This window comes from Carica papaya, chromosome 4, assembly GCF_054855325.1.
Source record: "Carica papaya isolate Zhongbai chromosome 4, ASM5485532v1, whole genome shotgun sequence".
In the NCBI taxonomy this organism is placed as follows: Eukaryota; Viridiplantae; Streptophyta; class Magnoliopsida; order Brassicales; family Caricaceae; genus Carica; species Carica papaya.
This window is the reverse complement of record NC_142312.1, coordinates 22,197,902-22,342,080: the sequence shown is the minus strand read 5'-3', so window position 1 is coordinate 22,342,080 and position 144,179 is coordinate 22,197,902. Positions and strand designations below refer to the sequence as shown.

General features: G+C 34.2%; 5 protein-coding genes across 12 annotated transcripts; 1 reads left to right on the top strand and 4 right to left on the bottom strand.

Annotated features, from left to right (window-relative positions):
* Nucleotides 1–10,711: 10,711 nt before the first annotated feature.
* Nucleotides 10,712–11,547, bottom strand: LOC110810167 (uncharacterized). Its single transcript, XM_022036245.2, has one exon. The coding sequence runs from the start codon at nucleotides 11,459–11,461 to the stop codon at nucleotides 10,844–10,846; it is 618 nt and encodes a 205-aa protein (XP_021891937.1). The 5' UTR covers nucleotides 11,462–11,547; the 3' UTR covers nucleotides 10,712–10,843.
* A 20,534-nt stretch (nucleotides 11,548–32,081) lies between these two features.
* On the bottom strand, nucleotides 32,082–94,270 carry CDC27A (Tetratricopeptide repeat (TPR)-like superfamily protein). Of its 7 annotated transcripts, none has more exons than XM_022036235.2 (18): nucleotides 94,097–94,270; nucleotides 92,728–92,800; nucleotides 92,472–92,578; nucleotides 92,201–92,247; nucleotides 91,001–91,098; nucleotides 90,075–90,382; nucleotides 87,152–87,283; nucleotides 81,763–81,913; nucleotides 80,502–80,558; nucleotides 80,335–80,429; nucleotides 80,134–80,199; nucleotides 64,684–64,803; nucleotides 61,563–61,639; nucleotides 49,304–49,423; nucleotides 48,983–49,202; nucleotides 36,132–36,413; nucleotides 33,673–33,776; nucleotides 32,082–32,775 (listed from the first exon to the last, which is right to left on the bottom strand). In XM_022036235.2, the coding sequence occupies exons 1-17, from the start codon at nucleotides 94,199–94,201 to the stop codon at nucleotides 33,723–33,725; spliced, it is 2,112 nt and encodes a 703-aa protein (XP_021891927.1). In that variant the 5' UTR covers nucleotides 94,202–94,270; the 3' UTR covers nucleotides 32,082–32,775; nucleotides 33,673–33,722. The 7 variants fall into 7 exon arrangements, with proteins under 7 accessions (XP_021891927.1, XP_021891928.1, XP_021891922.1 ...); XM_022036236.2 differs by having other exon boundaries at nucleotides 80,335–80,399; XM_022036230.2 differs by having other exon boundaries at nucleotides 80,335–80,558.
* Nucleotides 94,271–98,122: 3,852 nt separating this feature from the next.
* Nucleotides 98,123–99,172, top strand: LOC148266456 (uncharacterized). The gene has a single exon (XM_088218155.1). The coding sequence runs from the start codon at nucleotides 98,316–98,318 to the stop codon at nucleotides 98,805–98,807; it is 492 nt and encodes a 163-aa protein (XP_088074281.1). The 5' UTR covers nucleotides 98,123–98,315; the 3' UTR covers nucleotides 98,808–99,172.
* A 12,771-nt stretch (nucleotides 99,173–111,943) lies between these two features.
* LOC110810169 (homeobox-leucine zipper protein ATHB-15) lies at nucleotides 111,944–119,875 on the bottom strand. 2 transcript variants are annotated; one of them, XM_088218153.1, is made up of 18 exons: nucleotides 118,238–119,875; nucleotides 117,766–117,925; nucleotides 117,405–117,508; nucleotides 117,167–117,257; nucleotides 116,774–116,869; nucleotides 116,576–116,689; nucleotides 116,387–116,470; nucleotides 116,076–116,231; nucleotides 115,885–115,959; nucleotides 115,663–115,769; nucleotides 115,385–115,577; nucleotides 114,935–115,120; nucleotides 114,739–114,819; nucleotides 114,184–114,318; nucleotides 113,769–114,094; nucleotides 113,226–113,331; nucleotides 112,604–112,753; nucleotides 111,944–112,283 (listed from the first exon to the last, which is right to left on the bottom strand). In XM_088218153.1, exons 1-18 carry the CDS (start codon nucleotides 118,444–118,446, stop codon nucleotides 112,137–112,139), a joined length of 2,520 nt encoding a protein of 839 aa, XP_088074279.1. In that variant the 5' UTR covers nucleotides 118,447–119,875; the 3' UTR covers nucleotides 111,944–112,136. The 2 variants fall into 2 exon arrangements, with proteins under 2 accessions (XP_088074279.1, XP_088074280.1); XM_088218154.1 differs by having other exon boundaries at nucleotides 117,405–117,505.
* A 7,246-nt stretch (nucleotides 119,876–127,121) lies between these two features.
* On the bottom strand, nucleotides 127,122–127,616 carry LOC148266455 (uncharacterized). The gene is made up of 2 exons (XM_088219099.1): nucleotides 127,458–127,616; nucleotides 127,122–127,349 (listed from the first exon to the last, which is right to left on the bottom strand). Exons 1-2 carry the CDS (start codon nucleotides 127,614–127,616, stop codon nucleotides 127,122–127,124), a joined length of 387 nt encoding a protein of 128 aa, XP_088075225.1.
* Between the last annotated feature and the right edge of the window lie 16,563 nt (nucleotides 127,617–144,179).

The window sequence follows — 144,179 nt, the reverse complement described above, 5'->3', positions numbered from 1 at the left end:
CTCTTAGAGTAAACCAAGATATCGTCAATAAAAACTATGACAAACTGATCTAAGAATGGCCTGAAGAACTTGTTCATCAAATCTATAAAGATTGCAGACACGTTTGTCAATCCAAACGATATAACAAGTAACTCATAATGCCCATACTGTGTCCTGAAGGTCGTCTTAGAAATGTCTTCTATCTTGATTTTCGCCTAATGGTATCTTGAATGCAGGTCGATCTTAAAAAAAATTTGGGCACCTTGTAACTGATTAAAAAGATTATCAATCTTGGGAAGGGGGTACTTATTCTTAATTGTGATCCTGTTTAGTTCTCTATAGTTTATACACAATCTCAAGGACCCATCACTTTTTCTTGTGAACATGGCTCCGACACCCTAAGGGGATATGTTATGTTGGATAAGCCTGTTATCTTGTAACTCTTTGATATGTTTTCTCAATTCTTCTATTTCGACACGACTCATTAGGTACGGGGCAACGAAGATAGGTTGGGTGCTGGGTTGAAGATCTATAGTGAATTCAACTTCTCGGTCTACTGGTAATCCTAGTAGTTCATCAGGGAAGATGTCTGGAAAGTTTCAGACAATAAAGATATCTTGAACGCAAATCTCTTCCTTAAGTTTGCCTAATGTAGAAAAGAATAGTTAAGTTAAAGGCATTCAATAAACAATATAGTCACCATATAACAATAATATTTAATATTTTATTAATTAATGAAAAACTCTTTGTTAGGAATGTTGAATACAAACTTATTGTGATAACAATCCACAGTAGTGTGATACGCTGCTAACTAATTCATTACCAAAATTACATCAAAATTTCATGTGTCAAGTCCTATCAGATTTACGCTCAATTCTCTACCTGTTATTTCTATGATACAAGCTTTATATATAATATTCTTCAGTAATGTTTCGTTCCCAAGTGTAGACACAAATAATACCGAATCAAAACTTTTAGGTAACACATTTAAATTTAGAGTAAAAACATGTGAAACAAAAGAATATAAAGCAACAGTATCAATCAAAATATGTGCAAGGTGGTTGCAGATAGTATACCTACCATGTACCACATTTGGGTTAGCTTAAGTATCCTGCTGGGTAGTGTGTAGACTCTGCCCTATACTGCGAGTCTGGTCCGATTCTAATTCCTCAAGCATTCTCTCGTATAATGCTGAGCACTCTTGCATATATGACAAGTGTTTTTGAGGCGATAACAAGGTCGACCTTTATGATGCTTGCCACAATGCTGATAAACCTTGTCGCGTTCTGCTATTGGGGCTTAGAAAGGAGCCTGAGTTACGAGCCTTGGTCTCTTGTTCTGCTAGTTCAGTGTAGTAGGTGCTAGCCTGCGATGCAGAATCAGGACCCTGGAATTACCCACTACTAAGAAAAAAATGCGAAAGTTCCTCTTTATTAAGTGTGCCTTCGCCAAGATCGCTGAATAAGTGCCAAACTTGAAGACTTATAACTATTGTGTGATCTCAGGATGAAGACTCGATTCAAACCTTCTTACCTTCCTGCTTTCATCTATCATGTTCTCAGGAAAATACCAACCTAACTCCAAGAATTTTCAAGCATATTATAATGCTAACAATTATCCCTGGAGTAGGTGTGCAAATTCAATTTCTTTTAGATGTCAGAGGTGTTCTAAAAGATACTCAGCACTCAAGGCTGCCAAAAACTATTCCCTGGTCACTGGAGTGGGTAGAGTAGCCTACTTAAGTTACCACCAATGTCCTGCCTCACTTAAGAGCATGTAAGTGGCAATGATAACCTTTTGTTCAGGAACCACCCCGAGGGTCGCGAAGGCCTTCGCCATCTCTGCTAACCAGTACTCAACTTCCTCAAAAGTGGATGTCCCTACAAAGTAGATGGAATAAGTCTCTTATACCTATTAATGTAACCCGGGTTTGATATAGCAGAGCTGGGTCCTACTGAAGGGAAATCGAATTATGCTGGGGAGGAATCGGATAGCCCTTTGGCGGCACCGGTTTATACGGTGGATGCACTAGATTGTACAGCGGTGGTGCTAGATGCTACTGTAAAGGAGTTGGGTTGTATCGTGGGTGTACTAGATCCTCTCAATGTGGAGGTGACTCATACTATAGCAGGGGTGGAGGGGGATCAAGCAACTCCCTTCTCTCCTCCTTGGTTTGCTGGGCAGAAATGAGTTTCTCAAGTATCACGAAGAGTCAATCAATATCCTCTTGAATCAATCCCTCTCGGACTGCTCTATTTAGCAGGGACCTTCCTCTCCTCATGTTCCTTTACTTACATTTCATAACAGGTTTGATATTCGACTTATATTAAATTTACTCTAATCTTATGTGTAAGGAATGGTTCTGAAGAATGTGACTCTGATACCAATTATAAAAGCTCAAACCTCCTGCTAGGGATTTCGAGCGTATAACTCAGAAATAGTGAAATAAGAAATACTAAAATTTATAATTTAGCAGAAACAATTAGAGTTTAGAGTTACATTTCTTGTACAGTTTACTTAAAAAGCCCAATAGGGCTACGGGAATGCCTTTGAAAACATTAATGAAAACAACATAAGAGAAAACAAATATGATTAATCTCTACTTGAAACTGGGGAAGTGGAAGAGGCAATCTCTTAACTAGTTTCTTACTGTTGAGGATCCGGGCATTGGTCTTTCTGATATGAAATGATTAATAATAAAGGGTGAGTTATACTAGTTTAGTAAGAATATCAATGCCTTATCACTAATATAGAAAATTAAAGGGTTGTAGAAAATATAAAATAACCAATGGAGCATTCTTAATAAAACTCGAATACTAGTGCATTTATTATTCGTTTTACTGAAAATGTTAATATTTTCTCAACTTACCTATAAATTTTTAAATGTCATTTATTTAGGTAAGAATCAGGATAGTAATCTACAATACACATTCTAAAAGATGTATAGCAATTAACCTTATGCTATTTCCTAAAATTGGATTCCTTGTAATATTTATTCCTATACCGGTGTTATCTGGGGTCCATAAGGGATCCCCGCTACACGTGGACACGAACATTCTCTCTATAATCAAATAATTGTCCTCATACCTCATTTGGTAATGAGTGCCAAAACACACAATTGGCTCAATACCCCATCTGGTATGAGCGTAATTAAAACAATTTTCAACCCCTTCTGGTATCAGACTTCTCAGCTATGTATGACTGATGATAACGTCCACGGTAGGGTTTACCCTATACACCAAGTCCGTATATTTTTTTCCAAGACAACCGGTAGGCCCCTTTCATTCAACACCATTAATTCATACATATCTTTTTATTTATTTACTATTTAACCCTAAAAGACACGTATATTTGTATTCTAAACAACATATGAGTACGAAATTCATTATTTTAGAGTACGTATATGAAATGAACATGTATTATACCGACAAAAATGTATCATTCATATAATAGAATGATAAGAGAATATAGATAAAGAAACATTACCATGTTAGCTATAGATTAAAGCAAATAAATTAAAATAAGCAGAGCAACGAATAGATAATCATAATAAACGACTAAAGAAATAACTACTGCAATTAAAACTCAAAAACTAGCGTAGACTGACCAGTTAATTGTTCTATTGGCAACCTGTACTTAATTAATTAAAGGACCACAAATTAATTAGATTTCCCATTTATTATCAGTTTAGTTTCGATTTAACAGTAACAGGAAAAATGGGTGAGGGATTCTTACCCTAGGTCAGTGTTCAGAACACTGCCTTTTTTACTATGGTTCTCGATGGTTTCTGATTCTTGGATTTCTTGGATTTTTCTATTAAGATTGAAATATATGTTAAATAGCATGAAAATACACAAGAAACGACCAAAAAGGACAAAAATCTCATCGGCGGGTCGGGTTGGGGTTCCTACGCTGCAGCATCACCATGCTCCACTGCTGAGTCCTCCTTCTCCGATGGCTCCTCCTCTTGGTCAGGCTGTTTTTGGTCGGGTCTCGGTGAAAATCTATTTAAATCATGGTTAAGAGGTGTCTATTGGTGGAAAGAGGGAAAAAACTATAGCTTACCAACAGTTTCAACTTTCTGGTGCGGTGGCTCAGCGGGGCTCCACCATCCCTCTCTCGTGGTTTGTGGCTTTTTCAGTCACCCTGCATCGGAAACATGTTAGACGGCTAAAGGACGGAGAAAACAGAATGAACGGGAAGAGGATACAACTTACCATAACATTTTTTTGTCTCTGGTGTGGCGGCTCAGCCAGCTCTGCCATTCATTCCTTGCGGTTCACTATTGTTCTCAGTTCCCGTACAACGAAAACAAGTTATATGGCTAAAGAAAGAGAAACATATCTACCAGTGCGTTTTGTATCTCTGATTGTGGCGACGCTGGTGGTTGGGCTTCTCCTCCGGTGACCCTCCTTCTTCTCCGGCGAGTGCATGTCAGTTAGGGTTAGAGTTTCAGTTTGAAGAGACCTTTAAATACCCTCTCCCTCGATCTAGGTCGTCCATCTAGGCCCGTGTGGATCTTCCTCAACCGTTCGATCGCGCTTATTAGGGAAACAGATCTAGACCGTTCGATCGAAGACGCGTGGGTCGTATGGGTCAAGATATTCAAACAAGCCTTTAAACTATTTGCCTAAAAGTAGGTTAGTGCGGAATAAAGACTTAACCAATCATGAAAGCTCATAAAGAAGAAGAACAAGCTCGTTCAGTCAAAGGCAAAGGCATCCATACATCCCCTTCCCAAATGAGGGAAGTAGCCGACACAAGTTTATGAAAAATCTCCAAAACTGTGAGGGATTTTTCCCCAAGCAAGAAAATATTATTGCCTTATTTTTCCACCCCAAATCAGCAATAAAAGCTTTCAAGAATAAATGAAAATCAACAAGCAATCAATGGGAATTCCTCCTTAGCCGATTGCATTTTCTAAATAAGGCAACCAAATATTACAAGCATTCAAGGAAGATTATGGATGGTTTGGGAGAGATTTGACATCTCATTTCTTTTGTCAAAGTGACCGCCCTAATTTTTCTTTCTCTAACTTAAGACTCTTCATCAATTAAAATGGATCTTCAATAAATTAAGAGGTTTCCTCATGGGGGCAACATATCTACCTTAATTAGTCTAAATCTTTCCTAAATGTAAATTTTTCATTATTGAATTGATTTTCTAGTCAAACTCGTATAATTAATTAGGATATTTTCTTTCTTTGTATTTCACTTACCTACAACTATAAATAGACCTTAAGAATTGGTTGTAAAATCATTAAAGAATTCAAGTTTGAAGTCAATAAAAAACAAAGCTTAGAAAAAGAATTGGCATAAATTGTTTCATATCGTTGGTCTCTTGATATTTCAAAATTAAACTAATAGTTGTTTAGGTAAGTTGCTTAAGGAGGAAACATGACCTGCAAAAGCATAACAATGATTCAGTGACCTCTTTCTTAATTACACGTTAGCATGTTCAGTAAAAAAGAATTAGCATCACATCAAGCCTTGGAGCTTATAAGGCAATTATGCTTTTAATGGCTTGTGGATTTCCTCTTTTGAGGGGATTTTGGACAACTACGAAATTTTTTCAAGGGTGATGATTAGTTAGAACAACCCTTAATAGTTAAGAGGAAAGTTAGGATGATTGCTCTTGAATAAATTAGTATAGAAAATCAAGACAATATGAGTTTACCATACTTTTGTCTAGTACGACCTTTATGTTTACTAACCTTATTTTTATGTTGCTCTAAGTAAATTTATTTCCACCAAAATTCCAAATCAATTAATCCCAGTTCATTTATGACTCTATTGAATTTAAAAGAAGTTCTAGAGCTAATTATAAATCTTCTTTTCCTTTTCTTTTTTGGCTTAAAAGCATGTTGAAGTCACTAGCAAACAATCATGGTAGATTTATCCACTGTCCAATAAATTGAAACTTAACTAAGAACGAATTTTTCAGTGACTTCAAATGTAAAATCCAACTAAGAGCATCATTTTCATCCAAAATAACAACATTAATAAAATTTTTATTAGTAAAGAAAGTTGAATTTTTAGCGGGTGTTTTCAGGTTAAACACAACCCTCTTATTTTTCTTGAAAGCTACACACACTTATTAAAAAGAGAGATATAAGGTACAATTATTAGAAAGAAGACTAGAGCTAGTAACAAAAAAGAATATAGATTTTCAAGACTATGTTATGAATATAAACAAAAATAAAGTTTAATGATATAGAAAAAAAGGATAAATATCTCACATATAACAAAATGCTAAAGGCAATAGAGTGAAAGTATTCTCATATATTTTGGAAGTGATTTGATAATAAAAAATAGATTAAGAGAGTTATTAACATTTTGAAAAAAAAAATCATTTGGTCGTATATATAAACTAACTGAAATACGATATCTTAATAATAATATATAACAAGAGCAAAATTCACAACTTGTTTTCACACTCTTATAAAAAGTAGTAAAAGTAGTAATCATCTAGCCACTAAATAGTTGATGACTAGAACTACTTTTGTACATGAAATTTTTTTAATTGTATTTTTGGATATGTCTGTACTTTTTTATTATTTTAAATTAGAATTAGATAATCATCTTTCTAAAAACACCCAAGAAAAATTAGTTATCACATTTCGGTAATTAAGTTAGCTAAAGTGTTGTAAAGTTTGATCATTATTGGTTATTGTAAGTACCATATGCATAAAGGTAAATAAGTAAATAGCAAAAGTGATTGAAGATTTTGATTTGAGACATTTGAAATTAAGAGGTTGTAACAAAAAGGATACAACTAAAAATAAAAATATATATTATATATTACAAGAGAGTAAGTAGCCCTTAGCTTGCCATTTGGCACCAATGGTTAACCAAAAAATTAAAAAAAAAAAAAAAAAAGAAAAAACTTTGCCCCCAAGAAACCACAAAGCAATTACTTATCATTTTAAAATCTCCATGCATTATTGTTTTTCTCTTTTAATCTTGTTAGGAAACTGTTATTATCCAACGCATGTGTGTGTGTGTGTGTGTGTATATATATAATATATATATTGATATAAAATAAAGTTGCTTTCATATATCTCGTATAAAATATATTTATATATATATATTTTTTATGAGTGTATATATATATATATATGTTTTTTTCTTAATATGAATGAAAATAATTAAGAATGAGACTATTGACGCAAAAGATTTACAAAAAAATTATCTAAAGAAACTCCAAAGTTTCCATATATATATATATATATATAATATTTAGCCTAATAAGACATACATATGTGTACGTGTTTGTGTTTTACATTGAAAAAACAAATAACCGTGGTAGAGAGTATACGATTAATTTTTTATATTTATATGCGTGTTTTATATTCATGATAGTATATAAAATTGTATATTTGGGAAATACGTAAAATCTGAAACAAACAGAAAATGGTTTAAAATTATACAAAATTTTTAATTTCATTATTATATGTAAATTATCATATTAAACTCGAAATAATAGTTCTTTAATAAAAAATAATTATTATTTTTATTTATTACGCCCCCTCCCTCTCAATTATTAAAGCAGCACCGTTTTGGTTTTGGAAGACGAGATTGAGACTGGTCCACTGAAAATGGACATGGCTGCCCACACGCTTCATATACTTATATACATATATAGATATATCTATATCCTTCACTTTTTTATTCAGTAAATCCCTTTGTTTTTGTATAATTTAATTAATAATAGTTTTAATTTATGTGAAGTTGAAATACCAATTTATTTAACATAGTTAATTGTTCATTTCATTCACCGAAATGTGCAAAAATATTAAATTGTTTATATAATTTTTAATGTTATTAATCTCTTGCGATAGATGAAATAGCTTCTTTATTTATAATTTTCTTTTCGTATTTTATTAGTTTTTTTTTTTTAAATTTTAGATTCAAATCTTATAAATAAAGAATCCCGATGGTGATTTTATTATATTTTATTAAAAATCTAAATTTGTATACTGTGACAATAAATCTCAAGTATAGATATTTCAACCCTTTTTGTCGTAATGATGATAAGTATATAGTATTCAGATAAGACAAATTTCTTTCAGCTGTATTGGTATATATGTGTGTCTCTGTGTGTGTGAGCCAAAAATGTTATGTAACTCTAGTATAATATAATATAATATATATATATATATATATATATATATGATACGATCGATTCAAGTAATTTCTGTAGACATTTGTGTTCGAATTTCAACCAGGTGGTTGATCTATAAAAGTTGAATATAATTAATTTCTACAGACGCCCAAAAATATTTGCACTATATGATAGATACGTCAAATTATTGATACCTATAATTATATATATATATATATATGTCACCTTAACTCTTACGCATATTTCTTGTCCATAAGTTAAAGTCCATCAATTAAGTTTCTGAAATTGCATGATTAAGCTCGATCCTTAAGAATTTTGTATTCAATTAAATCCTCAAGTTATTTTTCTGGTGCAATTAGAACCAATTATATATATATATATAATTAAACAATGTTATATATATATATATGTATACACAAAGCTAGATCATATTGTCATTATCACATTATGCCACATCATTAAGTAATTTATTGATTAGATGTATGTACTATAGTAAATTATCAAGTAATTTTATTGTTGTTATTCTACGTTATTGTATTCATGCAGATTTCAGTGGAACAGTCCATTATTAAATTTAATCATTCATATATATATATATATATACATATTCTCAGTTTCTTTGTTGTTGATTATCTTTATTGATTGACTCATTCTTTGAAGGAAATTAATGCAATGAATAACATCAAAAAAATTCTCTAGAGAAAAAAAAAAACCTTTATCTTTACCTAATTAAATATGATTAGCATTTAGTTTAGGAATAGTGTGGATTTAAAGTATACCCATAATTAGCTTGTTAATACTTTTCCATGTTCACGATTTAAATGGATCAAGGACATAATTGAGGACCCCATGCATGCATGCATCTTTATTTAATCCATAATAGGAGAGCTCCAAATATGTACACATGTACATATATATATATATATACATGCCACTTAAATAATTGGTAGACACAGAATATTTAAATTGCTTTTATTTTTCTTTTCAATTTTTTTCAGGTGACTCTGAATTCAATCCCAAAAAGTAAGAAAGGGACAAACGTACATAAATTGAATTATGGGGAACCCAAAAGTATACGTGGAGAAGTTTCCACTTAGTATGTTTTATTTTGTCTAAATAAAATATTTTTATACATTTTGATGTAATTTTTATTAGTAAAAAAAAAAAACTTTTATTATTAAATTTAATTATTTTTTTTTACTAATATAAAATATTATAACTAATATTTAATTAAATTTAATAATAATAGTAACAAGGTACTTAATAATGTATTAAATTTTTTTTAAAAAAATTCATTTTAAACATTTAATAATATATATATTTATTTTGATGTTAGAAAAGGGGCAGTAGAGCTCCAATTAAGGTTCACTTTAAACTTAGTGGAATCACATCATTAATGAGGACGTAAAAAGTGGAAGTAGTGGGTGTGGCTGTAAAACCCATTTCAATATTCAATTCAAATAAGTCACAGTTTGCATACTTCACTTTCCTCTTTCCTTTTTTTTTTTTTTTTTTTTTTTGGTGTGGTTTTTTTAATCTTAACCTTTAAAAAATGGAAATTTGGTACGACTACACATTAAAACTTTCATTACAAAATGGCTTGTAAATTATCTATATATTAATCCATCATATACAATTATACATTTAATTATCGTAATAATATGTGCATGTGTAATTTTCTTTTGTTTATGAATGTAAAAATATGCATGCATTTTCGATGGGAAGAAACGAGAATGACTATACCCAATTATAGTGTTTCAATTTATTAATTTCATATGTGTGTGTGTGTGTGTATATATATATATACTATATAATATTTGGTCAAAGTTTCACAAAAGTGTATGCGAATTAATTTAATTAATAAAAATATTACTCGGTTGTTATGCATATATAGAATTTATATTTTAGTCCAGACATAATATATTTATAAATTAAAATTGTATTTGATTTAATCTTCATTTATTTTTATTTGGTTTTGATTTTGTTTAATATTCATATTAAATTAAATTACTTAGATAAAAAATAAAAATAAAAATCTCAGAAATCAGGATTAAGATGTTTATTTTCTACATATAATTAATTAAATTTTATTTTATGTTGTCAAATATGAATATTAGAAAAAAGAAATTGTTTATTAAGTATAAAATAAACAATTCTAAACATTCTCTTACATAAAAACATATATAAAAAGAACAAACATCACAAAACTATTTTTAAAAACTTATTAAAAGAAACATATTAATTATAAGAAGTTGCTTAAAAGTGCTGATTAGCCATAAAAAAACAATTCATACACCCTCTTAATTTTATTTATAATCTTTTTTATTCATTTAATTAAATAATTATATGAGATGATAAATTCAAGTGAAGCTTACATTAAAAATTATATTACAATTAATGTATTAAAATTTATTGTTTAAAATCTCTTAACTTTTGTACGTAGCTACAACTGTTGAAATAAAAAAAAAAACCCACCAAACATGTTTTCTACGTAATTAATCGTGGTTTCCAACTTAAACGTATTATTAATTTTTAATTAAACAACATTGATGCAAACATTTTATTGATTTATATATATGTATATCATATAAAAATTTGAAGAAGGAAAAAAGAAAACCTCCAGAATCCATTACATCTCTCCAAAATCATCAAAAAAAAAAATAAATAAAAAGAAAAGAAAAGACAAGGCGAGAGAAAATTAATTAAGATTTACTAAACCCTAATTATCCAAATTAAATAATTAATTAGAAATATCCGTTAATCGCTTCTGCAGCTTCAATTCTTTATAAAACCTCTGAATGAACTCCTCAGCAGCTTTATCAACATAACCGTTGTCCTCATCCTCAACGTCTCTTAACGGAAACGGCGAGTCCGTTATCCTCAGCGGCCTGACCAACGGCGTGAGTCGACCAAACCCCGGCAAGACAGGTGACGCCGTCATCATCTCCTTCACTTGACAGTCATTGTTGCTAGAAATGGCGTCCTCTTCGTCTTCGTTGACTGTCTGGGCTCCGGCACAGGCGAGGAAGTGGTTTTTGAGCTTAATTTTGATGTTGGGAGGTTGTAAAGATGCAGTGAATGTGTAGGCAGGGGTGTTCGTGCAGCTGAACTCGTAGTCACGGGGGATTCCGGAGGATGCGGCGGCGACGGCGGCGGCCAAGGAGGAGGAGGAATGGTGGTGGTAGATGAGATTAGCAATGGCTTTGGAGCCGGCGATCTTGCCGCGTTTGAAAAGCATGTTGAGATGGAGCATGGGATTGGTTTTAGGTAAACCTTTTCTGACCATGAAGAGAATTACACGTACAATACTCCATATTCTCTTGGCCATTACTGGTGGTACTGCTAGGTTTTCTTCCATTGATTTTCTTCTTCTTTTTCTTTTCTGTGAAAGAGAGAGAGATGGGAATTTTCAATTTTGGGTGGGGAGAGGGAGAGCGAGAAGGTGGTATTTAAAGTGATGAAATGAAGGTGGGTATAAATTAGTTTAAAGTGTTGGAGATGTACAAGAGTAACACATGGGTGCACCCATATTTTGTGCTACTTCCTCATTATATCTATGTGTGTGTGTGTAATTTTTTATTTAACATTGATATTGCAAAAAATTATTAATTTTTGATATGGGTATTTTGTGTTACTTTGTTATAATATACATCCGTAATTTTTTACTTATTCATATTGTGAAATTATAAAGGCATTTTTAAAATTAGTATTTTATTATTTTATATAGTTGTAATTTATTATTTGATAATACTGTGATATTACATAAAATTATTCAACATTTAAGGAACATAGATAAATTTGTAAATTTTATTATATAATTCTTCATAAAAATTTAATATACAATAAGTATAGTTATAAAATTTGACAGCTCATATGTTTTCCTAGAGTAGCTAATAGTTATTCTATGATTGGGTGGTGACGTGGCTGGTTAGGAGCTTCCAACGGCACTTTATCTTCGTTGTTAAGGCAGAATGTCGCTTCCGGTAGCCGGTTTCCTGCAATACAAAAAAGAAAAAAGAAAAGTAGTATTCCATTTTCAGCTAAATAAAAAATAATAGTTGTGATATACAAAATCACTTTTAGTTCCACTTGATTAGGCAGATTAAGTAAGGGAAAATCAGTAAACGATTTAAAGATTTAAGCCCTTCAAATAATTTATTTAAATTAAATTAAACTCCTTTCCTATGTTTTTAATTCCACCAAATGGTCAAACTAACTATATACATACATATAAGTATATATCAATTAATTTAATAATAACATAATGTGACTTAATTATATATATTTTTTATTTTATCATAAATTATTGAAGATAAAATTTGTAGAGACTAAATAATAAAGTTAACCAAATACTAATGAAAAATTGTCAATTTTCATCATATACTTTTTTTTTTTTTGATTCATATTTTATCTGTTACTTTCAACTTTGAGTCAAAAATTTTCAAACCTATCAACATTAATATAAACCATTTATGCATCTCCATTTGGTGTTACATGGCATTGCATTTTTGTAGGGTTTAAAACATTTGACAAGAACGAATTGCCACATGAGTATCTATATCAAAACCAACTTAAATGGGTGGGTTGAGACCTTTCAACCCTGACATTTTCCCTCAAGCTTCTTTTTCTTTATCTACAACATTGTCCCCAAAGATTTGACAAACTTTAATATTTGAAAAACTCTAAAATTCAATAACTATACATGTATTGTGCTACTTGGAAGTTTGGTTTGCTGAAAATGTCACCGACTTCATCGAAAAGGACAGGCTCCGCGATAACCTTCCACCTTTCTTTTTTTGTCGATAAGTTGTTGAAACTCCAAGGAGTAAAACTCGCTTGGAGACTTTTAGATTTTATCTAATGAGCACATACTGATTAACTATGTGACTTTTAAAATAAAATAATAAAAATTAACTATAAAGTTAGAATAGTTTTTCTAAAAGTTCTTAGGCACAAAAAACAAATGTAGAGTTGATTGGGAGGGGGGGGGGGGGGTATATACTTAGCAACCAAAAACTTGATTGGCAAATAACTAGATTGATGTTAGTTCTATGGTAACCAAGAACTAAAACCAAGAGTTTAGCAAATGCTTCTGAAATTGTGATGAACATCACAATAATATGGGTTGATGTTGAGTCAAACTCTAACAATTATTGCTTTTATTAACCAAAAATGTTTAATACACTTACACATAATTTCTTCAAGAGCCTAATCTAGGACAAACTAGTTTATGCCTTCAAGAACTATATCAGATTAGCTATTCAAGGACAACCCAATTAGTTTAAGCAATCGTAACATATGATCTAGGGCACATATTTTTAAACATGTATGTTCTTCAAATAGCACAATTATTATTTACCTTCAAGAATTGTAATAGTGACCTCGTTTGAAGAAAATATGTTTTGATTCATAGGAGAAAAGTCTGTATTATTCAAGGCATTCTGCCTTTTAATGCATGCTGACTATTTTTAATTAGGAAGATCTACATGTTAGAAAATTTTTATTCATTGTAAATATCAAATCGTAATTTTGCATAAACCTTGATCTATAAATGATGCTTGAACTATCTTGATAATTGCTTTGTGGACAAATTGTTTGAGTGTCATAATCTTGATCAATAATTACATATTAAAAAATAACTAATTGAGTGCAAAATTTGTAAAATAATCAAGTTTCTCTCTCTTGACTTTTTAAAGTATTTTTACATATTTTTTTCAACAACTTCTATCTTTAACTTGACCTTTATTTATAGGACAACTTATGTCCTTTCATAAAAGATCATGTCTTTTCATGATGGAGAGGAGACGATTCTAATGGGTAGATGGAGGACTTAATTGCTGCTTAAATTACTGCTTATTGCCGTTATTTTTATATACACACACTTTCTATTAAAATGTGAAAATTGACCTATAGTAATTTAATAGTTCCTTGTATGGGCACATAAAATATTGACTAACATTCTCCCACTTAGCTCCTATGATGTCATATAACTTTATGATTTAATGGTAAATATAACATTGTATCATAAATCATATTTTTAGTGGTATTGGCTAAATTATAAATTATCATTAAGTAGAAACTAATAAGGATCATAGCGATTGTACGTTCCTATCTAGGCATATTCATTTCTATGTATCACAATATTAATTATTACTTAATATTAATTGCTATGAGAAATATTATAATGGTCCATTCAAAGACAAATACTTTTAATATTCATATATAGACTACCATAAAAAAACCATGATAGAACAAAATATATTAGAAATAACAATTAAATAACCTGAAAATGGTAGATACATATAAAAAGTAAAAAATTTCACTATAACTTAAAACATTATCATAATGTCAATAATGATTTTTCAATAGTGCCCTCTCTTGATATTGTCTTTAAATGTCTTTAATGATAGTCCTTTTGTTAAGGAGTCTACAACCATAAGATTGTTGTTTTTGTGCTCGATTGACCCCCTTTGTTTATGAACTTATTCTTTAACACCCTTTATTTCAATTCCATATGTTTAACATCCTTTGAATACTTTTTATTTTTAGAAAATAAGATTATTGTGACATTATTATAATCAATTTTTAGTATCTCGACAATACTTTCAACAATTCCAAGTGTTGAAATGAAGTTTTGTAGCAATAATTCATGAGACATAACCTCAAAGCATGTTATAAACTCAGAATCCATAGTGGATGCTGCAATGACAGACTATTTCCTAGTTTTCCATGAAGTCACTACTCTAGCTAGGAATAAATAATCAAATATAGTTTTATAGTATACAGACATTTAACATAATTTAAATCTAAGTAGCTTACAAATTTATAATGATTGGATCTCCTATAAGTGAGCATATGACATTTTGTTCCTTACACGTATCTTAATGCTTTCTTTGTAGCTTTACAGTGATCCAATCTTAGGTTATTGTGATATATGCTTAGAATTTTAATAGTAAAATTGATATCGGCCTGGTATAGGTTTGAACATAAATAAAGCTCTTAGATAAATGCATAAAAAATTTGTTCAATTTGCCTACGCTTCAATTAAATATTTAGAAATTAAATTTTTCTCCTTTATGAATTGGGACAACTTGCTGAACATGTTTTGATCTTAAATCTCTTAAAAACTTCATTAACACATGTTTTCTAAGACAATCTTAACAATCCTTTCAATTCCAATCATATAGGATACTTCACCTATATCTTTTACTTTGAAGTTGTTAGAGAGATACTTCTTAGTCTCATGTAATAAGCTAATATCACTATTGACAAGCAAGATATCATCAACATATAAAATTAGGAACTTGCTCCTGTTGATATTTAGATATATACACCATCAACCAGTGTTTTCTTTAAATCCAAAGGAAGTAATAATAAAATTAAACTTAAGATACCATTATTGAAAAACTTGTCTAAGTCCATGTACTGATTTCTTAAGCTTACACTCCATGTATTCTTTTCCTTCAATTGAGAAACACTCAAGTAGATCTATATAAAATTCTTCCTCTAAATTTTCATTCATAATGATGGTTTTTACATCCATTTGATGAAGATCTAAGTCATAATGGGCTAGCATTGCCATAATAATTCTCAATAAATCTTTTTTTTAGGGGCAAAAGAAAACGTCTCCTGTAGTCAACTCCATCTTTATGAGGAAAACATTTAGCTATAAGTCTAGTCTTGTATTGTTTATTATTTCTATTAGAGTCACATTTGGTCTTAGACCTATTTACACCAGATTCTTTTATAACCTTAAAGTAATTCAACAAGGTCTTAGACTTTATTATAATACATCAATTTTAAATCTTCATCCGTAGTGTCTAACCACTTAATAAAATTAACACTTTTTATGCTTATGAAAGTAAAATTGAATCTTCATTAATTCCTAAGTTAAATATAATCTTGTAGATATACTAAATAATCATTCAAAATAGTAGGTTTCATTTGTCGTATAAACCTTCCTAGTACTACTTAATTTGGTTCATCCACTATAAGTTCATTTACAATAATATCATCGTGGGGTGCTTGAATATTTATTTATTATTCAAACAAGTTGTGTTCAACAATTGTAGGAACAATAACTTAAAAAAAAATTTAGATAAAAAAACCTTTACCCTGACTTATTGAATCTCTATTTTACATGATTTCAGAATGTTGCTAACTTCACCATTTTCAATGAATTTAACATTTCTAGTTTCGAAAGTTCTCATATGATGGCCAGGACCCTTTAGATTTTTATGGATAACAAATGGAAAAAATTCATTGATTGTTCTTAAGTCTATTTTCTTTTTATATGGATTATAAATTCTTATTTTTACCGAGCAACCCCAAACATGCAGGTGCTGTAAATTGAGTTTTCTTCCTGTCCATAATTCAAAAGGTGTCATTTGAACTGCTTCACTAGGAACCTTATTTAATTAATACATGACAATTTTTAAAGCATACGTCCATAATGATAAAGATAAAGAAGAAGATCTCAATATAGTTTCAACCATATATGTTAAAGTATAGTTACACCTTTATGCAACACTATTCTATTAAGTTGTATTAAAAAAAACAATTGACATTCTGTATTAAACAAATATGTCACATCTTTCAAGGAGGTTAGCAAATAAACTAGGGCATTGACTGATTTTATTTACTTTTCGTAATATTCATCACCTTTATCTGACATGAAATATTTTTATCTTTTTGTCCTTTATAGTCCATTACAGTCAATCAAGGTCGATAAAGGTCCTTGTTGACATGAGTTGTAAATTGCTAAATTAGTACTGTAAATTATATATTAAATTAGTGTTGTAAATTATTATAATAATTGCTAAATTACTAGATTTGTGCTATAAATTAGTGCTATAAATTACTAGATTAGTATCACAATTATAGAAACTTGATTAGTTAATTTTCTGTAATAATTTTTATTTTTTTTTCTGTGATGTAATTGTATCTATATATTATCTATGAATAATGAAAAATAGATATTCCTGAATTATTTACAAACTCTATTATTTTACATGGTATCAGAACATTCTTTCTAAAGGATCTCTTGAATCAAATCTTATATTTCTCTCCATACAATCAAATAGCTGAACTAACTCCCTTCGCATCCAACAACCAAACACCACCAATTATTATCCACAAAGATAACTCTATGTTTCCTATCAGTACCATATTAGATGAGACGAACTACTCATTATGGTCTCAGCTCATGGAGATGAGAATTAGTGCTTGAAATAAAGCTGGTTATCTTATTGGAGAAATGAAAAAGCCTGTACCTGAAGACCCAAATTACAAAACATGGGTCACCAAAAATTAGAAAGTAAAGAGTTGGCTTATTGACTCAATGAGTCCATCCCTTATGCAGCAATTTATTCGCCTTCCCATAGCCAATGAAATATGGGAAACTGTATCAAGAACTTTTTATGACGGATTAGATGAAACCCATCTACTTGAGTTAAACCAGAAGACCTTTTCTATTACACAAAATGGTAGACCATTGTCTATTTACTATAATGAACTTGTTGTTATTTTTTAGAAAATTAATCATAGGATTGCCTCTCAAGCGAAAATAGTTGAAGGAGTTATCCAGTTGCATTCTACAATGGCTAGACTTCGAGTTCATATTTTTTTGAGTAGACTTGATTCTGAATTTGATCAGGTTTATGGAGAAATCTTGTGAAAAGATCTAAAATTTGATTTAGAGAATGTATATGCATGTAAAAAAAGACTACGAACAATGACAGATAATGAGAGGTTCTCGAGTGATCTAAAAAAACTACATAGATCATTCTTGACATTAGCAAAAAGTCAAAATAGTCAATTTGTTGGACAATCCAATAATTTTGTATGCAGTCATTATGGTGAAACGGGTCATTTTAAACAACAATGCTATGAAATCGTTGTTTATCCTGAATAGTGGGATTTCTCAAAAAAACCATGGAAAAAATTGTAAAAAAAGCTATGATGACATTGTTTAAGAAAGTTGAATATAATACAGAGGATAATTTGCAGTCTATAGTAAATGCTACTCACCCAGGTATTATAAATCAAACAAATATTTTTTCTCCAACTTCTAAGAATACAACTTGGATTATTGATATAAGTGCATATGATCATATGACTAGAGACCCTGACCAGTTACAATCCATTCTTTCATCTTCTCAATTCGTTATATCTATAGCTAATGGGAGAACAACTCCTATTACTAAACAAAGATATGCTATTTTGTCTAATACACTCACTTTATATACAGTTCTTATTATCCCATCTCTTGAATACAATCTTTTATTTGTATGTCAAATTACCTTATCCTTTGATTGCACAATAACTTTTTGGCATTCTTTTTGTGTATTTAAGGATATTCTGACCCGAAATATTCTTAGTTGTGTTGTTAAACAAGACAAACTCTACTACTTGGAATTGACAAAAAATGAGGAACAAAAAGTAGTCGTGCATGTTAAACTAGTAGTGAAGAGAAAGCTCAAACAACTATATGGTTATGGCATAGAAGATTGAAGCATTTTTCTTTTACATATCTTCAAAAATTACAACCATATTTATTTTTGAACTTAGATGTTTCTGATTTTCATTGTTATATTTGTGAACTAGTTAAAAGTCATTGTATTCCTAACTTACCTATTACGAATAAATGTTTTGAACCTTTTGTTGTCATACACTCGGATATTTGGGGCCCTTGAAAGGTTCATTTTCTATTTAAAGTTTTATATTTTATTACATTCATTGATAAATGTACTAGAATGACTTGGGTGTTCTTGCTTTAGAGAAAAAGTGATGTTTTCTCAGCTTTTCAAACATTTTATAGTTTGGTGGGAACTCAATATCAGCGCTAGATTTGTGTTTGACAATATGACAACACAAAAGAGCTTGTTGATGCAAAGTTTGAAAAGTTTCTGAGCCAAAAAGATATTTGATATCATACCTCTTGCACATATATTCCGCAACAGAATGGGTTAGTAGAGAGAAAAAATTAGGCAGATAATGAAGGTGGTTCGTGCATCACTTTTTGGTATGAACATGTCTCGATTTTATTAGGGTGAGACTGTAAAATCTGTTGCTTATTTAATCAATCGGACACCTTCTAGAGTATTGAATTTTTAAACACCACAACAAAAGATGGAATCGTTTTTCTCCATTCCACATGTTCCAAATCTTGAACCAAAAGTTTTTGGATATACTGTCTATATTCACATTCCTAAAAATCTCTGAAATAAACTTGATTTGTGTGCAAAAAGATGTGTTTTTTTCGGTTATTCTAATTTTCAGAAAGGATATCTGTGTTATGACCCTCAAATTCAGAAATTACATGTGACATTACATGCATATTTTTGTGAGGCATAATCTTATTACTCAGGGGGAGTTCATTTACATTCTCTTCAGGGGGAGAAATCTGAGGAAGAGAATGTGTTACAAAAAATAGCAATAAAGGAGATGGAGATGTTTTCTTTGAGGTGGAAAAGATGCATAAAAATGTTGGGAGAAGTAGTTAAGAAAATTTGTTAGAGAATGATAATGAACTTATGATTTTTTTTTGAAAATATGTCAGAATTACCAGTAGCTACAGATTTGTCTTTGATAACACTATTAACCGAAGAATTAACTCAGAATATCCAGAATACTTCACCTCAGGAAATTCCAAATCCTACATCTAATTAAATAAATATTTCTTCTAAATTTATGACTCCTAAATATCCACAGAGATTTAATAAAGGTGTTCAAAAGAAGCAATATAAACCTGATCCTAAGTTGTCTGAGTCATATGCACTTACTATTAATCAATTATTCGAAGTTTCTATTCCTAGTAGTGTGCAGGATGCATTGCAGGATCCAAAGTGGAAAAAGGTAATGAACGAGGAGATGGAGGTTTTGCAAAAAAATTCTACATAGGAACTAGTTGCATTGCCTAACAAAAAAAAGACTATTGGGTATATACAGTGAAACTTAAAGCATACGGAAGTATCGATCGATATAAGGTAAGACCAGTTGCAAAGGGATATATCTAAAAGTATGAGGTAGATTACTAAGAGACATTTACACTAGTAGTTAATATAATGACCCTAGAAATCCAAAAGAAAATATATAATAATTTAAGTGCGGAAGTGAAATAAAATGTTAAGGTTTACATTCCTTACACAATAACTTAAAAGTATTAAACAACATTACAGAATTAATTCTCTGAAAGAAACACGAGAAATAAGAAAAGCAATGGAAAATAGAAAATATCTAGCATCTACTCACAATCTTCTTGCGGATCGGGCTCTGGAACCAGGTCCTCTTGATCTGAAATGGTTAAATAAAGGATGAGCTACACTAGCCCAGTAAGAATATCACACTATATCATCGGTACAGAAGTAAATGTTGATATAAAATTAAAAACTACTAATGGAGCATTAAATTTAGTAAATTCATTTATCAATCATAAAATCATTTCTCGTTCACTTACCATAGTGGAATTTATGAAAACAACCTAGAAAAACAATAATACCATACAGATCATAATTTCGTGAACTATCAGTAACATAGAACGTATTATAAATCCATATCCATTAATAATAAACCAAACCATAACTGTTTCTCTTTTCGCCAGCCTACTAGTATCCTTGGGGGTTCATAGGGATGTCCCTACTACACGTGAATCATTTTCTTTAACAATCTCAATTACAGAGCCGTCTTCATACCCCGTTCGGTATGAGCGCCAAAACACTAAACCTCAATACCACGTCCGGTATGAGGGTGAAGCGGGCCGTCCCCATACTCCGTCTGGTATGGACGCCAAATTATCAATTCTCCATACCCCGTCCGGTATGAAACAATGTTCACAGTAGGGTTTCCTCTATACCCAGTCCGTTCACCATCTCCCAGAATATCTGGTAAGGCTGCCTTTTTATTTATTCATTTAAATCACACAATTTCCTTATCGTTTAACATTTTCTTTTTTTTCGATTCAGCATTAAACACATCAATTAAACATACATGCGTTCAAGGCCATAAAATAAATCAGATACCATCATGCATATAAACTGTAAAATCAATCAACAAACAACAGTAGATAATTTTTGGTTCCGACTCCATTAGCAACCCGAAATTAATTATGCATGTTTACTAAAATCGCACAAAATACAACATTATTATTTATTTAAACTTTAGTTATATGATAGAGAGTAGGGTGAGAGATCCTTACTCGATTTAACGTTAAGAACTAAATAGTTTACTGCGCCTACGGGCGGTCTCTAGGTTCTCTGAATTTTTCTTCAGAAACTGAAACGTGCTTATAGTACCTATAAATATTTCAAATAAATCCAAAATTAGTCCCAAGGCCCACTTGGCTAATTTCGAAAATTTGGCACAGTGGCTTCGCCGTGCTTTGGCGAAGACGCTGCCACCCGCGGCGGCGGTCCACCTCGGGTCGGCCGTTTTGGCCGAATTTAACCAATTTTGTATCGATTCCTGCGAGCAAACATGTTAAAGGGCCTTGATTAGCCGAAAAAATACAAAAAATCGAGACTTACCGGCGGCAAGGCTCTCCGGTGCGGCGGCTTCTCTAGCTCACATTGTGGTTGGGTGTTCACTTTGGTCAACCTATAAAGAAGAAAACAGTGATCACAATGATAAAAAAATTACGCGAAACAGGAATCGAGAAGGGCATCATCGAAGGCGGTTTGTGAAATTCTCTGCGGTGGTGCCGCCGGGCTTCGTCGGTATTTTTCGGCCAACTGGTCAGTCTTTTCATTCTGATTTGGCCATGGGTGAGCTTAAAATTGAATTTCGTGCAAAAGAGAAAGTTTTTACCTTTTTTGGCAATCGAAAAAGGTTTCGGTGCAGCGACAGGTGGCGGCGGTCGGCTCCCCGGCGACTGGGTCATCTTCTCCGATGAGGGATTCTGGCGGTTAGGGTTAGGGTTTGGTGTGGATGGGGGTTATTTATACCCATCCGCTTTTGATTTGTGCAGTCCATCGCGTTTGATGTAGATCGTCTGATCGCGATTAAATGGGGAGTGAATTTGGACTGTTCATCGCAATCAATTCTGGGTTGTCTATTGCGATTCACTCTGAACCGTCCGTTCGCTTTTAAATCTGGTCGTTCGATTTTGTTCGGGAGGGAGCGCATCCAGGCCATTCGTGCGCATGGAAACGAACCTCAGCCGTTCGATTGCGCGCACGCGGATCGCCCGCGTAGCCCCCCTTACGTGGCCTCCCGCGTCAGCGCCTCTGCCACTTGGCGCGTCCTGGTTGGTCAGGGCTGCTGACTCAACGTCTGATGTGGTAAAATTTCCCAAAAGTGCGTTTTGGCCTCTATTTTCCGATTTTTCTATAAAAAATACATCCAGAACCCAAATTTTCACCCATTTTTTTCAAAATTATTTTCAATTAAATCCTTCTTATATTTTATTCTATTTTTTTACTCTAAATTAAATAAAACAAAAACAAAATAAAATAATAAAATAATAAAAAATTATATTTATTAATTTTTAATCTCCAAAAAAGAAAATTGTGGGTGTTGCAGTTAAACTGAACACAATTTGCATTTTCTTGTCTATAGTAGCAAATCGAGACTGACCCTTATAACAATTTGATGTTAAGAACGCATTCCTTAATGGAAACTTAGAAGAATAAGTTTATATGGAATTGCCACTAGGATTTATAGAAAATTCTTTGAGCAAAAATAAAGTCTATAAATTAAAGAAGTTATTGTATGGGCTTAAGTAGTCACCAAGAACATGGTTTAAAAGGTTTTCTGCAGCAATGAAAGCTTTTGGTTATAAATAAAGTAATTCAGATCATACTTTGTTTATAAAGCATAAAGAAGGGAAGGTCACGATTTTAATTTTGTACATTGATGACATGGTCTTAACAGGAGATGATTCTTGTGAAATGAAGTTATTACAAGAATATTTGGCTGCTGAATTCAAAATGAAGGATTTGGGATCACTTAAATACTTCTTAGGTATTGAAATAGCCAGATTGAAACACAGATTTCCCTTTTACAACAAAAATATGTGCTGGATTTTTTGACTGAGATTGGAATGCTTGCTTGTAAGCCAGTAGACATGCCCATGGAAATAAATCACAAGCTTGGAAATTTTCCAAACCAGGCTTTAACAGAAATTGGTCAGTATCAATGGCTGGTTGGGAGATTAATTTATTTGACACACATAAGGCCAGATATAACTTATGCTGTAAGTATCATGAGCCAATTCATGCATGCACCAAACGAAGAACATTTAAATGCAGTGTACAGAATCTTGAGATACTTAAAGGGTACTCTCAGCAAAGATTTATTATTTTTAAAAAATGGCTCTTCAACAATTGAAGAATACATAAATGTTGATTGGTCAGATGACCAAACGATTAGACGATCCACTTTTGGTTATTTTGCTTTCGTGGAATGTAATTTGGTCGCATGAAAAAGCAAAAAACAAAAAGATTGTAATAAGATCAAGTGCAGAAGCTGAATTTCGAGATGACTCATGGAATATATGAATTATTATAGATCAAGAGTAAAAGATTTGACAGTTAAATATGAGAAACCTATGAATCTTTATTGTGACAATACAACTGCTATTGAGATTGCACAAAATCCTATACAATATGATCGCACTAAACATGATGAGCTTGATAGACACTTCATCAAAGAAAAATTGGATTAAAAGATTATACATTTTTTCTTTGTCAAATTAAAAAATCAATTAGCAGACATTCTCACTGAAGCAGTTACTAGAAAGAGATTATCTGAAATGACCAACAAATTGGGAATGATAGACATCTATTATCTAACTTGAGGGAGAGAGTTGACATGAGTTGTAAATTACTAAATTAGTGCTATAAATTATATATTAAATTAGTGTGGTAAATTATATATTAAATTAGTGCTGTAAATTATTATATTAATTGCTAAATCATTATACTTGTAGCGCCCGGTCCGAGAAGGAAAAGAAAAAAAAAAAAAAAAAAGCCAAGTCGGCAGCCACGTCAGCAGGCCCGGTCAGCAGTCCCGGCCAACCGGGGCCTGCCACGTGGCAAGACCACGTCGCTCCAAAAAGGGGCCACGTTGGCGATCCGCGTGGGTGCGATCCGACGGCCCAGATCAATCGCGCGATCGGACGGCTCAGATGCAATCGCACGGACGGTCCAGATTCAATAAAAAACGAACGGCCCAGATTAAAACGAAATGGACGGCTGAGATCAAAAGGCAAGGGGTTATAAATAGAACCCCCACACCAGACCACAAACCCTAGCCGCCTGCCGCTCGCCGGAGAAGACGAACCAGAGGCCGACCGCCGCCACCCGCCGCCGCACCGGGGAAATTTCCGACCGCCGATCGAGGTAAATTTCATACCCCCGACTCGTTTTTCCACGCTGATTCCTCCTGTGGCCAAATCGAAGCCAAAATCCCGGCCAAACGGCCGGAATACGCGGCCGAAGACCAGCAGCGCCGCCGCGCCACCTCTCGGTTTTTGCCTCCGACGAGGCCCTTCCCGGCCTCCGTTTGATGCAATTTTTATATCACCGTGATCACCATTCTTTTCTCTACAGGTTGACCGGAGCCGAATCACCAAACCCCGAACCTCGCCGGAGAGCCGCCGCACCCGAGAGCGCCGCCGCCTGTAAGCTCCGCTTCTCCGTGATTTTTTGGCCCCCCGAGGGCCCTAGGGTTGTTTTCTTGCAGGGACCAATGCGAGTGTGGCCGAATTCGGCCGAAAACGGCCGAAAACAGCCAACCCGAGGCGAATCGCCGCCGCTTGCGGCGGCGCCGTCGCCGGAGCACGGCGGAGCCGCCGTGCCGGAGTTGCGATATTGGCCAAAAAGGGGCCCTGAGCCTAATTTGAGATTTTTTGGAACACGTGCAGGTACCGTTAGTGTGTTTCAGTTCCCCAGAAAAAATTCAGGAAAAATTAGGGACGGCCTGTAGGCGCACTGTGAATCATATTCGGATCCCGAAAATAAGTAAGGACCCCTCACCCTATTTCCTATCACGGTATTAAAGTTCAAAATGATAAAACGGTATTTCTTGAATTAACGAATGTGTGAAATTGCTTAAGGTTGCTAATGGAGCCCGAGTCTAGTGTGATTGATGATTTACTGTTATTTGGCCTGTTTTACAGCTTTAAATGCAGTATGAGGTTTGATGTGTTTATTTTATAGTTTCATGTGCATATATTACGTTTTTATTGGTTATGGGTTGAATGACTGAAAAAAAAAACTGATACCGTATGTTGTCTGTTCGGCATGAATTACGATTTGCTTGTTTTGAAATGTGCATTGATAATGCTTACTGAGGAAGAGGAAAATGAAAGATTGTGTAGACTGATAATTGTATGATGGGGTCAGCCTGACTAGATATCCTGGGAGATGGTGGACGGACCGGGTCCGTAGAGAACCCTACCGGGATTGTGGTCTCACATGCCAGACGGGGTATGGAGATCTTATGTGTTTTTGCGTCCATACTGGACGGGGTATGGGGACGGCCCGTTTCACCCTCATACCGGACGGGGTATTGAGGTTTATGGTTTTGGTGCCCATACCGAACGGGGTATAGGGACGGCCCGTTTCACCCTCATACCGGACGGGGTATTGAGATTTATGATTTTGGCGCCCATACCGGATGGGGTATGGGGACGACCCTGGAAACTGATTATGAATGTTAAAGGTTAACGGGTAGCGGGACCCCTATGGACCCCAATGGATACTAGTAGGCTGGTAAATGAGAAAAGGATATGTTGTATAATGATTGAATTACAAAAGGCGTGATAAGTGCTATGTTTTACAGCTTATATTATTCCATGATTGTGATAATGTTATTGTTTTTCTTATATTGTTTCATAAATTCCACCGAGGTAAGTGGATGGTAAAGATTTTATCATAAATAAAAGGATTTGTTGTAAATCATGCTCCATTGGTCTTTTGTGTTTTTCTACCCACCTTTACCTTTGTGACGGTGAGATATCGTGATGTTCTTACTGGGATAGTGTAGCTCACTCCTTATTTAACCATTTCAGATCAGGAAGACATGGTTCCCGAGCCCGTTCCGCAGGAGGACGACGAAGGGGATGCCTAGAGACTCTGTAGTCATACTCATAGTTTTATTTTCGAGTTTCTCTTTTAGTTAGTTTAATCCTTTATATTTTAAGTACGTTTTTGGTTTTCGTGTAAGGGATGTTAACTGAAATTTTGATCTCGCTTCCGCATTTTATGTGTTTAAATACTCATTCCATTTTAATATTTTCGGGGCCGTTACAAGACTAGTGCTATAAATTACTAGATTAGTATCACAATTATAGAAACTTGATTAGCTGATTTTTTGTATAATAATTTCTATTTCTTTTTATGTGATGTAATTGTATCTATATATTGCCTTCGAATAGAGTAGAATAGATATCACTAAATTATTTACAAACTCTATTATGTTATAGTCTTTTACGACTATATATTTGCTTTACTAATCAAATAGTTTATTAAGTTCATTTATGGTGATTGCTTTTTGTTCACAGTTGAGATAATCTGCATTCTATTTGGTAAGTCTTTTTAATTGAGATTACTAAAGCTATTATTACAAACTTTCTAAACTTAGCACGCTTGCAAGAAATCTGTTCCTGAATTTAGATAAATAACTTGTTTCTAGCAAACTTAAAAAAGAATTTTGCTTTTGACATAGAAAATTTATTCAAATTCAACTTGACTCTTAAATTAAAAAGAATTACCAAAAGAAAATAACATCACACAACATCCAAAAGAACATTAAGTAAGGGGATGAAAGTAAAAACTAAATAATACAATTGTAATAAAAGACAATGCAATTCTAAATTATGTTCTTCCTCGCATAAGTAACTTTCTATCAAATATAACTATGAAATTAGTTAAATTTATAATAACCTAACCCCCAACTAGAGTCCCCTACTTTCGGGTAGGAGGTTAGTTGTGAAAATTTATTAGTAGCTAACAGAGAAAGGGTTTGTAGTGAACTGCATCCTCTTTGATGAAATTGACTATTGTTGTAGCACCCGGGAAATTGAAGAAGGAAATGGAAAAAAAAAAAGCCACGTCAGCAGCCACGTCAGCAGACCCAGTCAGCAGTCCAGGCCAACCAGGACCTGCCACGTGGCAAAACCACGTCGACCGGGGACAGGCCATGTTGGCGATCCGCGTACGCGCGATCGGACGGCCCAGATCAAGCGTGCGTACGGACGACCTAGATGAAATCGCACGGACGGTCCGGATTTAATCAAAAAACGGACGGCTGAGATCAAAAGGCAAAAGGGTATAAATAGAACCCCCACACCAGACCACAAAAACCCTAGCCGCCTGTCCTCGCCGGAGAAGATGAACCAGACGCCGGAGACGCCGACCGCCGCCACCCGCCGCCGCACCGGGGAGATTTTCGACCGCCGATCGAGGTAAATTTCATACCCCCGACTCGTTTTTCCACGCTGATTTCCTCTGTGGCCAAATCGGAGCCAAAATCCCGGCCAAACGGCCGGAAAACACGGCCGAAACCCAGTGGGGCTGCCGCGTCCCTTCTCGATTTTTGCCTCCGATGAGGCCCTTCCCGACCTCCGTTTGATGCAATTTTTATATCACTGTGATCACCATTCTTTTCTCTACAGGTTGATCGGAGCCGAATCACCAAAACACGAACTTCACCAGAGAGCCGCCGCACCCGAGAGCACCGTCGCCGGTAAGCTTCGATTTTCCGTAATTTTTTGGCCCCCCGAGGGCCCTAGGGTTGTTTTATCACAAGGATCGATGCAAGTGTGACCGAATTCGGTCAGAAACGGCCGAAAATGGCCAAACCGAGGCGAATCGCCGCTGCAAGTGGCGACACCGTCGCCGGAGCACGACGGAGCCGCCGTGCCAGAATTGCGATATGGGCCAAAAAAGGGCCCTGGGCCTAATTTGGGATTTTTTGGAGCACGTGCAGGTACCAGTAGTGCGTTTTAGTTCCCTGAAAAAAATTCAGGAAAAATTAGGGACAGCCTGTAGGCGCACTGTGAAGCCGTGTTCGGACCCCGAAACGAGTAAGGACCCCTCACCCTATTTCCTATCACGGTATTAAAGTTCAATAAATAATAAAACGGTATTCCATGAATGAACGAATGTGTGAAATTGCTTAAGGTCGCTAATGGAGCCCGAGTATAGTGTGTTTGTCGGTTAACTGTTATTTGGCATATTTTACAGTTTTAAATGCAGTATGAGGTTTGATGTTTTCATTTTATAGTTTCGTGTACATATTTTACTGTTTTACTGATTATGGATTAAATGACTGGGATATTGATGTTGTATGTTGTCTGTTTGGCATAAATTACCGTTTTACTTGTTTGTATGTGGATTGATGATGCTGACTGAGGGAAAAGAGAATGAAAGATTATGTAAATGGGTAATTGTATAATGTGGTCAGCCTGACTAGATATCCTGGGAGATGGTGGACGGATCGGGTCCGTAGGGAACTCTACCAGGATTGTGGTCTCCCATACCGGACGGGGTATGGAGATCTTATGTGTTTTGGCGCCCATACCGGACGGGGTATGGGGACGGCCCGTTTCACCCTCATACCAGACGGGGTAATGAGGTTTATAGTTTTGACGCCCATATTGGACGGGGTATGGGGACGGCCCTGGAATCTGATTTCAAGTGTTAAGGGTTAACGGGTAGCGGGACCCCTATGGATCCCCATAAATACTAGTGGGCTGGTAAATGAGGAAAATATGTTGTGTAACGATTGAATTACAAAAGGCTTGATAAGTATTATGTTATACAGTTCATATATGATTTCATGATGATGATAATATTATTGCTTTCGTATACTGTTTTATGAATTTCACCGAGGTAAGTGGATGGTGAAGGATTTATTATTGATAAAAGAATTTGTTGTAAATTATGCTCCATTGGTCCTTTGGTGTTTTCTACCCACCTTTACCTCCGTGACGGTGAGATATCGTGATGTCCTTACTGGGGTAGTGTAGCTCATTCCTTATTTAATCATTTCAGATCATGAAGACATCGTTTCCGAGCCGGTTCCGCAGGAGGACGACGAAGGGGACGCCTAAAGACTCCATAGTCATATTCGTAGCTTTTACTTTCAAGTTTCTCCTTTAGGTAGTTTGATCTTTTATATTTTATGAGCACGTTTTTGGTTTTAGTGTAAGGGATGTTAATCGAATTTTTGACTTCGCTTCCGCATTTGATATTTTTAATATATATTTCATTTTAAATTTCCGGGGCCGTTACAATTGTCGATGAACCAAGCTTCTTGGTGGAGGGTGAGTTGTTGAGGGTGGAGCCTAGGTTAGGGTTGCAGATAAAGAAGATGAAGATAGAGGAAAGAAGTGGGGGGCAATTGAGGTCGAAGGGGGTGGGGAAAAAGTTTGACATTTAAGTTAGATTTGGTGTGGATGTCATGCAACGATAACTTGGTGTCTACGTTAAACTTTTTAAACTCTACTAAAGTGCAATGCCATGTGTACCTGGCGTAACGATGCATAAATGACTTCTGTTAATATTAATAGGTTTAGAAAAGTTTAACTCAAATTTAAAAATAGAAAATAAAATTTAAATTATTTTTTAATAGTTCAGAGTGAATTTTATTATTTTATTTTTTAATAAAAGTGAGTAAAAGAAACTATATAAGTAGATATAATTGGATAATTAATTATAATTACTTAATCTAAGGTCAGCTTACCTAGGATTTTTCCATGTAAATATAATTTTGTATTTGTTTCTAATACCAATTTAATCTAGTTACATTAAATTTTATTTGTATATTTTTAGAAACACAGTATATATATGAATATATGTGTGTATATATATAATTTTCTACTAGTATATGTGTACATATATTTATACAGATTTATACCATTTATGTGGATAAATATCAAAATATTTTACTTATTAATTACAAATGAAATTTTACAGTCGAGACACACACATTAAAATATATTTACATATATATATATATATATCAAGAAAAATTAATACCAAAGAGTGAGAAGGCAATAGGACCTGAAACCTTTAAAAAATTAAAATTTTAATTTTACAAATTTTCAACCGTATTGTTTTTATTTCGCTTATTTTTCTAACAATATTCTCCAAAAGATACCACATATTTAAAATATAACATTTTAGGTAACTTTAGTTTAACCACAAAAGGAAAAATTTTCCTCTATCATTGGGTTTGATTCAATTCAATTTTAATTATAATTATATGTTTTAACTTCAGAACAGTAAATTTGTCTTTCCAGTTATTAAAAAAAAAGTTATAAGGATATAGAATTTTAGTTAGACTAAGAGTTGAAATGTTATTTCAATTAAAAAAAGTCTTTCTTATTTATATTACATTCATATTCTTACTTTATGAAATTAATATTTCAACCAACCTCAATCTTCACATAATTGAAGTACGCATTAATTTTAAAATCAATTTCATAAAAATAATCTATATACTCCAATAGTAGCACTGAACTTAATTTCATTAAGTAAGATTAAAAATTTAATTTATTAATATATTAATAAAATTATAATAATTAAATTAAATTAAGTTTCAATGATTTTATTATATTTTTAAATAAAAAAATATTATGTGATAAATCAATTTTTTTTTGTTAAAATAATCATAGTGAGTTAAAAATTTTAACTAACTTTTTAAAAGAGAAATAATATCACTTTAACTAATTGAAATTTGTGTTTCTCTTCAACATAAAGAGTTGGAACTTCTTTTCATCCAAAAAAAGAAGAGTTGCAACTTTTCTTAAGCAACCGTGTTTGAATATTTCTAATAATTGAAAATGATTTCTTGGTTTTCAGCACGTGAAGGTATACAAACACATGGATCTCTATTTACTTACCTAAATTATTTCATTCTTTTGATATTTTATTGGTCACTTTACTCCTTAGTATTCATAATTTTTTAACATAAAATATAATAATAAATATAATTTAAACTCAGAATCAGAAACTCTACAATATTATAATTTCTTTATCATCAATTTATACCGATAGTGCAATTGCCCCTGTGGGTTTTCTTAGCAAACAAACAAAGATTGTAGCTTTTATGATTAGAGTGAAATTAAAATGTGCAATTTGACTTCCCACAACTGGGATTGCCAGAAACTCCTTGTTCACATTTTTGCTTTTTTGGCTACGGCGAAAAAGCCAAACACGACATTTCAAACTACTGTCATAAGCTAAGATCAGCTTTTAGCAAGCTGCTTTTAGAGGAATCTTTTTTCTTCACATAATCTTTCTTGAGTTTTTTTACTTAATTAATTATCCATTTACTTTATATTTTTCTCTGCATGCGTCATATTAGGTTAAGAAAATTCTTGTACGAACAGCCCACTCAAAAGATATGGTTTGTGTTACATTAATTACCAATTATTAATTTATATAGAAGGTTAGGAGAAGGGAAAAAAAAAGAGATCTTATTAGACTCAAACGGTAGATATTCAAGCATGATAACTTATATGTTGTTCTATATCTTCATGAATTTAAAAATTTTTACTTATATTGTATCATTTAGTTTATGTAATAAAACTGATAACATTCGAAATTATACAAAATTATACACAAAAAATCTTTTTTTAGTTCTCTTTAGCTCTGTCTTTTAAAAAGTATAAGCCGATCAAACTGTGTAATCAATTTAGATATCATTTATAGCCATAGATGTTTTGCCTGCATCGTTCTGTTCTTTATAATTCAAGCAAGGGAAGCTTCCTAACTTGTAAAATTAATTTGTGAGGCAGATTGAGAATAAACCACGGCTAAAGAGTTCGAATAGTAGAAAATTTTAAAAAAGTGTGATTTTATAGGTTTTTTCCTTTTTTTTTTTTAAGGAAAATGATATTAATTTTGAGGATATTTTGGTTTTGATTGGGCTTTAAACCTTCTGATTTTTTTTCTTTCTATTTTTGATATCTTTTCTTATTTAGTTGTAACCTATAAAAATATAGAGTACTATCAAGGGAATGAAACTAATTTGGAATTGAAAATTAATTTACCTATTGATTTTTTTGCTTCTCTCCTTCCATCTGTACCTCACAGGGCAATAATCAATGCAACAAGCTTCAATAGTTTATCATTCTAGCGGACAAACTTATAGATCAAAAACCTATACTGGCAAGAGAGTTGGTGGAGTAGTTCTCCTCATAGTAATCTCCATTTAGTTGATACAGCAGATTGAAGATTCTCATGCCGAGCATGGGAATTATTAAATTAAATATGGAACTATAGATTTGGGGTGCAAAGCAAGTTAGGTTTTCTTGTACGGAGTTAGGAAGGAGATGCTCCGAGATGAAACAAGAGATGAGGGTACTGGGATGGTTAGCTCCCTACGGTAAGGGTCTTGAAGATTTGAAGGGTCCTATTGCAAATCAAAATCAAGGCTAAGAGAATTTTGAAGAAACTGATCTCAAAGTTGCGCAATTGAAAAAAACTGAACAGCCAACCATGGATGGCCACACTGAATCTCTCATTAAACTAGTAGCTATCAGAAATGGCAATACCCAAGCTGAGATGCCTTAAAGATTTATGGCATTTGGTGATTGGATTGGGGTTTCACCAGATGCCGCCTTTGCTGCAAATTCAACTCTTTATGAAATCTGAAGTATGTCCATCCATCAGCAACCAAGCATCATTCAAAGAGTCTGCAACAGATGTGCAAATAATCTGCCTGAGAAAAAAGAAAAACAGTTATAATCTTACTAGGAGCCAGGAAACACATTGTACGTTTCTTTAGATCATGATCCAAAAAGGAATATGGAATAGTAGAAAAATCACTGAAATGAAATGGGAATAATACTGATGCAAAGTTCTGGGAACTCAAGAGTTTCCAAATATCAAATGAAATAGAGCCTTCAAACGTTACAAGTCTAATCCCCATATAAGCAACATGTTTTCTACATAACCTTTGATGGTAAGAGTTGAAGCGGCTGAGGACACCCTAGCAATCTGAAGTAGGAAGAAAATCTTGATTATATATGTGCATATTCACACTTTCTAATGCATTTGAAACTAGTGACTGGTGACACAAATTGCCTGTGACAGTTTGTCCAAGACAAGTTGAAGCCAAGAATAATAGTGAAAACAAAAAATAAAAAACATGAAATGGAAAACCTCAAACTTGATAAGCATACTAGGGAATGAGCACTACCAGTCTACTAAGTCAGATACAGGTTAGAGTTACTCATAAGTAAAGTGTACTCATTATTTGATTTTTGCCCACAATAAAATGCAGGCTAACTAGAAGATATATATATATATATAAAAGCTGATACAAAACTTTATGGGCTCACAAAGGGTAAAAGAAGTGTTTTCAAAAGAAGAGGATCAATTAATTTCAACAAGATCGTGCAAATTTGTTTAGTTTTCTTTGCACCACTGTATACAAATTTTCTCCATGCAATGCCAGCTTGAAGCACCGATTATGTATTATAGCCCATCCCTCTGTAAACTGAGTAAATAAATCCAAAAGCTCAATCTCCCAAGATATATTTACTGTTAATGAGGAAGCCCAGAAATTGAAGGTTTCTACTGATTACAAAATATTAAAGCATAGGCAGTAAAACACCTTACACAGTGAAGTTGTGAAAGCCGATTATGTAGTATCTTCCATGCATCTCAGTTGAAGTTGCTCTCCAATTGATCTTGTGCAAGTAAAGTTTGCATGCAAGCCTGCCGAAGTACAAATTGATTATGGACCAAAAGAGAGAATAAATACAATATCCGTGGTAGAAATAGTGTTCATGCAAATAAATGCTTATGTTATTTTCTCGATAGCTACATAAGTACTCCAGTTATTTCTTTAATTGATTTTGGAAAAAAAAAAAAAATTTTATTTTGTCACTCCTTTTATTTTGTTACATCTAAAACATTCATAAAATTTTTAACTTACAATTATGAAAATTACTATTTTAATAAAATTCTAATTATATGAGATTACTATTATAATATAATTTTAATTATATTATTTTAACTAATTAAATAATAATAAAATATTCTACTCAACACCTTCCCTCAAATTGGTACAAAAATATCATGCATGCACAACTTGCAGACCAAGTTTTGAAGAGATTTGTTATTTTTGTCATAGTTTAAAATAAAAGATAAAGAGCAACACGCAGTAGCTAATCTTATAGGAATAGAACAAAACTTCTAATCAGTACCTACGGAGTTAGATATAGCAGGATTAGACCGAAAAAGGGAAATAAGCTCCGAGCCTAGAGTCAGTAACCGAAAATAGATCGATATGGCAAGAAAGCGACGACAGACGTGGCGGTGCTCGGAAAAAAGACCAGAGAAGGCCGCTCACGAAACCAGAGGTGGATGCGTGTGGAGGAGCCAAAAAAATGGGTCAGAAAAGACAAGTCGGAGCAGTTTGTGTACGGAGGAACTGATTGGCGTCGGTATCGCAAAACCGAAGAAGAACACATGTAGAGGAGCTAGAAAAAGGACCAAAGAAGGCTGATCAGAGCAGCTCGAGCACGAAGAAGGCCTATTTGTGCACAATGCAGGCAAAGAACCGGAAAGAGTACGTGCAAGAAGAAGATCGACGACAATCAGGTTGCGGGAAAGCCAAACCCAAACGGTTCTGACACGATTTTCACTAGATCTGTGTCGGATATGAACTTATCGATAGTTTTTGTGGTGATTCCCGAAGAAATCATTGGTAGAACGTGGTAGCCGACAGCAGCGTGTGCCGCTCACGCGCTCTGGAGACGGTCACCTGAGTCGAGGGGTAGGCTGACAGTGAGGCGGCGATTCTGTGTAAGGTGGTGGTGAGATTAGATCATGATAGGTGAGTACCGAATCAACTTATTTTACTATTTTAGAGTTTGAAAAAAATCTTAAAATAACTTTATTCGGCTCTAATACCATATTAATTTTGGAGAAAAAATATAAATTTTATTTTTTCATCTCTTTTATATCGTTACACTTGAGATATTTATAAAATTCTTAATTTACAGATAAAGAAATTATTATTTTAGTAGAATTTTAATTACATGAGATTACTATTCTAATAAAATTTTAATTATCATATTTTTTGAAGTTTCATGTTAATAAAGACCTAAAGATATAGAACGAAGATAAATTAGATTGCAATATTTTTAATATAAGAGAATTTTTATTTGATTTTTAGTATTTAGTATTTTTGATTTAAGGGTAACAGCTGCACTATTTCATTTTAACATTTATATCAAATTACACGTAACACATTTAGTTTTATCAATATCAATCTCAAATCACAGTATATGAAATTGAACCATTTCTTAATAATTTCAGTCAAAATTAACTGTAACTGTATTTTCATTATTATGGCGAGGAAGAGAAGGAGAAGAAAACAAGGTATCGGACTGCACAGGGAGAGAGGAGGAAGGCAATGAATAAAGGAAAAAGAAAAATGTTAAAGAAAAGGTAGCTGTTAATTTTAACAGAAATGATTAATTAAGGGTATAATTCAATAGATTGTTATAATTAGCGGGTCACACTTGTACAATTAAATGGAGGGTACGGTACAATTTAACATAAATATAGAAGTGTAAGGATATCTTTGAATATTACACCTTTAATTTATTAGTATCAGAACTAGAGTTTTAGATTAATTAAGAAAATTGTTTTGCTTTCTTTTCTCTGATATATTTGTTTGATCTTGTTCAGGATTTGGTTACTGTGACTGATACCTAAATAATGGTATTGAATTAGGAGAATATGTAAGCCTGTGTTGGATTAATTATTTTATAATCTAAAACTATTTCATACTTGATTATGCTCTTCAGGTCTCTTTCTTCCCTATTTGCTTCTCCTTCCCTTGGTTTTACTCCCTCTCTTCTCGTTCTACTCCTTAAACCTCTATCTCTTGCTCTATTCTTTTTCTATTCTGTTATCTATCTTTATTGTTCACTTGTCTACATCATTAAGTTATCTAGGAAGATAAATCCGTAAAGTCAAAATACCATGAATTTTAATTTTTCCAAATAGAAAAACAGGCAAATATACCATTTAGATGAGCAGAAAAGGGAAGGCAGTTACCTTTATGATAATAGCATCTGATGCAAATGGTTTTAAGTCCAAAGCAATTCCAAAATGGAGCATGGCCTTGTCATAAATTTTACACTCTTTGTAAACTTTGCCCATCAATGCATGTATACTGCTTTCACAAGGGGCATACTCTTTTAGCTCCTCCAGAACTTCCAAAGCTTTATCAAAGATTCCAAGGCTCAGTAACATGTCAGCTTTGTAGTACATAGGGAGTGGATTTCTCTTGTCGGTTATGATAGCTTTCTCCAGCATTTGGAAGGCTTCATTGCTTTTCTGCAATATGATAGAAATGCACAGATACAAAAAATTAATAGATGGCAATCAAGATCTACAACTTTCCAAAGATTCTGCATAACTGTGTGCTTCCATAGTCAACTAACATCATGAATGACATGCTGTGAACTGACCCAAGACCTACATAGTCCGAGAAGTAGTGGTGTAATAAGATGACATGAATAGAGGTTTCTTGTTCAATAAGATCCTAAACTGGCAACTCCTCAAAGTTCAGTTGTCAAGCAGGCGTTAAAGTCTCTGGTGGTGTACTACAGAATAAGGGGTAAAAAGGGAAATGTATTCACAAGGGAAAAAGGGGCTTTTTCTTATGTAACCGATTAGGTTTACGGTTTTAAAATGGTGAAACAGAAAAACCATCTAAAAAGGACCCCTACCTGCCGATCGTAAGACCATTGTAACCTCTAGGTGCACTTGGAGGACTCCTGCTTATTTTCTCCGACATTTGTAACTTATAGATAGGTCAGATATCTATGAATGAAATTATCAGAAAATCTATTTACCTCAAGCATATCAATCTCTCTCTTCCTCTGTTATCTCCATCTCTTCAGATTGGAGCAAAGAGTAAGGTTTCTGACAAGGTAGTATCAGAGCCCTTGAAGCTAACCAAAATGTATGTCGCCATCACCTTGCATGCTCGATATTATGGACGTAAATATGGAAGGCGCAACAAGAATAGGAAATTAACGTTCAATTAACTATGAATCATAATTAATATTAAATCCCTAAATAATACATATATTTTTCATTAGTACTTGATTTATAAATAGTGTAGGATTTTTAATATTTTAATAGAGTATTTCTAATTAAATTTAGATTTCAAAGTAGATTAACATTTTTAAATAAGAATTGTAACCTCTATATAAAGAGGTATGTTGGATATTAATAAAGATAAGTCATAATATTATTTTAAACTACAAGATTGAAATTTTCTTTAACGAGATTTAAGATAGTAGCTCATTTAATGACTTATAATTTATTTTCACAAAATAGGTCGCTCTCACAATAAGAATAAGGGTGTTCCCCTTTATTAGAGGACGACTTTATTGTTAACCGCTTGATGACTAAATTCTTAATTACGGAATGAAACAATTTGGTACCAAAGCAAGCCACCATGGGCGACCAAAGTTTATGTGAAGAGTTGCTGAATCTAAAATTTCGGATGACAGCTTCTGAAACTGCAACAAAAGAGAGTTTGCACCAAATCACACAACAATTAGAACTTCTTCTTAGCCGAACTGTCCAAGTCCAAGAAGAAGGAAAAATTGATAACGAAAAAACTGACAACGGTGGTTCAAATCAGAATCAGGGAGAGGAAAGATGACACACTAGACTAGGGTATGAAGAATCCCACATCAGTTCCCATAACAACGGATTAATTTCTCGTTATACAAAGCTTCATTTTTCTACCTAAGATGGATCAGATGACCCGACTTTGGCTCCATCATTGCGGACAATTTTTATTAATAAAAAAACGGATAACAACGACAAGGTTGGATTGGCAGTCTTCCACTTGTTAGGGGATGCTCAACTTTGGCACTACAAGCTACAACAGGAGGAGATAAGGATGTCATGGGGCCAGTTTGTTAAAATCTGCACATTGCGGTTTGATCCGCTCCTGTAAAACAATTCGTTAGGAGAGATAATCAACCTAAAACAAACAGACACAGGGGAGGACTATATACGATAGTTTTAGAGACTCTTGACCCGTGCCCATAAAGTGCAGCAAGACCAGCAAGTTGACATGTTTACTACGGATCTGGTAGATTCATATAGGCTGGAAGTTTAGATGCAATTACCCACCACTCTTATGCACGCAATGAGTATGGTTAGGGCTTTTGAAAGAAAACAGTAGTTATGAAATATGACTGTACACAATTATAGTGACCATTTTCAGTCCGTTACCAAGCCTCAATTCATTTCAGAAAACACCATAGGACAACAACATTACGATATAATCTGGTAACACTTCATCTCCATTTATAAAGGAACTAATAAGAGCAGAGATGATAGAAAGAAGATTGAACAGGTAGTGTTATAACTGCGATGAGTCGTTTGTTTCGAGTTACCAATGTAGACGACTGTTCTGACTCGACATTGAACAAGACACTGATCCTGAACAACAAGAATAGACTAACAAGTCAGTTATATCCACAATTCAAACTTGAGAACAAGGTAGAAAACCAGGGAGAATAATGTTATGGATGCAAATATAAAAAACGCAACAAGAATAGGAAATTGACATTCAATTAAATATTAAATCTTATTTAGTATTAGATTCTTAAGTAGTTAGAATCCTAATTAGTATTAGATTTCTAAATAATATATATATATTTTTCATTAATACTTGATTTCTAAATAATGTTGAATTTCTAATATCTTAATTAGATTTAAATTACAAATTAGATCTAAATTCTAAAATAAATTAACATTTTTAAATAAAAATTGTACCTTCTATATAAAGGAGTATGCTTGACATGAATAAAGACAAATTAAAATGTTATTTTAAACCACAAGATTAGAATTCCTTTTAACGAAATCTAAGATAACAACTTCATTTTAATGATTTGTAATTAATTTTCACAAAATACGCCGCTATCACAATAAAAATAAGGTGTTAACCCTTTACTAGAATACGACTTTGTTGTTAATTGCCTAATGACTCGATCTTGAATCGGGGAACACAAAATTACATTTTTAGGTTCATCCGTAAGGGTAAACCAAATCCATTACGCTTTATGTCCAACATCATCATTCATTGCACTCCATATTTTACCCTTTATCTGATGTTTTTATTTCGAGACGCATCTAAATAGTTAATCGCTTTCTAGTTACTTAACATAATTATAAAAATTACACATCATCTTCATCTGTGTGCTTAACTACAAATTTCTAAAAACGAGATTCCTTTAGAATTTCTTACAAAGTTCTAAGACAACCTTGAATATCTTGATTTAAGGGATTTGGTTCCAAAACTCAACTTATGGGAAGAAGATTGAGAGTTGAGAGACTATGAGGTGAGTGAAACATGAGTGTACAGTGAGGGAAAGTATTTTGCTATTAACATTTTCTTGCAGGTACTGCATTATATCTCAACTAAGTGAAAACAATGATCCAACCAACCTGTAAGAATGTATGGAGTAAGTAATCTAGCAAACTATGTTTATATGGCTTAGTGTCACGGGGTTAGTAATTTTGAAGTTACCCATGCGGCACTTGCTCAATCTAAGCAGTCAAGACTAAATAAGCCTTTTGTGTGTAGAAAGAGTTAACTAAGAGCAAGAGAGAGTAGCGAGCTTGAAGAATAAGAGAGCTTTATCGAGAGCATTGTATGCTTTACAAGATTGCTGGTGCCGCTATGTGCATGTACAAATAAAGAGGGATGGCCTATTTATAGTATTTGGCCCCCTCAATGGACGACTAGGATCATTTTGATCTAAGGGACAATATTATATCTGTAGATTATTTTAGAAATATTTACACGAAAGGGATAAGGCTAGAAACATCTAGGCAGCATGCTTCCCCGGTCTTCTAGTTTCTTCCTAGGTCCTTCTGGGCTGGTAGCTTGAACGTAGACACTTGCTGGAGCTTTCTAGCACTTGGTGGAGCTTGCTAAAGCTTTCCCGCAGCTTCCAGATTTTTCTTGCGCATTCTAGAGTTTGCCCGCTTGAGGGAGATTTTTCCACCCGGGCTTCCGGACTTTTCCCGCAGTTAGGCAGCGTGCGCGCTTGATGGCTTCCTAGTGCGTGCGTGCATTTTCTGATTCATTGGGCGCTCGGCTGTGCAGCAGTTTGCGCGGGGCGTAACACCTCCCCCATTTGATCGCGCGACATCCTCGGCGTGGTTTCTTCCTTGTACTGCCAGATGGCATCAGCGAATTGCCAAAGAAAATCTTCTAGTTCCCACATGACTTCATTTTCCGAATGGTCTTTCCACCTCACCAAGTATTCAGTGTAGCTACGCACACCACGCTTGCAAATCACTCTATCCGCAAGGATGTATTCTACTTGTCGAAGTCAGTGACAACCATAGTAGGGACGTGCTTGGACTCACACTTGCTTGGATCTTCCTAGTCTTCATGATAAGGCTTCAGGAGACTTACATGGAAGACAAAGTGAATTTTTAAGTCTTGGAAGGAATTGGATCTGATAGGCTACTTTGCCGACCCGCTTGACGATGGGAAAAGGGTCTTCATATCTCTGCACTAACCATTTGTGCACTTTGCGCGAAGACTTGAACGGTTGGGTAGGAGCTTGACAATCACCATGTCGCCCTCAACATATTCCATTGGTCGCCTCTTGGTGTCAACTCATTTCTTCATCCATCAAGTGGCCTTGTCAAGGCAAGCTCTTGTGATGCTTGCCTCTTCGTGCCATTCCCGTATGAGCTTGTGGGCCAATAGGCTGCTACCTTCATAGATAAGGCTATGACATTGGGTGTCACGAGCTATTGGCCCATGACGATCTCGATGGGGTTCTTTCTAGTCGACTCTCTCCACTGGAGATTATATGAGAATTGGGCCACATCAAATAACTTCACCCAATCTTGTTGATGGGTACTGACATAGTGTCTCAAGTAGAGCTCTAACAACGCGTTCACCCGCTCGGTCTGGCCATCACTATGCAGATGGAAGCTGGTCGAGAAATTCAGTTATGTCCCCAACAACGTGAACAATTCTCGCCAGAATTTTTTCGTGAAGCGCGGTTCTCTGTCATTAATGATGCTCCACAGGATTTTCCATAACTTCACAATGTTCTTAAGGAACAGTTGTGCGGCTTCGTCCCCCTTACAATAGGCTGGGTTTGGAATGAAGGTGGCATACTTACTAAATCGGTTGACCATGACCATGATGTTTCTGTACCCGTCAGACTTTGATAAAGCCACTATAAAATCCATAGAGATACTCTCCCATAGTATCTCGGCGAGGGGTAGAGGCTTTAGCAGTTCGGTAGGATGCTAATACTCGACCTTATCCTGCTGGCAGACAAGGCAGGTCCGCACATAAGCTTCCACATCATCCTGCATGTAGGGCCAATAATAGTGATTTTGTATAAGCACCAAGGGTTTGTGCTATTCCTGGGTGGCCAGGCCACTTTGTATTGTGGCTCTCTTTAGCGATCTCCTTTTGCATTTTCTTGGACAAGGTTGTCCATGGTGTCGATGAGTTCGTCCACAGTGGCTTGGATGGTCCCATATCGCGTTTAAGCAGTGAAACATTGGGGTCAAGGGATTCACCTATAAAAGTAGCAAGGACAGAGGCTTTTGACTTAACTCGCTTGGGGTAAGCATGCGGCTCTCCACAAGCTTGCTCTTGGAGCACTTTGACTCAGACAATTTTGCCTTCTTTTAATGTCATGCTTGTTAGCTAGAGTTGGCGGAGCCAAGGATAGACAAAAACCTTTACTCTGATACCACCTGTCACGAGGTTAGTAATTTTAAGGTTACCCGTGTGGCGCTTACCCAATCTAAACGGCCAAGACTAAATAAGTAAGCCTTTTGTGTGTAGGAAGAGTTAGCTAAGAGCATAAGAGAGTAGCGGGCTTGAAGAATAAGAGAGCTTTATTGAGAGGTTTGTATGCTTTACAAGATTGCTTGTGTTGTTGTGTGTATGTACAAATGAAGAGGGTGGTTTGTTTATAATATTTGGGCCCCTCAATGGATGGATAGGATCATTTTGATCCAAAGGACAATATTACATCTCTAAACTATGTTAGAAGCATCTAGGCAACATGCTTTCACAGCCTTCTGGATCCTTCCAGGCTAACAGCTTGTAGGTAGGCACTTGTTACAGCTTTCTAGCGCTTGGCGGAGCTTGTTATAGCTTTCCTGCAACTTCTAGAAATTTTCTGCGCATTCCAAAGTTTTCCCCCAGGCTTCCAAACTTCTCCTGTGGCTAGGCAGCATGCGCACCCACGCTTGACAGCCTGCTTTTGCACACGCGTGTTTCCTGACTCATTGGGCGCTCAACTATGCAGCAGTTTGCGTACAGCATAACATCAATTTGGCTATTGAGAATCTAGAGACAAGAATGGATGGAAAAAGGAAGAACAATAGACCACCTCAAGCTAGAATTAAATAGCGTGATAGAAAAAGTGAGAGAATTAAATTTATCTCCCAAATGAGAAAATGGTAAAAATGGAGGGAGAAACTTTCCCCCAAGTGAGTGAGAAAAATTTTCCCCAAGTGAATGATAGAAATTGTCCCCCAAGTGAGGGAGAGAAAATTCCCCAAATGAGTAAGAGAAATTTTCCCTTCGCATGAGTAAGAAAAATTTTCCCCAAATGAGTGAGAGAAATTGTCCCTCAAGTGAGGAAGAGAAAATCCAACAAGTGAGTGAGAGAAATTTTCTCCCAAGTGAGTGAGGAAATTTCCCCAAGTGAGTGAGAAAACTTTTCCCCAAGTGAGTGAGAGAAAAATCCCTTAAGTGAAAAAAGTCCCCCACATGGGAGAATAATTCCTCAAGTGAGAAAAATATCCCAAGAAGGAGAAAAATCTCCCAAGAGGGAGAGAAAAAAATGAGAAGTGGAAGAGGAGAGAAAATTCCCTCGAGAGAGGGAAATTTCCATCAGCCAAGAAAGTTTCCCAAGTTGGAATATCCCATAAATCATGAGATTATAAAATAATTAAGTTTCCTTTTATGTAACTATAACAACACTATAAATAGTCATATAATCACTTGTAATATTCAATAAGAAATACAAATTTCTCCACAAGGAAGTTGGTGACAACTGTATTTTACCTGGGAATATTACCATTACTACCAACCAATGATTGACTGCAGAAACTGTGTAAATATATGACGAAATCACTTGTAATATTCAATAAGAGATACAAATTTATCCACAACAAGAAAGTTGGTGACAGCTGTATTTTTACGTGGGAATATTACTGTTACTACAGACCAATGATCAGCTGCAGAAACTGTTACATGTATGACGAAATTTGATTTTAAGTAGTAAAAAGTTATCAAAGAAATTTCTAATTTTCTCCTATCATTCTCTCTACTTTTCTACCCCTCTTTCACCCTTCTATTTTCTCTTCTTTCCTCCCAAGGTTCTTCCTCTATCATTGATCTTTCGCGTCAGCTCCATTTCTTCTAACCTAAGGATACCTCATGGGCCAGTATCCTGACAGAGTTCCTTTCATTGGAAAGTTTGTAAGTGAAACATAGAACTACAATTACTTACAACCTACTATATAGCTTATAATATTCGAAGAATCTTTACATTAATTCCTCCAAATCTCTCAACAAATCTGCTGGAATTAATTACCAAATCTGCAGGAAAATAATTTGCCCAAACTTCGCAGCAGAAGTTTTCAAAGTACTCAAAATAAAATTGCTAACCACCAAATATATTAGGAGAAATCCAACCCCGATAATTCTAGGACAAAGCAATTACAATAAGCAAAAGATTGACATAACAAAATTGCTACTGACTATATGCATAATCACTTATTAACCAAGCTCCTCACTTCTTGTGCCACGAATAAACTGTTGATAGACCTGTTGACGGGGGATGAGATGGAGAGGATCATTTCGACTCCCAGAATCTCACTCAATGTATGAATTAGAAGACTTAACCACATAATTTGTACTCTCTACTTAAAATTACACCCACCTATATGACATACAAAATCAAGATAATAGGAAAATAAAAAGAATAAGGAAGGACACTACGACTTATCCGATAAGTCAAAATCTTGATTTCCTAACTCAACAAAACTTCTGAAATCTCCCTAACTTGAAGAACTTGAAGAACACTCAAGAAAATTAATTAAACTAATTTCAAGAGAGCAAAAGTTTTGAGATTTTTTAATCTTGGAAGTTGTGTTTATAACTTAAGGACTTGAGACTTTTTTATAGGTTTTATTCTACAAATCGACTCGAAGAATTATAAGAAATTTTCATTTAAAATTTAGACATAATTTGACTAAAATACTTAAACTAAATTAATAAAATAATGAAATCCTTATCTAGATAGGATAATGAAAGTAATTAAATAATTAAAATTATAAAACTCCTCCTCATAGCCAAATTTGAACTCTATCTCGGGTTTGGACTTCAATTGCATTCAGCTTCATCTTTCTTCATTCTTTGTTGATTCTTGAGGATCTTTGAGTAGGATTCTTGCTGGATTTTTGCAAGATTTTAATTATATAGGTTTTATTCTACAAATCGACTCGAAATATTATAAGAAATTTCCACTTAAAACTTAGACATAATTTGACTAAAATACTTAAACTAAATTAATAAAATCATGAAATCCTTATCTAGATAGGATAATGAAAGTAATTAAATAATTAAAATTACAAAACTCCTCCTCATAGCCAAATTTGAACTCCATCTCGGGTTTGGACTTCAATTGCACTCAGCTTCATCTTTCTTCATTCTTTGTTGATTCTTGAGGATCTTTGAGTAGGATTCTTGAAGTAAGATTCATTAAGAAGACTTCGGCATAAACAAGGCTTCCTTGGCCGATTTGTTGCTCTTGGATGCCTTCAATTTGAGGTCTTTTCGCATTTTCTTGGCTATCCTCATCCTTCTTGAAGTCTATAATTTCCAGCAAGGATTCCTCCATGGAGAATGTGTATTCTTCTTGAACTTGAAGTAATAAAGTTGGAAAATAAGTCTCCTCCTCTTTGGTGTTGGAATCCTTCAAGCAATCTCCCTCTTCCTCTCGATTTTGGAGTCCTTCAAGGCCAAGAATTCTTTTGGCCCATTGCCCCTCTGATAGGCCTTGTTGGTCTTTTTCCCTTTTGGGATTGGTTTGCTCTTCATCCTCATCTACGTTGGTCCTTGGGAGCAAAGCCTTTGGGCTCACAGGTCTTGGGCTTTAGCCTCTTGGACCGGCTACTTTGAAGCCACTTGAACTCATCTTGGGCCTGGAACACTTGTTGGGTTTCAAAAATATCCAACCCATCCAAAATTGACCCACAAGCTCGTGGGAACACTCCAGCATGTAGGAATTCTTCTCCGTGTGGGAAGATGATTCGCGGGCATGTGCTCGAGTATGTGCAGCGTGTGTGCATGCGTTGGCAGTGCACGTGCTTCCTTGGTGCGCACACGGAGAGCATGTTATGCGTGTGTGTGTTGGCCTCCCTTCGCGTGCGGGTTTTTTCACCTGCATACCCGCAAGTTCGCAGGTAATTTTCCCATGGCCACTCCAACTCTCGCGGGTTTCCATTCTCCTTGGGTCTCTTCATCGGACATTGCTTCGAGGTTCTCAGATGTCACATCATCCCCCATTCTTTAAAAAGATTCATCATCGAATCTGAGTCTTTGTCCCTGATATAATTTGATGCACATAAAGTTGCCAGAAACACATGAAAATAATTTGGTTGGTACCTATGAATGTTGGAACACATTCTCATATAGAGTTGCTTCAAAGTTTTTGTCTCCGGTGCCATGATGAACTCTTTTATCTTTTAAGTTGAGCCTTGGAATCGAATCTACTTAATAAGGACCTGTACGTTAGTCTCAAACACTGGCAAGGAATCCTAACGAAGTATTGACTCTATAGCTCAAACTTAAGCTCAAGGAACAATGCAAATGCAATACTGTAAAGTAAACGTGAAGCAAACGGTTTTTCGCTCATAGAAGTGAGTTAATCTTCCTTTACTTTATGCAACAGAATGAAAGCAAAAGTTTTCATACACATCTGGTAGGTTATGTAATCTTCCTTTGATACTTCAAAAGTTTTCGTTACACTGATAGGCGGTTAATCTTCTTTTGTTTGGTTTTAATATAAAACAACATGTCAATTGCCTTATTTGGTGCAATTGAGATACTTTTGGGTTTTTGATTTTCTATATATATCTTTTTTGACTAATAGAATAAACATACAATTACTTGAATTGAATGTATAGAATAAATTCAACTGAGATACAAATATGAATTAACAATAAAATTTTGATTGCTAACTTATGCAAAACACAAAAATGTTAAAATAATAAAAATGGTAGGTTCACTAAAAGTTTAAACTCTGATACCAGATGATGCGGGAGGAGATGGGAAAGATCATTTCAACTCCCAGAATCTCATTAAACATATGATTCAAAAGACTTAATTACCTAATTTACTCTCCCTACTTGAAACTACACCCACCTATATGGCATGCAAAATCAAGATAATAGGAAAATAAAAAGAATAAGGAATGACATCACGGTTCACCCGATAAATCAATTTTAATGCCCTGTCTTAACAAGACTTCTGAAAGTTCTCTATCTTGAAAAACTTGAAGAACACTAACGAAAATTAGTCAAACTAATTTCAAGAAAGCAAAAACTTCAAAATTTATCTTTAAAGTTTTGTTTACTACCTAAGGACTTGAGGCCTACCTTTTTATAAGCTTTATTCTACGAATTCAACTCGGAGTAGGATAACAAATTCCCACTTAAAACTTAGACATAATTTGACTAAAATACTTAAACTAAAGTAATAAAATAATGAAATCCTTATCTAGATAGGATAATGAAAGAAATTAAATAATTAAAATTATTAAACTCCTCCTCATAGAAGAACTTGAACTCCATCTCAAGTTTGGACTTCAATTGCACTCGGCTTCATCTTTCTTCATTCTTTGTTGATTCTTGAGGATCTTGAGTAGGATTCTTGCTGGATTTTTGCAAGATTTTAAGTAGGATTCATCAAGAAGACTTTGGCATGGACAATGCTTCCTTGGCCAATTTGTTGCTCTTGACCTCCTTCAATTTGAGTTCTTTTCTCATTTTCTTGGCTATCCTCATCGTTCTTGAAGTCTATAATTTTCAGCAAGGATTCCTCCATGGAGAAGGTGTCTTCTTATTGAACTTGAAGTGATAAAGTTGGAAGATAAGTCTCCTCCCCTTTGGTGTTGGAATCCTTCAAGCAATCTCCCTCTTCCTCTCGGTTTTGGAGTCCTTCAAGGCCAAGAATTCTTTTGGCCGATTGCCCCTCTAACAGGCATTCTTGGTCCTTCTCCTTTTTGGGCTTGGTTTGCTCTTCACCCTCATCTACGTCGGATTCAAGAAGGATAAGCCTTCTTATGTGGCCGGACCTCCTTTTCTTTGGGCCCTCTTGGCCATGGCGGACTTGAGTCAAGACCGCGCTTGGCCGAGCCTTGGCTTTCTTCTTGGGTGGCAACAACACCTTCTCTTGGTCTTCCAAGACGGACACTTGGTTTGCACGGCTTGAATCTCCTCGGGTTGGGCATAACAAGATCATCTCGGTCGGTCCTTGGGAGCAAAGCCTTTGGGATCTCGGGTCTTGGGCTTTAGTCTCTTTGACCGGCTACTTTGAAGCCTCTTGGACCCATCTTGGGCCTGGAACACTTGCTAGGCTTCAAAAAGACACAACCCATCTGAAAATTAACCCACAAGCTCATGGGTAGGAATTCTTCTTCATGCGGAAAAAGGATTTGCAGGCATGTGCCTGGGTGTGCGCGGTGTGTGCACGCACGCTGGCAGCGCGTATGCTTCCATGGTGCGTGTGCGGAGAGCATGTTGTGCATGTGCGTGTTGGCCTCCCTTTGGGTGCGGGTTTTCTCACCTGCATACCCACGGGTTCACGAGTAATTTTCCCGTGGCCACTGCAACTCTTGCGGGTTTCCCATTCTCCTTGGGACTCTTCCTTGGACATTGCTTTAGGGCTTTTGGATATCACATCACCTGTCCCCAAAATGGAATCACTTTGATCATATTCTCCTTAGATTCTGCTGAACTTCTAGTTGACTAAACACTCTAGTAGCTCATGGGCCAGACCTTCCAGTAAAGAGTAGGCTGCTTGGTTTGATTCTTCAGAGATTTTTAAAATTTGCAGTTTCTTTGATTTCTTGAGTTTAATATACTCTACATGGCTTCAGTACAGCTCCATAGGTAAAATAAAGTTTTTGGACAGAAAATGAGTAGAAAGGAGTGAAGAAGAAAGTGCAGAAAAACATTCGATAATCTGCAGCTTGCTTGAGCTTAATCAATGTAGCATATAGTTGACCTGAAAATCTTTGAAATGCCATTTATTGAACAAGGAATCTGACCATATGATAAAAAAGTGCAAAATACCAGCAAGATTTCCTTCAAACCACGGACATAAACTTTCAATATAGATATAGGCCCACCTATCTCAAGATGAGATTTGATCAGGAAGCCACATAAACACGACCCAAAGGTGAAAAGAGCTGCCTTAAACACACTCTATTATCAGATCTTAGTTAGAAACAGCCAGGTTTAATGCATATGCAAAAGTGAATATTTTTAAGTACATCAGGATGGATCAAAGTCGTTCCAACATGAATGAATAGTCAGGTGAGGAAGAAAATAAAAAAAATAATAAATAATTCCACATCACCACATATGGAATGTTAAAGTGGAAGTAACAAGAAGTGCCTTAAACACCCTTCCATAGGATCTGCTCTGAAACAGCAAAATTTAATGCATATACAAAAGTGAACATATTAATGACATCAGAGTGGCCAGTCAATTACTAGTGAAATGGTCAGGTAAAGAATAAAATTAAAGACAACCGTTAATAATTGCAAATCACCAAATATGGAATGTCAAGAAGGAAGTGACCCAACCTTTTGGGCATGTAAAGTATTTCCAAGATAGCACATTATAACTGAAGAATGAGGGTTTAGTTGGAGAGCCTGTTGAAAGTGGTGCTCGGCAAATTCAAAATTCTCTTTGCGGAAGTAGATCATTCCAAGACCATACCAGGCATTGTAATGTCTCACATCTACCCTGAGGGCACTTTGGTAGCACTTTTCTCCATTTTCATAATCTTCAAGTGCTGCATACCTGTAAATAGGATAATTTGTTGAGAGAGATGCTATGTTTTCCATAGCTATCTGATTATTGAAGACGACACTTCATGATACAAATCAGAAATAATATCATACTCATGACCGCATAGCGTATGGGCATATGCAAATCTTGAATTAAGCTTTACAGCCCGCAAAAATATTTTGAGAGCAGTCTCATGATCCTTCTGCAAACTGTAACAGTTTCCAACAGCACACCTGCAATAGAGCTTCCACTGTAAAGAAAGCAATAATGACAAAAATAAATGGGAAATACTGAATGATGTATTATTAACTCTATGGTAAAATACAGAAGCAAACTTTCTCTCTCTAACATAAAGAAAACTTCATTGGTGAAAGTATGTTTATCACTGCACTTGCAACTGCTGTTATTATTATTATTTAACTGCAAAATGGAAATAAAAAGCAAAAACCTAATTTAGCTTATCGTCTCTTAGCTTGTATTTCTTGTTTCTCTTGTTAATAATATTTCTTTTATCAAAAGGAAAAAGAAATAAAGATTCAGTCAGAAACTCCCAATTTCTCTAAAAGTGAAAAAAGTCGTACAAAAGAAAAAAACGTAGCACACATTTGCATATTCTTACATGGAGTAACACTTAATGGCCTTCTAATGACTCATAATGCAATAAAATTAACTCAGTGAAATTGTATAGCAAACATTTTTATATTTTTCCGTGGAAAAGATGTTAATTGCTAATGTATCTCATTATTGGACGGTTCTTGCCTTCAATTTGGAATGCTCTTAAAAGCATCCACCGGCACCTCTTAACGATTGTAAATTACAGCATGTAAATCTGAAGAAAAAATTTATATAGAAGATACCAAGATACTAGTCCATAATACCTGACAGTTAATCAAGACATAAAACTTTGATAATGTTAAAACAATTCGTTCTTGTAATACACAATATTATGAAAGGATAGAATGCTATGATTTATTATTGAATAGTTTGATTCTATATATACACAACTTTAAGTATAACTAAGAAAACCATAAAATTAATTACACGGGTATTTGATTATTATACTCTTACACATAAACTAAATTATATACTTTTCAACATTTTCCCTCAAGCTGGTGAATACACATTTCCATTACCAGCTTAACAATGATGGACTAAAACTTTGGATTGTTCAAGTTCTTACTGAGTACATATGATAATTTAGAATTGGTAGGCATGTAGGAGTGCAGGTTAAACCACTATCTAGCTTCTCTTTGATGAAATACCTGTCATCTTCAATATGTTTCATCCTGTTATGTGGCACTATGTTAGAATCCGCAATCTGTGTACAAGAATCTTTTTTTTTTAGGCTAATTGCTAGGTTATTTACAGCTGATTGATTGACAGAATATTCGGTATTAATATTAGCAGATTATTTAGTATTAGTACTAGAGATTACAGCTGATTGGTTGTCAGAATATTTGGTATTAGTACCAGCAGATTATTTGATATTAATACCAGAGATGCCTCTTTCCTTTCTTTGCTGATCCTCACTGTATAAATGGCACCCTTTGTAAACATTTGTACGTGTGTGAAATAAATAAAATCAGAAGGTCCTTCCTCTCAATTCTTACATGGTATTAGAGCATTAAAGCTTTACAATCCTAGTTCCTTCGTTCAAGCTCTTCCAAGAATTTTGCTTCTTTCCTTCCATCATGTAACTCCTCGTTCCAACAAACATGAGTTTACAGGAGGCAAAGACTTCGTCCACAGAATTATTGATGGCCACTTATCCACCAGTCCTATCTGTGATCGCAATCCTTTGGAGAGAATTCTTCACTACAGATCACTAATCACAAGTTGGATGGAAAAAAATTTCCTCCAATGGTTGCAGTCCATCCTGCTCGTAATTAGAGGAAGGGGAAAACTCGGCTACATCACTGGCGAAATCAAATGTCCAGATGTGTCTTGGACATAACCTATGCCAATTGGGAACTCAACAATTCCCTTGTCACGGCTTGGCTCATCATTCGAGTGTACATTAACTTCTTGAAGAAGATACATCATAAGTTATCTCGATTGTGATGCAGGAGGGTATGGAAAAGATCATTTTAACTCCCGGAATCTCAACCCAATGCATGGAACATAGAAACTTAACTGCTTAATTAACTTCTCCATTTACTTGAATCTACAATCAAGAATATGGCATGCAAAAACAGAATTAGGAAACAAAATTGAGGAAAAAAAAGACAGCCGCAGATTTAAGGTTCCTATCCAAACTCTAGGATTTAATTTAACTAGAAAACAAATACATAATTAATTAAATAATTAAATCTTATTCTAATCCTAATTTAAATACATAAAATAATTAAGAAAATATTAAAATAATATTTTATCCTTATCCAAATCTTCAAAAATCTTGATCTCTTTTGGACTTCAATTTTGAGTAGAAATCCTCTAATTTTGGCATTTAAATCACATGGGAAATTGGTTAAGTCTTGGAGTCCTTGTAGCAATTGGAAAAGGAGAAAAAGGAGTCCAAAAAGGATTAGGAAAAAGGCTCCCCTTGCGGGTAGCTTGAACACGGCGCGCGGGTTGCACAAAGGTGCTGTGCGGGTTGCGCCGGGCGGTCTTGCTGCCTGGGCTGGGCGCGCACCTGGGCTGGATGCCTTGTGCGGGCTCCGGGCGTTGGGCACCCGGCCTGCTTCGCACTTGCGCATGCTATGTGCATGTGTGCGTTGTCTCCTGCGCGCATGCCAGTGTGCGCTGGGTGTGCGGAGTTGCCTGTCCACATGCCTCGCGTACTGTTTCACGCGAGCGATGCACCCATATGTTCGGGTGAGCTCTTCCGCATGTGTGATGATGTGCACAAATGTTAAAAGCACGTCACATGCATGATATGTGCCATCCTCTGACTTCCTGGATCAGACTGCGTCTTATGGGCTTTCTCTTGGGCTTCAACGGTGAGTTGTTTACCCATTCTTGAACCAAAAGGTTGAAAATACTCTGAAATTGCTTGGCCCGGCTTCTGGTAATCGGTCTTGGGGGTAATTTAATCTGACTTCCTATCAGTCCCAACTCATCATGGACTTTGTGAGATGGCTTGTCATCTACTTGAGTGTCTGATATCACATTAGATTGTCTCCATGTTTTGTGTGTGCCAGATTGACTTTGCTTCTTTACTTGTTGACATGGTTTTGCATCATTAGTGGTCATAAGATAACTCTTGTTGGAGAGACTTTCTAACATGACCTCTCTTCTGCCATAACAATAGAAATGACTAATCCAGGGAGGGTGTTTTTTCTTTTCCCACTATTTGAACCTCACATAATTGAATTCAACATTGCAACAGCTTCTTCCCTACACTTTGTGTCAAGGCAGTGATAGTGGTTCAGTTCTTTCCACTAACCTTTCAAGAGTTTTGCATATTTTATCAGGAATCTACTTCCTTATTTTGCAGATTAAGTCTTACTTACCAAATCATAAATTTACAATGCATCTCTAACCTTGAGATAAGTTTGTTTGACAACTATCCAAGGATCTTTCCAATGGGTAAAAACATGCAGGTTTCACTTATTCCTGACTACAGTGAATTCAAGAACCAAGCCATTATCATGGAATCTTCTTCCTCTTATACATCAAATTGTGCACTTCTAATTTTAGTCTAGTTCTTAAAAGGTGGTTGGTTTTCCTTTCTCTTTAATAATTTCACAGATTAATTGGGACCACTTTAAATGGTTTTTCACGTTTGGGGAGTATGTTGCTTGAATCTGTTCCAATTCTGCAATAGGATGACGTGAATTCATTCCTTCAGGATTAGTCCTGATGGATTTCAACGGGATTTTTGATATGATGCAATAGATGGTTGCAACTTTGAGACTAGACAGACTACACGGCAGTCTGACTGGCACACGGTTCCACAGCTTGGCTAGAGTATACGGGGGCTGGTTGCGGATACAGGAACTGTTGGTCGCATAGTCCGCGCAACTAAAGGAGCAGCTTGAGTGGCGATTGCTTATGGTGAAGAGGCTGCTAGGGGTTGTTGGTGGGCTTTTGTTATGGACACATTTGTATGGTGTACATATGGAAGGCAAGACAACAGCTAAATAGGAGGTTGAAGTAAAACTACGATGTTGGAGCTCTCTTAAATAAGGTCAAAGGTATGCTCTTTTTTATGAGCTGTAATCTCTTACCACGAAATAAGTCGCTCTCATAATAAAAACAAGAGTATTAACCCCTTACTAGAAGACAACTTTGTTGTTAATCGTCCGGTGACTCAATCTTTGATTAGAGAACACAATAATTTGGTATCAGAGTCATACACCATGGGCGAGCAAGGACTGTGTGAGGAACTGAAAAATTTAATAACTCAATCAAATGTCCGGATGGATGTTAAGCTACAACAATTGTCTCAATAGATGGAGTGTGACACTCTTGAATCTGTTTAACTTAAATGTTCATATTTTAAATTTATAATTTAAATTTACTCTTAAAATTATTTTACGCATGATTTTAATTTTACTTTCATAAAAAAAAGAGATTTAAAATTGAAAACAAAAGAGAAAAAAAAAAGAAAGAAAACATGACCACAAACAAGCCTCGGGGGAAGCCGTTAGCAAGTACATGCGCGGGAGTGCGAGCATGCGGAACAGTGCCACACGCACTCACGGGGGACAAACGTTGCCCACTACAGTGGCTGCGTGTTGTGCCACTGCAGCTGCTGCCATGGCTGCCACATGGCATGCATGCATGCCATGTCTCATCAGTCGGTCGGCCATTAAGGCTGATCAACGGCCGAAATTGTTTGCATGTGATTCGACGAATCACTTGCACTCCTCCTTGGATATTTAAACTCAAAACCTCTCATTTCTTCTCCATTTCTTCCCCTTTCCTCTTCTTCTTCACTTGACTAAAAAGAGGGAAGCTTAAGATAGAGTTTGAGTGTAAACCGACAGCTTCAAGCCTTCTTCCTCCTCCGCTGTGAGGTTTTTCTCGTGCCTTCTTCCTTTAACCAAAGGTAAGTCTCCTAACTCTCATTCCTGACTCTTTTCTTCACTTAGGGTGCCATGGATCTCACCCTTGAGCTTTTCTTCTCTCTCAAATTTGCAGAATACCTTCCGCAAGTCCCAAGGAAAGCTTTTCTCCCTTTAAACCGCAAACATCCTCACTTCCCTTGAACCCGAAAGTTTGACAGTAAGAGGTAGGGGTTTAGTATTTCTTCTCACCCTCCTAATGAGTTTTCTAGGCTTTAAAACTGTTTAAAAGTCAAAATGCTTGTTTTGTTTTTGATTGCTTCATGCATGAAATTGTTTACTATTTGAATTTGGTTTATGTCAAATGTTTGATGAAGTTTTTGAAGTGATTTGGAATGCTAAATGCCGAGGTGATTATGCATGTTTGAAGAATGACTAAGATGTTTGAATAATGTAGATTGAAACAGTAAAAATAGGTTTGGAATGGGTTTTGGGCTCCAAGGTGCCAAAATCGGTCATGGGTTACGGCTGTGTAGCTATAGTGCACGAGGGTCATTGCCCTGGCACGCTCAGGTGCCAAGACGAGGTCCCTGGCCTGCTGCGTGCCTGCATTAGCCGTGCGCGGGAGCACAAGCCCTGCCAATCGTGCCAGCAAGCCGAGGGGGCCTGCTTTGCGTGTGTGTGTGCGCATGTCACCATGCGTGTGCGGGCGCAGGCGCACGGCTTATGAGACGTGTCTGCACGCCGAGAAGCTTGTGCATGCACGAAGTGAGGGTTTGCCTTGTTGAGCGCACGCGAGGGCATGTCCCTGCTTGCCCAAGCGCGCGTGGGATAGCTTGCTGAGGGCACGCTGTGGCATGTCGTGTTGTTCGGCTGCTTGGCACGCCTGCATGCTAAGCAAGCTGTGTGGGCTGAACCTTCTACCTCATCCTTTGGGCAAAAGTCGAGAGGGTTAGCCCAATTGGGCCTCGACCCGAGAAGGGAACCCGATAACCCAATCTGAGTTTATAGGCTCCCATGTGGGCCGAGTAGGATCGTGTGGGCCCCCAACTGGGCTGAGTGATGTGCGGACCCCCATCGGGTCTGGTTTGGTTCAAGGGACCACCACCGGTCCAGGTCAGGTGTGTTGGGCACTTATTGGGCCGGGTTAGTCAATGGACCCTATTGGGTCAAGTTTGGTCAAGAGACAATGTCAGGTCTGGGTTTATTTAGTTGGTCTCGGTTGGGTCCAGTTCTGACCAGTGGACCATAATTAGGTCTCGATTCAATGGCTTAGGGTCTTTGTAGGCCTAAATGATTGGGAATCAGAGTAGTCCCGGAATTGGGTGACTGTAGGTTTTTAGAACCAGTTTGATAGACCCAACGGGTCGAAACGAATGCTATAAACTGTAAATTATACTGTGAGCCCATAATTGTTAAGAAAAATGAAAAGACTGAAATATATTTGACAGTTGTCACTGAAGGGTGACCGAATATGATTGTTATTCGACTGTTGGTGAACCGCTCCCTGTGAATTGTATTGGTATTCGCTCTGACGAGAGCAGATCGCGACTGATTGTAAGGGTCGCAGTGGTGAAGTACTATCGTGGTCATAGTCTCTAACTGTATTATTGTATATCAAACTGATCTGTTTCCCATTCACAGTGTTAGTAGGGGATCTCCTCTGTCCTCTGCTGATATAGGTTAGAACGGTTTCTCGCGAAAATCTGTAAATACTATAACTGAACCGAAAAATTTAATTGTTTAAGTAGAACTGTTGCTTGGGCATTCGTGTTTTAGACAGCTTTCTTGAATAGGTTATGTTTCTCACTGTTCCATCTTGTCATGCCATGTTTAGATAGTTTTGTTTATATCAAATATGTTTCTCACTGTTTCGTCTTACTACTTATGTTTTGAGGCTAGTATTTCAAAACGTATTTCAATTAATTAAAAGTACAGGATTTTCAATGATATTTTAAACAAACTAAACCTGCAACGGTATCTGACGGTAAGAACCATTGACTGTAAAAGTAACGATATTTTTCTTCAAAATAAAATAACTTTTGAAACGTTAGTAACATAATTTAAATATTATTTCTCTTACTGAATTTTATGGAACTTACCCAAATCTATTTCTCCCAAAAGATTTTTAGAGAAAATAAACTTTTAATTTTTAATTATTTGTTTTGTTTACATTTAGAATATATATAGACTAATTATTCTTATTATATTTGAACTCTAATTATAGCATATAATTATATTATTAGAACTCTAAATACTATAGTATTCTACTTAACATAAAATCTTTATCAACACTCCTCCTCAAGTTGGTGCAAAGATATCACACATGCCCAACTTGCAAATCAGGTTCTGAAGAGATTTGTTGCATAATCCTTTAGTGAAAATGTTAGCCACTTGGTCGGCAGAATATACATGATATAAGCATAGAGAGCCACCAACTACCTTCTCTTTTATGAAGTGTCGATCAATCTTAATGTGTTTTATCCTGTCATGTTGAACTGGATTATGAGTAATGTTAATTGTTGCTTTATTGTCACAAAATAGGGATAGTTTCTTATTTTTAAGCAGTTTTAACTCCCTCATTAGCTTTTGCAACCATAGTACTTCACATATTTCTTGCGCCACTGCTCTATATTTTCTCTCAGCACTGGAGCGAGCAACTACACTTTATTTATTACTTTTTCATGTGACTAAGTTGCCTCCTACAAGTGTGCAGTAACCTGTAGTTGATCTTTTATCATCTAAGGAATCAGTCCAATCGACATCTGTAAATGTTTCTATTTTAAGATGACCAGCCTTAGAAAAGAGCAGACATTTTCCCGATGCAGACTTCAGATATCGTAATATGCGGAAGACAATATGTAAATGAGTCTCACGAGAATCATGCATGTACTGACTCACAAGACTAACTGCATATACTATATCGGATTTGGTATGTGAGAGATAAATGAGTCTTCCAACTAGTCTCTGATATCTTCCCAAATCAACCTGCTTGCAGTTTGTGGTTGCTCTCAATAGGTGATTCTGCCGGCTTACAACCCATCATATCAGTCTTTTCTAGTAAATCTAGGATATACTTCTTTTGAAAAATGAAAATCTCTTTATTGGATCTAACAACTTCAATTCTCAAGAAGTATTACTATGTTTCTAAATATTTTATTTCAAACTCTTGAATAAGATGTTCCTTCAACTGAGTCATCTTCTTTGTATCATCTCTAGTCACCACAATATCATCCACATAAATAATGAGAAGAGTGACTTTATCCTTACGATATTTAATAAACAAGGTATGATCCGCATTATTTTGTTGATATCCAAAAGAGATCATAACTGTTTTAAACCGTTCAAACCATGCTGTTAAAGACTCCATGGAGGAATACATTTTTTACATCAAACTGCTGTAAATCCCAATTAAGGTTAGCTGCGCAAGACAAAAGTATCCTAATTGTGTTCATCTTCGCAACAGGTGCAAATGCCTCCTGATAGTCAATCCCATAAGTCTGAGTAAATCCTTTAGCTACCAATCTACCTTTGTACCTTTCGATCGATCCGTCTGCTTTGTGTTTTACAGCAAACACCCATTTGCAACCAACTATCTTCTTTCCCTGTTGAGGTGAAACAAGTTTCTATGTTTCATTCTTTGTTAATATTCTCATTTCTTCAATCATGGCTTTCTTCCACTTGGGATTTCCTAGAACTTCTCTCCAATCCTGTGGAATAAACACAGAGAAAACAGACAAGACAAAAACTCTATAGAAGAAAGATAGAGAGTAATAGGAAACAAAATTAGATATAGGGTACTTAGTACAAGTTCTTTTTCCCATTTCTAATAGCAATAGGTTCATATGATAAATCACAAAAGAAGGATAACTCACCAGTATCTTCTGGAACCAAAGAAGATTCTTGACCTGAGATAAACTACATAATGATTTTTTCAGAATTCTCTCTCCTTGAATACTTTTTCAAATATGATTTATCTAGATGTCTAACATTATTTTCTTGATTAAGACTTTTTGTAATAGAATTCTCTCTATATTTTTTCAGCAGTGTTAAGCAACAGATATATTATGTCAATATAGGGTTGCATGGAATTTATGAGTCATGACATTACCAATGAGCTCTCAGAGTCCCATCTATTATATTCTGAAGTACAAACATATGGTTTCTTCACCTCACCAATAATGTAACCATACAATCCTTTAAATTTGATGAACAATGAAAAAGATCTCGACCAAGTAAGATAATTAGTTCCATCAAGTTTTACGGAACTGATTTGTAATGAAAGATTATCAAAACTAGTAACACTCACCTTTTTTGCTTATGTCATTTTAGAATGCTAAAAATAAGAAAAAAAATACCCAGTAATGAAAAATGGACCTCCTATCTGTGCCAAGGAGCAAAAAAAACCAGAATCAGATCTGGTTCGGCTCTAAACGGCTCGGGTTTAGTTCTAAAACGGCTCAAAGTCAGCTTGGCTCGTCTTCTTCGGATAAATCTCTGAACATGCGCAAAAAAAGGAAATGGTATGGCCTTTTTTACCTGCATTTATTAATGTGCAGCTATAATTTTTTACTAGTGTTTCTGGATGTGCGGCTTAAAGTTTTATCAGCGTTTCTGAATCTGCGGCTGCAACCTTTTTACTGGCGCTTGAGGATGTGCAAATGCAACTTTTTACCAGCGCTTATGGTTGTGCAGTTGTATATTATTACCGACGCTTTCGGAGGTGCGGCTGCACTTTTTACCGATGCCTGCAAATGTGCAGCTTTAGTTTTTACTGGCACCTGCGAATGTGCGGCTGTAGCTTTTTACCGGCGCTCTGATACCATGAAGATTTTTAGAGAAAATAAACTTCTAATTTTTTATTATTTGTTTTGTTTACATTCAGAATATATATATAAACTAGTTATTATTATTTTATTTGAACTCTAATTATAGGATATAATTATACTATTAGAACTTTAAATAATATAATATTTTACTTAACATAAAATTCTTATCAACACCCCTAGATGATGAAGAAAGTGAATGATTGCTCCCTGAAACTTCTTTGGATCCATTCGCGAACTAATAGTGGACATTTGAGTACATGTGGAGGATTGTACTTTGATGAACAATTATTTTGTAATGAAAGAAGTGGGTAGAACAACGTCTGAATATGTTTTGTTATCCAACTTCTTGGCCTTAGATGTGTATGAATACCATATTTTGTAGGAATGAATTTTACTTCTACTATATAATTATATTATGCACTCATATATGTTATGTCATTGGACAATGTTATCCCACCAAGTACCGAGATGTCACATGAAGACTTTTCTTTAGATAGCTGCCTAGTCACGTGACAGAGATTTAGAGGGTTGAACAGAAGCCCACAATAGTCACATAGTCCAATCTGGTCACGCTGACAACCAACCGAAATTGCACACTACAAACATAGAGCTGGGAAACAGAGGGAATTATCTCATACTACACCAAATTGGACTTCTCCACCTACGATGGGAAACAAAAGATCCTTTGATGTGCCTCCATTGATGTGAGCAATTCTTTACTAATCAACAGACTGTCGCCTCTAATAAAGTTAGTATAGCAGTTTTTCACATGTTAGGTGAAGTCCAATTTTGATACTATAAACTACAGCAAAAAGAGTCAGATATGGCATAGAAAACGTTTGCGGAGTATTACACCCTACAGTTTGGACCGCTCTTACAAAGCAACCCATTAGACAAATTGATTTTGAGTAACTTTATCGAGATCAGAAGCAAATTGTGCAAAAACTTCTAATTCGGCGATTGAGCCAATTTCAAGTTTAATTTACCAGCTACTTGTTTCATAACTTTAATTTGAGCTATAGATCCTACTCTGGAGACCAAAATACCTACATTAATAACAAGTCTGATTCCAACATTAAATAGATTGGTGGATAAGAATATTTGTCCTTATGTAATGAAAATTACATCAGTAAGAATATAAGTCAAAACGTCTTCGACTGGGTCTCAACTATTGGTAAATAGTCATACTTTCTTCACTCAAGCAAATGAACTCGGTTGAGGAGTATCAACAACAGTTTCAAAAGCTGTTGGCCTGAGCCTCTACGATACGCTGTGATTAGCAAGTCAGTTTGTTCAAAACAGAATTGATTGATTTTTTTCCACTTAAAGGTCGAGATGCAACCACCCATCACTCTTGTGCACGCAATGAGCATGGTCAAATCTTTTGAAAGGAAACAGCAACTGTGGGTTATGATCAAACGCAAGTACAATGACCTTTCTCAGTCTGTGCCGAAACCTAATAATTCAGTTCAAGAAATACCAACTCTACATATTAGAAATGTTACGACACAATCTTATAGCGCTTTCTCTCTATTTACAAAGAAATTAACAAGGGCAGAGATGACAAAAAAGAGGCTGAAAGAGTTGTGTTACAATTGCGATGAGCCATTTGTCCTGGCTCACCCATGTAAACGGCTATCATGCCTCGAGATTAAATATGAAATTCGTCCTAAACAATAAGAAAAGATTGACGAGCCAGTTATATCCACATTTCAAGCTTGAGGACAAGTTTGAAGACCAGGGGGAGTAATGTTATGAACGCATTTAAAGAGCACAAATATGGAAGGCAAAATAGCAGTTAAATAAGAGGTTGAAGTTCAATTAAACTTGGAATCCTAATTAGCAATTAAACATAAAATTCTAATTAGTATTAGATTTCTAAATAGTATATGATTTCCCATTAGTATTAGATTCCTAAATAATATATGATTTCTCATAATATTAAATTCTTAAATAATATAAAATTTCTAATATTTTATTAGAGTATTTCTAATTAGACTCAAATTAGTATTCTTAATTAGATTTATATTCATAGTACTTGTTATCTCTATTTAATAAGGTATTCTTGTTATTAATAAAATAAGTCAGAAATTATCTTAAATTACGATATTGGAGCTTTCTCAAACAAAATTCAAGATAGCGGCTCCTTTTGATGAGTTGTAATCTCTTATCACAAAATAGGTTACTCTCATAATAAGAATAAGGGTATTAACCCTTTGTTAAAAGACAACTTTGTTGTTAATTACCCAGTGATTCGATCCTTGACTAGGGAATACAACTGTTTCTTTCAGTTATGAGCACTGGTTACTAGTGATGGTGGGAAATTATGAAGGCGAGTCCTATCTAAGGTTTTTTGTGCTTTGTTTTGGCAATAAAAGCCGACTACGATTTATAAGGAAGTTATGATATTTTTCTATGCCTTTAATACAATGTGGAAGAATAGAATATTATGATATATTATTGAATAGTTTAATCATATATATACAAAACCTTAAGTATAAGAAAACAAAAATTAAAATTAGGGGTATTTTACTATTATACTCATATATTAAATTATGTGTATTCACTTTCCATAAGATACCAAAAAAATGTACCAAGATTCTGGAGCTAAGCGATCAACTGCTATTAGCTCTTGTGCCAAGTAGCTTAGTTTCATATCCTCCTTAAGGTGCTGCAAAATGAAGGGTAACAAACATTTCACCAAGATGGAAGTAATACTAGGTGAATATATATTTCATTTGTTACAAGCCAACTTATTGCTAAACATGAGAAATTAATGTAATCCTAAGACAAAGCTAGATGTGGAAACATTCTTTTAAATCTTATTAATTGTTTCACGCGAATAAGTTTTTCCTTATTAGTTTATTTCAGTGCTTCAATCTCAATCCTCTCTCAGCTAGTTATATGCTTCAGACACTCATTTCAAAAAACTTCTAATTCAAGTTTTAGAGAGTGCCTAGTAACATCCTGCCAATATGCTTTCATTTCTATACCTATATGAGAATTTCAAGTATTATCAATATCTAGAAAGAAAGACTAGCATTTAATTTACATCTCCAGCCATGTATGTACCCATTATATAAACTGCAGGTAATTAATGCAGGAAGAGTTACGGTTAAGCTAACTTATCTAACAGATAGTTTAAAAATAGAGGAAATTTGGGTGAGCAACAAAAGAATATAGATAGACTAGAGGAAATTAGGGATCAAAGTGGATAAATTTAACAAAAATAGAATAAACGAGAAACATTTGAGAGAATAACAACCAGAAGAACAAACACAGAGAGATCATTGGGAATAAAACCCAATAAAGGAAATTTGAATTCATCATTGTCTTTCTTTTCTTTGTTGGTTTTTACAAGTCTTTATATAAACATTAGCTACAAGGAATAAAGAGAATTATAAAAGAGAAATCTAAAAGATTCTAATTTTTATAATAACTAAAATCTATCTAAAAAAAAGTAAAATATTATTGTCCCAAGTATAAAAGAGAAAATCTAAAAGATCGTACTTCATATTAAATTTAAAATCTACCTAAAAGAAAACAAAATTATCTTATGTGTAAGTAAACCTAAATAAGTTTAAAAATATAAAATAATAAAAACAATTACAAAAGATTTCTTTAGTAGGAAATTTACTCGAACTTAAGATCTTCTTTCTGCATTATTATTCACCACTTAGTAAAAACGCGACCTCAAATTTGAAGAGGCAAAGCATAGAAATTGGAAAAGCTCAAACCTGATCTTCCAAATCTTAAAAAATGTGGGAGTTTAGATAATCTTTAAACAAAAATGAAAGCATACAAAATTATAGGTTTCTTACGATCATGAAACCAACAAGATAAAATGAAATGGCCTAAAAATCTCTTTAGTGCAAACATTATGAATAGGAACCACCATAGCAAGAGGTAGAACAAGATTATTGAAAGGAGCAAAACAAAAACAACTTTAATAGGAGCTAATATCTCTTGAATTACTGGTGAGTGAGGAGGATTCCTATGAATTTCTGTTGTTGGACTTTGGAGTTTTTCAATTGAGGTCTTCTGAAATTGGTGGAGGCAGTGTTGATCACCTCCTGGCAGTAGCCAGGGAAACATGCTAATGCACAGTCGCTGTTTAGAAATTTTCTTTTTTTGTTCACTTAATGAAGGAGAGACTAGGGTGCTTTAAAAAGAAAATGTTGTTGATGCAAGCAAAGGGTGGGGGGGGCAACTCATATTAAGATCCTATAACAAAGATGATTACAAGCAAACAGCCAAAAGAGTTTTTTCAATCATTGACTCTCAGGTATTTCACATGAGACATCCATTTACTCTTTTTGGAAAAGTAATAACCGAACACTCATATCTTCTAGGGCATATTAATCATGTGAATAATAAGAGTCTTAAAAATCTTAGGCACTTGATTATTCATTCTTCCACACTCTTAGCTGAACACCATTTGCCACACGAATAGTTTTCAACTTCAAGTAAATCTTATAAGGATTTAAGAATCCTTATCCTACTAAGTAAGCCAAGGTTTCAAGAGATCTACATCATCAAAACTGAGAGTCTTCATCAATTTAGAGTTCTTATCAAGATAAGAAAAGAAGAATCCTATTATTACAAGGCTTAGCTGGGATTACACTATACTTCATCTCATGCTAAAAAATCCTAAATTTTCTCCTTGATTTTCTCATGGAAAATGAATTGTTTCTACTTCAAATTGGAAGTTTTTAAGGCATCTTCAACACTCCTTCACCAAAGAATCAATTAAATATTGAAGTTCAAATCCAACTAAAATAAAGCATAGAGAATTCGGCCACAACACCACCACTTTGCAAGAGAAAAGTCTTTTTATTCTACTTAATTTAAGTCTATTTATTTATTACTTTAATAGTTTTCTAGATTAGTTGCAATTAGAATTATTACATGATTTTACTTTTTGAGTTCAAGTAGAATTGGTAAGGTTTATACTTATATAAAGGTCTCACCATTAGGCCGTAATGATCACTTTCAAATTAATCAAATCCAAGAATTATTCTTACTTTTAGTTTTACTAATTATGAGAGCTCTTTGGAGAGGTTCTTTAACAGTCTCGTTGAGTTAGAAATTGAATTTACTTATCAGTGTATTCTTGTTGCGTGTTTTTAATTCTATTTCTTAATTCTCTATTACCTTAGTTCACCTTCGCATGTTGATTGTGGGTTAAGTAGGAATGATTTATTTAGTGATTTAAGTTCCTGTATGCTAATGTTATATGTGGTGGTTTGGATTGCATGTGTTGATCCTGGGTTCCACATCACATAGTTTGAGTATTACTTAATAATTACGGTTTATAATCATCAACAAAATAGAACTTTTCTTATTAGTCAAAAAATAAGAAATTTTTGAATGTTTTACAAATTCACAAGCATTACAAACCAATGATTCTAACTTGTAACTTTAAATAAATTAGGATAAATACTTTCTAAAACAAATAGTGATGGATAACTTAATCTTTTATGCAACTCCAAAGCTTCTTGAATACGAGATACAAACTCGCCTATCGAAACTCGGGCTTTAGAAGGGATCATAGTGTTGTACTCTCCACCAATTATGTAGCCTATCTTGCACTCTATCGTAGCAAAGAAATAAATGAAAAGACATATATGAACATGATCTAATCCATGCATAGGAAAATGTGTTAATTTTGTAAAACAATTATCCAAGAACGATAGTTGGTGCACGAAAACTCACATAAAGAACTGTAGAGTATTTATCCATTCCTTCTAAAGCATATGGAGATATTTGATGTGCAAGACCAAAGACATGTCCAGCATTTAAGTAATCCACTAGCTCAAAATAAGCTTTTCCAACCTGAGTTTAGAGATATCATTTCAATATATTACAATGTGGCTTTTTCTTAAGACAAATTACAACTTGACATTACCTTATTCTCATAATTTTTTTGACAAAAAAAAAAGAATATTATTAGATAGAGGAAGAAAAACATATAAGTAGAGGATAACAAACCCTCCCATGTTGACAAATTAAGGTAAAAAATGAGTTAAATAAAAATCAGAACAATTGCATCTCAATCTCCCTACAATGTGGCCAAAGAAATATCTTTAAAGAAATCACCCCTAACGGGCCACAAAAAAGGCAATAAAAACGGTCTATCTCTGAAGAACTACAGAGGAAAGAAAAAATTCTTGAAAATATCGTAACCTTAGCAAGAGCTTTTAACCTTCCAAATTATATCAATAAAAACTCATCCCAACAACTTGGATTATTGCCTTCCAAATTATATCACAATTTTTCTGTGTCATTACTCTAAATTATGTTTCAGTACTGTTTCTTGCCGTCATATTTGTTTCTTACTCCTTTATGTGACCAAGTTTTCCTAAGCAAACCAATAGTAGACCTTCTATCTTTCGTTGGACTCGTACAATCCACAAATATAAATACTTCTATTCTCTTTGCTTCACTCTCCTTGAAGAATAAACCTTTTTTTAGAGAGTTTTTGAGATATCTGAGAATCTTGTAAATAGTATTTAAGCGAGTTTTTGATGTCGAGTATGTATTGACTAACTATACTGACTGCAAAGACAATATCTAGTCGAATATGTGATAAGTAGATTAGTTTGCCAACTAATCTCTAATACCTTCCTGTTTCAACTAGTTTTCTGCCTGCTTCCATCTTCTTCTTTGTCTCAATCGACGTATTGGTCGGTTTGCATCCCAGCATGCCAATTTCAATTAAGATGTCATATACATATTTTTGTTGAGAAATGATTATCCCTTTCTTTAATCTGACAACATCCATTCCAAAGAATTATCGCATTGGTCCTAAGATCTTGATTTTAAATTCAGTAGCCAAAATTTTCTTCCCTCTATTTCTTCTATATCATCACCCTTCATAATTATATCATATTTATAAACAATTATGATTATTTTCCTCCACTACTAGACTACCCAAAAGAAAATAAAATGATCAGATTATCCTTGTTTGGTATCCTTGTTCTTTTATCACCTTAAAAAACCTATCAAGTTATGCTCTTAGTGACTTTGAGCCCGTATAGAGATTTCTTCAATTTATAGATCTAATATGTTCCTATATCAAACCCAGGTGACATTGTCATATACCCTTTTTTTCTAAATTGTCACTAAAAAATGCATTTTTAATGTCCAACTACTGAAGTGGCCAATTTAGATTGATTGCTAAAGATAGAAGAAACTCGGATTGAGCTTAGTTTTCGCCTATGGTGCAAATGTTTTTATATAATCAATTACATAAGTTTGAGTGAATCTTTTTGCAATTAATGGAGATTTATATCTTCCAATAATCCCATTATCCTTGTATTTCAATGTAAACATTCATTTGCAAGCAACAGTCTTTTTGCCTTTAGGCAACACTATTAGTTCCTAGGTTGCATTTTCTTTCCAATACTTGCATCTCTTCCATGACTGCCTTACTCCACTTAGGAATTCGTAATGTTTCCTATATATCTGTTGGAATTTTTCTCCCTTCAGAATTAGAGATAAAGATACGATCTTGTATACAAAGCATCATAAAACATGTATTTTGAGTAAAGATAAAGAGTATACGACTGAGCTAGTTTTCTAAAAGCAATAGGAAGACTCAAATCAACAGACTTATTAAGTAATAAAGAATCACTTATTGCTTGTTTTGACTCAGATGCCTCATGATTTGTCAGAGCTATCACCAGTTCTAATTTTTTTAATGCTTTGGGTAATGAAATCCTCATTGTACTTTTTCTTAGATCTTCATCAGTAAACTAATATATCTTTTCTCCTTTATTATTCCAAATCTCCCTTGAGTTTAAATTTCCTTATATAAATGGTATATGATGATTGAATAATTTCAAATCTCCCCTGAGTTTAAATTTCCTTATATAAATGGTATATGATGATTGAATAAAGTGATTGGCGAAGATGGATCATAAAAACTAAGTTCAAATGACACCAATCTTCATTCGAGGTTTCCCCCTTGTAAAATAACAAGGAAAATAGGTAAAATATTTCTTATATTTTATTTCAATATGTTAGGGATATATATACATATAGAAGGGTTTATGTATAGTAACCGACATAAATTACTCTATTAATTTGGCGCCTATAATTATGTTAATATATATAAAAGGATAATCACACAATTATACACGGGAATATTCTGTAATCTTGTAGCATTCCCTTTCAAACTGAAGTATAAATATTAATCATACCCAAATTGTTACAAAGGTACTCAGTCCGAGTTCTATTTAGAGTCATTATGAATTTATCACCTAATTGTTCCTTTGTCTTCACATGATCAGTAGAAATCAAGTTTTCCTAAATTTTCTCACGGATGAAGTGACAATCAATCTCGATATGTTTGGTTCTTTCATGATACACTGGATTTTAGACAATATGAAGGACAATCTAATTTTCACACCAGAATTTTGCAGGTGATATGGGTTTCAAACCCACTTCAGCTAAAAGGTGATGTATTTATAAGAGTTCACATATGGATTGAGTCATACCTCTATACTTGGACTCTACACTGGATCGAGACACAAGATCTGCTTCTTACTTCTTCATGATACAAGATTCCTACCAACAAAAATGCAATAACCCGTAGTAGACTGTCTATCAATTCTATATCCAACCCAATCAACATCTACGAAATATTTAATGTGAAGGTGCCCATAATTGCTAAATAATATGCTAAATCCCAGAGCACTTTTTAAGTAGTACAAAATCTGTTCCCGAGCTTTTCAATGTTTGACTGTAGATGCAGATATAAATTGACTAACAACACTGACATGATATGTAATATCTGAACAAGTCACTATGAGATAGTTCAATTTTTCAACTAGTCGCCTGTGTTTTTTCGAATCATCAAGGGGATCATTATCTCTTTTGTAAGATATACATTTGGCATCATTAGTGTATTACATTGTTTTATTCCTAACTTTCCAACTAGTCGCCTGTGTTTTTTCAAATCATCAAGGAGATCATCATCTCTTTTGTAAGATATACATTTGGCATCATTAGTGTATTATATTGTTTTACTCCTAGCTTTTTGGTTTTTACAAGTAGATTAAGTACATATTTCTTCTGAGATAAAAAAATTCATTTTTTACTTCTTGTTACTTCGAATTCCATGAAGTATTTTAATTGACTCAAGTTTTTGGTATTAAAACTTGATTTGCAAAAATGACTTGAGAGAAGATATTTTTGTATCATTATCTCTTATAATAACAATATCATTAATATAAATAAGAAGTATAATACTAACTGTTGATTATCTATAAAAGACTGAGTGAGTACACTTGCTCTTCTTCAGTCCAAACTCTAAAACTAATTCACCAAACCACATATGGGGACTCTGCTTCCAACTATACAAAGATTTATTCAAATGATAGACTTTCTCATACTCCTAAACAACAAATTTAAGTGGTTGTTCCGTATACATTTCTTCTAAGAGATCATCATAAAGAAATGCATTCTTAACATCCAACTGGTGTAAGTGTTAGTTTTAGGAGATTGCAATAGAGATAAATAAACAGACATATGTAACTTTGGCCACTGGAGAGAATGTATCAAATTAATCCGCCCCATACGTGTGAGCAAAAATTTTTGTCACAAGTCTGGCTTTAACTCTTGCCACTGAGCTATTTGAATTCACTTTAACTGAAAAGACTCATTTACACCCCGCAGCTTTTTTACCTTTAGGTAAATTTACTAAATTCTAAGTATGATTTTCATCAAGATCATTTATCTCCTACAACATTGTATTATGCTAACCAGGGTGATTTAGAGTCCTCTTAACTGTTTTCTGTATAGAAATTGAATTTATAAAGGCAATTAAGGAGCTAAACGAAGAAGGCAGGTGATCATATGAAATAAAGTTAGAAATGGGATAAATAGAGTTAGGAAAGGTGCATTGACATTTACCTTTATGAATACTGATAGGAAGATCAAGGTCATGTGGGGAAGGATCAAATGACGAAAAGTTAGTGCAGGACATGTATCATTAATCTGTTGTCTTCTGTAATAAACACGAATAATTGATGGTGGTACTTGGGTAAGAGGCATTCCAACACCATCATCCGTTTGCTCAACTAGGCTGAAGGCACATTATTCGAAGAGACACCATTATTTGTTTGCTGAAGAGAGACACTTAATGTGAACCTTATAGATGAGCCACTCATTGTCTTCTCTCTGACTTGTAATCTCCGAAAAACAATATCAGTTGATATCAAATATTTATTGAGATCTGAAGAGTAGCAATGGTATCCTTTTTTAAAGTAAGAATATCCCAAAAAAATACATTTCAAGGCATTTGGGTCCAACTTTGTAACATTAGGCCGCACATTGCGAACATAATAGGTGCTACCAACTATTTGAGACTGCACTGAAAACAATGACTTATTCGAAAAGAGAATATTGTAAGGAATCTCACCATCAAGAATTGTAGATGCAAATGATTAACTAAGAAGCAGGCGTTAGAAACAGGATCGGTCCAGAATTTCTTAGGGAAATGTGTTTAGAACAAAAGGGCTCAAGTACTCTCAAGTAAGTGTTTGTTTTTTCTCTCAACCGTTTTGAGAGAGTATGCCAACACAAGAAGTTTAGTGAGTGATCTCTTGTTGAGTCAGATAATTCTGAAATGAATCTGACATCTAATCTCTAATCTTATCACTTTGTAATTTATGTATAGGACATTAAATTAAATTTTGATCTCTGTATGAAAGACACAAAAGTGATAGAATAATTTTTCATAAAATATATTCAAACCATTCGAGAAAAATCATTTACAAACGTAACAAAATATTTAAATTGCGTTTTAGACACAACATGACAAGGACCCCAAATATCTGAATGAACTACTTCAAAAACATACTCAACTTGTTTATTGATTCTTGAACTTGATGAGGTGCGGTAATGTTTTACAAATTGACATGACTCACAATCTAATGAAGGTACGTCATGAAATCAAGAATATAACTTCTTTAACATAGTAAGAGCAAATGTCTTAATAGATAATATGCTTCAAATGGAGCAATGACACTAGAGTAAACAACTGATCGAAGCACTCAAGTATCAAGAGTGTAAAGAACATCTAATACATGTCTTTTGCCAATAATCTACTTCGTCATAAGATCCCAAGAAAGAATGAGATACAACAATTAAAATTTTTAGTAAGTTTATATAGACTTAAGGCAGATGATGGGATAATTATGGAAGTTGGTTTTATAGTCCTAACTGAGAGAATTTTATATATTCATCAATTCTCGGATAAGGGGAGCTAACAGTAGTAGCAACAGCAGTGATATTATGTATTCTCTTATTATGATTCTATAATTTCTTACAATGCCATTTTGTTCATATTTGCTCATGCCAGTAGTAGCAAATAATATTGCTCGAATCATTGTTTCGATTATCCATAGCCTTGTTTCCTCTTTTATTACTATTCCTTCCTCCTCTATTGGCAACAAGAATATTTATTTACTAATTAGGTGTAGTATTTTCTGTACTTAGTACTCTGTAGAAAACTTTTTAAAGAGACGTGAGCTCAGAGCTGAATAAAATCTGAGATGTGACAATCTTAAATTTAGATGGAAGACTAGTTTAGAAACTCATTATGACCATCTACTATTTCTGGATTTGTTGTACACTAATATCCTGCTGAATGATAAAAGTACATTTAGTTCATCATATATCTTCCTGAATTCCATAAAATTATGAGTTGGCCTCCTTTTTTCACCACGCTAAAAACCCTTGCAAACATTATACATGCGAGACACATTTTTTTTTGCCTAAATACAAAAACTCCAGATTGTCCATTAGTTCTTGTTACAAGATTATAGAATATTCCCGTGTATAGTAGCGTGATTATCTTACCATATATATTAACATAATTAGGCAGCAAATTAATAGGGTAATTTATGTTTGTTATTATATATATATCTGTTTTGTATGTATATATATCCCTAACCTTATTGGAATGAAATAAAAAGAAATATTTATATATTTTCCTAACTTTTTACATGGTATCTAGAGCTAGGATTAGGGTTTAACATGTCAGATTAGATCAGACCAAAAAAGAGGTTGAATAACTCATTCCCATGTCGACAGTAGTCGACAGAACCGACTTCTGATCAGTTTAGAGTGCGGCCGGCACGGTGATGAAGCAGAAGAAGTCGGATCGACACAAAACTGAATCCACGCGGCAATCTTTCGTGCACATCTAGAACCAGGAAGATGAGCGGCAGTCACACAAAAACAAAAGCCGAACAAGCGTTACCAGAGAGCCGGAGAGGAGGAAGCTGAGGCAAAGGCCAGATTGCGCGACAAATAGATTCCAATAGTTTTTTGGCCCAATTTTACGAGACTCATTTCAGATTTGGGTGCACCACGATTCTGTGATGATTTCTGCAACGGTGGTGGGTGGATTCCCAGTGGTGGCAGTGAGGTTCTGGTGGCGGCTGTGCGTGTCGAGATATTCTTTCTACATCTGAATTTTGGTTTATTTGTAGTGTTTTTTGTGTATCTCTGGTTGCTGTATTTTGGATGTTCTAAGTGGCATTTTTTAATTTCTAAATCAAAATGAGCGATAATAAATTCTCTGTAAATGAGATAGTCTCAACTTTGTCAAAGATTACTGAACATAAACTGAATAGCACCAATTATTTGAAGTTGAGTAAAGCTATTAGGGTTTATCTACGTAGTTTTGATAAAGATGATCACTTGATTCAAAACTCTCCTACTGATGGAATTAAATAAGTTTGAGATTATTCACAATTCTTCCTACAGATTAGAAATTCAATTGACAGTGAGGTAATTGTCTTAATTAATCTCTGAGTTCGTTAAAGAACTAATGGATTATTTAGAATTTTTGTATTCATGCAAAGGAAATGTCTCGCATGTATAATATTTGTAAGGCCTTCTACTGTGCTAAGAATGTAGTCAAATCTCTCACAGCTTACTTCATGGAGTTCAAGAAGACATATTTGGAGTTTAATATACTTTTGTCATTTAGTGCTGATATCAAGGGATAGCTAATCCAAAGAAAGCAGATAATCATAATGAGTTTCTTGGCTGGTCTTTCATTTGAATTTGAGACTATCAAGTCTAAAATTCTATCCGGTTCGGGAATCACCTCTTTTCAGGAAGTTTTTAGTAAGGTATTGCATACAGAGAATACTACACTCAATTAGCATACCAATATTTTTGTTGCCAAAGGAGGAGGAAGAAATAATAGTAGAGGAGGAAACAAGGCAATGGATAATCAGGACAATGACTTAAGCAATATTATTTGCTACTACTGGCATGAATAAGGACATACAAAGCGCCAATGCAAGAAATTACAAAATCAAAATCAGATGATACAAACTGCTAATATGACATCCTGGTAACGGTGTCCAATAACATAACAGATATGAGTGCATAAAAGAATTATACAGCAGAAGTAATATTCATCCCTTACAAAATATGTTCATATACATCTAAGTCCAAAAAGTTGGCTAACAAAACATATATATACGTTATTCTAGTCACTTCTTTCATTACAAAAATATATGGTTCATCATAGTACAATCATCCACATGTAGTAAAATGTCCACTACTGGTCTGTGAATGGATCCAAACAAGTTTCGAGAGGCAACTCGGGGAGTGATTCTTCACTTTCCTCATCGTCTGGGGAAAAATGAATTGAGGCGAGTTTTATAAAACTCAATAAGAGTAATAATATTTAAATTACACTACTAAAGTTTTAAAAGTTGTTTATTTCAAAAAACGTGTCGTTACTACAATCAGTGGAACTTACTATTGGAGACCGTTGCAGATTAGATTCATTTAAAATACCATCGAAAACGTTATACTTTAATTAATTGGAATACATTTTGAAATACCAATTTCAAACATAAACAATAAAACAGAACAATGAGAAATATATTTGAAACCAACAGAACCATCCAAAATATAGCATGACATGATGGAACAGTGAGAAACATACTCAACTCAACAAGCTTTCTAAAACAGGCGACCAACAACAGTCCTCCCTAAACAATTAAGTTATTCGGTTCAGTTACAATGTTTACAGATATTCGTGCAAAGTCATTTTAACCTATATCAATAGATGGCAGAGGGAATTTCCAACTACCACTGTAAATGAGAATCAATTCAATTCGATATACAGTAATACAGTTGGAGACTATGACCACGTCTATACTTCGCCACTGTAGCTCCTATAATCAGTCCCGACCGTTTTTATCAGAAGAAAGGATAGTATTATTCACAGGGAGCGATTCACCAATAATCGATAACAATCATATTCGGTAACCTCTTAGTGATAATAGTCAAACAGATTTAAATTATTTCTTTATTTTCTTAACAATTACAGAATCATAATATAAGTTACAGTTCATGGCATTCGTCTCGACCCATTAGGTCCATCAAACCGATCCTACAAACTTACCAGATTCTCTATTTCTTAAACTACCTTGATTTCCAATTGTTTGGGGCTATTTAGGCCTTTTACAATGAACCAGAACCCAACAACAGTCTTCTGATCAGAATCATACCTGATCGGAACCCACTAACGACACAACAAACTCAATGAAGGGTCCATTCACTAAACTAGCCCAATAAGGACCCAACACTTGAATTAGACCCAGTGGGGGTCCACTAACTAATTCAGCCCATTTGGGCCCATTGACCCGACCAGAACCCAGTGAGGGTCTTTAAACCGAATCAGACCCGATGGTGTCCACTAAACCTTACCCAGACCCGGTGGGGGTCCGCATGTCAGCCCGGCCCAACAAGGGCTTATTCGATGGAAACTGGCCCATATAGGGCCCATATACCTGGATTGGGCTGTCAGGTTCTCTTCTCGAACCAAGGCCTAATTGGATGACCCTCTTGGCCTTCGCCCAAGGACACGGCAGAGGGCCCAATCCCGCACACACGACATGTCGCACGAGCGGCATGCTCCGGTAAGTTGTCCCATGTGCACTTGGGCGTGCGAGGACATACACTTACGCGCACTACGCGCATTAATGCGTGCGCACTCGGCCAGGCAGCGCAACACAGCATATTGCGCATGCCACGCCTGCCCCGCGCATGCACAGGGATCTCAGCGTGCGAACAAGCCTGACAAGCCCCGAGCCCATGCACACATGGTGACATGCGCACACACAAACTCGCAGCAGGCCCCCTCGACGCACTGACACACCTGGCTGGGCTTATGCACCTGCGAACAGCTACTGCGCACATGCAGCAAGCCAAGGACCATGTTCCTCGTGCACAGTCGTGACACAGCCGCAACCCGTGACCCATTTTGGAACCTTGGTGCCCTAAACCGATTCCGAACAATTTTTACCGCTCCAAAACTATCCATTTCAAACCTCCATAACTCATTTCACGTATGCACCATCGCTTTCACAACAAGCTTGAAACAAAACACTTTGAATAAATCAAACATTCAACAAAATGCAATTATTAGGCGACACACATGCATGCATGAAACAAATCAAAACCAACATGCAATTTCATTATTTTAAACATTTCAAAAGCTTAGAAAACGCATTAGAAGGGTGAGAAGAAATACCAAAACCCTTACCTCAACTATCAAGCTTTCAGGTCCCAAAGAAAGCAATGAAACTTCGAGGTTTCCAAAGAGATAACAGTTATTAGTGGCTGTCCGAGAAGAGTGCAGAATGTTTCTACAATTTGAGGAAGAAGAAAGGTTTAAGGGTGATGTTTTTGGCAAAGTGAAGAAAAAGAGTCAGGAAAGAGGCTTACCTTTTGGCTAAAGGAGGTGGCACGAGAAAAGCTTACGGTGGGGGAGTAAAAGCTTGAAGCTTCTCGGTTGGCACTAAACTCTCTCTCTCTCAAGCCTCTCTTTCTCTCGGTTAAGTGAAGAAGAAGAGGAAGAGAAGAAATAAAGGAAATGAAGAAGAGAGAGAGCAAATTGGGTTTAAATAACCAAGGAAAGATGCATGCGATCCGTCAGATCCCATGCAATTCATCTTGGCCATCGATCGGCCTTAGTGGCCGATCGGCGGTCATGTCATGGAATGCATGAACGCCATGTGGCTGTCGTGACAGCATACTGCAATGGCACCGCTAATATTGTTGTTGTTACTGTTAGCTTCTCTTATGAGAAAATTTGATTTCAGTTAACGAGTATATAAAAATCTCTCAGTTTCAAGAATCTTTAAATAAATGCACACCGGTCATTACTTCTTCTAAATCAGGTAAAAAATATCTTATTTTCTCTTCAAACAAATAGGTGATTGATTTTGGTGCTACAAATCACATGACAAATAACCCTAATATATTCTCTACTTTTCGATCACACAAAAAACACATTCTCCTATAACCATTACTGATGAGTCAACCTATAATATTATGGGTTCTAGGACTATAAAACCAATTTCATCCTTTACTTTGTCATCTGTATTAAGTTTACCTAAACTTATTTTCAATTTGATTTATGTAAGTAAACCTACTAAACATCTTAATTGTTGTGTTTCATTCTTTCCTGATCATTGTTTTTTTTAAGATCTTATGATGAAATAAATTAAGAACATTTATTAGAAGGTCTCTACATTCTTAATACTTGGGTGCTTCGATCAGTTGCTTGCTCTGGTGTCATCTCTCTATTTGAAACACATTATCAATTGGGACATCCGTCTCTCACTGTGTTGAAAAAGCTATATCCTCATTTTCATGATATATTTTCATTAGGTTGTGAGTCATATCAATTAGCAAAGTATCACCATAATTCGTTAAAGAATATCCTGTTCTTCTCCTCACTGTCTAGTTCTACAAATTAGGTGGATGATGAGTAGCTCATCTATTGGCTCCCGCTCAGTACCTCTACCAAGCAACCACAAAATAGTGTTTCTTCCGATGTACCTCCAGTTCTAATTGAGTAAACTAATGATGGTATGCCTCCGACTCAATAAGAAGCGTCAATTGTTCGTGTTTATTTCAGAAGACAACAGACCAACGATATATGTCCTACTAGTTTTTTCGTTATCTGATCCTTGCTCACATGATCTTGATTTTCTCATAAGTTTTCATAAAAGTACAAGTCAATGCACCTTTCCTAACTCTAATTATCTCATTGCTAATTTTTTTTCATATAATCACTTGTCTCCTTCATCTATCTCTTTAATTAACTCTATAGATTCAATTTTTATGCGCAAAACAATTAAGAAAACTCTAAATCACCCTGATTGATGTAATGCAATGTTTGAAAAGAGAAATAATCTTGATGAAAATCATACTTGAAATTTGGTGAATTTACCCAAAGACAAAAAGGTTATAGGGTGCAAATGAGTATTTTCAATTAAAGTGAATACAGATGCCTCTGTGACAAGACTTAAAGGTAGACTGGTAGCGAAAAATTATACTCAGATTTATGGGGTTGATTATTCTGATACATTCTCTCTAGTGACAAAACTTACCCCTATCCGTTTATTCGTCTTTATTGTAATCTCCCGAAACTAGCGCTTATACCAATTGGATATTAAGATGCATTTTTTCATTGTGATCTTTTAGAAGAAGTGTATATGGAGCAACCACCTGAATTTGTTACTTAGTGGGAATAAGAGAAAATATGTCATTTAAAAAAATCTTTATATGGTTTAAAGCAGAATCCCCGTGCGTGGTTTGACAAGTTTAGTGAAGTAATCTTAGAGTTTGGATTGAAGAAGAGTAAGTGTGATACTTCGGTCTTCTATAGACAATCAACTGTTGGTATTATACTTCTTATTTTTTATGTTAATGATATTATCATTATAGGAGATGATTATGCAAGAATATCTTCTTGCAAATCATTTTTGCATATCAAGTTTCACATCAAATAATTGAGGCAGCTAAAATATTTCTTGGGAGTTGAAGTAACAAGCAACAAGAAAGGGATTTTCTTATTTCAGAAAAAATATGTACTTGATTTACTTGCAGAGAGCGAAAAAGTAAGAGTTAAACCATGCAATACACCAATAATGTCAAATGTTACATCCTACAAAAAATGATGGTGATCCCCTTGATGATCCAAAAAAATATAGATGACTAGTTAGAAAATTAAACTACCTCACAGTAACTCGCCCAAATATAGTATATCTTGTCAGTGTTGTTAGTCAATTTATGTCGACACCTACAATCAAACACTGAAAGGTTCTAAAACAAATTTTATACTATTTAAAATGTGTTCCGGGACTTGGCATATTATTTAGCAATTATGAGCACACTCACATTGAATGGTTTGAAGATACTGATTGGATTAAATTTAAAATTAATACACGGTTCACTACGAACTATTATGTTTTTGTTGGTGGGAACCTCATATCATGGAGAAGTAACAAACAAACTGTTGTATCTCAGTCCAGTGCAAAATCCGAGTATAGAGTTATGACTCAGTCCACATGCGAAATCTTATGGATACATCACATTTTACCTGAAGTGGATTTAAACCCCATATCACCTGCAAAACCTGGTGTGATAATCAGGTTGTTTTTCATATTATCTCAAATTCGGTATATCATAAAAGAACCGAACATATTGACATTGATTGTCACTTCATCCATGAGAAGATTTAGAAAAACTTGATATCTACTAGCATGTGAAGACAAGGAAACAACTAAGTAATATATTCACAAATCCTCTAAATGAAACTCGAACTGAGTGTCTTCGTAATAAGGTAGGCATGATTAATATTTATGCTCCAACTTGAGGGGGAGTGTTACAAGATTACAGAATATTCTTGTGTATTATGTAATTACCTTTTCATATATATTAGCATAATTAGACAGCAAATTAATAGGGTAATTTATGTTTATTACCATAAATAAACTCATCTGTATGTGTATATATCCCTAATCCTATTGGAATGAAATAACAAGAAATATTCACATATATTCCTAATCTTTTACAGTTCTTTAACAAACACACAATAATTAATTAGATCAATTATTTCACTGTTAATTGAATTTCTAATTTGCAAGAATAACCGTGTATCACCTTTTAGTCATGCTTGTCTAGTTTCATCAGTGAAAGGGTGTTGAACTAAGTGATTATCTTTGTCAATACTGCATAGATAAACTCTAATAATCTTGTTTCACTACAAATAATTGGTACCATTCAGTTTATGTTCAATAATTTTTGGCAAAACTGGAACTATCTTACTTACGAAAAATTTGTTATTACCCATTTTAATTTAAAAAATAAGATGTCACCCAAAACACCCAGATAAACAGCAACCAGAGATAGATAGAAAAATAAAACACTACAAATAAATCACAAATCACCGGAAGCTCACGGCCACCATCGGAAAATCGTTCACTACTGCATGCGCCGCCACCGGAAACCACACACACCCCCTTGATCTAGCCAGGAAACACCACAGAAACACGCACCTGCTCAAATCTGGTACGGATTTGGTGAAAGCACACCGAAAAACCACCGGAATTCGTCTTCGCCAACTACCCGCGTGTTCTCTCTCCAGCTTCCTGGTTTCAAGATCACGCTTCACCACCATCTGCTTTAGTCTTCTTGTGCACTGAAGGGTTGCGCAGCTTCACCAGAAGATCTAAACAAATTGCCGCCGTGCATTCTCTTTCCAGCCTACCACGACTCCTTTAGTAAGTCGTGCCACGCACTGTCGAAACATCTAATCGAGCGCTTCTTCGGTGTTGGTTCAAACCTGAACCACCAGTGGTTGCCCCTACACATATCCTACCACTACCACTTTTCTAGTTTTAGGTGGTGGTCGGGGATAAGAAAAAACACCAAATCTATTTTCCTCTTTCCCTTTTTTTATTTTTTGTCTCGCTCTCTAACCTATCTCTTATACCATGTGAACTAATAGAGAAAATAGGTAAAATATTTCTTGTGTTTTATTTCAGGAGGTTCGGGATATATATATACATACAAAAGAGTCTATAAATAATAACCAACAAAAATTACTTTATTAATTTTTTGCTTATAATTATGCTAATTTATATGGAAAGATAATCATGTTAATTACACAGAAATAATCTATAATCTTGTAACACCCCTAAACATTAATGTCCTAAAAGTAAAAGTGTGTTTGGATGACTTTTAAAATGATTCATTAATGTATGGTATTGTATGCCAATGACAGAGTATAGTAATGGCAAAGTTATACCATGTTTGGAAAGATTGTGTATTAATGTATGGTAATGATAGTTGTTTTTGTTTAGATTGATAGGATGGTATAGTTGTATATTTGATCAAAATACCTATTTTACCCATATTTCATTATATGTAATAATAAATGAAAAAATAAAAAGAGAAAAGATAAAAAAATATATGTACTTAAATAAATATATATTTAATTATATATTATATATGCATATATATATAACCAAATATATTATATATGTGTATATATATATATTAAATATACAGATGTATGTATATATATAATTAAATATATATAATTAAAAATATATGAATATATATAATAAAATAAATAAATTTTATAAAAAAGAAGATCAAGTGGCAATAACAAAAAAGAGTATCGGTAAAAATGGAATAAAAAATATCAAACCACACAAAACCACTGATTTGGTGGTTTAAAAAAATGGAGAAAATGGTGGTTTTGAGAACCATGTAACAACTAACGAAAAATCATATCATATATCTGAAAATACAAACAAATAAAGTAAAATATGAAATTACCGTATCATGCATTAATAAATTACCATCCAAACACACCCTAAGGAGTATTTTCAAAGAATGTAACATCAAGGCTGACAAACACTCAACATGTACATGCTTCTTCCTCTTCTTCCTTCTTGTTAGTATGCTCCAATCATACTATCATTACAGAATTCATGTGAATCTAGATATCAAGCAAGAAATCATACAAAAAAATTTGCCTTCACTTCATTAGGCAGGTCAGGCCTCAACACAATTAGAAAACTTTTGTCCCCAGCTCCAATTTTGACCCAAAATTTGGGCATAGTTTTTAGATAAGATCCAAACATTTTGCCGACTTACCTGTCTAAGCCTGCCCAGTTATATTTTAAATGAATATTTACTTTTATTTAAATGTATAAGAATTATAAAACCATTTTACACACTTTATACAAGAAAATTAGTACAAATCATTTTTTTAAAAGAGTGCCAGCAGAAGTTTATACCCAAAGAAACAATTTTCATTACCTGGGAAAGAATCCATGCTGTATTATAGTGCTTCTGTGGAAGCTTTTGATAGACATTTAAAGCCTCCTGCAGTGCCAACCAATGATATCAACTTTTTGCCCTTTTTCCTCTCTTCTTTGGAGAGTTGTTAGATAATTTATACATTAAAATGATATCAAGACCTCTTTTCCAAATTGGATATGTTTTCTGAATCAACAATACCTGACACCTATACATGCACAAAAGTCTATAGCCCTCCCCAATATGCCTCATGAGATCCAGTGTATCTGTGATGCCAGATACAATACTTGAACTATCTGTGATAGAACCACTAGGTTTCATACTCAAATTTTTTTGGAAGGATCTATCATTAGCAAATGAAGATGTACTTGAAATCACAGCTGTATAATCTGAACTAGCATCACCAGGGGTCTGAAGCCATTTCCCTACATTGCGAAAACAATCATGTCAAAATGGAATGATGTTTGTTCTCACTCATTCACAATCAGAAATAGAAATACCACTCATATGATACAATGCGGAACCAATGCGAATGCTACAAAATTGGATATGTTCTTCATTTTTTCCTGATCTTTTTCCTAAAATAAGAGCAGACAAGTGCCTATTACTTGAATCTTAACTTCCCTCAAAATCACAAGCACGCTGACCTACAGAAGGATAGTAGGTTCAATTAGTATGTAACTGATCAGAGCCTTATAGCCTCTTATTTTTCATGAAAAGGAATCATCTTTGGCTGGCAGACATGTGCAGAGATCTGAGTAAGCCAGTTATTTATTATTCATTAATGCCAATGGTCCTCACTCTATACAAAGCCAATACTTACAGCTTTCCTCAATTTCTGCCTCCCTTCAGCTTGCCCCTCGGAAATAGCAATACCCTCATAGCAAACAAACATAAATTTCCTATTCTTTCAACCTCTTACATGTGGATATCTTGAGGATTTTTTTGTCCCTAGGTAAATTCCACCCCTATCAATAACAAGGATAAGCTATTCTAACTTTTTCTATTTCTAGTAAGCATGAAAAGAAACCACATGATATAACTGAAGCAGACAAAATAAACTAGAAAAACATTTCAGATTAAAGATCTAAAACAGACATAAGATAGACTCCTAATCTAGCGAGCTTTAATGTGTTAAAGTCCATTTTGGTGGCAATTTCATATTTTGAAAGTGATGATCATCTATTCAATGAATCTATTAGACTATATATAATCAAGTTGAACAGGTTTCTATAAACTTCAAATTGTTGGATATTGGTCATCCAACTTACTACTTCGGTTGGTATGAAGCAAGATGGCAGGAGTTCAATGTTGACTAGCCCATTTCTATTAGGAATAAAATAAAACAAAAATTTAACACCATATATGGTAGGCCTATACAGGGTACAGTTCAACTTTCAATCTAATGCCCATATGCATGAGGAACAAATCAAAATATAAATAATTTATTCATTTTCTATTGGTTTAAGCTTTTCCAATCATCTATCTTTACTATTTCATATATATATATATATATATATATACACACACACACACACACATTGATTGACATTTCAGCTACTTAATTTATCTAGAGTTTAAAATAAAATAAATAAACATAACATGAAACTCACATAGATATAACGTTACCTTCCTTAATATGTTCATTTTGGCCTTTATCATCCGTTGAAGAATGAAATGATAAGGGGTTCAATGTACATGTTGAGGCAGTTGCATTCTTGCGTGCAGCAATTCTAGCACTTCGGCGCAGTCGAAAATCAGAAGTGAACCTTCTAGGGACCTTTAACACGACAAACAGAAACCATTTTAGGATTTTCTTTTTCAAATTAACTGCAGTGGTATAAAGTAATAAAGAAGAGAGACTGGCACACTATGGGGGTAGTGCAACCACATCTAGGCTTTTCAAATAACTTTTACTTTCCAGGAGTGAAGTCCAAGGCAGTAATGATCTCATTTCCAAAAGGTTCTATTTCTGGTTGTTTTAAAAGTTAGTTATGCCTCTTGTTAGTGGTTACATTTGCCACCATGGGTAGTTCTATGGTTCTTTCGTAACATTTGGAAATGAAACAGTTAAGCAGACTTCATTTTATAGAAAGAGATAAGGAAAGAGAAGATAGAATCTATAGGAGGATAAGCTATTATCCTCCACAAAATTTTTAAAAGGATTACAATAATTTTTTTTTATTATCCTCCACAAAATTTTTAAAAGGATTACAATAATTTTTTTTTATAAAAAAAAAAGAATCTTATAAGAGAACAATAAAACTAAAGAATTAGCACAATATAGTAACTCAATGCATCTTAAGTGCAGAAAGAGAAATCCCCCTAAAGATCCATGCACTGTACCCAAAGCAGAAGCTAAATGCACATTCATATCCCACAATTCAGTAAAGAATAGAAACTCTTATCAAAATTCTAGAATTTGCCTTCAACCACAGGACCCAAAAACCTAGAAAAACTGCTCCACTCCAAAGTGTGGAATGCTCTTTGCTCCTTCCAAAATCAAAAAGAGAAGTAGAAATGAAAATCTCTAAGTTTGACGGGTAAGAACCCAAAAGGAGAAGAAAAAAACACTACTCCAAACCTTCCAAGCCATACCACAATGTAGAAAAAAAAATGATTGTTATGTTGTCAATTACAAAAACATATGAAGCACATATCAGAGGAAAGAACAATTTAGAAGAGGTGATCAAAGAAAGATCTACAGGTATAGGCCCCTAAAGGATCAAGAGACCAAATTCTAGAGCAAGGGTTGGAAAAGTAACAAAATGAATCCAGCAAAAATATCAAAGACACTAAGTCAGATGTTTCTTGGTTATTGAGATTTCTTAAAAAAGTAAAGATTCCAAGATACATGATTATCATGTAAGGACAAAAAGGAAAGAATTGGAGAATTATGTTTACAAGATAGTCCATAAAGGCTAGAGAAAAAGATGCAAGTATAGTCCCCACACAGATCTCCCCAAACAAAAACAGAGATAAAGACTCATCCCCTTTCCCACCCATGGATCTTCCCAAACAGAAAAAGAAAATGAGATTCATCCCCCAACCTCACCTGCACAAGCAAGTCAAATAGAAAATATGCCTTACTGATTACTTTTTAGTGGCTTCTGTGGCCGAAGAAAGAACCTGATTCAATGTCGCAAAATTTCTAGTATAACACAAACTTACTTATCACCCTACACCACAAAAATATCAAGTTCCTTTCTGGAACACCATAACCATTTGGCAAAGACAACAATGTTCCAGGACACTAAATTTCAGGACCAAACCCACCTTCTTAGGAAGGCAATACCTCCCATTTCCAAAGATGGTCCCTCTATTCTCGACAAATTCCATGACTTTCCCAATCCTCTTATTCAGAGAAACTTAGTTTCTTCCTAAACTTAAAGATTGTTGGGTTCTCTATGATAAGCTACTCCTAAGCTTCAAAACAGATTGCGAAGAACAGAATAATCAAACAATATTTTAATTCCCAACTTGATTTTCCAACAACCAAACCCATAACTAAATTCCAAATTAGGTTTTGTATGGCATCCACAAACTTTCATTGTAGGTTATTGAAAATTTTGGAGAAAATAAACTTCCAATTTTATTTCTTGTATGTTTTGGGTTTACACTTAGCAGATATATATATAGAGTAATTATCCTTATTTTAAGAAAATTTTAATTATATGATATATCTTTATAATTAAAACTTTAACTATAGCTTAATACTTTACTTAACATAGAGTCATTATCAACACTCCCCCTTAAGTTGGCGCAAAAATATCACACACACTGAACTTGCAAACCAAGTTCTGAAGAGATTTATTGCTTAATACTTTACTTAACATAGAATCATTATCAACACTCCCCCTTAAGTTGGCGCAAAAATATCACACACGCCAAACTTGCAAACCAAGTTCTGAAGAGATTTATTGCATAGTCCTTTAGTGAAAATATTAGCCACCTGTTCACCAAAAAATACATGATATAAGTATAAATAGCTACCAACCACCTTCTCTTTTATGAAATGTCGATCAATTTCAATGTGTTTTGTCCTATCATGTTGAACTGGATTATGAGCAATGTTAAGAGATGCTTTATTGTCACAAAATAGAAATAGTCTCTCCTCTTTAAACAATTTTAATTCCCTCATTAGTTTTTGCAACTATAATAATTCACAAATTCTTTGGGTCATTGCTCTATACTCTGTCTCTGCACTAGAGTGGGTAACTACACTTTGTTTCTTACTTTTCCATGTGACTAAATTGCCTCCTACAAGTGTGCGGTAACATGTAGTTGATCTTCTATCATCTAACGAATCAGCCCAATCGGCATATATAGATGCTTCTATTTTAAGGTAACCATGCTTAGAAAAGAGCAGATATTTTTCTAATGCAGATATTGTAATATGCAGAAGACAGCATGTAAATGAGTTTCACGATAATTATGTACGTATTGCCTCACTAAACTAATTGCATATACTATATCAAATCTGGTGTGTGAAAAATAAATAAGTCGTCCAACTAGTCTCTGGTATATTTTCAAGTCAACTAATGTACCACTACCTAATAGTAGTTTGTGGATGCTGTTCATAGGTGATTATGTCGACTTGCAGCCCATCATACCAATCTCTTTTAATAAGTTTAGGATATACTTTTTTTGAAAAATGAAAATCTTTTTATTGGACTTGACAACTTCAATTCTCAAGAAGTATTGTAATTTTGTTAAATTCTTTATTTGAAACTCTTAAACAAGTAGTTCTTTCAACCGAGTCATCTCTTCTATATCATCTTTATTCACCACAATATCATCTACATAAATAATGAAAAGAGTGACCTTACCCTCACGATATTTGATAAACAGGGTATGATCAGCATTGCTTTATTGATATGCAAAAGATATCATAACTCTTCAAAACTGTTCAAACCATACTCTTGGAGACTGCTTTAATCTGTATAAGACCCTTTTTAATTTGCGAACTTTTCTTTGCGTCCTCTTATCTTCAAACCCAATTGAAATTTTCATGTATACCTCTTCCTCTAAGTTTCCATGGAAGAATGCATTTTTTACATCAGAGTGTTGTAAATCTCAATCAAGATTAGCTACGCAAGACAAAAGTATTCTAATTGTATTCATTTTCGCAACAAGTGTAAAGGTTTCCTGATAGTCAATTCCATAAGTTTGAGTAAATCCTTTAGCCACCAATCTAACTTTGTACTTTTCAATTGATCCGTCTACTTTATGTTTTACGGTGAACACTCATTTGCAACCAACTATCTTCTTTTTCTACGGAGGTGAAACAAGTTTTCATGTTTCATTTTTTGTCAATGCTCTTATTTCTTCAATTATGACTTCCTTCTACTTGGGATCTCTTATAGTCTTTTTCCAATCTTGTGGAATAAATACAAAGGAAACAGAAAAAACAAAATCTCTATAGGACGGAGATAGAGAGTCATAGGAAATAAAGTTAGATATATGATGCTTAATACAAGTTCTCATTCCCTTTCTAATACCAATAGGTTTATCTGATAAATCATAAGAGAAAAATAACTTATTAGTATCTTCTGTAAGTAGAGAAGATTCTTGATTTGAGATAGACTGCATAATAGTTTTTCTGACTTATCTCTACTTGAATACCTTTTCAAGTCTGATTTATTCAGACGTCCAACATTATCTTCTTGATTAAGACCTTCTACAATAGAACTTTTCTCCTGAATATGACTCTCAATGGTTACCCAATTAGATATCACTTCTTCCTTCCCACTCTCCCTCCGAAAAGGTGTTGGGTTTGAGTTGAAGTAAGACTCAGTTTCCCTAAATGTAGCATCCATAATTATAAAATATTTTCTAAACGGTGGATGATAACATTTGTAACTTTTTTGAGTAGAAGAATATTCAACAAATACATATTTAAGAGCCTTAGATTCTAACTTATCCACATTTCTAGCATGAACAAAGCACACACATCCCAGCAGCCACACCAGACACCCCGTGTGCGGAAAAGTGGACTGGCACAGAGGGGCTCCGTCCGGTCAATGCAGCACGACTCAGCGCGCGACCGAAGCAACATGGTGTGCAGAAGGATCAGTCGACTCGTCTCCAGACGCGGATCGGCTGGATAGGAGCGACGGAGGGCGCAGAACGACAGATCTTTCAAATGCACACAACCACATGAAAAAAGGTCTGATAATCGCGGTCAAGCCGGATTTGTGCGGAAAGGAACCAAATTTGTCTCAATCGGGATTTTCTGGCAGTATTCCTCCATTTTTCGGGCCGAATGGGTTGAAGCCGGTGGCGCGTGTGGCTCACGCGCCTCTGCTGCGGCAGCGCATGTGGCTGACGCACGCGGAAACTGTGGCTGTTCTTGCTGGGGTTGAGCGGCGACTCCATCTGGGTGATGCTGGGTTTGGTTTCTTTTGGTAGTTGAGTACCAATTTGGTCTATTTTGCTTATTTTAAGGTTTTTACAAAATTTTAAAATAGTTTTACTTTAACTCTGATACCATGAAGATTTTGAAGAAAATAAATTTCTAATTTTATTTCTTATATACTTTGTGTTCACATTTAAGAGATATATATAAAGTAATTTTTCTTATTATAAGAAAAATTACTTTATATCATATAATTAAAATTTTCTTAGATATATATAAAGTAATTTTTCTTATTATAAGAAAAATTACTTTATATATATCTAAGAAAATTTTAATTATATGATATATTTTTACTATTAGAACTCTAATTATAGCCTAATACTATACTTAACATACAATCCTTATCAACAGTTATCTACTATGAACTATAAGTTACCACTTAGGACCACCTATCTTCCCTTAAAATTATTGAGCATTGCTAAGAATATAAGCACTTAACAAATGTTAACATACTAAATGAAACAAGAAAGGGAGCACAAAAGAAGGCGGTAAGAATCTACATCACGATTGATACACAACTTAAATCATTTAAACTTAAAGAAACAAGAAACAGAAAATATGAGAAGGTAGTATCTGTCTATTTAAAAATGCATACACAACCTTCATTGATTTATCTTCAATAAATTTTCTTTGAGAAACATCAATTATAGACTTTGCTGAGCCTTCACCTCTTTGAATGTTTGATTTGAGTTGCACATTTCTACAGGAAGGCAGAGGAGCAATACCTGACAGCTGTGGAATATAGAAGTATCACTCTCCATCAGGAAATGATAACAATGGCAAAATCATGGAGATTCTTTTCCCAATAATGATAAATTTAGCCAACAACACTATGCAAACATGGGAGTAAATTGCACTTATTTGAAGAGAGATGCAATTAATGCATATTTTTCTTCTCAAAAACGAATTACTTGCATTTCAACAGTGCATGAGAACGGAAAAAGTTGTGGCATATCCTTTTCCCTACCCACATGAACACACAAACTGACGAGAACAATATAAATACCTGCTTAGTTTATGTGCTAGATAATTCTTGTTTAAACTATTTCTATTGAAAAATTTATTATTAATAAAGTAATTAATTGTAAAGAACTGAAAAGGAAATTATACTACCAAATAATATCTAAAAAACTAAAATGCAAAATACGGCATGTTTCTGCTTGAAAAAATTAATTGAACCTCAAACTGTTTAAGCGATTGAAAGAACTATGAGAAACATAGACCACAGAAAAATTACTGACAGATTCATCTCTCTGATGCTAGTAAAGTTGATTAACCTGAGCTTTAAGGGAAAAATAACTGTTACTAGTCCATCTTCATGACTGTAGCACTAGGAGGTAGACAAAACTTTAAATTGATAACATTGCTTATGAAGCTTCTAAAATAACTACAAAGAATTTATAGCTAAACACTATAATCATAACTGTATATATAAATCATGTTGTTCGTCACCTCCTTGACTTTCCAACTGATATGATTTAGAAAATGACATCTTATTTACTTGGAAAACCCACATTTTCCGTCCTGTAGCAATTATAACTCTATTGTTCTAACTGAAACAATTACTCCACATAATATGCCAATTCTCAAATCGAACTGCATTTTAAGATTAAATGTTGTTAATGCTAAATTATGAAGGACAAAAATGTAAGTTTTCGCACAATTTCTACTATCCAACCCCCATTCAAGAGAATTCAAAGTTGTCCAACCTTTATTCAACCCTGTACATTCCTTTCACTAACCCTATCTAATCCCAGCTAACTCCATCTGATCCATCAGACACATGCTAGAAACTGTTTAGTAAAGGGCAAAAATGTAATTCAATGATATAAAATTAGATTTTGTGCCAGAAGTCCTTAGTCATTTAAAGTTAACGACATTAACATTAAAGGAAGGTTCTATTTGAGAAAGTATATTATCTTAATTGTAACTACATGATGATAATTGCTACAATTTTACAAGTGAATGGTGATAGGTAAGATCCCTGCTCTGTGATCTTGCTACGGGTGTATTAACACTAAAATCAGAAATAATAAAAGAATAGTTGGCAGACCTTCTCCTATTTCCTAGTTTGATCACGGGTTACGGGCTCATTAAGAGAGAATCAGACTCTACTTTTTATATGAAAAGAAATATCATTAGATGGCAGAGAAAAAAGAGGTACGAAGAGGAAGATAAAGCATCCTCAGAAAATATCCACAAAAGCAGAGGTGAAGGAAACAAAAAGAAAAAAGAAAATCACAACAAGATGCCCTCCCAATTCCTTTGAAAAATGGATAACAAAACATCTCTGAAGGATTATGAGCCACTGCCAAAAAGAAGCCCAAAAAGTCAATATCTACCACAAAACTGAGGCGGCATAAAGCGGTCCTTAAAAATTCTGGTATTATGCTCCAACCACAACATCCACAATCCGGCAGAAGACCCAACAATCTCTTTAAGAGAAAATACTAAAAACACTTTTGAATTAATTATTTGCATAATTATTCTTCTTTATTTAGAAATATATTTATGATTGCAGGTAACATATTCCTTAAGACTACAAACTGTTCTATCCAGTACAAGCACCTAGACAAACTCAAACACACAACAAGTCTTTAACTTGTCATAACTTGTTAGATGATATTAACAGGTGTCATAATATTTGTGGTAGTGTCATTCAATAAACTACAGCCTAGGTACCACATCACAGAAGGGACATATAAATCAAAATAATTTAAACAGTTATTACTTAAATTATACTTAAACATTTAGCATTAGTAAAGCAAGCTTTTAATTCTTCTTTCTCCTCTGGTAGACTTAGTTGGAGGCACAATACCAGGACCCATAACTGTGGTAAATGCATGTTCCTCATTTTCTTTATGCATAACATAGGCAATGAAAATTCAAGATTGTCACTTATTTTCATGCTTAGATATGCATAGTTCAGATTATTTATTTTCATGTATAGATGACTTTTGATTAACTAAAACATGTAGGTTTGGATAATTTCTAGGAAAAGAAACTTAGCTTAGACTCATACGAAAATTGCCCTGAATTTGAAGCCTATAAAATTGTTGGAAAAGAAATCTTTACTTCTGAAAATTATCTGATTTGAAAAGGATAACTGTTAGGTTATTTTTTCAAGTGTAACACTACAAGTAATATAAATAACTTTGGATTGTGCAAAGGAATGAGGTGGCTAGTTTGTATTGCCATTTGTCCCATTTTTTATTTTCTATCTTGTTCTCTTTCATTTGGTAGGAGGATATTTTATCCTCCTTTGGACTCTCTTTCTCTTTTAATAATATCTTTTTTATATCTTATCCTCATTTTTTGTTTATCTCTCTCTTAATAATATATTCATTCTTCAATAAGAAAATAATAACAATAAATAGAACTTGGTTTGAAATAAAGAAAACTTAAAGTGCGAAAAAATGCTAGCACATTCAAATGATTGCACAAATCAGAAAGAAATAGGAATAATATTTCAGGGATTGGGAAAAATGTATAATACTACAATCTAATCCAATATATTGCTTACATCTGGAGGTACCGGGGATGGAGTATGGCAAAATGGCACATTTGACGGACAGTCACTTATAACTGGTGTAACAGATTCATCTAAAACAGCTTCTTCATGATGACTTTGATGTGCGTCTTTTAGGTCATGCCCTTGCACATGTTTCATACGCGTTAAGTTCATACCTTCCAACTGAAAAGTACCATCTAAATCCAAAAACTGATCATCACTAGCTGTCTGCAAATGACTTGATTCATGAACTAGGTAAAGTTCTTGCAGACGGCAAGTTGCTTCTTCACCAAACATTATATTGGCTTCTTCAGCAGCACCTGTCACATACATATTTAAGGCTAGATAAACAAAGAAGAAGAGAATACTAAACTGAATAAACTACTTCGATAACCTTGTCTGAAAATTCCAGTAAAACTATGATTACCTGATAAAACAGCTAATCCAAACATCTTCACTAACAACACTCTATACTAGCAAATGTACAACAGTTCATTCCAGAAAAATAACTAATATGATATCTGCCAATATGCTAAACGTTATTAGCTTTTCAACTATCTAATTAATGGTAGAAGACATGGGTTGCATTAAATTAAACAGGAAAAAAACAAGAAAAAGGCAAAAGAACAAGAAGAATATCCAGGGTACACATTTGCAGCATAGACCAGACACCAACAAAGAACTCTAAGGATTAAATATGGAATTTTGGTGAGGAAAATTAGCTACTACTACTAATGCTTTTGGTTAAATACCAGAAAAGAAAAAAGCCATGAGCTACTTTGTTTATTAAATTCTATAGAAGAACCTAAAAATAGCAATTCCTTCGTACAACAAACAATCTAAGAAAATCATGGTAATCGCAATTTATAACATCAAAGTAAGAACTTCCTTGTATTTTATACTAAAAAAATGGGAGGATGTACGTAGTTTTTACTGACCTAAGATACAAAGTTCCTCGTATGCTGCCCAAAATAATGGATCAATTGACAATGCCTTCCTGAAATATTCAACTGCCTTCTCCCTCCTGTCATTGCACCTGCAAGGATGTAATTAAAATAGTAGCAGTCACGTGAGAAGCCAAGACTGCATTTGGTACATGAAAATATTGTCTTATTTTTATTTCAAATAAGTATACATGTATTTTATATATAAATTACATATATACATAGGTATATATTAGCTATACATGTACATGTATATGGTTATATGCATAAGATATACTATACATGCATGCAATATCAGAATATAATGTGTATAAATAGAAAAGAGTATACGTGCCTACGTGGGCATTTGAGTGTGCGCTTGGGCTTGTATCTCTAGATATGTATTTATACATGTATCTAGTTTACCTAAACGTAAACAAGTAGCTTTTTAGATAATTCTAAAGGCAAATTTTCATTATCTTCAAATTCACGCCATATTTTATTTGTCCAAATATTGTTTTTACGTGCAAGTTCCAAAATTGTTAAGAAATGTAAACATATATATATATATATATAAAAGAAACGGAAAACAGAGAATATTTCTGTGCATCAAAAGGAACCTAAATATGCTGGATAAAAATGATAAATTAAGTACAAGTGGAATTGCAACTGAACAATGAGAGGGGATATGTGCATGCGCACTCGCGCGCGTGCGAGAAAGAGAGAGAGAGAGAGAGAGAGAGATGGAGACTATCAACCATCTATTCAAAAATGCTAAAAACACAAATATAGGTATAAATATAGTTCTAATTAATGCTATTCATAGAAAGCAAGATTAAGCTTAATATATATTTTTGTTTGAAGTAACAAATCAGGCTCAAGAAAGAGTAATAACCAAGGTCAAATTAAGCATATATTTAAATTATTAAGATCACAAACTTCCGAAGGAAGCTTATGGTAGATTACCCAAATTTAGGCATGCCGCAGCCAATCCAATGCATAAACCTTTTTATCCACAAAAAGGAGTTTGAGGATGAAGTTTATTTTTAAAACAAATAATTTTCACTTTCTGTCAGTGACATTTTCTTCTTAATCTTTTCATGATTATCTTCTCATATCAAAAGTCGGATTCCTTTAACAATTAATTTTTATCTGAATTTGCACACTTAGTCGGCATCAATAGGAATAGGATCCACTAGTTTCTTTTTATGTTACCTGTATATAAGTCCAAGAAGATAGTGGCCTGCAGCACCATTTGGGACCTGCATGCAAGAAACGATAAGAGTGAATACAATCTCATTAAAAAAAGTATTTAAAGATTTATCAAACTCAATGTATAATGAAAAGATTAACCAAACAATACTCTTCATCATTATGGCAGAGGCAGACTGATACTTCAAAAGGAATATGGCATGCAAAGTCTAGGGAAAAAGAGTTGCAAAAAGCACCAAGTGTAACTGGAATAGCACATAAAGTAATCACATACTTCTTCACAAGCCTCAGTGGGCAAGAGCACAGCTTCGGCTTCACTGAGAAGATTCATCTTAAAGCATGATAATGCAAACAAGTAGCGAGATTGAGCCATTTTTGAGCCTTCAATAAATGGAACAGAATGTAATTAGCTTCAATCTAAAAATCTTGATGAGAATGACAGAAAATGCTGAAGACAAAGACAATGATCATCTAAAACTATATAAAACTAGAGATAATTGAGCCTAATCAGAGAGAGATGAAGCAAGTACCTCTTAAAACATGATATGCACTATAAGCTTGATTGTTAGTCAAATAACACCTAGCCAATAATTGTAAGTTCACCTACATGAATAGAAGTTATAAGAATGAATCAAAAATGTATGAGCTGACTGAAAAAGAATTATGTATTAGTCGCAGGAGGCAAAAGGAAACCAAAGGGTTAAATGAAAGAATGAAGAAAATGTCATATGAAGCTAAATAAGGTTTGGAAATATCAGTTAAAACACTTGTTACTGGACAACACAGGCCAAGTCTAAGAGCAGTGGATATTCTCATACATTATGCTATTCTTCGAGGGAACTCAGATCCGCTAACAGACATAAAACGGACTAGATATTTGATGTCCGTCCAATTGAAGCAAATGAGCACATTTGGTGGTTACTACTTTTACTCTTTAAAAAAATGATCCCGTTCCCACTGATTCCAGAACAAACAAGACAAATAACTAATATCTGACTTCACATACCAATAAATCGTCTCTCTATTAAATTTTATAAAGCACCGATATAGGTTGCAATTAGAAAGCAATGATCATATTTGCAATCATACAAGCTACCAACAAAAGAATATCACTATTGTTACCTATCAGCGTATATTTTTAATATTACAAAAATAATCTGATGGAAATAATAGAGTTGAATTATTCATTAAATGATCTGACTATGTAATAAAAAAATATCTATCCAAATTTATATCAACAAAATTTATAAACTAGTAGTCCACTGCTTATTAGAGATGTAACCAGCCGGACCCACTCACCATATTAAGAAAGATAGCTCGCTAAATACTCCGTTTTTAATAACTCATCAAACCAAAACAGTAAGCTACATTTTCTTTTCTCCCCTGAATTTTACACCAATTATAAATCAGCCTGTAGCCAAATGCCATTTCATTTTCATCCCTTTGATAAAGATTCCAACCATGAAGAGTAACTACCCTAACAGGTTAGCGTGGAAATGTTACATAATCTTGTCATTAAATCTCAATTAGCTATGGACAATCATACAAATCTGAAAACCTCAAATCACCACCAGATTCTGGAAATAATTTTTTAAAAAAGGCAGATAACAATATGAATGGATATGACCGGAACTATAGATATACAATAATAAATATACGTACAAAAACCCGTATTCTATCCCTGTCTACATAGAATTGTTAATAAAAGGAACTAAAATCCAATATTGCATGAAAGCCTACAATGAGTTTTAATTGTAGAATTCAAATGAATAATTCAGCGAAGAAAACCTACATGAGAGAGAGAAGAAAAAACAACTATTAACCATTCAAATTATACAGCGAAAAGCTGTAGCCAGAGACAGAGGAATACATGCACACGCCAGTAATGCACACAAATACCTCAGAGGGAAATTCAGCACGGAGACGTTCGCATAAGAAAATGGCGTTGTTGAGTGTGAATTGATTCAAGCTTTTCTCCACGCAATTTATTAACAGCGCTTCCATTGATTGATCCTGTGAGCAAGCGAGAGAGAGAGAGAGAGAGAGAGAGAGAGAGAGAGAACAGTCAGAGAGACGTTAAATTTATGTTGGTTGTTCATTCGAAAGAAGAAATAGGCTGTTCAAATTCTGGGTCGGACCAATCGGGTCGAATTAAATTGACCCGAATATAGTTTAATTCCGTCCTTTTAGTTCCCAGTTCATACTAAAAATCTGAGAGTAGTAAAAAAGAAGGCTCTCCAGCCCAATTTCCAGCAGCATTTTTGTGGCCCAGCCCAACGTTTGTTCCCAATGGTATAATAAATTATTTTTATATAATATAATAAAATTAAAAGAAAACATTTTTTACCTATAATTTTCAATTTATAGTTTGATTTAGTTAATTATTAGCTATCTACAAAAATATATAGTTCAGCTTTAATTCGGCATTTGAATGAATTATAGGTTTTAGTTCGACTCAATTTATAATAACTATAAAAATTATGATTAACCAAATCAAAAAATTATATCTGTGAACGATTGATAATATAAAGATAAAATTAAACATAAGAACTTTCATTTTTTGGTGAGAAGATAAAAGCTAGACTTGATTTGACTATACTAAATGATTCATTTTAAATTGTACTGACATATTATTTATTTTAGTTTTTTGTTTCAATTTTAGAAGTTTTTAAATTTTAGTCTATTCTCCGACTAGTCTTAATTTAGAATAAAGATATTAAAATAGAGCTCGTTGACTTAAATTTATTCATTTTATAATATTCAGTAGAAGTTTAATCTTTTAAAAAAAAATTTAAAAATTCGTAAATTTTAATCTATTCTTAATCTAGTTCGTATCTTGACCAAAAAAATTAAAACAGAACTTATTAACTCAAACTCATTACATTTAGTAAAAGACTATTTTTAAGATCTTTCGTGGATGTTTCTAATAAAATTAATATTTAATCTCCAATAACATAACCTATTAATTCTTTAACAATATTAAACTTCTTGTAATCATTGTTTATCTCTAGAACACCAGAAGACCATAACTTAATCTCCTACTTCATTCAAACTTTATATAGCTCATCAATCATTATTAATAAAATCACCAAAATCAATCCTCTAGGTCCAACAACTCTATTAATTCATTTTGATAATTCATTTAGTCCTCAAATCCGATAAAATGTTATTATTTTAGTTTTTTACGTTTTAAAATCAAATTTTTATCTTGTGAAGCTCTATTTTTTAGGTTTACCATTCTTGTCATCTCTGGTAAAAACAAAATTTATTTCATAACTATTAAGCGATAAATGCAAAAGAAAAAAAAATTATTATTAATATTTAAATTTTTAACAACTTAAATAAGATTATTAGATAATCAAGTCATGTCATGCAATTTACAAATGTGAATATTACTAACAACTCTTTTAAAGTTAATCAAATTTGTCAAGGCATGTCACAGTAGATATGAATGATGAGACACCACAATTGAGGAGCAATTATTGTGTAAAATAGTATCCTACTTTTGTTTTACAAATTTTATTGCTTGGCTCGGATTGTTGTTAAGTTATTGATAAAAATATGATACAATATTAGTATATACTTGTCTACAAAATAATTTATTATTATGTTATATCATCAAACTAAATTATAAATAATTTATCGTACATGTTTTAACCTCTAATTAATATTGACATAATAAAGTAATAAAAAATATATCAAATTAAGAAATTTATAGAAATTATGAATTTTATATTTTAAAAGATTAAGAACCTAAAACATAAAATAAATAAAAAACCAAAATAAAAAAAACAAAAAAAAATATTTCAATTTACCAACTAAGGCCTCTAAATAACCGTCCGACAATGAGGTAGGAGCGTAGAGACAATTAAGAGGTTTGCCTAGAGTTAGTCACCTTTGGAAAAAGTGTGTAATAGCTCATTGGTTAAATCTTTTTGTGTCAAAACAAATATGGTTAAGCCATTGGTGGAAGCTGTGGAATGTAAATATCTAGTAATAAGAGAGTGTTTCATCTTTGAGGCAAAAAAAAAAAAAACCACTCGTATAGGGCGGGCGGACAAAGTGAAATCGAGAATACCAACTTAGCTAACCTGAACATTAATAAGAGTTTAATGCCCCAAACTTTTATGTTATGATATAGTTTATAAATTTTTAATATTTTATTATTATGTAATCTCCTAAGTTTTAATTTTGTTTCGAGTTACACGTTTAAGGCATGTGACATTTTGAAGGGAAAGAATATAACTCCTTAGGTCTTTTTTGGGGATAAGTAAATAATGAATTTTTTATCATGATGTTCTTCTATTAATTAAAAGAATCAAATATTATGAAAATTTTATTATATTTAATTTATCATACGATCTGTTGATTTGTTGTACACTATAACCATATTAAATCATTTTTTACAATTTAAAACTCTATGTTTTATAGCAATGTCAAACTTGTGCATTGCTTTCCTCATCAATTTCTAGATATTTTTTTCTTAAGTCTACATGTGTGTTTCCACGGGGGTTATTTGAGTCTCTCGCCTTATAAATATAATCAATGTATCATTTACTTACCCTATAATAAAATAAAATAATGTGTAATAAATTTAAGGAATTATTATAAGTTAAAAACAAAATTAAAAATTGTAAATAGAAAATATTTTAGTTGGGTTGGGTTGAATTTAAATTATTTTTTATTTTTATTTATTAATATTAATTAATTATTAACTAACTATTAATATATAGTTTGTGTTTTAGTTTGCATGACAAAGATGATTTGATGATATAAATAAAAGTGCACAGAAAGCTTATCATTCATTCATTCATTAAGCCTTCTTTAATGAAATGGCAAAACAATCTTTGAACCTGGTATTTGTCAAGTCACATGAATGCTCATGTGAGAGTTCCCAAGCCCATTGCTATGAAACATTACAATTATTCATCATCACTCCTTTATAAGCAAAGTACCTTTTCTTTTTTAACATTTCAACTACCTCACTTCCATGCTTGATTTTCTTGCATGTGAATCCGCAAATTATAGCCTCATATATATAGTTTTTCATTATAAAAGTTTTGTTAAAAAGTTAAATATTACAATTCAATTTGTTTGGTTTACGGATTTCATAAGTGAACCCTAATTTTATAAATTGAAATTTTTATTTTGCAAGATTCTGATACAATATTTTACTTAGATTTTTTAGAAATTTCTAATTACACGATAAACAGCTTATGTATTTAATTATGATATAATATTTATATTATAATTTACTATAAAAAAATAAATATTTTTTATTGTTTATAATATTAGCATAAAATTTTTTAAATATCTTAATTTTTTATAGTATTTCTTTTTGGTTCACTTTATTATCAATTAATTGTGTAAATTTCCATTTGGCAAGCAAATTTCAAATTTTTTTTTTTAAAAAAATAATAATAATAATATTTTGCAATTTGAATCACAACTAACAACTATGTTTTATTTTCTAGTTAAGTAGAAGTTGGTACGTACCCACAACCAGCCTCTGAGAAAAAGACATGCAATATTAATAGTTAACATTTAAGTTATCATATTATTAAATTACTATAAACAATTAATTAAGTAATTCTTAATCAAGATTTTTAATTTCAAAAAAATAAAAACAAGTGACTTATAAATAATTGATTAATTAATTATTTTCTATAATATATACAAATAAATAAAAATCAAATTAATTTGACAAAAATCATAACAATGGTTATAAATATATAAAATTATTTTTCTATAAATATGATAACGATTTTTGTGTATTTGAAACCTGCGGTTTATGCATGTTGTGGTTGTCATCTTTCATGTATATATATATATATATACATGAAAAGCTTTAGATTCATATGGTTACAATAGTCCCTCACGTGAACCCCTCAACTTGAATACCTTTATCCAAACCCTTTCTTGAAAGTTCCATTAAATACTTTACTAACTAAAGCCACCTAGCTTCATGAACCGTTTAATTAGCATCATGTGAGTACACTAACCAGATTCAAAAACTAGTATAAATAACATTATTCTCACCATTCATACCATCATTTCCTCGAACAAGAATTAACTAACATATCTTGCAACCCATATCAGATCATAAGAGATACAAGACATGGCGCCACATGGAGAGGCAATCAGCCGAAGTTTCAAAAGACCTCCGAATATTGAGAGGAGCAAATCCGACGTGTTATTTGAGATTAGACGAGAAGAGTTAGAGAATAGCACAATGCCTCCAATATCAGAGGTTGAGAATGCAAAATGCGAGTGTTGTGGCATGAGCGAGGAGTGCACTGCTGAGTACATCGAAGGGGTCCGTGAGGTGTTCATGGGGAAGTGGATATGCGGGTTATGTGCGGAGGCAGCAAAGGAGGAGATAGAGAAGAATGGAGGGAAAAAGGAAGAGGGATTGAAGTGTCACATGAGTGCCTGTGCACGTTTCAACAAGTTTGGTAGGGCTTATCCTGCTTTGTTCCAAGCTGAAGCCATGAGAGAAATGCTTAGAAAAAGAGCTAAATCTATTAGCCCTAAACCCATTAACAAAGGAGGGATTGCTAGGAGTTCAAGCTGCATTCCTGCAATTACAAAAGATCTCAATTTTACTTAATTATATTCAATCACCCATATACATATATAATAAATGTATGTATAACACCTCTATTCATTTTCTATCATGCAAGCCTTGAAGGTTTTTTCTAGGATCATCAGGGCTTTTTGGGGGAAGCTTATGCTATTTGCTTCCAACCGCGCCTGCCTTTTATTGCTACCAAACAAGGCTCCTTCCTCCATTTTCTACTAACCCTAATTAGTTGACCTCCATCTTGATTTTGTATTAATGTATCCATATATCCACTCCATTTCATCCATCCAACTTAACATCTTTATGTTTCAATAAAAAGTTACCATCTTCTGTATATGTATGTGAGCAAACCATTATTAACCATTGGTTTATAACAATATTCCATTATTTTACTTTCTGCTCTATTTCTAATTTATTGCTAAATTTTCAAGCTACCACAAGATTTTGGCCTTAAAAGGAGGTTTGTTCCTTTGAATAAGGTAATCAGTAGTTTCTAATAGTTGAAACATTTTTTCTTGAATAAAGTTAAATTTATGAGATATATAACTAATTTTAAAGAATTATTATTTTTTAATAAAAATTTATATATTTAAATAATTAAATGATACTCAAACATCAATAAAAAATAATAATAATCAATTTTCTAATAAGAATGTAAATAAAAACACAATTTAACTCAAATTCAAATTATCCTAGAGATGAATGGAAATATTAATTATTCAGTTAAATAATCATTAATAATTTCATATAATTATTATAGGTAACTAACAAATAAACTAAGTAGACTAAATAGTTAATTATTATTTTTTTGGTAGAAATTTACTGCTGACATCCTGAAATTTTTTTTTTTTTTTTTCCTGAGTTGCCTATTGGTACTATACAGTAATTTCCTTACTTGTACATCTAAATTAAATAAATATGACAAGTACCTAATATTTCTTGAATATTAATTGGGTCTGGGAAATATTCTAATTAGCCTATAAAATGAAAATATATAAAATAATATTTGTTTTTATGACCACCTTTCATCACTCAAATATATAAACTTTCTTATTGATTATATAGCCTTTGGAGAAAGAGAAGTAAAACGTTATCCTCAACTTTCAACGTATTTATAAATCTTAGAAGAAAGTAGTTCTTGAACCTTCTTCTTCAAATTCTATGGCATATGAGATTAGGCTAGTTGGGTGATCAATTTTTAAAAAGTTTGTGATAGTACTTATATAATTAAAATGCTATAACAGCTCAAAATTTAATTGAATGATAGTATTGAATTAATAAACTATTAACATAAACAATTAAAAATTTAGTATTTATATTCCTTATACAGTTTACTCATGATGCTCAAAAGGGATACGGGAATGTCCCTTGAAGGAAATTAAAATAACAGAAAGAAAAATAAAAATAGAAATCTATAGGGCCGATCTCCGCAATGCAACCAGTAGAAAACGGAAGACAATCTTTAATCACTAACTTTTTTGGTGTTCAGAATCCGAATTTTAGTCATCTTGATCTGAAATGATTAAATAAGGAAAAAAAAACTACATTAATTCATTAAATATATCAATACTTTATAACCGATATGGAAAATTAAAAATTTGTAAAAATCGCAAAACAAACTAATTCTCCTATCCTCTCGGAATTTGATTCCAAGCACCCTCATGGCCAAATCGGAGCAAAAGAAACGGCGGATGAGCTGAAAATCGCGGGTAAAGCCCGGCGGTGCCGCCGCGAGTAAAACTCGCAACCGCCTCCGATGAGTCTCTTTCTGTTTCCTGTTTCGTGCGATTTTTCTACCATTGTGTTCACTAGAAAATTTTGCCGCCGGTAGGTTTCTATTTTTTTGACTTTTTTTAGCCAACCGAGTCCCCCTAACGTATTTTCTCGCAGGGATGGGTATAAAACTGACCGAAACCAGCTAAAGCTAGCCAAAAATAGTCAGGTCGAGGTAAACTGTTGTCGCTGGAGCACGCAGTGCCGCCGTGCCAGAATTTCGAAACTGGCCAGAAAATATTTTTAACACTGATTTTAGATTTTTTGGGATATTTTTAGGTACGTGAAGCGTATTTTAATCTCTACATAAAAATTCAGAAAACTCGAAGATCGTCAGTAGGCGCAGTAGAAAGTTCGGTGTTTTGGACACCGATTCGGGTAAGAATCTCTCACTTATTCTCTGTTATAGAATTGAAGCTTAATAATCGATAATATGGTATTTTGTGTAATTTAAAAAATTTTGAGAAAAATTATATATTACTTATGGAGCCGGAACCGGTTAGTTCTCTATTTGTCCTATTTAACTGATTATTGAATTTATAGCTTTAAATACATGATGATATACTGGAATGGTTGAATAATTCAGTTGTATTTTTTGGATATATATATATTATTTGTCTTATGTGATTTACGGTTGATTTGTGAAATTGGTAATTAATATGCAAACAAAAAATTTATTGGTCACGTGAATTAATGAATGGTAGCTTTACTGGATATATTGAAAGATGGTGGATGGACTGGGTACATAGGGAACCCTAACATGAATGTTGTCTCATACCGGATGGGGTATCGAGAAATGGTATTTTTGGTGCTCATACCGAACGGGGTATGGAGACGACCCGATTCACCCTCATACCAAACGAGGTATTGAGGGATAGTATTTTTGACGCTCATACCGGACGGAGTATGGGGACGGCCGGTTAGTTGAAAATGTTAAATATTGGTTCACGCATAATAGAGATATCAGTAGATAAATAAAAAAGGAAAGTGGTTGTTATTGCTCACTCGAAAATGAGATTGGAATATTATTGGAGTTATTGTCTCTATAGGTCGATTTTGAAAATCTTGCAACGGTAAATATATGCAATAAATAAATTTTTTTATGATAAAAGAATTTACTTAAATCAAGAACTCAATTGGTTATTTATATCATTTTTACCAAACTTCAGTTTCTGTATCGGTGAATTGTATGATATTCTTACTTGTATAGTGTAGCTCATATTTTCATTAAATATTTCAGATCAAAAGGATCAAGACTCAGATCCCAATCAACAAGAGGGTATGAATAGTTCACCATCTGAACTCCCTTCAAAAGCTAGTGAAGGTCATCATAGAATGCTCAGTATATTACATTTTGTTTATTTATTTGATTTTCGTTTGTTCTTTTAGAAAGAATATTCTCATAGTCCTATTGGACATTCTAAATTATTATGTAATGAATATAAATCCTAAACTCTATTATTTTACTCCCGCACTTAATTTATAACCTTAATTTCTTTTAAATTCTTGGTCTTTACAGTTGGTATTAGAGTTGCATTCTTCAGAACTGTTCCTTATACAAAGACTTAAAAATATCAAATACGAATTATCGTCCAACCCTTCTTTTTGAAAAATAAGTATAAAGACACGAGGAGACGAGGTCCCTTGTTGAATAGGGCAGCCCGAGACGGGTCGCTTCGAGAGGATTTTGATTGGCTTCTCGAGATTTTAGAGAGACTTATCTCTGCCTAGTAGGCCAAGGAAGAGAGGAGGGAACTGTTTGACCCTCCACCATTTCCACAATATGAGCTACCCCTACAACGAGAGGATTTAACATCGCCTCGATGCAACCATGCTCCTTCGTTGTATCATCTGACACCTTCACAATACAATTTGAAGCCCCACCGTATCATCCAGCACTGTTATAGGGCCATCCGGTCCCCCCCCCCAACAATATCTGGCTCCTCTTCCACGGGACTCAGTTTCACCATGATGGACCTGATAGAGATTGACACGGGGGACCCTGATGTATTTATAAGAATGGACTGGTTAGTGGTGTATCACGCCACCGTTGATTGTTTCTACGAGAAAAATTATATTTAAGCCTCCTAACAAAGAGTCATTTACATCCAAATAAAAGTTTAGAATATTATTCTATCATAGCAATTTCTTTATTACATAGTGCTTTAACTCGGTTGTTTTCTTTATACTAGAAAAACTTAAGAAAAAAATTTGTATTCAAGATATCCCAGTAGTCCGAGACTTCCCGAATGTGTTTCTTAATGAACTTTCTAGACTACGAATGGATAAGGAAATTGAGTTCACCATAGACTTTCAGCCTAACACGCAGCCTATCTTAGTTTTCTTTTACTGCATGAGTCGTGTTGAGATAGAAGAGCTGAGGAAACATATCTATGAATTGCAAGATAGTGGGTTCATCCAACATAGTGTGTCCCTTTGGGGTGCTGGAGTCACATTTGTAAGGAAGGGGAATGGGACATTAAGGTTATGTATTGACTACAGGAGACTGAACAGGATCACGATTAAGAATAAGTACCCGTTCCCCAGGATCGATGATATTTTTAATCAGTTGGAGGGTGCGTAGGTCTTCTCCAAGATAGATCTGCGTTCAGATTACCATTAGATAAAGATCAAGGCAAAACACATTCCTAAAACAGCTTTTCGATCCAGGTACGGATACTTTGAGTACCTGGTCATGTCATTTGGACTAACCAACATACTATCCATTTTTATGGATTTGATGAACATGATTTTTAAAAAATGTCGGAATCAATTTATTATTATTTTTATCGATGATATCCTATTCTATTCAAAAAATAGAGAGGAACACACTCACCATCTGACTCAGGTTTTGCAGGTTTTTAGAGAAAGAAAAAGTTGCATGCAAAGTTGAGTAAGTGTGAGTTCTGACTCGAGCAGACTACCTTCTTAGAGCACATCATATCAAGGGATAGAGCGTGAGTGAACCCCGAAAAAGTTAGGGCATTGCTTGGTTGGGAGAAATTGCATCAATCAAGGAGATTCGTAGCTTTCTGGTGAGTGAACCCCAAAAAAGTTGAGACAATGCTTGGTTGGGAGAAATTGACATCGGTCAAGAAGATTCGTAACTTTTTAGGAATGACAGGTTATTACTGCAGGTTTGTAGAATGATTTTCTAGTCTAACTGCTCCTTTGACCTGGCTCACATGGAAGAACGTCATGTTTGAGTTGAATGAAAACTATGAAAGGAGCTTTTCAGAACTAAATAAGTGGTTGACCACTGCACTTGTGTTGGCCTTGACGAGTGGAATAAGTGGATACATAGTTTATAGTGGTGCCTTCTACCTGGGGCTGGGTTGTGTTCTGATGCAGTATGGAAATGTCATAACCTATGGGTCTAGGTAGTTAACGAGTCATGAGAAAAACTATCCCACCCACGACTTAGAACTTACTGCGATTATCTACGCCTTAAAGACTCTGTGCCATTACTTGAATGGGGAGACTTTTCAGATTTAGACTGACCATAAGAGCTTGAAACACATATATACTCAAAAGGATCTCAACATACGTCAGAGACGATGGATAGAATTACTCAAGAACTACGATTGCGACATTATGTATCACCCAATAAAGGGCAATGTGGTAGCCAACGTACTCAGCAGAAAAAGTGCATATATAGTACCTCACTTAATGGTTTCAGAATGCAGAGTAATAGAGGTCGCACAACAGATATGACTTCAGGACCTAAAGAGAATTACATGTTTGGCCCACCTCATTGTTCAACCTGAGTTGATCCAGATAATAAAAGAAGCTCAATCCACCGATTATACCCTAGCATCCCTCAGGAAAGATGCAGAACATGGGGTAAATTCAGAATTTTGAGTCTCTGCTGATGGGTTGCTCAGATTTCAGGACATGATGTGTGTTCTATATAATAGTGAGCTGAAAAGGGACATTATGACAAAAGCTCAAAGCTCAAAATTTTTCATGCATCCCGGAAACACTAAGATGTATCAAAGTATGTGATCCCAATTTTGGTGGAACAGGATGAAGAAAGAGTTAGCCGACTTTGTTTCTAAGTGTTTGGTGTGTTAGCAAGTCAAGGCAGAGCATCAACGCTCAGACGAGCTACTTTAGCCATTACCGATTTTGGAGTAAAAGTAGGAACACATCACAATGGATTTCGCGACAAGATTGCCTAGGGCACGCTCGGGATATGATATTATTTTGGTAATTGTTGACCGGCTCACCAAGTCTTCTCACTTCTTAGGCATCAAGATGATCGACTCATTAGACAAGTTAAAAAGAATGTATATCTAGGAGATAGTCAAGTTACATAGAGTGTTAGTGATAGTAGTATCTGACAAGGACCCCATGTTCAATTCTCGGTTCTAATCTAATTTTCAGTAAGTCATGAGAACAAAACTATCTCTTAATATTGTACTTCACCCTTAGAACAATGGACAATTAGAAAGGACGATCCGCACACTGGAGGATATGCTCCGAGTTTGTGTTCTTAACTTCAGGGACCATTGGAATGATCATTTATCTCTAATAGAGTTCGCTGACAATAATAACTATCAAGCAAGTATCAGCATGGCTCCCTACAAAGTGTTATATGGTCGCTCATACAAATCGCTGATCTATTGGAAAGAGGTGGATGATAGAAAATTGTTCGGCTCAGATCTTGTAGATGAGATTACAACTAAAATAGTTAAGATTATGAAGAACATCCAGACGACTCAAAGCAGGCAGAAGAGCTATGCGGACACCCGGATGAGAGATTTGAATTTTGATAAAGGTGATCAAATGTTCCTTAAGGTCACTTTTTTCGAGAGAATCGATAGGTTTGGCAAGAGGGAGAAACTAAATCCCTAGTTTATTAAGTCATTTGAGATCTTAGACAGAATTGGTACCGCCACCTGCAGACTAGCACTACCTCTAGAACTATCCAGAGTGCATAATGTGTTTCATGTGTCCATACTATGCAAGTATAACTCGGACCCCTCTCATATCTTGGTATACGAGCCTTTTTCACTTCAAGAGGATCTGTCCTATGAGGAGGTACCAGTGGGCATTGTAGACTAAAAGAGTATAGTACTTCGCAATCGAAAAATTCCCTTCGTTAAGGTCATATGATATAATCACAGACAGATAGAGACCAAATGACAACTAGAATAAGACTTCAGAGCCCAATATCCCCAACTATTTGATTAAGTGAGAGAGAGACAAATTTGATGGATCAAATTTCTTTTAGGTGGGGGAGTTGTAATACCTGGGCCCGAAAATTGGCCCGGGATTAATTTCAACATAAATATATATATAAAAAAACCTATTTTTAAGATTTATAAATTTTAATTTAATGCGAAATAAAAAAAAATAGGTTGATGATGAAATTGAAAATAATTTTGGAAAAAATGGGTGAAATTTTGGGTTCGAATTGTGTTTTTAAAAGAAAAATCAGAAACTGGGGGTCAAAACACAATTAAAAGAAAATTTTCCACGTAAGACCGCCTAGTCAGCAGTCCCCACAAACCAGAGCACATCACGTGGTAAGGTTTGCTAACTCGGTGTTACGCGGGAAGCCACGGTAGCAATCCGCGTGCCCCGTGATCGGACGGTTACGATCAAACGCGATGAACGGTCCATATTTGTTCTCTCTTTAAACGTAATCGGATAGTCGCGATTAAATGCGATAAATAGCCCAAATTCGTTCTTGAAATGCAATCAGACGGTTGAGATCAAACGCGACGAACGGCTCAGATTAACGCGAGACAGGTATAAATATTTCACATCACACTGAACTCAAACCCTAGCCGCCAGCCTCCTACTGGAGAAGAAGAATCAGTCGCCAGAGAATGGAGCCAGTCGCCAGAGAAGGGAGCCCATCGTCGCCCCCCATCGCTCCAAAGCCACCTCTAACTGCTAAAAAAAGGTAAAAATTATTCTATCCGCTTGAAATTTGATTCTGAGCACCCCTATGGTCAAATTGGAATAAAAAGAATGACGAATGAGTCGAAAACTGCGAGTAAAGTTGTAACAGCCCCGGAAATTTAAAATGGAATGTATATTAAAAATATCAAATGTAGAAGCGAAGTCAAAAATTCGATTAACATCCCTTACACTAAAACCAAAAACGTGCTTACAATATAAAAGATCAAACTACCTAAAGGAGAAACTTGAAAGTAAAAGCTACAAATATGACTATGGAGTCTTTAGACGTCCCCTTCGTCGTCCTCCTGCGGAACTGGCTCAGGAATAATGTCTTCCTGATCTGAAATGATTAAATAAGGAATGAGCTACACTAGCCCAGTAAAGACATCACGATATCTCACCGTCACGGAGGTAAAGGTGGGTAGAAAACACAAAAAGATCAATGGAGCATAATTTACAACAAAACCTTTTATCAATAATAAAACCTTTACCATTCACTTACCTCGGTGAAATTCATAAGACAATATACGAAAGCAATAACATCATTATCATCATGAAATCATATATAAACTGTATAACGTAATACTTATCAAGCTTTTCGTAATTCAATCGTTACACAATATATTTTCCTATTTTACCAGCCCACTATTATCCATGGGGATCCATAGGGGTCCCGCTACCCGTTAACCCTTAACACTTGAAATCATATTCCAGGGTCGTCCCCATACCCCGTCCGGTATAGGCGCCAAAACTATAAACCCCATTACCCCGTCCGGTATGAGGGTGAAACGGGCCGTCCCCATACCCCGTCCGGTATGGGCGCCAAAACACATAAGATCTCCATACCCCGTCCGGTATGGGAGACCACAATCCAGGTAGGGTTCCCTATGGACCCGGTCCGTCCACCATCTCCTAGGATATCTAGTCAGACTGACCACATTATACAATTACCCATTTACATAATCTATCATTCTCTTTTCCCTCAGTCAGCATCATCAATCCACATACAAACAAGTAAAACAGTAATTTATGCCAAACAGACAACACACAGCATCGATATCCCAGTCATTCAATCCATAATCAATAAAACAGTACAATATGCACACAAAACTATAAAATGAAAACATCAAACCTCATACTGCATTTAAAACTGTAAAACAGGCCAAATAACAGTTAACCGACAAATATACTAGATTCGGGCTCCATTAGCGACCTTAAGCAATTTCACACATTCGTTGATTCATGGAATACCGTTTTATCATTTATTGAACTTTAATACCGTGATAGGAGATAGGGTGAGGGGTCCTTACACGTTTCGGGGTCCGAACACGGCTTCACAGTGCGCCTACAGGCTGTCCTTAATTTTTCCAATTTTTCCCGGGGAACTGAAACGCACTACTGGTACCTGCACGTGTTCCAAAAAATCCCAAATTAGGCCCAGGGCCCCTTTCGGCCAATATCGCATTTTTGGCACGGCGGCTCCGCCGTACTCCGACGACGGCGCCGCCGCTTGCGGCGGCGATTCGCCTTGGTTTGGCCATTTTCGGCTGAATTCGGCCACACTTGCATCGATACTTGCGACTAAACAACTCTAGGGCCCTCGAGGGGCCAAAAAATTATGGAAAACCAAAGCTTACCGGCGGCGGTGCTCTCGGGTGCGGCGGCTCTCCGGTGAAGTTCGTGTTTTGGTGATTCGGCTCCGATCAACCTGTATAGAAAAGAATGGTGATCACGGTGATATAAAAATTGTATTAAACGGAGGCCGGGAAGGGCCTCATCGGAGGCAAAAATCGAGGAGGGGCGCGGCGGTGCCGCTGGGCTTCGGCCGTGTTTTTTGGCCGTTTGGCCAGGATTTTGGCTCCGATTTGGCCACAGGGGAAATCAGCGTGGAAAAATGAATCGGGGGTATGAAATTTACCTCGATCGGCGGTCGGAAATCCCTCCGGTGCGGCGGCGGGTGGCGGCGGCCGGCTTCTGGTTCGTCTTCTCCGGCGAGGGCAGGCGGCTAGGGTTTGTGGTTTGGTGTGGGGGTCTTATTTATACTCTTTTGCCTTTTGATCTCAGCCGTCCATTTTGATTTAATCTGGGCCGTCCGTTTTTGATTGAATCTCGGCCGTCCGTGTGATTGCATCTGGGTCGTCCGATCGCACGTTCGATCTGGGTCGTCCGATCGCGCATACGCGGATCGCCAATGTGGCCCGTCCCGGATCGACGTGGTCTTGCCACGTGACAGGTCCCGGTTGGCCGGGACTGCTGACTGGGTCTGCTGACGTGGCCCCCCCCCCCTTTTTTTTTTCTTCTTTTATTTTCCGGGCGCTACAAAAGTCTTGTGGTGCTGCTGCAGGCAAAACTCGCAACCACCTCGGATGAGCTCCTTCACGTTTTCCGTTTCGTGCGATTTTTCCACTATTATGTTCACCTTTCTAGTTTTTACAGGTTGACCAAAGAAAAATATTCAATCGCGAAGGTAAGCTAGCAGAGCCACCGCACCAGAAAATTCCACCGCATGTAGGTTTTTGTTTTTTGACTTTTTTCAGCCAACCGAGGTCTCTAACGTGTTTTCTTGCAGGGATAGGTATAAAACTGTTTGAAACTAACCAAAACTAGCCAAAAACGGTCAGGCCGAGGCAAACTATCGCCTACGGCGGCGGTGCCATCGCCAGAGCATGGCAGTGTCGTCGTGTTGGAATTTCAAAATTGGCCGAAAAAGATTTTTAACACTAATTTTGGATTTTTTTGGATGTTTTTTGATATGTGAAGCATGTTTTAATCTCCACATAAAACTTCAAGAAACCTGGGGACCGCCAGTTAGTACAGTAGAAAGTTCAGTGTTTCGGATACCGATTCGGGTAAGAATCCATCACTTTGTTCTCTTTTATAGAATTGAAGCTTAATAATCGATAATATGGTATTTTGTGTAATATAAAAAATTTTGAAAAAAATTACAAGTTACTAATAGAGACGGAACCGGTTAGTTCTTTATTTGTTCTATTTAACTGATTATTGAATTTACAACATTAAATACATGATGATATATTAGAATGGTTAAATGATTCAATTATGCTTCCTGGATATATATATATTACTTGTCTTGCGTGATTTACGGTTGATTTGTGAAATTGGTAATTAATGTGCAAATGAAAAATTGATTGGTCATGTGAATTAATGAATGGTAGCCGTACTAGATATTTTCAGCCCTTAGATCTGGCTTATTTGGAAAATGAATATAGACCACACGATCGGATGCAATCAGGGCTGTTCCGATCGCACATGAAGAAGAAATGGATCTGGACCGTCTGTGCGTACGGGAGTAGATCTAGGCCGTCAGATCCATTGGCACGCGAATCATCCGTGTGGCTTCCCGCGTGGATTTATGTTCGCGTATTTGCCACGTGGCGCACGGTGATCGAGTGCACTGCTGATGTGGTGGTCCACGTTGCCACTTTTCTATTTTTTTTTATTTTTACCCCAATTTTTTAAATTTTTTTTCAAATAAGTTCTTTCTTAGTTTCAGTTTATCCATGACTTTTGAAAATTATTTTTAAATACACTCAAAACATATATTTCTTCAAAAATTTAATTAAAAATTAAAAAATAAAAATTTTAAATTATTTATTAATATAATTTGATTATCTCAAATTAAAATTTCGAGTCCGAATGTTACAAATGCATTCTTATAAACTTAGTGGGAATTTAGAACAATATATATATAATTACTTATACCTAAGTAATTGAAAATGTAAGAAATATATTTTACATATGTGGATATTGATTCTACCTTAATTACTAAAAAATATTGTACAGTCTTTATTTTCATAAAAGATGTCAAATCTTTAATCAGTGATAACTAAAATAGCCAATGTATAAATTGCGTATAATATTACCGAATTGATTATAAACCCTCTCTTCATATGCTCATTATTTGTGTGTAACAACCACGTGCCTTAGCTTTTACAAATATAACTCTTTATATAATATGTAAATGGTTATATACTTAAGACACGCATTTACTATTCGAAAATATCCAAATTAAGTCCCTGTATTTTTTTGGTTGAAATAACTTTTTTACTTTTAAATTTTGTCTATAGCTACTCTTTACTTTTAACAGCAATTATAAAAGAGTGCTTCAACTAAATATGTAAAAATAGAATTACTTTCTTTAGAAATATACTAATATTAACAAACTGTATTATAAAATAATTGAATTAAATTTATATAATTTTTATTTATATAATCAGTCAGTTTAAATAAAATAAAAATAAAAAAAAAATATTACAAAAAATAAATAACTAACAACGTACTAAAAAAATTATTAATTTACTAATTTATAGTTATTGAAATTAAAATATCACTACTTTATTATTAAAATATTATTACTGTTAAATTAAATCATTATTAATTTTTAAATAAATAATAAAATTTTAGTACTTTTATCTAAAATAAATAAAAAGGCAAATATAGAGTTTTATAGATGTAAAGACAGAAGTTCAAACTAAAACATCTGAAAAATGACTTTTTTTTTTTTTTGAACATTTTTATTTCAAAATTTTAAAACTACATTTTTTATCCCTTTAAAAAGAAAACCTAAAATCACGCATTCCTTCCTTCTCATCTGCTCTGCTCTGCTCCTCCTCTTCTCACCTTCAACGATATCGAACCTCTTATACCGTAGAAGCTCGCACGCCGCCTTGCCATCGCATCTCATCGTCGCGTCTTGCCGTCACATCGCTTTGCGCAGCCGCCTCTTCGATCTGCGCGCGTGAATTTTGCTGCTAAACCATAGATATGTATAACTTATATTACTCTCGTATACATTTTACAATTTTAATTTTTGATGTGTTCTCCCATATATAGATATACACACACATACTTGAACTTTCAATTTTTTTGTTAATTACATATAATGTTAAATACATATGATATATATGTCTATATCAATATATAGGTTATAGATAATGTATATATTTTTATGAATTCACAAATATTTTAACCCAATACAGTTTTTGCAAGGCTTATGCTCTTATTGTACTTTTCTTATAACTTTTTTAAGTATCAATAGTAATTTTAATTATCTGCGTAACAGTAATTTTTATTTATGTTTTGTTCGACATTTAATAATATTTTTAAAGTGATTCATTTTTAAAAATAAAAAATTTTCAAACTTTCAAATAGTACAGAGTGTAATCATCTATCTACTTTACTCCAGAAATTTCTCAATTGCTCATTTTACTTACTGATACCTATAGGTACTACTATATTGTACCTATATTACTCATTTCAATTGCTATAACTAGATTTCCAATGAAATTTCTCAAACATATCTATCCATATGTTTTTCAAAAATCAAAATTTCCTATCACCAACAATACACAAACCTTCAAAAACACCGACCCATGTTCTCTTTTAACCTAATGAAATATATATTAGCATACTATTGACTAAGGAAATCCAATGAGATCGTCCAGGCAGAAACACTCTTAACTGCAAACGTCCATACTCCTTGAGTAAAATTTCATAAGCAACACAAAGTAGTCTTGGAACATAGGAGGAAACAGACTGCAGACTCTGTTATAACAACAACTTACTAGTTGTACTTATGCAAAACATACAAACAAAGCCAACAAAATACAACATAATATTTTGAATTTCCCTCCTTTCTGATACAAAGTGTCACACAAACGACCAATTCACAAACATAAAGCATACGCAATGAGCATTCTCCTCTTCATTTAACACCTTCCAAGCCACTGCCTTCTCGTATGAAACTGGTCTGCCCATGCTTGACAAACAGATCCCACCTTGCAAATATGCAAAACCCTACAGCAGAAAACAAAAAAAAAAACCACATGCATCAAGAGGTGCATACAAATCTATCAAATACATGTCATTCAACTATGATCATGTTTCCACTAGCAGAAAAGATAATAAATCACAAAACAGGGCTCTGCATATGAAATATATATCAACCAACCACAATAAAAAATCAAATCCGTTTTTTATGCCAGGTGGATCAGAATTTTCTTTCTACCTTGACTTCTTATTTTAAATAATTCTTTCTAGCTTGACATAGAAATTTAAATTTTTTTAAAAAATAAAAAATAAAAAAGGTTCAATATGTTTTCGGATAAATGCCAAACCTGTTGCATTATCTGTGGGAACTCTGAACAGAGAGTCTTTCTCCCATGATCATCAAATATCTTCTCCAGAGTTATGTCTTGCAATGCAACCAAGGTTGTCTCAAGCATATCAAGCCCCGCCTGGTTTGCAAACGTGAACACTGGCAATGCCTATATAGGCCATAAAAATTAGATTAAATTACTTGATCAAGGCCAGATAGAACTTGACCCAACATTCTAAAATTAAAGAACTTATATAGCTACCAATTAGACTAGAAATCTTCTGAACAATATACACTGCTTAGAAGGAAACTTTTTGTTTGAGGTGTAGAAGGAAATTTTGACATTTAGATGTCACATTATGCAATTTAAAGACAGTAAAAATAATTACTCGATGAACACTGCGATTAACTAAAGAAAGGCGGGAAACATGCATTATGATTTTCCTTTATTGCATCTTAAATTGCAATGTAACAATCATGCAAGCACATACTGGCATCTCGCTCTTCAAATTAGTTTTCATGAATCAATAGAGAAATTATTCTATTTTAATATGAACTGACTCCATCATAACGTAAATCCATAATCTGAATAATGTGGCAAAAAAGTTATTAAGGGAAAAAAGTGAACCAGTTGTCCACACCTTCAGCGAGCAGCACATGATGGCATCTGAATGATGCCACAGGGTTTTGAGGATTGTCTCACTTCCTTCATTGCTTGATTTCAACAGCTCCACACCCAAGTAACACCTGAAAAATATATAACAACTTCCCTGATCATGGATTCCAAAGAAAAGCTGCGGTTTTGCAGTTGCCAGTTAATGCAAGAGACCGTGACATGCATTGCATAAAACTTGGTTATACAGTGAACAAAATTCCAACAGCCCAACCCCTTTAAGTTCTTCCAACATTTTATAGAAAAGACTGCAAGAATTAAAAAGTAAATGTACCAAACATATCTGAGCAATAAATCAAGTTATATATCAATAAGACCTGTCAAGAAAGTAAAGTGATCCAAGAACTAAAGAACCGAAACCATTTTATTGGTTGTACTGACCATACACTAATAATAGCATAATCAATTTGCACCAAAAATCAATTTAATAGTAAAGAAGTTGATCAAACCCTGGTATAGCACAAATCCTAAGTAATCACAAGGATTGACCATGAAAGAAAACATGTCATACCTATAACTCTGGCATATCCAACGAGCAAGTGTCTGCGCTTCGGGAGTTCCAAGAGGGGTTCGGAGACCAGCATGTGAACTTAAATGAGAAGGAGAGAGTGCCAATGCAACCCTCTGAACTGATGAAATAATGCTGCGAACATACTGCCGAGCCATGGATGCTACATGCTCTTGCATATGGCTCTCAAATGCAAACTCAAATGCAATGGTCATCACGGATCTTGTACAGTTGGAATTTCCAGAATAATCATTTGAAGCTTTGTTTCCAGCAGGCCCAATCTCAAGGGCAGAAGCAAGATCCAGGGTCCGATTTGGACTGGAAGTTTCCTGGTTCATTTTTACATTGCATCAGTACAAGAAGGGCATTAGAAGAAACAAACAGAACACAAACTTTAGGTAATGATGTAGAAGATAACCTTGCCAGAATCAAGAGGAATTATGCGAAAGCCAGAAGGTAGAAGTGGTGCATCATCGGCAAAAGAAGCATCAATAGGAGCAAATATAAGTTCAGCACAGCTGCCAACAGCATTCTCATCCATTCCACTACAGAGCTACAAAAGCAGATCAGATGAAAATTAAAAGATAATATTAGGCAATTAACAGATTTTAAAAACTAGGAGAAATACACAAAGCATAAGTGGCATGTGAAACAATTGAAAAGATTTAAATCTCCTGCCATTAACTACTGACCAATCATAGGACTGTTTAATTTATGTCCAATGAAACAATAATTAGCTATATAATCCTTAAGGCATTTCCATTCCCATATCCCCAATACCACCATAGCAGTCTCGCTTTCAAACAGAAATATCACATAAATGACACTCCTACAAGATTTTGTTATGGACCCCTGGGTCTATACAGCAAAAGAAAATTCACTTTTTTTACAATAAAAACCTTTATCATTCCAGGATAATCAACTGAAAAAAAGTATCATTTGGAAAACAATAGAAAGGCAAAAGAAGACTTACCTGCAGGAGAAACACATCTCTAGGAATAATCGTGTCTTCAGGAGAATGACCAACACCCTCCAACTTAATCACCTCCAAGAACTAATAATCAGAAAGAAGTACTAATCAGATACCAATTAGGCTTCTCCAGCCAGAACTGGGATCAGTGATGGTAAAACAAAATATTAATAGTAACAGCAGATATTGGTCAGCTGACCTCTTCATGTTCAATGGTGTGAGCCAGAGGAAGTATAACCTGGCCCCCAAACCCTCCAACTCGAGACCCCGGTATGCTATATGGGCCAACTTTAACAGCTGCAGCTGAGTAAGCGTCAATGTTGTTGTCTGCCCATTCAGACCTGTGCTCCCTCAAAAAACGAAGTAGGATTGCAGGAGGGACATTCTTTGGAAGGAAAAGTGGAAAAAGTACACAGAAAGAAGAGAAAATTTGTTAGTCACAAGAGCAATGACAAAAAAAAATGCAACTGCACAAACAGTTTGAATTCCTGTCTGTATTCTTTCTGGGTAATGATAATGGCATACCCAACTAGAAGGCAAAGAAAAAAGAAGGCATGCATCTGACAATGATGATGATAATACATCAAGAGGAACACAAACGCAGATCCAAAAAGAAGAAAAGTGAATGAAACAGAGTCTGTATCCTGACCTGCAAAAGCATTGATGCCTTCGCACATAGAACTGCATTGCTGACAGATGGAAATCCATTAGTAAATGAAAGGTTTAAACCCATTAGCTTGTCAGGAGAAGAATTCACAAGGATAGTGACATCGTCCATCCCATCATTTCCCATCACAGACCAGCCTTCGTCAGTAAACCCATTGAGAGCCTCATTAAAACCCCTAAAAAATTCATCTATCAGACTCCAAATTGAAGGTGCATTTAACAAATACAAGCTCTTGAATTTCAAACAATACATATACAAACCTGCTCAACCTCTGGCTAAGTCCTCTTAAGGCTGCAGGCCTTCTGCCCCAGCCAGTGACATTAGACTGAGAAACCTCCTGAGCTATCTGCCTGAGCTGACGTAGAGCCTGAATGAAGATGAAAAATATCAGTGAAAATGGAAAAGCCCATGAACTTCTGAATTAATAAGCATGCCAAGTTAATCAAATAGTTGAACGTACTTAAAGTGACTAACAATCTTACCGCCATTGTTGTCTTTTGAGCAAGCACCGTTGATGATTCATACAACGGCCGCAGTACCTCGGGCACACTCCATGGCTATTTGATGGAAGAAGATATGCTAAAATTAATTAACTACTTCTCGGGGACTGATAATTTATAATTAATAGCCAACAATAAAGGTAAAAAATAACAAACAAACATACAAATATTACCTCCAAATCCATATGATCAACAATATGTATGATTGAACCACCCCCCTCACAAGGTCGTATCAAGTATCCACTAGGTAGCATTTCTGCTCTCACAAAATGTTGCACAGGTGGCATGCTAGGACCATTTTGAGTGTTTTTTAGCGACCTCTCACAAACCTGGCATTACACTGCACTAGATGAAGGACTCAAAGAAAAAGACAACTAACAAGGTAAAGCAAAATAAACAAAAATATGGTACTGTCAGCTGGTAAATAACATGAATATCGTGTCTGACCACATGATAACGAAAATCATAGCAGGTAATTGCATACCGCGAGACTGCCATCTTCTAAAACGGATGTATAGCGCAACAACCAGAAGTCCCGAGCTGGTGCCAATGTTGTTGGTGCATAGAGCTTTTTTATCCCAAAAAAAAAAAGGCGAGGCATCAAATCATTTAATTTTAAAATTCTCCAACAAATATAATAAGAGAACACTTAATATAATCCTTTAGTCCTTACCTGCATGTACAGCAGCTCAATGGTTCCACCATTAGCTGTAGGCAGCACATTGAGAACATCCACAGCTCGGCAATCACGAAACCAGGAGGGACGATCCTTGAGGATTTCTGCAACCTGGAAGAGGTATAATCATTTGGATTAAATCATACCTACAGATTAGAGAATCTAGCAGAAGGCTAAGAAGTCTGGTAGACTTACCCTCGTAGGCTCGAGGCCAACAAGGCCACATGCGCGTGCTGCCACGCCAGTGCAACCATGAGAAATAGCAACGATTCCAATGGAATCCGGACCAGGCTGTTAGATATTTGAAAAATTATTTAAAAAAACAGTAAGATGGAGCCTTTTCCAAAGGCTGAAAAATCATCCATATAAAAAGGTGAGGAAAACAGAAACAGATAAGAAGGAATAAAACTACTAGAATTCAGGAGTGAACCTATATCAAGGTCCATAATATCATATGATTAGTAATACGCTTAGATTTCACACATTCACTATTAAGTACTCTTTATTTAACAAAGTAAGCTAATAATAGTTTAAAGAAAACCGCCTATTATTTTTATTAAAAAAGAAGGAAGAAAAGTCAAGAAATACCTTCATTCCAGGCATTTGGACCCACTCCACAGCAGTTCCAGTGGCCTTTGAAAGAAACTCTGCTAAAGTCTCTTCTGCAATGGACAAAAGCCTGAAAAGAATACAAAGCATGAATTCACAACCCAAAAACCAAACTACTCTCACTCTCTCTCTCTCACACACACACACACGCACGCACAACAAAGTGGACACCAATCACGATAAGAGAAAAGGACCCAACAACTGTATCCCCACTAACCCTGCAGGACTAGCATCCCTCGGCGGATGCTGAGGTGTCAAATGGTGTTGACCGCTTGTCACCACCGATTCACAGCTTGTATCTTTGGTTGCAAGCGTTGTCTGCTACAAAACAATCATTCTCTTTTGTCAAAACATATAAGTCGTAGCTTAAAATATTCTATTCTACAAGAATTAAAGAAAGAAAGTGTGCGTTTGAGTAGTCTGTGTAATGTCATTAATGAAATCTTTTCAAAATCCTTTACAATGTTGAAGTCTAAATTTGTTTTTTTTATTTCTTTTTCCTAAGGTTTCTTAGCAACCAAAGGCTGCAATTGGCAACCCAGGAAACTATATTGCTTTTCTGTAAGCATAAAACTCACATTCTGGGTATGCTGACGAAAGTAGCCATTCTCATACACCAGTTGAGACACCTGCTTCTGCAACCGATCATTCTCCTCCATCAACAGCTTGTTCATTGCCGTTAGCTTCCTATTCACAGCCTGAAGGCGGGAAGCCTCTTTCCTCTGCTTCTCTCTGCATCTGAAGAGATGAAAACAGAAGCACACGAATACGCTTTTAGTATTATGTAAAACCAAAATCAATCAGTTGCAGAGAAACAAAGTGGAAAAAAAAGAAACCAGTACTTTGACTTAAACTCTACAAAAAAGGAAAGAAAAAAGGAGCTGATCCCAGCTTAAAAAAACCCAAGCAAGTCCTGAACTCCCAAATACTAATGAACGGCAAGATCTAACTCTAAAAGGGTTTCATTTTTTGTATAAATCTTTCAGCAACTGAACAAAATACTGAAGGAAAAAAAAATGAAAAAATGGGTTTCTGCAGAAAGAAACATACCTCCTGTTCTGGAACCAAACTTTGATCTGCTTTGGCTCTATGTTAGAGAGAATCGGGCACTCTCTTATCAACTGTTGGCGGCGAATGGAACTGGGTTTCGGACACTCATGGTAGAGCCTCTCAAGCGCCTCAACCTGCTCAGGTGTGTACCTCACATATTTTCCATTATCCATGTTCCCTAGCTTACCATCCTTGCAGGACATTGCCATCGTTCACTTGTTTCAACTCAACAAATCCACAGAAACCCACCAAAACCACTTCTGTAAAACCACAATTATATTTTCGTGGGTCTTTGCGGAGCTTCAAACCATGCAAGGAAAGAAACAATAACTACTTCCAACCGCAGACCCACAACACCCACCAAGGAAAAACTAAAGCAGACCCGAGTAGATTTCCTCTTCAAATCCAAATCAACTTGAGAAGCTTCAAAGATGCATATCCACCCGAAAAAACATATAACCTAAGCCAAGTAGCTCCTCTTCCTCACCAGATGGGGAATCCAGAATTTTTTACCATAAACTTTCAATAACTAAACAAGACACAAGTAGCTCATATCCTTCACTAATATTCCAACCACTTTTTGGAGCTCTCAAAGCCTGCTATGAGGAAGGGAAGCAACTGGTTTTGTCCAGAAATGGATATTATTGCTCAGTTTATGTATGAATCTCCAAACCTTTGCCCCCTTAGTGTCTGGTCTAATGGGGTTTTTGAATGTTAGATGCACGGATATGGATACAGATACAGCTAAACCGACAAGGGGCAAGGATATTCAGATTGGAGATGTTGCTATTCTTGTTTTGTCCACTTTGAGGCAAGCTCCAAACACAAGAAAGCATAAATCTTTCGAAATCAGAGATTTTAACACCACAAAACGATCTGACTGAGGAAAAACATTTTCAACAAGTGTTTCCTAAAAACACCCAAAAAAGCGGTAATAAAAAATAGAAAGGAAGATAAACAAAAACGAAACGACGCCCGCCAAGAAACGTTTCGTAGCAGGATTTTCTCGTGGTCAGCTACAACCGAGTCACCAACACGACCCAGCTAACCCTCCTATTCCGATCCCATGAAAACACCCGACTCACCAAAAACCGTTTCTTAACCCGAAACGTTTCGAAGCAGGCGTATATTCCGCTCAAAAGCTGCCACTCGTTTTCAAGATCTTCCCTTTCACGTACAAGAAGCCTGACTAAACCTCACAATCTCAGAGATCTTCATGTTAACTAATCTTCAAAAATCGTTCCTAACCTTTGAAACATATTTCCTTCCTTAAAATCTCATTGAACCACAAACTACGTTCTCTTCCACCATGAGAGCTCTGGGTTTTCTTCTTTAGGTAGAAAAAAAAAAACAAAGGAAAGGGAAAGTGGGTTTTGAAAGGAGAGAAAACAAAAAGGCCAAAAAAAAAAGAGAAAATGAAGAGTAATTTAGATATTAAAAAAAAAAGGGAAGAAAAGAGAATTGAAGGCAGTTCTATTTATGGTTTGGGTTTCGTTGTTGTTGCTTGCTGGTTGGTTTGATTGAGATTCATTGAAATTTTGTTTTAGATGTTGGTGTTTTTTGCAGTGGCTTTTTTTCTCATTGGCTGGTCACTTTCGGCTCCGGAGGTCGTCAACTCCACTGTGTAAGGATATGGGGAAGAGAGCAGCAGCACTGCACTGTACTACGTGCTCGTTCATCAACACATTGCTTCTATGAAATTACTATTATACCCCTACGTTGCTTTTGACAACCCGACATCCTCCACTTTGTTGAAATTTGTGACTGCCTCTCCCACATTTTGCTCATGGATTTTGTGCTATCCCCTATCTATTTCCAATTTTACCCTTATTCAATAAATGGTACTTTAAAAAATTGAAATAAATAATTGAATTTTATTACGATAGGCAATATTGTAAAAGCAAAAGGTGGGGCATTGAAGGAGGGAATGGCAAAATCGTAAATTAAGACGAGAAAAGGGGGCAATAAAGTAAAGGTGCCGCGCGGATCAGAGGCTTATAAAATACTAAAGGCATGAGAGGAGGTCTGCGTGGGACACAGAGGACACCATGATGAGGTTTTTGCATGCGTCTCGATTTTAAAGCTGGACTAATTTTTATTTTTTAAAAAATATTTATTAATTAATTTTTAAATTATTTATTATTATTTAATTCTTTAAATAAATACACTACGCATCATTATCCCCCTGCCAAAACCACAAAAATGAAATAACCGATATACGCATGGAAGGTTTGCACTTGCACATCGCTGCTTCAAAAATTAAAATTAAAAATTATCCTAATCAGTTTTAGGGTTTGTTTATAATTTAATTTAGATAATTAGGATTAAGAGAAATTAGACTGGATCAAATAATATTGGGTATTGTACATTTAAATGTACGTATGCAAATTAATTATATATCACGTATTTATTAAATATTATGTATAATATTATATACAACATAAATTAATATGTTAATTATATATAGTGATTTCTATAGATATACTATGTATTGCATATTATGTGTTATATCAACTATAACACTTGACAATTTCATTCCATTGAATGCATCAAATGATAAAAAAAAAAAATTAATGTTCGTGATAAAAATTCAAATTATTTAATGAATGAAGAAGATGAGATTAAACCCAATGTAAAGACAAGCCCAAATCAACCAAATTATAATCAATTTGTCAAATAATTATGGGAAATTAGATATTATTATGTAATAATATTTTGATTTTTTACCTTCATAATTATGTTATTAAATTTACTGTTGTAAGCTTTTATGATTGGTAATGAATTATCATTTTAGAGGAAAATGAAATCTTATATTTCTTATTAATTATTCAAATATGATAATGGTATTTTGAAGCAAAATGAAATTTTATTATAAGTGTCATTAATTATTCAAATTTTATTAAAACTAAAAAATTCATTATTTTTTTGTTAATTTTAAGTTATTTTAATATTTTACCAAATATAATTAGTTTTTATTTTTTTTTATATTTTTTGTCATTTTATTTTTAACAGTTATTTTCATTAAATATAATAATTTTTTTATTTTTAAAAATTATAAAAAATTTTACAGATATTTCTACTAAACAAATATTATCTTATTAAAAAATACTTTTATTGAAAAATTATTTTAACTACAGTTTTATAACTTACAAAAGAAATTATAGCTATATCAAATGGGCCCTTATTTAGTAGTTTATGGTGTCAAACTATTTTGTCTCAAAGTTTTAGTGATAGTCATTTAATTTTCATCTTTTTTTTAATATACAAGATTTGAATTAATATTGGATTAATTAAATGTGAAGTAATAGTAACTTAAACATAATAAATTATATTTAATAAAATTAAAATATAAATTTATAATAAAAATTATCTGAAATAAAATAACAATTGAATCATATGCAACATAAGCGTTACAATTATTATTTTAAGATAAAAATATAAGGATCCTTAAGTCAGTGAGTATTTGCCAAAAATAAATTACGTTTAAAACAAAATTTAAAGTATATCTTATCCATGTATTAAAAAAAAGATTTTATTTCTTTCAATTTAAGTATTAAAACTATAGTATCTTGCACAGTATTTGTTGAAAAAGAATGTTATAAATTATCTCAAAAATAAATCATGTACAAACACATAGGGGTGAGCATTATGGAGTATATAATGTTATAGTTCAATCTTCATTCCATGTTTTTTTACTAAAATTATTAGTTCATTTCAGTTTAATCTCAGTTTAGTCTAATATGGATTTATTCCTTTTTAGTTTTATGTTAAATAATTATTTAAAATATAAATAATATATATATATATAACAAAAATTTCTCATATAACACATCAAACCTATAACAGTATTCAAAATATAACTCTTCACAAGCGTCACTTATTATCTTCCCTATCCTATGTTCAAAATTCATCTAGCATCTTTTATGTATCACATCTTCTACGTCTTCTATTTCTAACTTTTACTTTGTTAGTCAAAATCGAAAAGCTTGTTTATGTTTATTTAATCAATTTTGGCATTAGTTCTATGGGTTGCTTGTTGTCCTTTAAGTTAGCCAATGGACATTTCCTCTTGTTCTCTCCACACTCTTTTAAGGTATATGTCCTCTGTCTCGCCATTTGCTTTTAAAATTGGTTTATTTTATGTAGAGCGTATATATACATATATAAGAATTGAATTCATGGATTTGTTCATTTCAGTCTGTCATAATTTAAACTAAATATTTTTTTTCACGTACCACATCCCGTCTTACATGGTAATGACTGGAGCATATTTATTTAAATCATATAAACTTGAGTTAAATAAAATAACTTAACTTTATTAATAATAAAATAGACGAGAAGTGTTACATCCCTTAAATATAAAACATAAACATATGTACGATACTCTAAATTTTCTTACTTACATTACTAAACAAAAATAAGAAACAGTAATCTTAAAATCAGAATCTAGACTTCAGAGATTTCCTATGTATCACCGCTCACTCTATAGCAATATCTTCTATATCTGGAGAGCGATAAGAGAGGTGAGATAAAATATATCAATAAATAATATTATAAAATCACAATATAATACATGCAATATATAGTTTCTTTACACATAACAGAACATATATCATATAATCTTTTCAAAACATAAATGAATCAGAAGACGAAAGTACAAATCACAAATCAGATGCATGTTGTTTACTTCATCACTATTATGGAGGATCAATCAATTACCATACATTATGCATAGGTATAGATATTTATCATTGCTTTCTCGTGTACCCGAACATGGAACGTCATACATGAGTACCTTAAAAAACTGCTACTCCCCGAACATGGAACAATTAGGCACACAAATCAAATTATTTCTCCATATACCCGAACACAGAACAGTTATGTATGGATACACACTTACCACTTCGCTAATACACTCGAACACGAAACGGTTATGTACGGTCATATTGAAGCCTACCATAATGCATGTGCTTTCGAATAACTTTTTTACATAATGAGTGATGCACACAATCAAAATCACATTTCGAAAACACAAAGCAAAATAACATTTATAACGAAATAAAACTTTAACAAATACTTACTTAACAAATATGAAAGACAAATTAAACATGTGCACATTTTTATACTGAAAATACGTAAAATACTTCAAAACTATGTAAGTTATGAATTGATAATATCCACTTACCTTAGGTACTTAGCAGTCGTAGTCTTAATTCCGATAGGGTTTCAACTTTATTTATGATTTTTTTCTCTAAAAAATTTGATAGGGTTTCGAGATAATTTTTGGTCATTTTCTTGACTCAAAAATATCAAACACAATACTAAAAAACTAATCCCAAAAATCAAATAGAAACTTAAGAGAAAACTTACCTATCTAACGGCTTATAACTCCTTTTTGATTGTGAGCCTTATTTTTCTTCTCTTCCTCTTTCTCTGCTCTCATAAATTTAACAGAGTTTTCCCAATATTTTTATCTAAAACCTCAAAATACTCTCAAATATTACATACTTCGTACTCTCTCTTCTTCCTTCACCTCTATGCTTCTTACTATTTTTCTCTCATTCATAATGTCTCTCACTCCCTTCTCATATCCCTTATTTATAGGAGTGGAGAGCCACGAGGGAAAAGTTGCCACAATTCCATCTTACTATTTCATCTAAAAGTTATCACTTTTCATCATATCACTTCACTTAAAAGGTTACCACTCTTCACATATTGTTTTACCTAAAAAGTCTTTAACATGCAACTTCATTTAAAAAGTTACCACTTTTCACATGTTGCTTTATCTAAAAGACTTTTTCACATGTCATTTTATCTAAAAGGTTACCACTTTTCACATGTCACTTTATCTAAAAGTTGTCATTTTTTGTTATGTCATTTTGTCTAATAGTTATCACTTTTCATTATACCACTTTATTTAAAAGATTCTTACATTTTCTCATGTCTCTTCATGCTTATTTTACTTTCTTCATCCTTATCCATCATTTTTTCATTTGACTATATATTATGTTCTTAACCTAATTATATATTTTTAAACACATACAAAACTAAATTAAATATATCAAATATAAAAAATTAACCCGGAGGTAGTTTTAAGCTATTACATCATCTGCCTCCTTAAAAAGAAATTTGGTCCTCCAAATTGGACTTACCAGTAGTCATAAACAGATGTGGGTATTTGGCTTTCATTTCCTTTTTTGGCTCCCATGTGGCTTCTTTAGTCAAATGGTGTTGTCATAATACCTTCACTAAGGAGATTATCTTGGACTGTGATATCCTTTATTTGCGATCCACTATCTGCACAGGAAGCACAATGTAGGATAGGTTATCCTGAAGTGCAAAGAGTTTATATCGAATTACATGTGATGCATCTAGGTGATATTTCTTCAACATTGACACATAGAAGACATTGTGTATGTTGACTAACTCAGGTGGCAATGTCAAACGGTAGGCGACATCTCTCATTCTATCCAATATCTCAAAAGGTCTAATAAATCGAGGACTGAGTTTTTTTTTCTTTCCAAATCTCATAATCCTTTTAATTAGTGAGATTTTCAGAAATGAATGGTAGCCTACTTTGAATTCTAAATTTCTTCTTTGATTGTCGGCATAATTTTTTTGCTTATTTTAAGTTGTTAGAAGATGTTTCCGAATCAATTTCACTTTCTTTATTGTTTCTTCCACTAATTTTGGTTCAACAAGTTTTCGTTCTCCAACTTCTTCCTAACAAATAGGTGATCTGCAGGGTCTTCCATACAAAGTCTCATAGGGTGCCATTTGAATGTTGGACTAATAACTATTGTTATACGCAAACTCAATCAGAGGTAAATGATCATCCAAATATCTCGCAACTCAATGACACAAGCTTGTAGCATATTTTTTAGAGTTTGAATTATTCGTTCTGATTGACCATCTGTTTGAGGATTAAAACTATATTAAAGGATAGCTTGGTCCCCATAACATTCTTTAAACTGGTCCAAAATCTTGAAGTAAAGCAGGGATCTCGATCGAAGATGATTGTGATTGGAATTCCATGTAATCTCACAATCTCCTTGATATAGAGTCTGAACAACTTGTCTAATGGGTCATTTACTTTGATAACCAGAAAATGAGTAGACTTAGTTAATCTATCAACGATAACTCATATAGCATCATGTTGGGATCTTGTTTTAGGTAGACCCACCACAAAATTCATAGTAATATGTTCTCATTTCCACTCTGCTACTGGCAAGGGTTAAAGGAGTCCTGTTGGTCTCTGATGTTCAGCCTTCACTTGTTGGCATATTACACATTTAAAAACCAACTCCATTATATCCTTCTTCATCCCACTCCATCGATATTTGGTCCTCAAGTTCTGATACATCTTAGTGTTAGCAGGGTGCATAGTAAATCTAAAGCAGTGCACTTATTCAAATATCTCAATTTTCATATTATTATTATTCGACACACATGCTCTGTTTCTAAATCTCAATACACCATCTTCTGATAGTTTGAATTCTGGCCTAAGTTCCCTACTAACATCTGCCATAATCGACTTCAAGATAAGATCAGACTGCTGAGCTTCTCTAATTCTTTGTATAAAAATATGTCGTACTTTTATATTGGCTAAGTATCCTCCTGATCTCTTATGTCAGACATTTATATTCAATTTCTAAAACTCCTCTATGAGTCTCCACTATGAGGTCATTATGTAGGCAAGAGTGCAAGTACTCTTCCTACTAAGTGTATTTGCAACCATATTACCTTCTCCTGGATGGTATAGGATATTGCAATAATAATCCTTAAGTAATTCCATCCATCTCCTTTGGCAATATTAAGTTCTTTCTGTGAGAATAAATACTTCAAACTCTTATGGTCTATGTGAATCTCGAAACTTTCATCATATAGATAATGACGCTATATCTTTAAGGCAAAAATTATGACGGCTAATTCTAAGTCATGGATAGGACAGTTCTGCTCATGATTTTTTAATTGTTTGGAACCATAAGCTATTACTTTTTCGTGTTGCAGTAGCACGTATCCCAATCCTAGTTTTGGAGCATCATTGTAGATAGATAATCTACCAGTACCATTAAGAATAATCAATACTGGAGTTGTTGTCAACCATTTCTTTAATTCTTGAAAACTTTGTTCATACTTATCATTCCATTCAAACTTTGTATCATTTCTAGTGAGATGAGTTAGTGAAGTAGCAATCTTTGAAGATTTTTCAATAAACCTCTTGTAATATCCAGCTAGATCAAGGAAACTTTGGACTTCAGTTACCGTTGTAGTCCTTTTCCAGTTTACTACTATTTCTACTTTAACTAAATATACTGATATCCCGTCCTTTAAAACTATATGTCCAAGGAAGATAACCTCATTTAACCAAAACTCACACTTCTTAAACTTAACATACAACTTCTGTTTCCTAAGTATCCCAAGCATTATTACCAAATGCTCCGCATGTTTAGGCTTACTCTATGAATAAATCAATATATCATCATTGAAGATGATGGCAAAATTATCCAAGAATGGCTGGAAGACTATGTTCATTAAATCCATAAATGCTTCATGAGCATTTATTAAACCAAAAAGCATGACTAAGAATTTGTAATGGTCATACTTGGTTCTGAAAGCAGTCTTGGGAATATCCTTTTTTAATTTTTAGTTGATGGTATCCAAAATGTAAATCAATCTTTGAAAATACTTAGGCTCCTTGAAGTTGGTCGAATAAATCATCGATATGAGGCAATGAATACTTATTCTTTATGGTAACTTGGATTAGTTGCCTATAGTCGATATAGAGTCGCATGGTACCATCCTTCTTCTTTAGAAATAGTACTGGAGCTCCCCATGGTGATACACTTGATCAGATGAAACCCTTATCCAATAATTCCTGCAACTATTTCTTGAGTTCCTCTAATTCAACTTTCGTCATTCGATATGGAGCCTTAGAGATAGGGCTCGTACCAGGACTTAAGTCAATGAAGAACTCGATCTCCCGATCTGTAGGTAAACTTGAAAGATCTTCTGGGAAAACATTAGAAAATCCCTTCACAATTGGTATCTGTTGTAGATTGACTTCTCTATTTTTATTCTCCACTACGTAAGCCAAATACCCTGTACATCCCTTCTCAAATAATTATTGAGCTTGAATTCAAGATATGAGACATGGATGTTTGGGCTCTCTAATCCATTTGAATTTAAAAGCCTTATTATTGGGAACATTAAAGGTCACCATCTTCCAATGGCAATCTATATTGGCCTGGTACGCAGCCAACCAGTCCATTCCTAATATGACGTCAAAATCATGCATATACAAGAGTATGAGATCTACTGGTAACTCTCTGTTGGCAATCTCAATAATACATGCTCGACATACTGTACTAGTGATCATGTCCTTATTGGCTGGGGTAGAGACTACTAATACATAATCTAATGGTGACTGTTAAATGTTTAGATGTTCAGCAAATTCATTTGATGCAAAAGAGTATGTAGATCATAGGTCTATTAAAACTTTAGCCAAGGTACTAAAGATAGTGAACATACCTTGGATTACATCCTGAGAGGATTAAACATCTCGCTCTGTAATTACATATACTCTTCATTGGGTTGTTGGTCTGATCAGCTCTTTATTTATAGGACACTCTTTGATCCGATGTTAAGTACTACCACATCTGAAGCATCAATTTGTCAACTTGTAGTAGGGTCTGCTACCTTGTTTATTTCTACAATGGGGACATATCTGTTCTGGCCCTTATGTTGGGACTAAGAGATCCATTTTCTGCCTTTTATTAGGTTGTTGTGGCTCATAGACCTTCATCTTATTGTTTGGTATGAATGGTCGAACTCGTTGGATCTGTTGTGGGACTGGACTTGTAGCCTCTTCTGCAATCTGGGCTCGTTCCAGTGCTTCTTGATAGTCATTAATTTTCAGAACATAGATTTTATCCCAGATCTCTTTACGCAGACCTTTTTGAAACTTCCTAGCTCTTAGGCCTTCATCTACTACTAGGTTAGGTGTGAACCGAGCCAGTTCTATAAACTTTTCTGCATATTCAACCACCTCATATTCCTTTGCTTTAATTCTAGGAACTCCATTTGCTTTTGTTCCTGAACAAATTCAGGAAAGTACTTATCATAGAATGTCACTCTAAATGGTTCCTAAAGGATCGGTGTCCTCAACGATCCCTTCTTTAGGTGCCACTAGTGTTTTGTAGCTTCCTTGCACATGAATGTGGCTAATTGTATCTTTTGCTCTGAAGTGGTGTTGAGAACCTGAAATATCTTCTTTAACTCCATGATCCACTGTTCGGCTAATATCGGGTCGATTGCTCCAGCAAATGATGGTGGGTTCATTATCTTAAATCTTTCAATGAGTTTTCCATTATTTTCCTCCATCGGCTGGGTGTTACTGGTGCTACTATTATTACTGTTTGTAGCAATTTGGCTATGGACTACGTGTTGAGCTACCACCGTGGCCAAGCCTTCGACTATAGGCATGAGTCTATCTAGACTTTGCTTAATCTAGTCTTCTGAAATTTGATGTACCTGCTCTCTCGATATCCTTGCCATTTCATACATTCATGAAATTACAATTTAGAGATATTTTCCTATATTTTCCAACTCTATCTAAATCTTATGTAACCTTAAGCCTCATATTCAAGGGATGTCCTATAATCATGCTCTGATACCACTTGTCACGGACCACACTCCATCTTATAGGATAATGACCGGAATATATTTCTTTAAATAATATAAACTAAGTAAAATAACTTAACTTTATTAATAATAAAAGAGTCGCATAAGCATTACATCCCTAAATATAAAACATAAACCTATGTACAAGACTCTAAATTTCTTTACTTATATTACTAAACAAAAATAAGAAACAGTAACTTTAATATTAGAGTCTATACTTAAGAGATTTCCTTCGTATCACTGCTCACTCTGTAGGAGTATCTTTTGTATCTAAAGGGTGATAGAAGAGGTGAGATAAAATATTCCAATAATCAATATTATCAAATCACAAAATAATACATACAATATATAGTTTCTTTACACACAAAAGATTATATATCATATAATCTTTTTAAAATAGATACGAATCAGAAGACAAAAGAACAAATCATAAATCAGATGCATGTTGTATACTTTATCACTATTATAGAGGATCAATATGTTATTATACATTATGCATAGGCACAGATACTTATCACTGATTTTTCATGTATCCGAACATGGAACAACATACATGAGTACCTTAAAACACTGCTACTCTCCAAACACGGAACAATTAGGGTGTGTAGATTAAATTGTTTTCCTATATGCTCAAACATATAACGGTTATGTATGGGTACACACTTATCACTTTGCCAATACACCCAAACACAGAACGGTTATATACGGTCAGATTGAAGTCTAGCATAATGCAGGTGCTTTCGGATAACTTCTTTGCATAATGAGTGATGCACACATATCAAAATCACATTTTGAAAACACAAAGCGAAAAAACATTTATAACTAAATAAAACTTTAACAAATACTTAACAAATTCGGAAGACAAATTAAATATGTGCATATTTTTATACTAAAAATATATAAAATATTTTAAAAATACGTAGGCTATAAATTTATAATATCCATTTACCTTAGGTCCTTAGTAGTCATAGTCTTAATTCCTACAGAATTCTGGCTTTATTTATGAATTTTTTCTCTAAAAAATTTGACAAAGTTTCAAAATAATTTTTAGTCACTTTCTTAACTAAAAAATATCAAACACAATACTCAAAAACTAATCCCAAATATTAAAGAAAAACCGAACTTCAAAACTTAAGAAAAAACTTACATTTCTAACAGTTTATAACTTCCTTTTGATTATGAGCCTTATTCTTCTTCTCTTCCTCTTTCTCTGTTCTCACAAATTTAGCAGAGTTTCCCTAAGAATTTTATCTAAAATCTCAAAATATTCTCAAATATCACACACTTTATGCTCCTTCTTCTTCCTTCACCTCTATACTTATTATTTTTCTTTCATTCGGCATGTCTCTTCCTCCCTTCTCCTGTCCCCTATTTATAGGAGTGGGGAGCTATAAGGGAAAAGTTATCACACTTCCATCTTACTATTTTATCTCAAAGTTGTCACATTTTATCATGTCACTTCACTTAAAAGATTATCATTCTTCACATGTCGTTTTACTTAAAAGACCATTTAATATGTTATTTCATCTAAAAGGTTACCATTTTTCATATGCCGTTTTATCTAAAAGACTTTTTCACATGTCATTTTATCTAAAAGGTAACTACTTTTCACATGTCACTTCGTCTAAAAGTTATTATTTTTCGTTATATCATTTTATCTAATAGTTATTATAACACTTCATTTAAAATATTCCCACATTTTCTCATGTCTTTTCATGCTTATTTCAGCTCCTTCATCCTTATCCATCCTTTTTTCGTTTGACTCTACATTATGTTCTTAACCTAATTATATATTTTCAAACACATGCAAAGATAAATTAAATATATCAAATATAAGAAATTAACCCAGAGGTATTTTCAAACTATCACATTTTTGTTTTACTTTGGTACTTTTTTGAGATGATATGCACATTTTTAGTGATTTTAGACAGTATAAAAGAGTTTCTAAACGCGTTTTCTCATTGTAACAAGCTCATACACCTATTGTAAACTTGGTTAATTTGCAAAAACTAGTAAAGCATAAGTTCCACAACACTATACTTCTTTCATTTAGCAAGTAACAACATTTTTGAAAAAATAAAAAGAAAAAACTAATTGGAAATAAAGAGAAAAAGAAATTCGTAAAAATGTGAATTAGAGAGGATTGTAAGACATGATAAAATTAGTAAGACATAAGTTAGTTGTTTAGAAGTTAAGGTAGGGTGACTTCATTAAATGAGAGAAATTAATCATTAATGTGGAGATTTTTTGTGCAACATATTACCACTTTTTTCATTTATAATTATTCTTCAATTTATCACAATTGGTCCTTCATTACCATAAAGTTTTAAGAACCTCTATAAATCAACTATTTGCATTACTATTAGAAAAGAAGAAAGTTTGTGAAATCAAATATCAAACAATATTTATAAAAAGGACACGTTATCTCTCATTTTTCCTCTTTTCCTCAAGTTTAGAAACTTTTTTTTTCACACGTGTAAGCCCAAAAATGTTATGGAGAATGTTGTGTATTTTTTTGTTAGAATACTAAAATAATCTCATACTTAGTTAATGAAAAAAAAGCAAACTAAAAGGAAGAATTTAGTTCTAACTTTTGAGTGAATATAAAAATATATGCACAATAAAGGTGTTAACGATTAAATTTTTATTTAGTATTCACAAAACATTCTTAAAAATCTAACAAGAAATTAGTTTTAAACTATAATTGCTTTAACAAACAAAGTAATGACTTAGACATAAGATTTAAATGTTCCAATTTGAGTGGCATAAGCCTTCATGTTACGGCCTTGTGCATTATTAAGTTTATATGAGCACTTAAGAACATAAGCAAATCCTCTTTGAAAACAACATCACTTTTGTATTTATTTTAGGCGAGATTAGTGTGGATTTTTTTTTAGCTTTAGCATCTCACTCAAAAAGATTTTAGCACTTTACAAAGAGCATAAAAATAGTAATCTTATTATTTCACTACACAATCTATACACTATATCATAAGAATTTAATCAATTATATTTGCATAGAATTCAAGCCACCATACGATTCATTTTTCCCTTTTAACATAGTTATTAGCTAAGGTATACCCACATGTGATTTTTATTCTTCACTGTGTTTAATAAGAATATTTAATAACAACATTATACTTTACACCCCAATACCCTATTTTAAATGGAAATGAATGGTCATAAAAGATAACAACAAGATTATGTAAAAACATTATGTTTAAAGTTTAGAAATCTATAAATTTTGTTGATGGGTGCGTAGCTAAGAATAACAAACTTATAGGTTTTTATCCTATGGGCCTTTTAGGACCTGAAGACTTATAAAGGTAAACAAAAAAAACCTCAAACTTGAAAATATTATGAGTTAGGTTCCCGATTCTTCTATTGTTCAAAAGGCATAACATTGAGTAGCCATACAACCATTTTCAAGGACATAGTTTGTAGTAAGTAATGCTTCACCTCACATATTTTATAAGCATTAAAGCTAATATTTAGCATTAGATGAATTAATTAAAATTCAATGTTGGATGAAAGACAATACATATGTAACACCCCACCCATCGTTGCGCTTAATTGATTTGAAAAATCCTATTTGTTTGGGTCTTTGGCATCATTGAACTTATTTAATTTTCTCTGCATGATATTTATCGTAATTCATAAAAATTTGGTTAATTTTTAATTATTTTATTTTATTTAATTTTTTACATTTAACTTATTTAAATGAATTTTAAAAATTGAGAGAAATCGAAAAAACGACGAAATGGGAAGATATTCGGGAAGTGGAACTGCCCGCGCGGATGTTGGGCACTGTGCGGGCATAGTAGCCACGATATGTGAGCATAGTGCGCATGTCCCATCTGCACGCACGCACGGGATGTGCGCACAGCGTGCACGACGTGGGAATAGGTCCTGCGCACGTCTTGTCGCATGCAGGTGGGCCATCCGTGCGTCACCTTATGCTCAGATAGGCATCATACACTGTGTGTGGACATGCACCGCACACTGTACGTGTGCCGTCCATGCAGCAGGCCTGTGCGAATAGGCACTGCGCACGTGGCGCCCAACACGCCAGTTAAGGCACTGCTGCCTTAGGCAGTGCGCCGTCATCACCTCGGGCAGTGTGTTGCCACTGCTAGTGGAGGAGACCCTTCTCCCTCATTTTTCATGCCAATCATCTTTTTCTCTTCTCTCTTCATCAGATCTCACCACTTGGTATGAATTCTATGGTTCTAAAATTTTATAAATTGATATTTCCCCTTCCATTGCTCCCCACACTTCTATTCTTCCATTTTTCAAGATTTAGAGAGAGTGATATAATAGTCTAGTGAGAAAAAGAGGAAAAGAAAGAAAAATGGTGAAGGAGAAAACATCAAGCCTTCATAGATCGTGCCGTGGTTTGGTTATGAGCAAATTGTCGTATCTGTATCTAATTTGATCATTCTACTTGGGTAGTTGGAAATCTGTATCTGCCTTCAAAGATAGAAGTTGTAATGTTTTCACGAAGCATAGCATGAAAATCTGAGTATTTCATGATTTATTTAATTTTCTCTATTATATAGCATGATGTATGTTTGATTTATTCATATTTGTGTATTATGTTCTTAATAAATAAATTATTTTCATAATGTAAGATTGGTCTACGAGTTGGCTAAATTGTAAGCTTGTAAGTTAAAATAATTCACATTTAAAATTTTACGATGTTAATTTAATATTATTTTTATCGATCTTGCTCGTTGAAGTATGCATCTCTCCAAACCACGTAAATCTTACATTTTTCTTCTTATACTTGTTGCTTTGTGTGGTTGCATCTATGATCAAGATTGATTTTCGCAACAATTAGTATAAAAGTCAGGAAGAAAGAAAAATATTATTGTTTAAAAAAAGAGGGAAAAAACTATCGATCTCAGGTTTCTTTTACTTTTCGAGGCAACCCAACTAACTAAGAGAGAGAGAGAGTAGCGACAATTAAGAGGCAACCCAACCGACAAGAGAGATATAGTGTCAGTAACCAGAAGTAATTACTTGCTAACTGACCAACGAATCCAGTCACCACCAATCGGTGTTCGAATTTCATCCAATCAAGAGTGCAACCAGAAGGCCAGGTGCTCTATGTATGAATAGATAGTGAGTATGTGAAGACACAAAAGAAGCAGTAAAAAGGCTATTTAGCTACAAGTTTTGGTTGGTGTTCTTTAGTTGACACAAAAGAAGTCTTTAGTGTTTTGTGACAATCTAAGTGTCATGCATCTCACCAAAAACTAAATGTATTATGAGCATACGGAACATATTAATGTCAGATATCACTTCATTTGAGACATTATATCATAAGGTATTGTGGTTGTGCAAAAAGGTGTTTATACATGAGAATCCTACAAATATGATGACCAATACGATCCCAGTTAGTAAGTTCAGGCATTATCTAGACCTGGTTGAAGTATGTAATACTCAAAAGTTGCTCCTGTGAGGGCATTCTGGCAAGATAGTGTGATGATAGTGTTATTTATCTCTATTAATCTTGATAGAGAAAATTCAATCCAATAAGAAGATTTATTGATGTAGCTTGATTCTGGGTATATTTTAGGAATATTTTAGGAAAAATCCTAATATTTTTTATATATAAGGGTTTATAGCTTGTTTGATGTACTCTTATTATTCATCATAATGGAAAGTTTTCTTATCGGTCTTGCTTATGGTAGTAGGCATTTCTGCCGAACTACGTAAATCTTGTGTCTTTTTTTTTCTACTCATTACTTTGTGTGATTATATATATAATAAGAATTAATTTTCACAATAAAGAGAAAGTAAGAAAACTTATTAAGACATTTTAACTTTCACAGTCGCTTCCTTGGTTAGTTACGTTATTACTTTGATATAATGTTGTATTATGACTTAAATGAGTATTCTTCTTCCTATATGCCTATCAAAAATGGGTTGTTTAATCTTAACATATCAATCCCTAGGAATTCCTTGTATATTCCATCAATAATTTTCTTAAGAATTATTAATATAACGAATTTAATTTTTTCTCCCCATTCTCTAATAAGACATGCTCTTGCTTTAGTTGTATTTCAACTTCATAAATCTACACATTATCTTGTGCTCCAATAGGAACTATTCCTATCCACTTGCCAAACAAAAGCAATATTCAACCTCTCTTCTTAGGCTTCCTATATTTGTCTTTATCTAGTACCTATTTAACTATTGTCTTTTAGATTTTAGAGCTTGCTTGTGAAACCATAGCCTCCTTTAACTCATTTCCTTCAAGTTTTTCTTAATAAGCACCATCACCCATCATGTAGTTTTTTTCTCAACATAGTCCATCTTATCTTAGTAAACATACAATCATTCACTCATCTCATATTTTAAACACCCACTCTTCCATACTATTTGAACTTACAAATTGTATTATAATCTAAAAGATGCATTTTTCTATGGCAAAAAAAAATTTGCATCCTATTTAAATGTTTTATTCTAGTCAAGGATATCACAAATGTTGGGTGGAAATTACAAAGTATGTGTTAAGGAAATTGGGATTGTCAACATGAGTTAATCTACTTGTTTGACTTTTTTTATTTTATTAAATTCAAGCATTTGATCCACCATCCCTCTAACCACTTTTAAACTTTATCAGATTGATTGATAATATTCGCTTCTAGCCCTTTTAAATGATTGATAAATATCTCCTCAAGTTTGAAATTCTTTGAATACCACTATAAATGACCACTCATTCCCTCTCTTTCTTAGCAATGTTCTCATACAACTTCAAAATTTTCCCTACACTTATAATAAAAAACCTCCAAGAATTTTATAATACTCTAATTCCTTTTACAAACCTTTCAAACAATACGAGATCATTTACAAAAAACAAATGCATTATTTTTTTTTTATTATTTTAAGACAAGTATTAATGACTATCATTCCTTATTTTTCACTCTTTTATTTATGAGCTATGATATTTTTAAAACACAAGAAAAATAAGAGTGAAAATATTGGATCCTCTAATCATAATGCTCATCAATTTGAAGGTAACATCAATTTTTACATTCAATAAAGCAAACCTAAAAGTGGATGTATCATGAAAAGATAATCAAATCCAACATCCAACTAGGAAGTTGGAAGTCTTTCGAAACTACCTTCAGGAAGCTCCATTGAATATGATTATATTATTTAAATCTAATTTAATTCTTATTAACCTCTTTCTAACATGGTTCGTACTCATAGTATGTAAACATTTCTTTTTCATTATAATATTTGTAGTCGTTCCTCTACTTGATATGAAAATCACTTGCATTTTTTTATTTACAATCTCACAAAAGAGACATTAAAGCCAATTCACCTATTCCTTTGTAATTAATTTACAAGTTACTATCAAGAGACTGCTTGACAAAAACAATGAGATTTTTTTTCTAGATTTTCCACCTGTGTAATTTATAAGTTATACATGTGGAGTTTAGGCTCTCGTAAAAGGATTTATCTCAAATGCCTTAATGACCAATTTTAACATTTCACCTCTTACCAAATTTTAATTCTTTTGAAAACTTGGGAAATGTAGCTCGTCTTTGTCTTATGCTTTTATCGATCCCATATTCTTTAAAGCAACATGCACCTATTTTTGGTCCCCTAACACCTGCAGGGTTTTGATTTCATTAGTTGTTAATTTAGCATGCTTATACTTATTCGAGTCATAGTTCACTATGCTTGCTAATGTGAACAAGGATAGAAAATGTTCTTACTTATGTAACCTGAGTTGTTCCTTATTTGAATGTCATTCCCCACCCCCGCCACCCCAACTATAGTCTATGTATCTTATTGTAGTTTCTCCCAATCGTGATGATTGCATGGTAGAATTTGATATTTCCATCACCATAACCAAACCACATCACTTTAGACCTTGGTGTCGATGCAGATCTTATCTATTTTAAGTTATTAGCACAATTATATATTATCTATTTTTTAATTTAATCGATTCGTCATACTCTTGTAGCTTTTTAGATATATGTGTGTCTTCTTAGTGTCATTTTCTATGTCCTAAACATATAAAGATCATATAGATAAAAATAAATTATATCATAAATACATATTAATGATATTAAAGACTTTTATGCATTATTTATATGTTGACTTTTATTTAGAAAACTCAAATACATGATTATATAAACTAAATGTTTTCATCTCTCAAATTATAAACAATTAAAATGTTTTAATTACTATTTTTTACTTTTATATGAATTTGTAACGCCCACTAATTTTAAAATTTTATTATTATTATTATTGATTTTTTTTTATTTTATTTAGTTATTTTATAATTTTTGAATTTTAATTGATTTATTTAATTTAATTTAATTTAATTTAATAAAGATAAAATAATAATAATGATAAAATTAGGTAAAAATATTATTTGGATTTAATTAAAATTGATTTTGAGAAAAAGGGGTGAAAATTAGGATTATGGGGGTATTTTTGAAAAGAAAATCGGAAACCGGGGGTCAAAACGTAATTTAGAAAAATTACGCCACGTCAGCGCCACGTCAGCAGCCACGTCAGCGGCCCAGTCAACAGTCCTGGCCAACCAGGACCTGCCGCGTGGCAAGACCACGTCGACCTAGGAACGGGCCACGTGGGCGATCCGCGTGCGCGCGATCGGACGGCCCAGATGCGTCTCCACGCGCACAGACGGCCCAGATTCAATCAAGTACGAACGGCCCAGATTTAATCAAAATGGACAGCTGTGATTAAAAGGCAAAAGGGTATAAATAAAACCCTCACACCTGACCACAAAAACCCTAGCCGCCTGCCCTCGTCGGAGAAGACGAACCAGATGCCGGAGGAGTCGGCCGCCGCCACTCGCCGCCGCACCGGGGAGTTTTTCGACCACCGATCGAGGTAAATTTCATACCCTCAGCTTGTTTTTCAATGCTGAGTTCCCCTGTGGCAAAATCGGAGCCAAAATCCCAGCTAAACGGTCAAAAAACACGACCGAAACCCAGCGGCGCTGCCGCGCCCCTCCTCAGTTTTTGCCTCCGATGAGGCCATTCCCAGCCTCCGCTTGATACAATTTTTATATCACCATGATCACCATTCTTTTCTTTACAGGTTGATCGGAGCCAAATCACCAAAACACGAACCTCGCCGGAGAGCCGCCACACCCGATAGCACCGCCGCCGGTAAGCTTCGGTTTTTCGTAATTTTTTGGCCCCCCGAGGGCCCTAGGGTTGTTTTATCGCAGGGACCGATGCAAGTGTGGCCGAATTCGGCCGGAAATGGCCGAAAACGACCAACCCGAGGCGAATCGCCGCTGCAAGCGGCGGCGCCGTCGCCGGAGCACGGCAGAGCCGCCGTCGCCGGAGCACGGCAGAGCCGCCGTGCCGGAATTGCAATATTGGCCGAAAGGGGGCCCTGGGTCTAATTTGAGATTTTTTGGGACACGTGCAGGTACCAGTAGTGCGTTTCAGTTTCCCGAAAAAAAATTCAGGAAAAATTAGGGACAGCCTGTAGGCGCACTGTAGAGCCGTATTCGGACCCCGAAATAAGTAAGGACCCCTCACCTTATTTCCTATCACGGTATTAAAGTTCAATAAATGATAAAACGGTATTTCATGAATCAATAGATGTGTGAAATTGTTTAAGGTCGCTAATGGAGCCCGAGTCTGGTGTGTTTGTCGGTCAGTTGTTGTTTAGCCTATTTTACAGTTTTTAAATGCATTATGAGGTCTGATGTTTTCATTTCATAGTTTCGTGTGCATATATCACTGTTTTATTGATTATGGGTTGAATGACTGAGAACCCGATGTTGTATGTTGTCTTGTTTGGCATAAATTACTGGTTTGCTTGTCTGTGTGTGAATTGATGATGCTGACTGAGGAAAAGGGGAATGAAAGGTTATGTAAATTGATAATTGTATAATGTGGTCAACCTGACTAGATATCCTGAGAGATGGTGGACGGACCTGGTCCGTAGGGAACCCTACTGGGATTGTGGTCTCTCATACCGGACGGGGTATGGAGACCTTATGTGTTTTGGCGCCCATACCGGACGAGGTATGGGGACGGCCCGTTTCACCCTCATACCGAACGGGGTATTGAGGTTTATAGTTTTGGCGCCCATACCGGACAGGGCATGGGGACGGCCCTGGAATCTGATTACAAATGTTAAGGGTTCACAGGTAGCGGGACCCCTATGGATGCCCATGGATACTAGTAGGCTGGTAAATAAGGAAAAATATGTTGTGTAATGATTGAATTGTAAAAGGCGTGATAAGTATTATGTTATACAGTTCATATGATTTCATGATGATGATAATGTTATTGCTTTCGTATATTATTTTATGAATTTCACCGAGATAAGTGGATAGTAAAGGATTTTATTATTGATAAAAGAATTTGTTGTAAATTATGCTCCATTGGTCTTTTTGTGTTTTCTACCTACCTTTACCTCCGTGACGGTGAGATAGTGTGATGTCTTTACTGGGCTGGTGTAGCTCATTCCTTATTTAATCATTTCAGATTAGGAAGACATTGTTCCCGAGCCCGTTCCGCAGGAAGACGGCGAAGGGGACGCCTGAAGACTCCGTAGTTATATTTATAGCTTTTATTTTTGAGTTTCTCTTTTAATTAGTTTGTTCTTTTATACTTTGAGCACGTCTTTGGTTTTAGTGTAAATGATGTTAATCAAAATTTTTTTTTATTACGCTTCTGCATTTGACCTTTTTAAATACACATATTTCATTTTAAAAATTCCGGGGCCGTTACAGAATTTCCATAATTATATTGATAAATGTAGTGACAATCATTTTATAATATAGTTTAGTTTTACATAAATAAAATAATATATAAAGACATAATTTTATTTTTTATTAAAAATATATATTTTATTCTTTTTTAATATAGAATCTCTCATTCAAATTTTTTTTAATTTTTATCAAACTTTTCTTTAATATATAATAACAATAATGGGAAAGTAAAATTATAAATGATTAAGTACTTATTTGGATGGGTCTCTATTTTTTGTTCTTGTTGTCAAAAAGTAGAAATTTGATGGAATAGTAAAAAACAAAAAGTGATTCGAAGTAAAAGAGAAGTTATTATTAATTTTTAATTTTTCATAAAAATAAATCAAAAGCTGAAAATATATATTTTTGATAAATAAGTCGTACTGTAAAAGGTAAATAATGTTTTTAATTAGTACATTCATTAACTTTATGTCTAATTAATTATATATTTAAGATTTTATAAACCAAAATGTACGTTAGTTCATTATTAATGATTTTACTATTTAAATGATTCTTATTTTAAAATTAAATAATAATAAATTAATATTAATATCATATTTTAAAATAATTTATAGAAAAAGTAATAGTATTTAAATAATAAAAATACGTAATTTCTTATTTTTATATTACTTCATTATTAATTTTATAAAATGAATAACTAAAAATAATGTCATATTTTATATTGAAAATATTTTTTGTAATAAATTTTAGTAAATATGATGTAGTTTTTTTCTTTTTAAATGAAAAAAAAAAATTAAAGTACTTTTATCAACAAAAGTTGCACGAAATAGAACATAAAAAAAAAGTCAATAAAAATATGTAATAAATGAAAAAATTAATATAGAAATTTTGTAATTGAAGGTACCCAACCGCCACTAAAATCCAAAGAAATTAAAAATTTTCAACTCTTATTAAGTATATAATATAATATATATTTTTATATTAAGAAATTATTTCAAGAATACAGAATAATTTTTTTATTCTATATTTATTATAATTTTGTTGTAATATACTTCATTAGACATTTAAATGGTAATTTACTTTATTTTTTAAATCTAAAGTTATTTTTACTTTTCATAAAATTTATAACCTAAAGAAAATATATAGATACAAAGAGAAGAGATGTATATTATCCAAATCACAGCATACATACATACGTACATACATAAAGACATGAGAGATTGAGATGGGATGGGATGGTGTGATGTAATTGTGTGGGGACAAATTGGGTGTTGGCAGGCCTTATCCTGCCTTTGCTTCTCTCTCTTCGCCATTCCCCATGAACACACGTGGCATCATCCTATTCGCACTCCACCTTTAACCATATATACACTTGTTCCTATATTTTCAGTATTTTTCTTTTTGGGTTAACATCAAATCATTACAGATTTTTTAACTGAAAATCAATTCACAATTATTTTATTAAGTTACTTAAAGTTCTTAGATTCAGAAATTGTTTAGTAAATTGAAAGATTTTTTAATTAAAAAATAAATTAGAAACTCTTGTACAAATTACACTTTTTCAAATAAATCTATGCACTATTTTTTTTGTCTTTTTTTTTTATTTTTTTTAAAATAAATTATTACAATAAACGATTATTTAAATTTCGTTAAAATTGTGTGCATGTAACTAATGATATAATCACATTTTTATAATAATATAAATTATGAATATACTGGCAACTTTTACGTAACTTATATTTATCATAAAATAAATTTATAATTATTTCATTCATATTAATTATGTAGTTATAAATTTTCTTCAAATAAACCCTCATAATAAATTATATGAAACTCATTAAATTGAGCATACATAGTTAATGTCGCGCTATATCTTACGTTATTATGAAATAGTTACTGACATATCATCTATATGTAATAAATAATTTTATTTTTTAATTTATAATATATATTTTATTTTTAGTTATAAATAAATATATAAAATATTTAATTTTTTTTAAGAAGTAAAGCTCCCATACCTTTAGGTGCCTAAACTCCATCTTCTCCCTCTAGTTCTCTCCTTTGATAGTCACCCCTACACACTTCACCCACGGTGCACAATTGTAACACCCCAACTTCAAGAATTAGGCTTATAATATTGAATTTTGATGTTTTTCTAATAATAAAAATAAAAAAAAAGTTTAATTTTTAGTTATGCTTATTATTTTTTTAGAAATATACATTTTAAACATTTTTGAAATAATTTTTAGAAGTCATGGCAAACTGTAAATAAGGGGAGAGTATGTTTGAAAGAAATATGAAAAAAAAGGGGTCACTACGCAAATTAAAAGAAATGAGCCATGTAGGACGGCTGCGTTAGTACCACGACAAATCAGGATGCACCGTGTGGCGGACACGCTAGCACGAGCTCCACATGGAAGCCATGCGATGATCCGCATGCCAAGGCGATCCAACGACCCATGTTCACTCATGCAAGCATGAACGACCTGGATTGATTCCCCGAATAGGCCCCAATCAGATAGCTCCTGACGCCTTATGCAAACCCTGATGGATGGCCCAGATCGATTTCCTAAATAGAAACAGTCAGACGGCCTGCGTGCTTCCACGTCCCTTAGAATGGATGGCTGAGATCGATGGAAGAGAGATATTTAAACCACTCTTTCGTTGAAACTCTAAGCCTAGTTGATACACATAAGCCAGAGAAGAAGAAGACAAGCGGCCAAAAAGAGACCCAACCACTGAAGGAACGCCGACGCCACCATGTTGGAATGTCCAATATGCTCCGGTAGGCCAAAAGTCCTTCTCGTTCTCTCCACTTCTCTGCCCTTAGCCATATAACTTGTCTTCGTTGTAGGGGAACTTAGAACAACTATGAACCGCAAGGAAGGAACAATGGAGCTCGGCTGAGTTGCCATATTGGAGGACCGAAACTGCCAATAGACACCTCATAACCATTATTTAAACATATTTTCACTGAGAACCGGCCGAAATTGTAACGGCCCCAGAATTTTAAAATAAAATATGTGTATTAAAAAGGTCAAATGCGGAAGTGTAATAAAAATTTTGATTAACATCCCTTACACTAAAACCAAAAACATGCTTAAAGTATAAAAAAACAAACTAACTAAAAGATAAACTCGAAAGTAAAAGCTATAAATATAACTACCGAGTCTTTAGGCGTCCCCTTCGCCGTCTTCCTGCGGAACGGGCTCGGGAACAATGTCTTCCTGATCTGAAATGATTAAATAAGGAATGAGCTACACCAGCCCAGTAAAGACATCACACTATCTCACTGTCACAGAGGTAAAAGTGGGTAGAAAACACGAAAAGACTAATGGAGCAAAATTTACAACAAATTCTTTTATCAATAATAAAATCCTTTACTATCCACTTACCTCGGTGAAATTCATAAAACAACATACGAAGGCAATAACATTATCATCATCATGAAAGCATATGAACTGTATAACATAATACTTATCACGCATTTTGCAATTCAATCATTACACAACATATTTTTCCTCATTTACCAGTCTACTAGTATCCATGGGGATCCATAGGGGTCTCGCTACCCGTGAACCCTTAACACTTGTAAACAGATTCCAGGGCCGTCCCCATACCCTGTCCGGTATGGGCGCCAAAACTATAAACCTCAATACCCCGTCCGGTATGAGGGTGAAACGGGCCGTCCCCATACCCCGTCCGGTATGGGCGCCAAAACACATAAGGTCTCCATACCCCATCCGGTATGAGAGACCACAATTCCGGTAGGGTTCCCTACGGACCCGGTCCGTTCACCATCTCCCAGGATATCTAGTCAGGCTGACCACATTATACAATTATCAATTTACATAACCTTTCATTCCTCTTTTCCTCAGTCAGCATCATCAATTCACACACAAACAAGCAAACCCGTAATTTATGCCAAACAAGACAACATACAATAACGGGTTCTCAGTCATTCAACCCATAATCAATAAAACAGTAATATATGCACACGAAACTATGAAATAAAAACATCAGACCTCATACTGCATTTAAAATCGTAAAATAGGCCAAACAACAGCTAACCGACAAACACACCAGACTCGGGCTCCATTAGCGACCTTAAACAATTTCACACATCTGTTGATTCATGAAATACCGTTTTATCATTTATTGAACTTTAATACCATGATAGGAAATAGGGTGAGGGGTCCTTACTTGTTTCGGGGTCCGAATACGGCTCTACAGTGCGCCTACAGGCAGTCCCTAATTTTCTCTAATTTTTTTTCGGGGAACTGAAACGCACTACTGGTACCTGCACGTGTCCCAAAAAATCCCAAATTAGACCCAGGGCCCCTTTCGGCCAATATCGCAATTCCGGCACGGCGGCTCCGCCGTGCTTCTGCGGCGGCGATTCGCCTTGGGTTGGCCGTTTTCGGCCGAATTCGGCCACACTTGCATCGGTCCTTGCGATAAAACAAACCTAGGGCCCTCGGGGGGGGGGGGGGGGGGCAAAAAATTATGAAAAACCAAAGCTTACCGGCGG

What these genes read in the sequence shown, in the direction of transcription:
- LOC148266456 (XM_088218155.1), top strand. Translation starts at nt 98,316, where the DNA reads ATGGCGCCACATGGAGAGGCAATCAGCCGAAGTTTCAAAAGACCTCCG.
- LOC148266455 (XM_088219099.1), bottom strand. Translation starts at nt 127,616, where the DNA reads ATGATCACTAGTACAGTATGTCGAGCATGTATTATTGAGATTGCCAAC. An exon ending in TAGATTGCCATTGGAAGATG is followed by an intron (nt 127,350 to 127,457) that starts GTGACCTTTAAT and finishes TTATTTGAGAAG; the next exon opens with GGATGTACAGGGTATTTGGC.
- CDC27A (XM_022036230.2), bottom strand. Translation starts at nt 94,201, where the DNA reads ATGGAAGCGCTGTTAATAAATTGCGTGGAGAAAAGCTTGAATCAATTC. An exon ending in CCACTGAGGCTTGTGAAGAA is followed by an intron (nt 92,248 to 92,471) that starts GTATGTGATTAC and finishes TCTTGCATGCAG; the next exon opens with GTCCCAAATGGTGCTGCAGG. An exon ending in CGAGGAACTTTGTATCTTAG is followed by an intron (nt 90,383 to 91,000) that starts GTCAGTAAAAAC and finishes TGTATGTGACAG; the next exon opens with GTGCTGCTGAAGAAGCCAAT.
- LOC110810167 (XM_022036245.2), bottom strand. Translation starts at nt 11,461, where the DNA reads ATGGAAGAAAACCTAGCAGTACCACCAGTAATGGCCAAGAGAATATGG.
- LOC110810169 (XM_088218153.1), bottom strand. Translation starts at nt 118,446, where the DNA reads ATGGCAATGTCCTGCAAGGATGGTAAGCTAGGGAACATGGATAATGGA. An exon ending in TTCGTCAGCATACCCAGAAT is followed by an intron (nt 117,509 to 117,765) that starts GTGAGTTTTATG and finishes ATTGTTTTGTAG; the next exon opens with CAGACAACGCTTGCAACCAA. An exon ending in CTTAGCCAGAGGTTGAGCAG is followed by an intron (nt 115,578 to 115,662) that starts GTTTGTATATGT and finishes TGAATTTTTTAG; the next exon opens with GGGTTTTAATGAGGCTCTCA.